This window comes from Triturus cristatus, chromosome 3_2 (genome assembly GCF_964204655.1).
Source record: "Triturus cristatus chromosome 3_2, aTriCri1.1, whole genome shotgun sequence".
Lineage (NCBI taxonomy): Eukaryota > Metazoa > Chordata > Amphibia > Caudata > Salamandridae > Triturus > Triturus cristatus.
Window position 1 is genome coordinate 1105967221 of NC_140584.1, and position 144179 is coordinate 1106111399.

Below are 144179 nucleotides of genomic sequence, written 5' to 3' on the forward strand. Positions count from 1 at the left end.
CTTGAACCTTTCCTTCCGGAGGAAGGCATTGACGTTCCGGAGGTCCAAGATAGGGCGTAGGCCCCCTTTGCCCTTCTTGGGAACCAGAAAGTAGTGGGAATAACAACCACGACCTACTTCTGGGCTCGGAACGCGCTCGACAGCCCCCTTGGCCAAGAGGGCCGAAACTTCCTCGTGGAGAAGATTCAAATGATCCCCCGAGATACGGTGGTGCTGTGGTGGCATGGCTGGAGGGGTCGTCTCAAAGGGGAGGGAGTAGCCCCTTCGGACGATTTGCAGCACCCACCTGTCCGATGTGATGGACCGCCAGTGGAGCAGGTGATGGCGAACTCTGCCGCCCACTGGCATGGAATGGGCCTGAAAGCTCGGACTAGGAAGGGTTTGAGGCGGATGCTGCCGGGGTGGATGTGGGCTGACCTAGTCGTCCTCCAGAACCGCCTCGGCGGAAACCACGTCCGCGACCGCGCGCAGGTTGGTTCTGCGGCTGGTGGCTAGGCGCACGTGAGGAGGCACCCCTTCCTTGGTCACGAAAGGGGCGAAAGGCGGAAGTTTGCGACCGCGGGGCCGAGAGGCCCAAGGACTTGGCCGTAGCCCGGGAGTCCTTAAAGCGATTCAGCGCACTGTCCGCTTTCTCGCCAAAGAGGCGAGTGCCATCAAAGGGCATGTCCATGAGAGTGCTCTGGACATCGCCCGAAAATGACGTGGACCGCAGCCAGGCGTGACGTCGAAGCGCCACTGTGGTAGAAATGGCCCTACCCAGCGAGTCCGTAGTGTCAAGCCCACATCGGATAGCATGTCGCGCTGCATCCCTCCCATCGGCCAGAGCCTGGGTAAGTCGTGTCCGGACCTCCTCCGGACACAGGGGCAGCACGTCCTCCACCGCATCCCACAGAGAGTGGGAATAACGGTCCAAGAGACAGGCGGTGTTCAAAGACCGCAGGCCCAAACTAAGGGAGGAGAACAGCTTCTTGCCAAACTGTTCTAGTCTCTTGGTATCCCGGTCCGGCGGGGCGGTCGGGAAGGAGGATTGGGAGGTAGAGGCCTGGATAATCAGGCTCTCAGGGGTAGGGTGTTGGGACAGAAAACTGGGGTCGCACGGAGCAGGGCGGTGGCGCCTGGCGACATTCCTGTCCACAGGAGGAACTGTGGAGGGCTTGGACCAGGTGCCCTGCAAAACGTCAATGATAGCCTCATTGAATTGCAGCAGAGGCTCAGTGGAGCTTGCTGCAGACTGAAGCACCTCAGTAAGGACGTTAGTCCTCACAGCCACGGCAGGCAGCTCGAGCCCAAGGGCTGCGGCCGCCTTGCGCAGCACCACAGAGAAAGCAGCGCCCTCCTCCGAAGCCACAGTCGGAGGAGAGACGAATCCAGTGTCCGGAGAGGTATCCAGGCCACTGGCCTCCCCCAGTTCATCTGCCCAGTCCTGTGACATTTGAGCCTGAAGGGCCATAGGATCCTCGGATCCCTCCCAGTTGTCCCCATCATCCGATTCCTAATATACAGGAGGAAGGAACGGAGCCGGGCGATAGACATAATGTGTCTCTAGCGGCGCCGAACGCGGCGTCCATCGGCGCCGGGCCCGGAGTGGGGCTGAACTGGGGCTCGACGTCGAGCGGAGTCGACGTCGGGGGTGGTACCGGTGTCGACGCCGGCAGAGGAGGCGTTACGAGGTCGACCGGCGTCGGCAGGGACTCGGGAACGGGTCCCTCGGGCGCTTGCGGCGTCGAGGCCGGAGCCGTCAACGGCGCCGGAGCCACCGGCAGGCAAGGCAGCCCAGTCGGGTCCGCGGGGCCCGAATGCGCGCCAGCGGGCGTCGACGGCGGAGCCAGGCTCCTCATGGCCGAGAGGAAGGCACTGACTTCCGCCGGCGTCGCGTCAGTCCCAGGGACCGGAGGCCGCGGGGGTGGAACCACCCTGACCCTCGGCCGAGTCGCGCGAGGGGAGCCCGAAGAGCGGTGTCGCCTCTTGGACTTCTTGGAATGCTTCGACTTACCCGAAGACTTTGATCCCGACGACCGATGGTGACGTCGGCTGCGGCTCCGCGACCGATCCTTGGACCTCCTACTGGCGCGGGATCAAGAGGCGCGCGGAGCCGAGTGGCGAATCTCGAGAAGCTTACGGGACCGCTACCGTCTAGCCTTCGAGGTCAGGGCCTTGCAGTCAGAGCACGACTCCGCGTCGTGGTCGAGGCCCAAGCAGTAAAGGCACCGGCGGTGATGGTCCGTAACCGACATCAAGCGGCTACAGTCAGCACAGGCTTTAAAACCAGGCATCCTACCGGCACCGGAGTCGAGACAAGATCAAAAAGGATCAAAAAAGTTAGTCAAAAATTGACTAAAGGGGTAGCTCTCCCGGATCTGCGCTTACTGGCGCGGAAAAAAGAAGAACTGACGTCAGCGCGCGAGGGCGGCGTCTAAGTACTCCGACGACGTCATTCCGGCGCACGACGCAGACGACGGACGCGGAGCCGCAGACGACGCCTAGCGACGCGCAAGGGGTATTGCTGACGAAAAATCTTCCGGATCCAGTCTGACGCCTGGGGATATTCTAAGGTGAGGAATCTAACGAACGTGTTTCTTTCAGATTTGTTTTATGCTGTACTGTTTGTTAATTTGTTTTGGATTTTTACGTTTATTTGTTTCTGTTTTAGTTTTATTAATTTTGTAATTGTTTTAGTGTTTGTTTTTAATGTTTGATATATGTTATTTGTTTGTATTATTAAAATTAGTTTATTTTTATGTTTAAATGTTATTATTTTGTATAGATTATATGGATTTTATCAATGTTTGTGTTGTCGACATGCATATCGATGTTTTTGTTATAATATGTTATTTTAATTTTATTGATTATTTTTGTTCTTTTTTTGTTGTCGATATTTTTGTCTTCAAAATATTTTTAATGATTTATTTTATCGACGTTTTTGTTACTTTAATTTTGTGTATTGGGTGTCGATAATTTTGAATACAATATTAGCGACTCAGTAATTTTGTAGGTCGATATTATAGGATTTGAGGTTATGTCAGTGATCCCCGATGCCCTATAATCCGTCATTTGCCCGCAACTCAGCAAGGTCAGATGGACTCAGAGCACCTCCACCTTCTCTCTGCTTGCTGATGATGAGGAGGAGAGGGTTCCGACAGATGCCACACTGCGCTGGGTGGCAGACCCATGACCCCCATCCGCGGAGGACTGAGTGGCCGGACCAGGCCCGGGAGATGCTGCCCTGGTCCTGAACAGTGATCGCCGGCTCTGTGAGGTGGGCTTGACTGTGCTGCGGGGGCCCTAGACTGCCCTCCCCGTAGGCCTTGGCAGGGCGACCCTGTGTGTCGGCGAAAAGTAAACAGGGCCTGGACACCATGGGAGACCACCGAGTGGGTGCCGCAATCTTGGGTCTAAGGAGCTGGAATTGTCGGGCACCAGCGCGGCCTACCTTGTTGGCGGTAACCAAGAAGGACAAACCTACTGCAGCATTGGGAGTTAGGACACCAAAATCCCCTATAAAAACAACTTCCCCTCCAAACACCGTCCCTCGGCCTCATGGTTCTCCTCCGAGCTAAAACAAGAAAAATCAAGATGTAAGAACCTAGAGAGGCATTAGCGTAGAAGCAAATTGCCTCAAGATAAGGATCTCTATAAACAAGCCCTGTCTTGCTACTATCATAATATCAAACTTGCAAGGCGTGATTCTATCATTAATCAAATTGAACAGGCTGATAACTCCCCATAAGTTCTTTTTAACATAGTCCACGATTTTATCACCCACGGGCCTGTGTTCAGTCTGCCTCTGAATCCCAGAAATTCTGTGACTCGCTGGCCAATTTCTTCCAGAAGAAAATCTCTCACATGTATGCACAATTTCACCTCCCTTCCTTGCCTGAAGTAGGGACCATTAGTCCCAATGGGGACCAGTCAAAGGAGCCTCCCTATGTTTTGGACAGCTTCGCGCCCTTCTTCCAGGAGGCAATCTGCAGCTCTTTGACAGCTAAACCCAGTTCCCCTCTGGACATCTGTCCACCCAAAATAAAGACTCTTGACTGACTATCTTGCGCCAACGATTCTAGAGATCTTTAACTGTTCAGTGAGATCCAGCTCCATCCCACCTGAGTGGAAGACGGCATGTGTGTGTCCTATCCTAAAAAAAAAACCTCCCTGGACCAAAAATCTCTGGCCAATTACTGGCCCATATCTCTGCTACCTCTTCTGGGCAAACTGCTCAACAAACAACTAGTTACCTACCTAGAAACCAATTACATTCTAGAGTCCTCCCAATCTGGCTTTCGACCTGGCCATAGCACGGAAACTGCACTCTTGGCTGTGACCGACTCTCTACGCCGTGGGCTGGGCACAAGTAACTGTTATGCTTATGCTGCTAGATCTCTAAGCAGCCTTTGACACAGTCTCTCATAAGAGGCTGCTAGATAGGCTGCGAGAGATTGGCATTCAGGGCCTTGCACTAAAATGGCTCCAGCATTTTTTGGAAGAGACATCAAACTGTCATCATGGGCCCATATTCTTCTCGTAAGACAACCGTGGACAAGGGTGTCCCGCAAGGTTCCTGCCTGAGCCCCACCCTGTTTAATATCTACATGGCTCCCCTTGCCAGGATTTCCGAGGGGTTCTGCTTTGAAATAATCTCATATGTGGATGACACCCAGCTGATGTTCACATTCGACCAGGACCGGATGGTGGCTAAAAACCGTTTCACCCTGGGCATGTTAGCCATCTCTGATTGGATGAACAGAAATTATCTCCAATTAAACTCAGATAAGACTGAGATTATACTGTTTTGGAAAGTTGACTATTTGGACAAACAATTGGTGGCCTCACCAACTGGGCGTCACGACTGTCCCTAAACAAGACATAAAAACTCTTAGCATGAAATTTGACCAAGCTCACAATGAAAGAGCACATCTTGACAACCTCACGAGTATGCCATTATAACATGCGCCTTCTACGCAGAATATTCCCCTACCTTCCAACCTCTGCCCATAAGACTCTAGTACAAGCATTAGTAATAAGTAGATTAGACTACGGCAACGTCCTCCTTGCGGATGTCAATGAGACGCTATTTGCAAAACTGCAGGTAGTCCAAAATACAGCTGGCAGTCTTGTTCTCAACTGCCCATCAGGCACGTCCTCCGCTCCTTTGCCGAGAGAACTACACTGGCATGAAGTGAAGAAAATGTCTTGTTTTAAGATCTGTTGCCTTACCTCAATGCCCTAAAAGGAAAAAGCCCGCTATACTCGCGACAAAAAAACAAAACTTACATCCCAGGACGCTGCCTAAGATCTTATGACAAAGCCTTAAGTGTACCTTGCAGCCGACGTCTGACGCATAGTGGAGGAAAGGCTTTTTCCTATCTGGCTCCCCACTACTGGAATAAGCTGCCACTCCATGTTCGCACATGCTCGAACTACTGCAAATTTAGGAAACTTCCTAAATCCCATCTATTCTAATTTCCACCCTTCCGCTTCGATCCCTGCTTCCGCACAGAGTCGAGATGCCCCCGGGTGAGTTGTGCGCTATATTAAATACATATAACATAACAGAGTCTGACGAGAACAGAGAGGAGTCCCATATGTTACCATCACACTCCTCCAGGTTCCAGTCTAAACCAGCCTTAGCAATAGCCAAATACACCTTCCTTTTGTTAACCCTTCCTTTTCGCTTTTTCCATCTATATTGTGCTACACGGATCTCTGACTTTTCAGCCACGAGGCGATAAGTTTCCAATTTGTCTGACATGACAGCATTACAGAAGTATTCTTGGCTTCCACCAATGGTGTTTCCATTGCTTCACACTCTTTCTAGCTGAATACATTTTTCATGTATCTTCCTATAAGCATTTAAGAGGACCTAGCCTCTTTGACCCAAAGTACATAACTCTTTTCCTTTTGCTATTGCCACTTTTTGCAAGCAAAATAATACATTTTCTGGCTGTGCTTCAGGCAAACATGTTCTCCAATTCTCACTGAACCCAGCACAATGCAACCACTCATAAGCAAGCCGACTATATGGAACTTACTCCCATCTTGATTATTCATTTGGCATCTGGGCACCCGCTTTATCCATTTTTGTTTTTCTGCCAAACATTCTTCCCCTTTCACTACTTATCCTGTCAACTATGCCAACATGTCTTGCTTTTCCATTAGAATACCTGAGCAAGACTTCAAAACACCAGGACACAATGTGAACACTCTTCAAAATAAGACTGACTAAAATAAAAAGTAGACAAAAGCTCAACACTCAAAGAGGAATATTTATTGCAGCAAGTTCCCATGTATCAAATAGATAGCAATAATGCATATGCAAAGTAAATGCATATAGTAAAAGGTATATACACAAGAATAAACACATAGAAAGATAAACTGTATGCACACATAAATGAGTAATTAGAACATGGAATACTTCACCGGCTGTTTGTCTTTCATCATTGTGCCAGCACAACTGGGAAACCCAGTAACAGTCTTGGCAGGAGCCCTCAACTAGGAAAAGGTTAATAGGTGGTGCATCCACCCCATAGAAGAGGTCCTGTCAAAATGCCAGAGGTTTCCTTCTTTATTAACACAGAGAGAGGCTTCTAGAATCTCCCCCTCCTTTAATTCGCACTGTAGGTGCTGGCTGCACTCTCTGTATCGAGGTCACTCACCAGAGCTGGCCAGGTTCTGATGAGAGCTGAGGCAGAGTTCTTCACTTTCTCATCCTTGGGATACGCATCCCCCACGGTCTGTTCTAGCAGCTTCTCTCTCCCACTCAGTGAAGTGCAAAAAATAAATATTTCTGCCTGTGCGCAAGTAACTGAGGCCTGCCAGCATTTGCAGAGGAAATGCAGGATCAGACAGACAAACCGTGAATTAAAGCAACATGGAATCAATGGTCACCCCATGATCTCATAAGGTATATAAATGCCTTTAGCATTACACTGGGGGTCACAAGAGGTAGGATCTCTTCGCTGATCACTACCTCTTCCCGCTATTGATATCCGAGGACCCATTCCATCCTCTTTGTGACTTCCTCTTTTTTCAAGATGGCATTCTCACATTCATTTTCGGGACACAGTCTAGCTTTACCATACTCCGTGGTTAAATCCACCCGATAGTCATTAGCTACTGTTGCAGGGATTCTGTGGAGTCACAGAACTATACTTGGGATCTTGGTACCTTAGTAGGTAGGGACTGAGTCATCCTACCGCCTGAGTACCCATGAGCCCGGGGACTGACTAGCTATAGTGTCTCACTCACAGAGGAACAAGTAATTAGACACCCCCAGAACACAACACTCCAAACCCTTTCAGGACTCGCGGTTGCAGTACACACCTGTTCGCTCTCACTCTCGTACCAGTCCACAATAAGATCTGACAGACACAAAAATAAATTAAAATCTTTATTTTAACTATCATGCTCTAGTATGCTGTATACGTGCCACAACAAGTAGAAAGATACCCAACATATACGGTTAGCATAGCAAGTAGTCCGTAAATCATAAAAGGTGCTGTCATTATAGAACAATGTAGCCTAACCTCCCTCCACTTCCACAGAAGCAAAATTATTCTATACCAGAAGATCTCTGGGTGTTAGCAGCAGACCGCGTACTGGTCTATAGATGGAAGATCCACATCACAGGTGCGGTCACGCTCCTTTCTCTTGCAAGATACCTCTCCAAAAGTGTGTGTTACCCACCCGTGTATACCTATATGACCAAAGTACATGTTCCCAAACAACAGCTGCATCTGCTTGTTTTGTTTAGGTGCTAGGGCTTGAGCAGAACAGGACAACAAGGAGCATGGTTGTTCGACTTGGTCTGCAATTTTCATACTAAATCCTAGGAAAGAACAGAACCCAAAAATAGCATGTCCTGTGTGAAAGTTACAATGTGGTACAAAGCTAAATAAGTTTGTTAGTAACGTAAGCAAAGCAGAAGACAGTCTGCAGCGGGCTCATGCTAACATAGGGAAACCAATAATGGCCACATTGACCACGTGACACTACTGGTCATGGGTACAAATGACGACCCACCCACTCGCTCATCCACTTCCGAGGCAGCAGAGATCAGGTAGATTGTTCTATGGATTCTTCACCATGATGCTGCAAGTAGCGCTGCATGGTTTGTTCACAGATCTCCCCCAACAGAATCCATACCACTACAATGACGCGACTCCAGCACATCTTACCCTTATCTCTGTATTTTAGCACACTAAGTTGACTCTGCTCCCACTCCAGGAAGCATTATCGCTACCCAAATTGGGTATGTGATGGCTCTCTTCCTGAGGATTCGGACCCCTCAGTCAGACTCCAGAGTTTATGACCGACTACATTCTCTCCCTCTCTTCTACCCGAGGGTATGGTGCTGCGAGCTCCACAGGCTAACATTGGAAGGCATTTTTAACTAACTTTTGACAGGAGTGAGCTAGCAACCCAATTCAAAGTATCAAAATAATAGTTAGAAAAAATCCACCAACTTGCCAAAGTCAGATTTATTATAACTACTGTAGGAAAGGAGTTTTAGAAATTACTTAGCTGAAATTACCTGAGGCAGCCTCTTCTAATTAGCCAGCATTTGACAGTCAGTCAAGCTGCTCCCTGATTAGGTGAGGAGAGACCTGGGGCTGAAACAATACAGTCATTTGGTCAGAGGTTTGGTTCCTGGATAAGCCAGAGACAAGAATGGGGCTGGGGAGATAAACTGGCCTTCAATGGGAGAAGTCCAGATGTCACAGGACTGAGGGGAACCACCACTTCCCTGACCCCCGGCCAGATGAGACCCTCTAATTAGATTAGGAGATGGGCTGGAAGGAGAGTGTAGGGAAAAGGTAGCCAGATCTGTGGGTTGGGTTAGCCAGACTTCAGCTCCAAGGAGAGATTTTCTCTGAGATGTGCATTCTGGGAGAGAAATATGCCACACTTCACAGGAGGTTATATTGGCAGAGGGTGGCAACTTCAACTCCATTGGTTGGGGTGCCCCTCCACCCTCTTTGCCAGCCGAGAATGGGTAATAAATATGGGAGAGATGCAAGAGTACCTCAGATGCCAGGCTGAAAACATCTGGGGAAGAAGTACTGCCCTGTTGGACCCACTGACTGCACAAGAGAGGATTGCACTCGGAAGGACTAAACCTGCTGCACTCTAAGGGCTCCACAGCAGAAGGACTTACCTGGTCTTCAAAGATAAAGGATTGGACTCCCTGAGCAGCAACAGGTAGAAAAGTGATGGAAGAAGCCACCTGCAACATCCACTACAAGGACAACTTCAGCTGACCAGCTTCACCTGGTTTTTACTTGGATTGATCAGGTGCATTGTGGGAGTTGGAGTCCCAGACCCCAAGAGGCAAACCAGAGCTTTTGTACCCTTGGCTGGTCCTGTGGACCCTTTTCTGACCCTCAAGGAACCTTTCAGAGTAAGCTATAAAAGTATGGGAACTTTTTGCCAACTTGTGAAAAAGCTCAATGAGAAGATCGGCATAGACAAAGAGAGTCAAGTCGGTGACGTCGAACCGGAACTCAGCAAGACCGCATATTTGCCCCGCTGTAAGCTCTGGAGATTCTTGCCGAAGACAAAGACCTCCAGGACTCTCTGTGGCATTGCACTGTAGCAGGCCATCTCCTCAAATCGAACTCTGAATCGGAGGACCCGCTCGCTCAACTTCGAGAGAAAAAGCTGAAAAAACGCGAGTACATCAGAAGGTAAAACTTGACCGGGTCCAACCACTTATCGAATCAGACACTCCATCTCAGTCGTCCTGAAACTCTGAATTTGTCCAAGTCCAGCACAACCATATAGCTGCAGTTGGTGCTTTACTCTTTTAGACACTAGAAAGCACCTTAATTTATTGCAACCTCAAAAATTCATATCTCTGGTTCCCTACATTGTTTTTTTGTTGCTTTGGTGTCATTTTAAAGATAAACTTATGCTCTATTTCTATAAATTGGTGATGGATTTATATTGTGGCGTGTCTTTTATTTAGTTACTGTTTTGGTGATATTAAATGCTTTACATCCTTGTCTCCTAAGTTAAGCCTGACTACTCGTCAGCCAAGCTACCAAGAATTAATTTACTGAGACTTGACTGGACCTTAATTATGATTTTGGTGTTGTGTCTACCTGCACCTAGAAATAAACCACCAGCTAACAAATCTACTATTCCAAAATGGGAAACAAATCTGAACAGGAAGATGACCAGCAGCACCAAACGACAGGTAAACACCAATTGAAGGCCCTAAGTGCACCCTATGCAGCATTCAATGCCTTTCTTTTTTCCACCTAAAATTAGGATTTTATTGACTTTTATGTAGTACATGGACAGTGACAACTTGCTCACCATGAAGCTATTTATCAAAGCTAAACAATACAACTACAAACCGTGCACCGACTCACCACACTCCCTTCTCTCCCCAGTGAGTCTACCTCGACTCGGGTTACCACAGAATCCTTTTTAGTCTCTTCAGGCGTAGTTCCGATGGCAATACGTCTCTACTGGTGGCCTGACTAACACAAGTTGTTCCTCTCAGCCTTTGGAGCAATTCCGCTTCTTGCTGATGTGAAACACCTATACTCCACCTTTTGTCCTGGCTGGGTTAGCCTTCTCCAGAGTCCCATACTTTCCCAAACTTTTTGGGGCATCCTCTGCCCCCGTAGACCAGTTATTCTACTGATCTGCATTTATTCATTTCCTGCGCCCAGTCTTGGATTTGAGTTTTGTCTGCCCTCCCTCACTTCCGTAGCATTTTCCTTTTTACCAACAGCAGCCCCAGGTTGATGTGATGTGTTGTACGATCAAGCCAGATACCCAGGGGGGAGGGGGGACTGCCATCTATTTGTGTACTCACCATGGTCTCTAGACTAGCCTGTATCCCTGGCTAACATTGTCCCAGCTTTGGGCAGTCCCAGTGTGTGGAGGAACGTTCCACGCAGCCCGCACCTTCGCAAGTACTTCTGATCTGCCTGCCCTAGGGGGGGCGTGGCTTGACTGGCCATGATGGCGGACGCATTCTGTTGAGGCTCGTAGCGCGGTCACTGACAAGCGATAACCATCCGCAGCGGTGGGGACCTGAGAGGCAACTAAAGGGCTCATGGCGAGTCCCTGAATACCGGCGGCATCTAAGGACTAACTGTGGGGTGGAGACGAGAGTCTTAAGTGGGCACTCCGAGGCTGCGACGAGCCGGGCGCCAGACTCTAAAATGCACCTGCTGAGTGATTGCCAGAGTTCAGCCCGCATCTCCATGAGACTCCCAAAATAGACACCTGGGAGTGAGCGGCAAGTGTGGAGAGGGCAGACCGGCAACGAGGAGCTGTTTGAGGTCGACTAAAACGGATCTCAGTGCAGCGGCTCCATTCAGAGGCCCTGGAAAGGGGAGGAGGGGGAAAAGAGTGCAAAAATTGTGGTGGCCCCCTGTACATCGCAAACTTCTTTGCTTGCGGGGTAGAATCCAGCACGGAACAGTGAAAAACGAGGGACACCCCGAAAGAGAGAAGAATTGGGCCCTCCCGACAGCGTTTAGAGTCCCTGGCACCTGGAGAGCACAGAGAGCGATATACGAGGGAACTGAGACGCGGGACAGCGGTAATCAACCAGAGGGTCTACACTTTCCTTTCTCATCCAGCTGGCCTTCCTTCCCAGTGGCTCCAACGACCCTCAGAGGCCCTGACTACGGGCACCAGGCAATCACACTAGTGGACCCTTCGGGTAACGGGTGAGAGGGGGTTGGCGGAGTGGGAAGGAAGAAACTAAGCCCACAACCCTGGTGTTCCAACCCACTCACCCCTGCAGCCCCATGAAATATACCATTACCAGTGATAGGGGTACTGCTACTGGAGCGAGACACCAAGCAGCTGGGGGCCATGAGAGGACGGCAGCCACAGACAAGGAGACCCGCATTACCCCGCGGCCGTGACTGGCGAGGGACCTGGAGGGCAGGCTCACAGTTGCAGACCGAGACGGAGGGCCTGACGAGCACGGGCAGCCAGTGTGATTGGAGGAGGGGGCCTACTGCCTCTGGGCCCCGAGCTGTGGGAGAGCCTCGATACCCCCCCAGGCCCATTATCAAGAGACTTGGAATCAATGGACATCCCCACACACTCTATGGAGCTGGCCGCTAACGAAGCCGCAGCTACCCGAGAACCAATGGGTGGAGACAGGCGGGCCGCAGGGGGCCAGGATAACACGCTGATTGAAGCTCTGAGACAAGGGGGCTCACCTCGCTAGTGTCCACTGCGGCAAACTACCTAGAGATCCTCCAACAGTTCGGAGGACGCAACGAGGGAGGCAAGGATCGGCAGGCTCCTGGATCGGACTGACCTGGGACCGGGGCAACGGGGTACCCCACACCCCCCTGGTTCACACAGCAATAAGAAGAGCAGCCAAGCGCTTACTACACTACCCGTAGTCATGGGACACCTCAAGACAGGGGGTCCTCAGACCTCTCCCGAAGCAAGATCGACATCCCCAACTCCAGCAGGCTCAAAGACAGATACAGACTAATGCCACCATGTCGGAAAACTTCGATAAAGTCATGGCAGCAATAGAGCACTTACGCGTCACCATGGAAGAGCGCTTTGGGACCCTGGCCACGTCCTGCTGCGGGATGACCATCGGAAGCTAGCGGACAAGGTGGCGGAAGGGGAAAAAACGTTGGCGACTATGCAGCCACAATCCAAAGCACAACAAGACTCTATAAAAGACCTACAAGCCTGAGTTACAACCCTAGAGGAGAGAACAGATGATCTAGAAAGTCGCTCCAGGAGGAGCAACCTGCAAATCTTAAACCTGCCGGAGGGTGTGGAGGGAAGAGGCCCCATTGAATACACAGTGTCCTGGCTCTGGTCTTTCACATCACGAGAAGAACGTACTTCTTATTTCTCAATTGAAATGGCGCAGAGAGTACCTGCGCAAAGCCCTCCTCCAGGTTCGCTTCCTCGTCCCATGCTGGTGAAGCTACTCGACTTCCGGGACAGGGATTCCATCCTACGAGGTGCCAGACAAAACAACCCCATCACGGTAGAAGACAAACATGTCTTGGTCTTCCCAGATTATTCCAGAGCAGTGTAGTGAAAGCGAGCATCATTTCTCGAGATAGAGAGACTACTCCGGGCCAGAACATTAAATATTCTCTGCTGTTCCCAGCACGGCTCAAAATCATTCACAAGGACGCTACAATATTCTTCACAGACCCGCAAGAAGCAACCAACTCTATGGAACTCTATGGCACTGAACATGCAAATTGATCCACTGCACAGGAACACAGAGACCCAAGGCGTCCAGGCCCCCAAGGCGCAACAACAAGTGAGCCCAGAGCCACTCGGACATGTAATCACTTCATAAATCACTGACATTGCAGAGACAACAGAGCGCCGGAAGGCAATACAGGCAGCGGCGAAATTGGGAACGAACCCCTCCACATCGGACCGCGTGCACACTACCCACATCTTCACCCCCGAAGAGGACCCTAACGACTCAAGTGACTCTGGCGAGACCCTACCAACAGTCACACCACAGACAGCTGACATATTCATATGAAGGTACCGAGAGCTGGTAGCTGTATTGACCCTAGACGCTATTGTAACCTCACTTTCTAGCTCCATGCCACATATTACGCCCCACTATGGTAAAAACCCCACACCCACCAGAGCAAGGCACCCCCACATACGATACACACAACGTTATGGGGCCCCGCTTGAGGATCTTAGTAGCGTGCGTGAGCCACCCGGATGTACCGATTTGGATGTGCTGTATGTTACATCAGGTCCTCTGTATTGGGTCTCCAGCCCCACAGTATTCTAGTTCAACCCCTTACCACACCATAACCTTACACCCATCCATCACAAAGGGCAGAGACACTTGCTAACATTTACACCTCACACCAGGTACGATCAATCCGCACGAGAGGGCTTACAAAGGGACTCCCGGGACCACCTTCCAACGTCGCACGACCAATCAACCACCATGATTCCGGCGACAGATATTACATTTCTCACTCTAAATGCACGGGGTATACATATGGCTAGAAAACGCTACGCCATCAACGCGTATATCAAGCGCCAGCAAGCACAGGTCATTTTACTACAAAATACTCACTTGGCTATATGCACGGGGAGCCTTAGTCTGGCTTCGACCGGGGGTTCCCTTTCTAGAGACCGTCAGGAAGATGGATCCCAAAGGGAGATATGCGTTATTGGAGGGTTTACTAGATGGTCAGCCAATACTAGTAGGCAGTATATATGCCCCACTACAGAACAAACAATATTCTGGGAGACCCTGTTGAGCAGCTTGGCTCAATTCACATCTTCCCCATGGGTGTTAGGAGGGGATTATAATTGTTCTGTGGATGTCGCCCTACATAACTCCCCCACACCAACACATCACAAGGCCACGAGCAAACCTGATTTCAAGCCTGGAACCACCAATGGTCGTTGACGGATGCTTGGCGGCATGCACATCCGACAACTAAACTCTATTCCTTCCACTCTATCCCCCATAATCTGCGAGTACGGCTAGACTGATTCATGTGCACATGGATGTTCCTCCAGCTAACTCAACACTCGGACTACCTGGCCAGGGTGGTATCGGACCACAATGCAAATGTCATGTCCCTCAGATGGCACACACCCTCACCCCTGGTCCCCACTTGGCAGCTCCCACGAGATTGTCTATGGAGGACCCAGTGTTCGAACACAAACAAAAAGAGAACATTCAAAACTCCTTTTTAAAGAACGCTCGCAGCACAAACACTAGGACACTTGATTGGGACGCCTTCAAGGTGGTCATGAGGGGGGCATGCATTAGACAAATCACGGGGGTGGAAAACGCTACAGCTGGCGGTACAGGCAACTGAGCAACGCGTGGCACGACTGTCTCAGGACGCCGATCAACAGCGGATTCCCCCTGCACAAGTGGCAGACGCCAAGACTAAATACGCAGAAGCTTGTGCAGACTTGCGTAGACATAACTTTTGCGCTTAGGTCACTAGAGCCCATAGTGAGGGAAACTGAGCCGGCACCTTGCTCGCATGGCTTATTAGACAGGACCTACAGGCACAACCCATCACCAGTATAAGAAACGCGGCAGGTGAGATTATGTATGCGCAAGCAGACATTATGTTGGCCTTCCATGAGTACTATAAGGAACTATATAGGGAACCGACCCCAGACAGAGAGGAAAATATCCGCAAAATGCTACACACTGATGCTATAAACACAACAGACGGAGGCGGACCAATCCTCCGTGGACAAACAACTCACAACAATAGAGATCAAACATGCGATCCGACACCTGGCCAAAAACAATGGCTTCCCCATAGAATTCTATGACACATTCTCCCAACAACTAGTTCCACAGTTGGACACTGTCTATAAGGCAGCGCTGGAGACGAGGATACTCCCAAAGACAATGCGTGAATCAATACTAGTGACGTTTCTTAAGCCAAACTGGGATCCCCTACTTAGGTAGTCGTATCGACCTATCACCCAGCTAACTGCGGACTGCAAAATACTCTGAAAGATCCTAGTGGATAGAATCACAGGAGTGCTCCCCCACCTGGTACACCCTGGCCAATGTGGTTTTGTGCCAAGGAGGTACACCTCCCAAAATATACGTATATTGTTTCAGGTCCAAGATAGCATACAGGGCAGGTTCCTGCGCACCTAGTACTAAACTTGGAAAAGGCCTTCGATACCCTAGCAAGGCAATACTCATTTGAGGTTCTGAGGCGGGTGGGGATGGGGCCCCAACTCATAGAATATATTAAATTGTTGTACATCGGTCTGTCCACCCAGGTCCAAATAGGCAAACTTATATCGCCTCCCTATCCCTGTAATGCATGGAACACGTTAGAGGTGTTCTCTATCCCGTTACTATTCACCCTGCAATAGAGCCGCTGGCGATAAGACTGAGGGAGGAGGGCGAACTATGGGGTATTCCGCTTGAGGGACAAATGCACAGTGTGTCCCTATACACAGACAACCTCCAAATATACGTCAGGGACATCACAGCAGACCTCACTCCTCTTTGGGCCACACTCAACGAGTTTGGGAAGGCAGTGGATTTAAAAGTGAATTGGGCCAAATCCACTATCTACCCCTTTCACCCAGTCACACCCCATTGGGAGATCAGAGTGGGAGAGGCCAAAGTGTCGTGGAAGGGAGACACCCCAAGAAATTTAGGAATTAGACTCTCTCACACACCAAGAGATCTCCTTCAGGGTAACCATTACAGGGTCCTATGAGGGAAAAAAAAAACAGGTCAACTTCTGGTGTACGTTGCCCTTGGCCCCCATAGGAACGATAGCTTTATCTAAAGTGATAATGGTGCACCATCTTTTATACTATTTTGTAAATGTCCCGGTGATTTCCCCGTGGCCCTTCTTGCATGAGCTAAACTCCATACTGATATCGCTGATTTGGGGAAATACGCTGCAGAGTAGGTTTGACGACACTGCAGCTGCCACGAGACAAGGGAGGGCTGGGTGCCCCATCCTTCGAGGCCAACTTCGTCGCAGCACAGCTGCAATGGCTCTCATGTTGGACAGATGGGCATCACCTAGAGGAGACGGAAACACGGATGGGGGCTCCGTCGAACCCAGAATTAACCTGGATGCTCCTCCCAGGAACCAAGCCTAACCCGGCACACCCCCTGCTGGTGAAGGTGGCCAGATCATGCAGGTTACGAATCCATCGCCTCTCTAGAGCTGCACCAATATACACCCCATTGTTATCACTAGTGGGTCTCCTTAAAGGAAGTGGGCACTAAACAACTAGAGAATTACTAACGTGGACAGAACAGCCACTCACTGAGGTGGAAGCCCTGTTCACTGAAGGCCGGTTGTCCTCGTTCGCCGGCCTGACGGAGGAGAGCGGGCTCCCCGCCGAACAGTTCCTTTTTCACAGGCAACTTGTAGCTGACTGTAGGATGACGTGGGCTCATAGACTGGAACACCACAAAAAACTATCAGGTAACCAGTGCTTCAAAAACATCCAATTTAACATACTACACTGCGCATATCTCACGCCGGAGCAGCTCAAATGTTTTTCCATACAACGCAGTTTGACTACCCGCGGTGCCACACACCTGATGCCACATTCATCCATATGTTATGGGCCTGCCCCACACTACAATCCATTTGGGCGAGAGTTCACAACACAATACTAACAGTCACAGGCCTGACAGGGCTCACCACATGGGAGGCTAGCGCCCTAGGGATATTTAAGCGACAGACAGAAAAAGATGGAAACCCGATTTGCGATACTAGCCATACTTATAGCAAAACGATGCATTACGATGCACTGCCGCTCATCAGACGGTCCGTGGAGGGAGGGGGGGGGGTGTCAGAAAATGGGGCGCTGCTGAGGAGGATGCAATCAGACAGGAGGCGGCACGCAGAATGCTGCGACGCCCCATATCCATGGAGTGGTCGATGCTCCTGCATAGTTTCAAGCAAGCACTAGACACCCCTACAGAAATCCCAACTGCCACCCAGGCAGCTCTCAGCCCAGTTATACCAGATACCACACAAGAATTTCCAGAGCGGGTCCATCTTCCCCCTGCCCCGAGCGGAACGCCGCATTTGTCCTGGTGAGAGACCACCTTTTGGAGTTATTAGACCAGCGAAGTTCAATGCCCTTATTCCTAGCCCCATTTTGACCAAGTAATGTCAACCCAGTTAGATTGTACAAACTGATTTTTTCTTTCCAGTGACACATACGTACAGTAAGGGTGCACCAGTCACACCCAAGAACTAAACAGTCCAACACAAAACCCACTTCCCTCGAACAGGCATACACTCCCATACACCACATACGCTAAGACAAAAAAGTATTCTCTTGACGCAGTTTTGTCACGATGATGTGTGCAATGTATGTCAAGCAACGATTACTGATATTGATTGACATATACCTTGTATGAATGATGGAAAATCCAATAAAAAGGTTTATATATAAAAAAAAAAAAAGATCTGCCTGCCCTATTTTATGTAATAATGTCCTGATGTAGTAGATCCTGTGCTGGATATTTAGTTGTATGAGGTGGAGGTGCGCTTGTATGGCCAACTCACGGGGAAATTGTATGGAGTCCCTCCAGTCTTTGTGGTCTATGTTCCCCACGTCTGCCCACTAGCGTTCTCGTAGCAGGTCACCCAAGTGAGTTCACCATCAAGATTCTAAAGGTGAGAGATTACCTTGGCAGCCATACGGCCGTTCGTCAGCCATCTCTCTCGGGGAACTCTTCCATTGTGTCTTCCTCAGGTGCAATATGGGCACGGAGTGCAGGGCGGAATTGCAAGTGCCTGAACATCTGACTGGGAGCCATATCATACTCCCATGTCAGATGCTCAAATGGGACGATCCCGTTCGCGTCTCATTGGTCTGCCAGAGTGGACAGACCTATCAGGTCCCATGTCCAGATTCCAGGTGGGTGTTCACCTGGCCCAATTAGTTCCTCCAACACAGTGGCGCTTTTGGTGTCAATCAGTTTTCCCCACCCCATTTCTCTGGTTATATGACACCAGGTGCTTACCACTGTATTGGTCGCAGGTGGTGCGTCATCTCAGTTTACCGCCACATAGAGCTGTTGCAGGAAATGTACAAAATAAATACGCCGTAGAAAATAAAACACGACAATATGACGCAACAACAAACTCGAGCAGAAAAAACACAGCTGTTTGTGGTTAAAAACCAGTTTAGGCCCAAATCTTGCACTGACAAGTAAGGTGAAAAGTCTAAGGAGCCCGATTAGGCAATGGGTGCAGAGAAGTAAATTAGTTCAGATCACACAGAGGTCTGGGTGCACAACGCTGAAAACACACACTTCACTTAAATTACATTTACCATGAACGCACTGGCATTAACGTGCAGAAGAATGCTTTGTTTATCAAGCATTTTTGGGAGTGCAATAAAGTGTGTAATGGATTGGATCAGAATCTGAGGTTATGGGGTCACAGGTCTGAGTGTTTTTTCAGTCTTAAATCTGTAACTTGCAGGTCAATTATTATTTAATGCTTGTAATAAACCATTGTGCAATCGTGTATAAAAAGAGCTGTCTGTGCACTGCAATTTGAGAAAGAATGAGGTACAGTCCTTGTGTTGAAGGTCTTTCTCCCTGTCACAACAGTAAATAGCGGTCTTTGCACTGCCAAGAGGAGTCTGTGTATTCCTTTATTTTTTAAGGTTTTTGAGCCCCGCAACAGGGAATGGAGATCTCCCTTCTCACCCAGCACTGCACAGTCCAGTCTGTATGCAGGTTTGTCTAAAAATGAGTAAGCCCAATAATTTACTACTCTAAGGTGTGGCGCTTCATAGTATATTTAGACATTCTGGAGTGCTATGCTGCCCTCATATGACGAGGGCTGGAGCGTCACAAGGACTATATACGGCGGTCCGTTCTACCACAGGAGGGACTGCATCAACTTGTTCAGTTTCATAGCAAATGGACTGTTATGCAGTAAGTGGGCGAATATGAATAAAGCTATCTTTTTGAAGAGGGCTGCCTGACCTATCACAGATAGTGGCAGGGGCTTCCAATGCTATGTGTCCGCATCTCTTCTTGTTCCCAAAGTATCCCGTGGGCTCTAGGAAGACAACTATTCTTTAGAGGAAATACACAACTAGACATATTTAAATGTTATAATTATGCTTGTGTAATCTTCACAAGAATCATAGAACTAGAAAACTTGACACTCCATTCTGCTATCTTTCCTTCTACCTCTACTTAGGACAAAGTAAGTTAGGCTATGTTATTGTTGTAGCTTAGACAACGTGTGCTAACAAGTTTTTGTGGTTATTCATAAATTCTTCTAATTGTGCCAAAGCTGGATTAATACAGATTTGCTTTAAGGATAAAAGCCACACTACTAAATGCTCCCACACTATCGTCTTTCCTTTGTATTCTTCAAAACATCTTACACACTATCAATTCTTTTAACTAATAATGTTCCTTGTAAATCTAAAAATATATTTACCTTCATTCTCCAAACAGTGTCAGTGATTTGACTATCGAAAACAGGCGATTTTAAAGAGAACAGCAGCACAAATACATTTTCTCAAACAGCTCACTGGAAGAATTTTGATTTAGCAAACTCTAGTACCAGCCTTTACTTAAAAAGGCAAGAACGGGTGTTAGCATACCTAATGTTATGAAAAAGTACTGAACATGTATATGAAGAAGTACTGAACATGTAAAGAGTGCTTTACATGTAGACATGAAATTACATTAAACAAGTTTTGCTTTCAGAAAGTTGACAAAACAAAAACACGACATGTAACAAAAATGTGCAGTTTTATTTTCCTTCATTTTTTAACATCAACAAAATATTAGCATTTTACATTAATACACGTGCAATTTAGTGTCGCTGTCATCAAGCAAAGTTGCCTGTTGTCTATAAACATACAAGTGAAATAAAATTATTTTCCCAGACATGCAGTATGGGAATGGCCATACACACATTAGAAATTTGAGTATTAGCAAAAATCTGAATCCACTTTGGAAAGCACAATAAATTGGTTCAAAAAAGTAAGTGTGTTAAATACAGATATTAGCACACAAACTGTCTCCAGAAATATACAATTCTTAAGGGATTATAAAAGGCAACAATTATTAGGACTTTGAAAGTGCTCATATTTTAAAAACAACTTTGAATTAAAGGGTTGTTAATAAGCCAGTGGCTATTACCTGGTTGTATTAGTAAGTAAGCATTACTGCTCTCTGCTGGGAGTTTAAACTGTAAATCACTTATCTTGCAATAACTGGCCTCAGCCGAAATAAAGTATAGTCATTAACACCACATTCCTTAAAAGCAGACATCTGCCAGCTCCCTTTACAAAATCTCGTTTTTTAGTTCAGACTTTCACTGAACTTGGAATGAGGGAAAATGGGGTCTGTGACTTCATGCACTCCAAGCTTTCCGGTTCAGCTAATCTCAGTATTCCATACAGGATGGTGATAAAGGTTACATATAACAATATATGAACTGTCTGAAGAGACGAACCAGCAACTTCCTTCACTATGTCCAAGCATCAGGTCTAAATACTGTAATACAAGAATACGAATAGACCATACACATTTAAGCAGCACTGTGGCCATGGCAACATTCAATGTCAGTTTTAATGCATGGCTACCAAGAGACAACAGTATAATAATCAGCGAGTTGTGCAATGTCAGGGAGCCAAATGTTTACATTGTAGTCCAGTATGTCATCGTCAACTGGATATAAGGCTGTATATAATGTAATACTTCACCTAACAGCCATTTTCAGTTGTAATACCGGCTTCTAATTCCTTCCTTGTAATATTTCAATTTATAAGATAGTTTATGCACTAGAAGTGATCTGGGAAACAGCATGCATCAAAGTGGTGCTATTTCATAAAAGTAAACAACTGATTTACCCATCTCTTTTGATCATGTAAGTAAAAAGAACATAGACGTTATCAGGCCAATTTACTAAATGATAGAAAATTGCTACCATGTGTAGATGGAACAAGAAAGAAAATCAATCATACAATATGGTAACGTTAAGTATGTTAATAATACCACATATCTGCAATTGGAATACTTTTTTTTTATAAGTATAGAGCACACCAAATTCAAACTGCAATATAACAAATCTAGGTAGTGAAGTTCTACCATTCAATAGCCATATATTTGCACAAAGCATAAAGTTGTTATGGGATAATAGAATCCTTTTAATGTATTAGTGACATTTTAATACTAAGTAAGATGGGTTCTGCATTGCAATGAATAGGATCTCATTTCATGTTTAACAATTGGACTTAGAAAATGTGCATGCACAGAAATGGTCCGAGTTTTAAACTAGGGCATTTTAGAGCACTCACAAATCTTTATTTTATTTTTTTTAACAAAAAATAAAATTTGAGTAACTGCAAATGCTTTCAAACTTTGAGTAAATGTTAAATTTGTCTCTTAATGAATGTTTCATTGGAACGAAAATAAAGTGACCGATCTACAAACCTATTCAGAACTACTGTGGAAATATACAACATAATCCCTCTTGCCAGCACTCCCATAAAAAAACTGGACTCAGTGCAACAAGGACTGAATCATATTCAAGTAATATAATGTTTTGTACTGGGGGACTGATTGTTCCAAACCACTATCAATTTGTCTGCAAGTGGAATGGGGGTACAGCCATATAAAACAAATGCTGCGGAAAATACAAAACAGTAGTGTTTTTGGAAAAAAAGTAGCACATGAAACAAACTTCCACAGCAAAGGAGGGTAGAGAGGCATATTCTATTTGTTAATACTTCAGAGCACAGAGCTAAAAAAAAAAAAAAGACAACTTTGGGTGCTAGAGTACACGAAGTACTAACTTCTTCATAGATGGAATTATTACAGGTATGCTAATGGGAATACATACTCTCAGGTTATACCGCAATTATCAAGAAGGCTATGCCCATATACTAGTCTGTATTGAAAGGAAAACAAGTATATCTACTTCAACCAAATTATATTTTGTGTATTTGTTAAAACCTAAAGAATTTAAGCGAGTGATTGTAGAAGTAAAGACTATAGGTCAGGTCAGTTTCAGGACATTTGACTTTTAGCTGCTTTATGAACAAGTTGGCCATGTTTAGTACAACTATCTTGTAATCATTACAAACTAGTAAGGAGGTGGACTCAGATACAATGAAAGTAAGAGGTCACGGTCAGACAAGGCATTTGGCTCATAAGGACGTCTTACAGATAGCTTCTCAAAAGCTAGACTTATTGATTTTTAGATCACCTTATTTAACAGTACTTATTTCTCAGTAGTTGTTTAAAGCACTATTACATTAAAAGAGCCTAATGGCCGTTTGTCAGGAACAACAGTTACTTATAGAAGTGCATCAATCATTTGCGAAGAAATTGAACTTCTCTCTACAAATGGTGAACACCCAAACGTTTAGCACGATTATTATATCAAGTAAAGCATCTTTAAATCCTGAATCTTATTAATTTTGAGCAAAAACAAGGCCTCATTCCTACGTCGTTTCAGGTAGGATAAGGTGTTCTGGCAGATTAGGCAAAGTCCCCTGTAGAATTTGATTTGTAACTAAGATTTAAAACATTGTGTGTGGTAATGTAGTTTACAAAAGGATACTGAAAACAGTGTTTCGGCCAAGAACACGCTCATGCAAGGAAGAGTTAATGCCAAGAAAACAAAAATGTTCTCTTGGGGAATATGAGAATTATTTTTACTACTGTAAAAGTGAGAAATGTGAATGAAGCAATGATAACAAGATTGTATATTATCAAGGACAAGAGCAATCATGAAAATTTGTCGAGAAGAGTCCATCAGAACTTTGGAAATTCATTATCCATCTCAGCAATACTGCTCAATTTCATTAGATAAGGTAATCTACCTATTTTACAAAACAAGCTTGTCTCTACTGCTTCAAGAGTAGGAATGCCTCATATTTCAAAACGAAATACTATTGTTCAACAATCCCATCTCAGATTGTATCCTGCCTCCACCAACTCATCTGCTCCCAAATCACCTAGTACTTTATCACATTAAATTAGCACTAAAATGCTGGAAGACTTCATATTAGGTATCCCAAGCATACTTCTTAAAGTAGGTCAAATATTATAGAAAAGTAGCAAACCTACACACCACAGAAAACTAAAATAGGTGTCTATATCACTTCATTCTAAATCTCTGCAGTGAAAGATTAGGCGCTAATCTAAAAAGTATAAAGGAAAGATTTTTTGGGGAAAAGAGAGATCATGAAAAATCAGAATTTTGTTTTACTGAATTGCGCCCCTGAAGAACTGTCTGAAAAGGACACTCTGAAACAGGGGTTACCATTGAAAAAATCTATTTACAATAAATTCCCCATCTTTTCGACCAATATCATACAGCATGGTACGCAAGACATTACATGCAAGTTAAGTGTTTTTTCCATGAAGCCATCATCTTTTTATAGGCCTCGCCCTAAAACCTCAATGTTCAGTAGGAAAGAAAAGGCTTCCCTGCTTCCACTCACTGTGGATCACACAATTCTACTAGTGAGCAGCATGAAGGTCACGTCAAGGGTCAGAAGCACCAAGTGGAGAGATGCGTGGCCTGAACCCCACATAAAATCAGCCTATTGGGCGCCCAGGTTGGTAATACTGGTTAAAGCAATTTCAGTCCAGTTGCCAACAGTACGTCCAAGTCGTTTTGCCCCCTTCCGCAGCGAGGTCCTCGAGAACGTGCGAGAGCGTTGCAAGTACTGCACATTTTTTGCCATTAAACGGTGATAGTGTGCTATTGCTTCTTCTCTGAGGAGGGAAAAAAAAGGAATATTTTGTCAAGATCAGACCCAGCAAACAGTCGAGGTTAGTGACTCATTAAAAGCCATGCACTTAGTAAGGACAAGACCAACAACTCCAGAACTGCAGTACTGTAAATTTTCTTTTTCTAAACTGAACGGTACTTACAATGTCAAACATTAACTTTCTTGGCTTCCTCATTTTTTATGCTATGGCCTGTGACGAAGAGGTGGGTGACTTTTTCCAAGTGGAGAAATCTTTGTGTGCTTAGCACCGGTACAGGTCAACAGACCCTGATGCTTTCGATCATGGTCTGTCATTTGTAGGTTCAGAAGACACTTTCTGCATACCAGCCTCTCTTTTCAGTGAATAACATGCTCTGTGTACTGGGCACTTTTCACTTGATGGTCTGCATTCACAGATGGCTTGGTGGGCCTCACTACACAAAATGCTCTTTGCTAGCTTGGCCTCTACCCCTATTGCTCTTTGCAGCCTTGGTCATGCTTGGCAGAGGTCTAAGGTCTGGATCTTGAACAGTCCCTCAAGCTTGGCACAGATCAGATTGGCACAAGGAGGCATATAGAGGACTAGAGGGAATGAGAAGACAGGCAGCAGGAAGACTAGCAATATCGCTGAAAAAACACCCGGCTTCTGTTATCGCTTGGTCTTAGTCTTGCAAAAGCAGTAAAGCCTGAACACTGTTGGGCTTCGAGTGGAGTACAGAGTAAGCAACGTTTACATTTTGAAATTATAGGCACTAATCATTAAACTTGGGAAGCGGGTCCAAGTAGAAATCATTTGGTATGAGGGGAGCTAAAAAAATTGTTAACTCACCTCCTTGCCACAGTGTCTGTCCTCGCTCTGCTCCAGTCGGAAGCACCCAGGCTCCCCTGAGCCTATCACAATGCTGCAATGTAGTGTTGTTATTGGTCTGAGTGCCGTGGTTAGGCACTCAGCCAGGTACTGGGAACCTGAGCATGCTCTCCACCCAGGCTGTAATGTAGCCTGCATGGAGAACAAGCAAAGTGCGCATGACGGTTTGGCAGGCCTGAGACAGCCGGCCAGACTGTCGTGCGCACCGATAACAGTGTATACCACTCCCCGTGGGTGCCTGTCATCCCCCTGGCTGCGCCCCAAAGACTCAGACACAAAATAAAACTATAATACACCACGGTTTATTATGGATTTATTTTTGGGGGGGCTGCTGGAAGGGAAACGAGGAGACAGTCCGCAGTCATAGCAGAGGAGCTACAGCTGGAAGTGGGTTTAGCCTGAGGTGAGGGAAAAACTATTTGGACTAAATGTACTTTCAAACCTAATGCTCCAAACGAGTGGCCATTTAATTTCAAATGAGTATCCTCCAACAATTTTCTACCAAAGCTTTATTCAAAGTAGATTGTTTTCTGGCTAACTTCTTCAAACTAATCAAACAGAATTTTATCGAAATAATTTTACAGTACAGTCACTTTATTACAAGCTACATACCTGATGCATAGGTATCCTGTGTGCAAAAAGATGTTTCGAACAGACAGATAGTTTAAGTGAAGCAGATCCCTCCCCCCTTCATTAAACGCTATACAACCCATGCATATTTCATTGTAACTGCAGTAACCTGCTAATTTGTCAATAAACATTGACTCTGTGGAACATTAATTAGCACTGGTTAGAGTGGTGCTGTGCAAAAGAAAAGAGTTACTTTTAGTTAATTTCAGATGAGAGAATAGTATGACTGGAAAATCTTAGTTAGGGCAGAGTTGGATCACACAGTTATCTCAAAACCAAAATTGTCTGACAGAATCAGTGTTTTATAAAGCATGTGCAATTTCAGTAAGCTTCAGAATCAGTGTGGCATTTAGACTCAGCCAATTATTACAAACAAAGTAGAGTGCAGTTAAAGTAGACAGGAACTACACTGTTATGGGGATTGAAGAGGAGAGTCACTGGGAAAGAACCACTTATCTTCCAAATTAACTAAATGAAGAGTTTTAGCATGTTATAGCAAAAGCAAAATTCCAAGACAATCCCTGGTTCATCAACCCAAATGTGTATGCAAAGGTGGTCATCTTAGAATGAGTTTTCTTTATTCTATTCTAAAGGTCTTGTAAAGCGCATGGCTACCAGAAGGGTTCCCAGTTCTAGGACAGTCATCAAATGGATGTGATCATCAGAAGTTGGTTGCCATAGAGCCATGTTTGCATGATAACTGGCGAAGGTCATGAGGAAGAGAATTCAACACCCTGGGAGCAAAGTGGGAAAAGGAGTGGCCACCCTAACAGGATCTACTGCATTTGGGGACCTGTAGCAGAAAGGCTGAGGAAGATCTCAAAGACTTTCCAGGGGTGTACGGAGTAACTGGCGGTCTCAAAAGGGTGGAGCCTTTCTTGAGAAGAGGCCTATGCAACATGCGTAAGGTTTTGAATTTAACTCGCTGCTCGACTAGGAGCCAATGGAGTTTCTTCAGGGCTGCTTTTGTAGATTGATGTTGGGGAAGATGCATCAGGAGCTGAGCAGAAGCATTCTGAGTCATCTGGAGCCTTTGTCACATACTGAGGAGAGCCCAGAAAAAGGATGTTAGCATAATTAAGGCGGGAGATGATGAGAGCCTGAACAATTAGTCTCCTAGCTACAAAAGGAAAGTGATTTCAAATCTTTCTTAGCAGTCAAAACGCCAAAGCAGTTGGCTGCAAGTATTTAGGCTTGGTGCTCTACCGTAAGACCTGAGTCTAGCCACATTCCAAGGCTCTTTAGCACTGTTTTTGGATGGGAAACCAGTCTAAGCATTCGGGCACAGGGGAGGGAATTCTTTTGTTAAAGTTGTTATCCAGTAACATGACCTCAGTCTTGTCTTCATTAAGGTTCAGTTTGCAGTTGGCCATCCATCTGGCCACTTCCTGAAGACACGGGACCAGGAATGAATACAACTATTCTAAGAAGATTACCCCACATGTGCATCACACCAGGCATTAAGCCAACTACTACAAGCATTGACAAAACCAATAACTCTGCACCAGGTTATTACAGCTGAGACGGATTGTTTTTCTTTAAAGCAGTGTAGGCTGACAGAGTATATCTATATAGCCTTACATGTGGAGGTGCTTTTTAACTGAATATGGAAGTAGTGTGTTTCAACTACCATGTATGTGTATCAAAATGTGTAACTGGAGACTACTAACCCATGAAAAAGAAAGGACTGAAATATATGTATATACAAATCTATGAAAGGTAAGGGAGTAATATATCGACATGTGCTAAGCACTTAGCGGCCTAAGATAATTCATTTAAGATGGGAGGGCATTTAAGACCCAATCAATAGAAAGTGTACACAGTCCTTGAAAGCAAGACTGTTTAATCAACATATACAGACGAACCACTTATCAACCCTATGGGCTAAATCATCACCTGGAAGAGATGCTTGCATACTAGGTGGCTGGAACACTTCTGCAGAAACCAGTTGGTGCAATGGAGAGAAACTATGTGCCAACTATAGATCTGAATTAAAGGGGGTGAGGTCCGATTTGAATAATAGACATTAAGGAATGGGGAGCAAAGCGTTTTGGCTGGTCATGCATTTTTAGACAGATTTATTCTTTTTGCAGCTTTACACACAGACAAGTTAACAGTGTAGAACACACCACAACCCAGCATTATCCACACCAAGTGCACACAGACAGACATGTGAAGTGCAATCAAACAACATTTAATTGTTACCTTGTCCGTATTATCTTCAGTTAGGAATGAGACAAACTGTCATATCACTGATAACAAATGGAAGAATTGCAAGATAGAAACTTTAGTCAGAGTCAGACTTCGAAAAAAGTAAACTATAAAAGGTAATATATGTCCAAAGGAACACAACACGATCTACGAATATAATTCATAATGTAACTTCTTGTCACATTTAGTTTGGTCACTTGTCTATACCATTGAGCTATTTACCTCATGTTACATTTACTTCTAAACATGCATTTTTCACCTAACACCTAGAGAGTAGATAGTGCCAATAAAATCATTGTTCTTGTGTTTTTTCGAAAATGAAAATAACTAGTGTCCCAATTCATAATGGTTGTTCAGAGGTGAGGCTTCTTCCAGACTCTGGTATGGCTGTGTCAGATCTTCCAGGCTCAATTCATACTACACACAGGATACATTTTAACAAGTATGACACTTCATCTCACCAGTCTTTAAATGAACAGCCCAGTTGGCAACATTTCATGTCTTTTTTCTCCAGGAAAATTATTCAATTTCAAACATACAAACTTTAAGCTTGGGGAAACCATTTGGGGTCCTACTGAAGTCCATCGCAGTAGTTAGGCTGTGCCTATAAGCAGTAAACTCCATGAACCAGCAACAATTGCAATCTGGAGCCTTAGTCCGACTAAGGGGGGCAACAAGTCTAAAGTTCTCAGAATAAATAATCGAATAAACACCTAGACCTGGAAGATGGTAGAAGTATGACCTAGGTTATCGAATAATGGTAGGTTATCTGATATTGACTGGATATATAAACAGTTATCTTTGAACTGCTCATCGAAGTCAATGGCTTCCATCTTCTCTTCTCTGTTCCGTTAGAAAGAATCTATACAAGTAGCCTGCCTCTAGAGTACTACATCCTCTAATCTTCCACTATTGCAAAGTGATGGCATGTCAAACAAGTTGGTCTTTATAGACAGGGCACCTATAACCACCTCTTCATAGTCTTTTGATTCTTGTCAGAGTGCCTCGCAGACCTGTATCACCAGTGACTGCGATGATGGATTCTTAAAAGGACCTAGAACCCTAGCACTAGCAGCTTCCTGGGAGTTTCGTCTTCCAAGTCACTTAAGTATTACTAAATCCTAAAAATGCAAATAGGGAGAAAGGAACAAAGGAAAGATACAAGCGGTCAATGGCAGGCTTGCTCTGGAAGAAAGCAAAATTGATGATCAGTCCTTTCAAAGGTGGTGTATTTTCCTATATTTGAAGTGATGGTCTCCTCCAAAAAGAATCTTAATAATATGTTGTTTATTGACGTTGGCCCCATGGATTATTACAAAAGAATCAAGTGTAATATTGTTGGTTGTGTGCTTATGATGAAACATCTCCAGCACACATTTTATTTCTTAGTCCTGCTTCAATAACGATGAAGACAAAATATCCAAAGGGAGAATCCACTGTTTATATTTGCACTGTGACTGATGCACCTATACTAATTGAGAAGGGTGTCAACAAGAGAATTCGAGCTTAGAACAGGGGTGTGGAATTCCTATCGCCCAACTCCGACATATTTTTGAGGGGTCAGTACTACATTTTGAATCTGTGACAAGTGCTTCGTTTGCAGTCAAGGTAAGGTTTTCATACAAATATTTGTGCTGTGCAAACTTGTATTTATGGTTGATTATTGCGAAATCTTTATTTGTAAGGTGACTGCTTTAAGAAAATGCTTGGAGCACAGCATTCATTACCGACAGTCGTTCCAGTGTAAAAATGTGTACATGCATCTGCAAAGTTTAACAATTTGAGGCTACCTGCCTTGCTCCCAGAATGTTCTGCTGTGTGTGCCCCGCTTTGGAAGTACATGGTAAGGGCCTCAAATTTTAAATCTTGCGCTTACTGAAGAGTGTGTTCTACCTCATAAAAAAGTGAATGGGGGTTTCAGTCAATCCCAGTAGCCAAAACACAAGAACTATAATACTATTCACCTCACAAGATTGACTATTCATTAATAAATCTCATTAAGTATCCCCCAGTGGCATTCATATTTAATAACTTAGTAGAATTTAAAGTCCATTTAAGAGGTCCATTTGGGTTGTTCTATGCGACCAATACAACATCTATTTTGGAGTAATGCACTGGCCCCATGTTTAAGGAGGTCAAGTGAAAAGGATTTGGTAGGACCCTTCCACTCTTTGCCTTTATTTACATCTTATAGATTGGAGATTGCTGCCTGCTCAGAAGGCAGCTCTACTAAGGCCACTGTGTCTCAGGCATGGTCTCTGTTCGAACAGTAGAGCGGACCAAAGGCAATAGAATGGAAATCATCTTGGCAAGAATACACTGAGGCTACTGGAAGCCCGGTGCAATTGAAGCAGAGAAAACAGGCAGAGGGTCCAATAGATCTAAAAAGGTAGTGAGTGGGAGACCTCTCCTCCGTAACCCAGAATGTTCATATTTCAAACTGAAGTAAGGTGAGTAAGGCTAGGTAGAGTAAACCAGGCAGGGTTCTCCTAAAGAACGTCCACTCTGCCATAACGATTACTTCAATAATTCATAGGAGATAAGGGACCACCGAACAGGGTGAAGTGACATGGAAACACCAGATAGGAGCATTTGAAAAGATTAAATAATTGCTTCTCTTTGCCTTCAATATTTATAGGTTCTACTATGCTGAAGTGACGTCACCAACAACCTAACTTTGACTGCACATATCAGGCTTACTGGGGGGTAGAGGATGACTTCCTAGAATGAGTTTCAAAGCACGCAACAACAGTTTCAAAGCTCAGGAACACATATCAGGTCAGCCATCTAGGATCTACACTCCGATGAGCAGTCATATATTAACGTTCGAAAATAGGATTCTGCGCCTGCAAAGTCTGCTCCACAGACCAAACATATATACTGCACTTCCTCACCAAAATGTTTTTTTTCCTCGGCATGTAGCTGAGCTTTGTGTTCCACAAGCTATAAGGAATACTCGTCACTTACACAATACAGCGTATTCTACGAGACGAGCAACAACATCGTTTTCCAGAGCAGTTGAGAAATATATGGATTATTTATACTTTGGTAATGAGAAGCTATTTTCAACAGAGTTCTTTTTTCTCCAAGTTAAAACAAGACTCCATTGCATCAAAAATATTTTCCAAAATGCTGACCTACAAATGCACTTACCTTTCATCTCGGTCGATAACTTCGTCAAACACCTGGGAAAGCCTCCGGAGCTGTCTAATCCCAGTGGAGACCGTTTCTAAATCATTGTCAAACTGCCTGGAAATCAACAACAACAAAAAATTATCTTTAGAGGATCTGAATTTATCAAATCGCTCAAACTCCCTATATCAGAAAAGCCAATAGCCGCAAAGCTATTTTTAGGTAATCTTTAATTTGAAGTTAATACAAATCACATTAGTCATCTTCCCTAAATACATGCTTCACACCCCTAAATCTGCTTGTTCGCTTTATATATTCTTATATGGTAAGGACAGTAGAGGCGGTAGTGTGAGGTTTAAAGAGGTTTGGGCTGGTGTAAAGTGAACAGTAGGGAGGCTGTAGAAGGTCATCAAGTGGTAACACTTTCGCTTGTCAGCTTTGCAAGTGGGCATTTTTTAGGGAAAAGGGAAGAAAGAGGGCAATCTATCATTTTCAGGTACAGGCGAGTTTAAGGGGTTTACCATCACAGGGCACTGAAATCCAAGCAGAGAATGCAGAACCAGAGAAGGACGGTTGGTAAGCATTCAAAGTTTTGAAGAAAGGCCCATTCAGCTGTAGGGAGATACAGTTTCTGAGACCTCATTGGTTACCTGAAGTAGTGGGGACCCTGGTTAAAGTGTTTTTTTTCCAGATACAGAGGTGGGGCGCCACAGTTTAAAACTGATTCATGCTGGCATAGGTAGCTAATGTAATCTGCGCAGAAATTGGTAAGACTGCAGAAGAGGAACATCTATTTTGGATTTGATCTTGTAAAAAGCAGTACTAGAAATGACATTAGCAAAGGAATGTGGAAATGTACCCAAAAGTGAGCACACTGGTGCAGAGTCAACCTCTCGTCTACGCGTCCGAAGACTAACAAAAAGAGAGATCGGCACTGGAGTTGAAGTAAAACAACAGGTTAATTAATCACTCATGAGCGGGACCACATCCACACAACACTCTCAAGTATTGTAGGAGGAGGTACACTGAACTCACAAACCATCGTCCTTATATACAGTTTTGTTGCAATGTAAGCATATGGACAGAAATGGAAAGAACAAGTTTAGACACAGAAAAAGCTAACGGTAAACAAGGGCAGATGGATGACCACTTGGTCAGCAAATAAGGAGGGGGAGCAGGAATGCTTATGGCAGCAGTAAACAATCAATAGATAGCCTCTAAGACCAGGTTCATCAGCAGCTACAAACCCCCCGGCAAGTACATTGCTGAGCCATGTCGAAAGAGGTCAACTAAAATGGATGACACAAGCAGGGTGAAAAGGCAAACAGCAGAGGACGAAGGAAACTAAATGGAAGCCATCGCCAAAATGGCTGTTGCTTATGCTAATGTAAAATATTACACATTTTCACAGAAACCCTAGTTTTACTTCATAACAAACTACCATAAGAAGGTGTGCTTGCATAAAGCTTCATATTGGGATGATGCTTGCCGGATTCGCATAATGGTACAGTCTCACCACCAGGTCACCCCCAAAGAATTTTACAGTGGAGGCAAAGCTGAGATCTGGGTAGGCTGCTCCGTAGGAAAAAATATTTAATGGAGAGTCCATTTTGCCCACCGATACAAGGATCAGCGATGCAGATGGATTGTCTCCTGACAGTATCAAAAAGGTTCACTCTTACATACTTGCAATCAAACAACCAGACTCCAGTCACCTCACTATATAGAAGGGAGTAGCCAGCATTTAATGCGGTTACTCCAGGTATTATGTACACCTCTACAGTATACGCCAAAGACTTAACACCTTGGAAAATAAGTCTCTCTATCTCATTGCAAATTAAAAGAAAAACAGACACTTATTACCTTTAACAGGCACTACATTTTAGGGACTTTATTAACTTACTCCGTTAGATATAAATAAGCATATTGTGGATGAATATAGCCTTATAGCAGAGGGCTATACTGGCTGTTAAAGGCCCTGAATCAGAGTTAACAAGGGAGAGGCCGTTAAACAACTGGTAAAGCCTGAAACAGAATAGTTATTAGAACATATCACCCAAAGAGGGTAGAATGTTCTAAATTAAAAAGGAAGAAACAGAAAACAACCTGGAATGTCAGCGCAGAAGGCCCATGACAGCCATCATCAGCCGTGAGCCACCCGTCTTCACTGGAGCTCCCAACATTCCAATGTTTCACTAAACATTATAGATCTGAAAAAACTAGCTAGAGAAATACTAGTTGATTCCACTGGTCCATGAGAAACAAGCATTGGCATAGCCAATAGGTCTCGCCTTTGGGATCTTGTAAGTGTTTAGCCATGCAACACTTGATGTTGTTGCACCAAGGATATTGTGCTGGATAACTAAACACTTATAAGGTCCCAAAGGCGAGACCTATTAGCTATGCCAATGCTTGTTTTGTACATGTCTTCCACTTCTTCGGACTCCCTCAGTGATCGCAATTGACCTGACGGTGCATAATGCGCCACAAGTGACAATGTACTAAGGGTGAAAGCAATGCCTTGGAGCACCATTCTCGCTTTTACTTCATGTTTTGGGGGTGTGGAGGGAGTTCCAATCACATGAACGTTACAGTGCTTAGAGTCATTTAAACTGGCTTGGAACGACAAAACAAAGACTGCCTCCATACCATGCTTTCCTCAAGGCTAAGATTTTCAAAAAGTAAAGCCATTTCGCTTTATAAAAATATTCCTGGATTGTGCACCTGGCAGTGATGTTCTGTCTTTTAGCAAACGAGGAAAGCTCATGAAGTAGGGCCGAACTACCCAGGGATCCTGACCCACTGTGCAGATGCAGTTTATATCAGGTTAGAAGAAGAAGGGTGTGGGTAGCCATAACAAATTGGTTAATTGTGCTGAAATGTGGTTTTGGTCGGCTTCTGTGCTTGACGTTTGTATAGTGCAGTCGGGCGTTAGTATAGCATTGCAGCACTTCTTATAAATGACGTCATTTAAAGTGAATACTTACAAGTAGAAGTATGGAGAGGAAGTCTAGGGTCATAACATACAATAACAGTCCCGTTGCAGAGACACCGGATTTTGGGGACGAGAGGGCTGCTACGGAAAAGTAAGCAAGTCAACAAGCGATCTAGTAATTGCTACATGAAAAACAAGCAGGCGAGTGGTGCGCGCGCGAGCCACAGCGAGACATCTGTTTTCTATTATCGCGCATGCATCTGTGCACGATAATTGTAAACAGATGTCGCACGTGCGGATAACCGCAAGCAATAGGCTGTTGGCAGAGCAAAGGCGGGACATGCACCGGCCTTCGCCCAATTGCGTGCTGTCTTGCTTAGAAAGACGTACGCAAAGTCCAATAGCCTGTGAGAAAAACAAAAACACACGCACGACCGTGCGGTGAGCTTGGTGAGCTTTCTGAAGCCCCTTACTAAAAGTCTCGCAACCAGCGCATGCGCGCTGCTCTAGGCTCGACCTAAAAAGCAGCATCAAATCATACAATAAAAATCTGGGGCTAGATGTACGAAACTTCCATTTACAAAAAAGTTGTGATAAATTGGGCACGGACTTTTTTACAAGTGGAAAAGAATTTTGCAAACCGATCGATATGCCAATAAGAGATGCCAGAAGTCTTATCCACCGACTTGAGTTTGAGGGATATGGATTCTGTTGTAAGGGAGTTCGGCTGGGTCATGTGCCCCCCCCCCCCCCAACTAACCTGTGTGAGAGTAAAGCATGTAATAGGTTTGCCTTCATATGGAGATACGTAGTGGGGTGAGGGAGGCCTTTTCTTGAGGCCTTTTATAGCCCAGGTCATCTATGGAAGTGTTTCCACCTAGGTGGTTGTGTGGCCGAAAAGTGCAAGGTTTGTGGATCTTCATCTGGGGAGTACTGTTTTTGATATAGGTTCTAATGTTAACATGTCAACATGAGGGACGAGATGTGTCCAGAGCGGCCGTCTCTGGAACTGGTGAGCCAGGTTTTAAGTCCCGGCATTGGCTTAACATCCTGTGATTATTGGCAAATGACTTCCATCTCAGTGGTTAAATAATAAAAAAGAGCCTTGTGTAGTGTAATCTGCTACTCATTTAAAGCACTCCCCAACACCTTTGGGTCAAGGTTGAACTATACAAAAACTTGCCCATAGTAACAGCGGCCTGTCTTCATCTTACAATATTTATTTTGTTCTTGGGTGAAACCTGCCTGTGTTCTTAAGTGTTATGTTTGCCAGCCCAATAGTGATCCGTTGTCCCCTGTCCCACCTGCTCCTTGGCTCCCCCACCTGCTCCTTGGCTCCCAGGTAGACGGACAACCAGACCGGAGTGCATATAGCCAGGGATATCTGAGCAGAGCTAGGCAGTGAAGCATCTGTGACAAGTAAAAGGTAACTGTTGTCTGAGCCACATAAGCGATAGCTTTGCAGTCTGCACTGAGTGAAATATTAGCCAGCAGAGAACTGGTATGATTTATTGATTTGTAGTTGCATTTATATAGTGCGTCATACCCTGACAGAGCATGCAGCACAAATAAAGGGTTGATAGCACGGTATATATACAGTGCGCGTGGTTGCAAGAACGTAGATTCGCAGTGTGTGAGGGAAGCATTTTGATACTGAATCTTTAGTTACTTGTCCCCCATACACAGATTTCCAACACAATACAAGGACACTCGGATACAAATATATTAAGCAATGTAGGACAAATAATTACTCGTACCCAAAAAAATAAAGAATCGTAATACACGACTCATGTCATCTACCGACAACCTACAGAGGAGAGGCTCCATTAATTATGGCAGCTGCAGCTGGGCCAAAGTGCAGTTTTTAAATCCCTTTCCATGTCGGTGACAGTATTGAATGGTGAACATTCAGAAATCCCTGATGCTGCTGAACATAGTCCCACCCCTGCCCCTCCCCCAAGCCTGCAGATTACTGGGCTGTAGTGCTGAGCGCTGCTGCATTATTATGCACACTGCTTTATGTCCGATGAGGAGAAAAAAAAACATTGCACAGTAGGACGCAATGCCGGGCATTCTGTGCTTTATGTAAAACTACCTTTTCAAAGGCCATGATCAAGATTAATAAATAACAAGAAGCGCAAGCAAAAAGTGGACGCGAGTGGTGCGCGCGCGATGGGACAAGTAAAAGTAGGCTGCACGCGATAAAGTGAAAATGATCGCGGCTGTACATATTGCAAAGCTGCCGGCTGCACGCTCGCGTAAACGCAAGCTTGTCGCCAGCCAGCTGCACTTTGAAAACTCACCTACTAAATGTCTCTCCGACCAGCGCATGCGCGCTGACTCAGCAAGACCTAAAAAATAATTGATAGAGCCTTTTTTGATTTTTGAAAAAGGGAATACATTCATGAGTTTGATATTTGGAAAGTATTGCGCACATTGGTGACAAAATGAGAAAAGGGTTAAGGGAATCACTAAAAGTTCCATTTCACACTCAAATTAGGGAACTATAGCTTACAGTCAAAACCATCAAAGATCAAAATTCTTGGCCTTCCCAATTTGCACATCCATTTCAATTTGATGTAAATCTGCGAGTGGTTTTTCAGAAACAACTACAAAAAAATGAACACTTTATAAGATGTTGCACAGTTAGATTTTCTGACCAATTGCAAAGTAGAGCTCGATAACAGATCGACTGCAGAGGACTCACGTTTGCTTCACCAGCTGTTAAAAGGTACAGGGATGTGGAATTCCTATAGCCCGACACCTGGGACATATTGTTTGGGGTCAAGGGCAACAAGTCTTCATGTGTATTTTGTCCTTGGGACAAGTAGGCCCAACCCCCTACAGCACAAACCCTTTGGCTGCCAGTTTACAGAACCACATTATGGATGCGAGTAGGGCATTGCCTGTGGTTAAGGCAATATTTGTCTCCATGTGTTAATGCTATTAAAACCTGTATTTATGGTTCATGAATGCAAAGCCTTTATTATTAGGGTGAGCACTCGGTTGTAGGCTCACCCTGCACGATTGACAGTGGTTCCAGTATAAAAATGTGTACACACGTTTTCAATGTTTATCAATATGAGGCTATTTATAATGCTCCCAGAATGCTCTTCGATTAGTGGCAAATATTTGCAGGCGCTTGGAAGCAAGATTGATGATTCTGTGCTTTAAAAAAATAAAATTCACATGAAAATGCAAAAACATTTCGCTAAACTACTGTAAAATTTGAGGTACCATTTCTTTGCAGCATCATTTAGTAAAATGTGTCGATGTATGCTAGTATTTCCCAAAAATATTCATCATGGAAAATCAGTGTACCCAGTTTTAATAAGGTTATGGGAATCATAAAAATAAACAAGCATTGGTAAAGCCAGTGGGTCTGAAATTGTTGGTCAGCCTTTAGGTTTTGTCAATACGTGACTTGTTTTGGCATGGTTTTTGTAAAACCTTATTGGTGTGGGAGCTGTCAGGCTCTCACCATTATAACAAACATTGGCAGAAGCAAAAATAGTTTTTGGTCTCAAATGGCATACATTGCCACAGTAGTTCCTGGCACTGAACAAAACGACAGTGGGTTGATATGCTCCTTGTGAAAGAACAGAATGTCATCACTCACAGTGAATCTAGCAGAGAGAGAGAGAATTTTAGTAAACACAAAAGGCCGTTGTTAACACCAGACCTAATTAGGGCCCAATTATTAAATAATGTCTCAAAAGAGCACCCATGTCCTTGCATTAAGTGCAGATATGAGGCTTTCATGAATTCACAAGACTTTAGACAAGTAGGCCAAGAATTAGTACTCCTAGAAAATATTTGTGAACTGCATTTTAGCATGAGCAATATGCATGTGTAGATTTGCTCATCCACAAATTTGCAAGTTCACTTTGCCTCCTCCCACCTTTTTTCCCAAGCCTGGAAGCAGTTTTATGTCCACTGTCAGGAGTACATTTCGAACCTTTCTACGTACGGGAAAAGATTAGAGAAGAGATGGTGAAAACCCTTAAAAGACGCAAGTTATTAGGTTTGCACAGACTCAAAAGGGCATTCCAACTCTGGAACTATTGCTTTCCATTACCTTCAGCTCCAGTATGTAAATCTGCGGAAACGTGGCAACATAAGGGAATTGCTAGTATTCAAACCCTACTATGGAAGGTGCCCTGGCATAATCAGAGAGGCTACTTCAGAGCTCTTTTATAATGAGATTGCTGCCATAATTTGTCGCCACATTACATAGCACAAAAGGGACAAGAGGGTTTTGTTACGGGACAAGTAGATTTATGAAGCAACCTGCCCCATGTACAAGTAGATATTTTATTAAATTCCACGACCCTGAGGTATATGGAAAAAAATGTAGATTTTGAGACCAGGTTGTAAACAAAATTTGCTACGACCATGAGTTAGTGGAGTAAACATATTCCACTCCTAGGGATGACAAGGAGACCGCAACAGAGGGGTGGAAATTCCCTTTGTAGCAAGACATTTGGGGTGACTGAGAATTCAGATGGAAGGTTCCAATGGGAGTGGATTTGCAATTCTTAGGTTCCCTATTACATGTATTCTCGTGTAAATACTCACATTGGAAAGCTGATCTAACTTCAGGTCCACTAATTCTCTAACACCCACCTCCATTAAACACCCCTCCACCCCAAGCCCAGCCTCCAAAATACAAATATATGATTTGCAATGGTACTGGGCATGGACTTGATGTTTTCACATTTGCCTAATACTAACATAACACAGGCACACAACTTGTAATACTAGTGCATGTTCTTAATACATGGCATGACCCAAGACCATGTCATACGGATACTGAGGGCATAAGTACTGGTTATGCACTTCACACTGCTGGGTATGGAAACCAAACATGCCCTGTGGTCACCAATATTCGAGAGTGGGTAAGGCCTTTACACTATACCTTTTGTAATGCAGGCGGGAGAAGACGTAATGCGTTACAAACCCTATGAAATTCACTGGAAAACATGTAGTATTCTCAACCAAAAAAACGCACAATTCTCCAATTCAAAAGCATGCTAGAAAATTGCTAACTTTCAGTTGAAAGAAAATTATGGATATGAGCCACAATGTATTTGAGACTTACAATGCTCTTGACTTCACACAGTAAAAAAAAAATGTGTCACTTCATGCAGATCATTAGCGCCATCACGTGATATCATCAATGACCTAATTTATCTGCCATTACATAGGATATTGCACGCAAGTAGATAAACGGCTGTAATTACAAGTAGAACAATCTATCACCACCATTTCATTCAGTGATGAAAATTCTGAGACTATAAGCATATTCTCAGTGTTGAATATTGCTTGTTCGGTCAAGCTAGACAGGTCATGTATTGACTTACAGCGAATTAACTAGTTTAGAGAAAGGGGGGGGGGGGAGTTCTATGGCGGATCACTTAGGCTGTTGTTCACTTACCTCTTCCTGCTGACCGTGGTAGGTGAGGAGTAGGGGCTCTTCAGTGCTGCTGTTCTCATTGATCTCCGAAGAGAAAGACCGTCTTTCCCAACCCAATGTGACAAGCTCCTCCATTCTTTCCGCTCAGAGCCGTTTCGCTTCTTTGCGGACCCAGATTGAGGAGAGATCCTCTTATTGGACTTGGGAGTGGATCTTGAGACAGATTTCGGGGTGGTGGCTGGCTTGCTGCTTCTGCGGCAGGGTGTTTGAGGTGAAGAACTTTGCTTTGCACCACTGCCGGTGCCGCTCCTTTTCTGCCCAACAGTTTTCGCTTTAACTGGAGAGGCCACCAAATACTTACTCTGGCTCTGGCAATTTTTCTGAATTTTCTACAAATCAAGAAAAACATGGTGCACATTACACTTAGGGCAATTAAAAACAAGTCTTAATCCACGGAAACAGTATATTCAACAGGTCATGACTAGATGATACGAGCAAAGAAGGTATGGGAACAACCCGAGCACAAAGCGAGGTGCAAAACAAAATGGCAGATTTGAAAGGTGGTATCATTGAGCAGTGAAACAAAAAAATGTGGTTTAGGGGCAGGAAAAATAAACAACATTTATAGTTTACATAATGAAAGGCATTTTCATCATGCAGTATAACATTACAAAAACATTGAAATCCAAATGATATGTTTTACAAACGAGCCGAGAAGTGTAAGCAGCGTGATTTATTGCTACACAGCCCATCTCTTTGATATGGTAGGAGTTTCCAAAAGAAGCTCCATTTCTGGACAACAACCTAAGCACAAATACTCCCAGTGCTTATTTACAGGGCATAGTGAATCCCTAGTACGTTTTTTTATTTTTTTCTGCCTTTTGTTAAAGGGGCCGATTACATGTTGTAATTGCATGAAAATAAAGAATGAGATTGAAATAAAAAGCAGCATACATTTAATCTACAGTTCTTCTCAACAAGGCTAAGTACTTAAAATGAATGCCCCGTAACATGAGGGGGGAGGGTGTGAACACATTTTGAGATTATTATTGGTTTAAAACAAAAAATTACTTTTTTGGTTCAATATTTCACATGCAAGTCTGAATGCTGCTTTTGAAAACAAGGTAGATCAAGATATTACATTTAAATATTTGGCATCTGCTGTGGTGATGCAATTATTACCTAGAGTGGTTCAGATCTGGGTTTGCAAAATTAGGGGAAACAGTCGGAACACTGCGGTCTTAACCACGTGTGTTAAAACTACGCAAGTGTAACCACGCATGTGTCTTATCCATGCATATGCGTGGTCTAGCTGTTGTGGTGGAGGCGGAAGTAGGAAGACGCCAGGAAGAGACACGGTGATATATGGAGCCGGGGGGGGTTGAGGGGGGGTCGTTTTCAGGGCTGGGGGTTTGGGGTAGTTTTGGGGGCGGCAGAGGTGTGGGGGTCGGGTGGAGTGAGTGTGTAAAGGGGCAGGGTTTTAGTCCTTAGGGCAGTGGGAGGAGAATGGGTAGTTTTTAGGACTGGGGGATTCGGGGTAGGTTTCAGGGCAGTGGAAAGGGTTGGATTAGTTTTAGGGACAGTGCTGGGGTGGGGGTCTGGGTAGAGTATGCAAAGGGGAAGGGTTTTAGGCCTTAGGGCAGAGGAATGGTTAGTCGGCTAATTTTTAGGCCGGGGGAGGGGGGGTTGGGGTAGGTCTCAGAGTTTGAGACCTTAGGGCAGGGGAATGGGTAGATGGGGTAGCGCTGGGTTTGGGGAGGGTTGTTGGGGTAGTGTTCGGAAAGGGGCAGGTTTTAGGGACAGCGAGGGGGTGGGGAGGGGTCGAGGTAGTGGCAACCTTAGCCACACATAGCCCTTTACCATTTATGCCTATACTATTAAATTGCGTGGTAAAGGAAAACATAGTTTATTTTTTTTAATTTTATTTAGAAGCTTATATAGCACCGGAATCACACCGATGGGGTATCTCCGTGCTGCGGACATGCAGTTAAGCCACAAAGAGTTCAGTTTTTAGGAGTTTCCTGAAGTGCAAGTGATCACCATAGCTGCGTAGAGTATGGGGTTCACACATGGTTAAGACGCATGCGTGGTTTGGGCTGTGGTAGAGGCACACATGGTTTAACCATGCATGCCTCTATCATACAACCCAAAATTAGTACAGCTAAATTAATCGAGCATAATGGATTCATCATACCTTAGCATAAACCATGATTTTTTATCAAAGATACCACCATCAGTAGGTCAAATTGTGAGACTATGTTATGTTTCTGAAGTGTTTATATGAGCACTTGTTCACCCTATAGTCTTTTAGTTATGAAGGAAAAGCTGAAAATATGAGCTTTTGGTTTCTTTATGAAAGAAAGTATTGGGAATATTTCAAAAATTGCGGTAAACAAGATTGATCACGAGAAAGTCGACAAAAAAATAAAATGCAGAGGTGGTCAACCCAAACTCATTTCGTGGACTGCAGCCATGATATGCAATCTATATTGTAAGCAAAACTGTATGAAGTGTCAGTGCTCATTAAGATGCAACTGTGGGAATGAGCAGATATGCCCTCGGCAGTTTGTTGCATACTGAATGATCCTGCCAATCTTTCCTACATTGTTACTTCAAGTGCAAGTCTTCCAGATCTGCATACCTCGAACATGCTGCGGACAACGATTACTGTAGCAAGTCCTTGCACGAATTAAACTGCCGATTAGGAAATGAACGATGTTAATGTTCTGCAGCACTAGACAAAAAACCACCCAAGTCCTCCAAGTAGCAGGAACAACTAAAAAAAAATTATTAAAATGCTATCTCGCCCAACATAGGGAATGCTGTGTCATCTGTCAACATTTCAAGATCCTCATTACTCACCAATTTAGGAAGTCCTATAATAAATCCTTATAGTCCACAGCCAAGGGCTATCCTGGTTGTTATAGGCCCTGAACCAGAGTTATAGTGTTGAGCTGCAGGGGAGGGCCTTTAACGAGGCAGAAAGCCTTTAACAACAGGTATAGCCTGGGGCAGAAGGGCTATAAGGCTATTTGAATATTCCGTCCATTAAGTGTAGAATGCTCTTTATAAATTAAAAAGGGAGAAACAAAGGCAAACATTGGATTGTTGGAGCTCCGGGCTCGTATCAGCCATTATAAGCCTGAAGCTACGCCACGGTCTTCAATGGAGCTCTCAACATTCCACTGTTTTAATGACTTTCATTAGCAAGTAACCAATGAGTAAAAGGCAGATTCAGAATATTATCATTTTCCAAGGCTCAAGTCTATCCTGGGTTATCCCAGGTTTATAATGCACACGCAGTATCGCTACAAAGCAGTTTAGTGCATTGCATGGGTATGCTGCTCCAAGCCCTCAATGACACGGTAGAAGAGCACGGGTTTCTAAGGAAGATCCGTGCCTCAATAAAACAGTACTGTTTGACTGAAGTGTCTTTCCTCCTCTTGTTGGTATTCATATTCTTTTTAAACTACGTATCCAGGCAGGATTAGAATGAACAAAAAGAGGATATTAAATTATTGTTGAATTCATTTGTCAATGTAAAAGTAAGGGGTGTCTCACCGTTTTGAAGGTCATTCTCTTTCTACATGTAGACTTCTGAAAACTCAATTGGTGCTATAAAATGAAGTAAAAAGATATGGATTTCGGATTTGCTAGTATTATTTCCTACAAGTAAATGAGAGGTTGTTTAATTGTTTTACATTGGAATCACAGCCTGGCATTGATTTGATTACTCAAGCCACAGGAGCAGGTCCAGAGAAGTACTGGATCGGGAAGTCATGTTAAGATTCTCCAGCTGGCGTTAAATTGTGACAAGGAGAATACCCAACTCTCCATCGGTTGTAGATTTTAAGACAGTGATCATGTGTACACAAACAAATCCATTCACAATGCAGACAAGTAAAACGGAGCATCGATTCCTTAAGGTACTTCCATCTCAAAATAGAATTACCTGAGACACGTTTCCAAAAGCATTTTTAGCTGTTCTTCTCATTGTCTGCAGGGGGCGCTGCTTCTCTTTAAATTCTAAACTTTCCCAAGTTGGGTTCTCACTTATATTGACTTGCACCGGTTTCAAAGGCATCCTCTTCCTCAAAGACATTCGGAGAGAGTTGAGAGAGCCTGAAGAAGGAATCTTTCGAAATTTATCCGGAACTGGGCTGACGTTTTCATCAAAATCTTCTAGAATCCGGTGGCTTCTCCAACCGACAGTTGTACCAACGCTCTGCAACACGGAGGTCATCTCTTCACTTTTAATATGACTTTACTTCCCTAATAAGATAATAAAATAATTAGTGTGTATGGAATTCCACACAGCTTGTCATTCTATGATCTGAGTAAATTTTTGCACAAACAATTAGAACTATATAGAATACATATTTTAGTTAAGGTTTTGCTTCGTTATTGCCTAATCTGCCCCTTCCAGTGGACTCTTGTTCAGCTACCTCTCTGACTGGACTCAACAGCCAGGAATATGCAATATGAGAAACGTGGGGTGCAAAACACTGCTTAGCTGCGTTTCACCGTATGCTGCGCATAAAGCCTTGGACTTTCTCAAGGCTGTAGGTTCAATTTTACTTAAAGTAATATTGGGCCGGTGACCTGCTTTTATTTCAACCTGTGATTAGCAACACCCAGAAGCGTTGACCAGCGTGCCTTTAAACAGTCTACGTTAAGCCCACGCCTAGCAAAAGAGTACTTTAAGAATGGTATTCACTCCTAGCTGCAAGAAGAACATACAGTGAAAGCGATCAAAGTCCACAAACTGAGTCAGCTGGCAAAAACACATCCCCTTGCCCAAACCACTGACCCTTTTCATAAAGTTGGGAACCCTCACACCTCGTTATGACAACACTCATTCTCAGTTGCATCATCCCTAGGACATCATAGCCACCGCCCATCTTGGCACTGGGGCCTACCAGCTTGGAACTCCGCCTCTGAAAACTTTTGACTTTGTCACATTTGGCCTCCCTGATGGCCCACAGAGGTGCAGCAAGAGGCCAGCACTGGACTCAGAGCGCCCCAAGTGGACTAGAGTCTCCAGGTAACTCACGATAATAGGGAGGCCAGACTAATAAGTGGTGATCCACAGAGCCAAAAAGCTGAATAATAGGTCAAGAAGAAGGATGAAGGTATGCAGTTGGGGTGAAAAGAGTTCCTAATCTTCTAATCCCAAACATGCTACCACAAGCAAAAACTATGTGCTGAGGAGCCTCAAGTACAAATGCAGTCCACGCCTCCATCTCATCGTAGAATCCAGAATTCTCTAGATATTACCCATAAAAAGTCTGTAAAGGCTACATTTGTGGGAGACCCTTTCCTTAGACACCAAAAATGCCTTACAATTAGGGCATGGTTTCAGTGCCTCACCAACAGGGTATCAAGGAGATATTGATGATCTAGAGGAACCCCATATGCCGCAAGACATGTAATACAACTTCAATCCTCAAGTGAAGTCTTCCTGGAGGACGTAGGATCGAAGATCAGGAGATTGGGCTTCATCTTCCTCAAGAACTTTGTGACCGATTGGATAAGACACATGGGAATAAACTGTGCGTGGAATGTCCAAGACCTTTACTTCCACATACATTAGCCTCCACTCCCGCTGTGAAACAAGCAATGGAGGCTTTTTCATCCAAAACAGGGGCATGGATCCTAAAAAGGGCCTGATTTCTGTGTCAGACAAACTCTTGGAAATTCTAGGGCCATTGAAAATGGAAATCACTGAAGATGCTGCACTTTGATGCACTGATAGGAGTTGCCGTTAATTTGCCAAATCTCACAGGATGGAGTCAGCAAGTTATATATGCCTTTTGGGCAGTGCCAACGCAGCCATTTAAGCAAAAAGATAAGACTTCTTGTGAGAGCAGACCTTAAGCTGGCAGAAAAAAGTGGGTATTGAGGCAGAGAGACATAGGTTTGGTGATCCCTTTGTCAAGGACATTTCTGGTGTACAGACTTGTTTGTCATTAGTTAAGGCTCAACAACGCCCATTTAAAATGGGGGAGGCTGAGAGCAAGACCTAACATAGAGAGGTCTTGCTCAGAGAGCAAGTGCCTCTGCAGCCAAAGTTTGGGATGTCATCCTGGAGGGAGTGAAGACAACATTACACGCTGACTCGCCGGTATAACAATTACCCTTTTCTTACTGTGGGTTTCCTTATTGGTGCCGCCTCCCACACACCATTAGGGGTCTCATGACCTTGTCCCATCTCCATGATCCTTGCAACCTAGTCAGCAGTCAGTGATCCTGACTTCCTAATCTTTCTGTCCCACATAGTCCATAATGTCCCAGGTCCCTTTACACCCCTACATCCTCCTCTTCCATCCCCTACAGTACATTCCAACAATGTCTTACAATAGCAAAATAATAAGTTTGCTTTTCCCGAGTAACTTTTCATTTGCAAGATGACTATCGTAACACATTTTACCAAATCTCTATGCCAAGTTTCTTACAAAAGGTGCTGTATATTGAAGAAAATCCCAATAAAGTGTCTTGGAAAGAATTACGTATGGCACAACAAAATTTATGAAGATTATTTTCTCCATATGTTCTTGCAAGAGAAGGTCGAAGATGGGCTCACTCTCCCAGCATGCCATAACAGCTAGCATTCACTCCTTTTTTTATGTCAGAGACTTTCCACAGCCTTTAGCAAGAGTTGGGTACAGTGAGAAAGTGGATTTTTAGTTGGAGGGGATGTGAGTTCTCAGCAAGTAATAATGTCACAATTCCGTACTAGCTCAGGTTTAAATTATTGAGACTAAACTGGACCTGGTACAGTATTTGGACATTATTTCTATATTATTATAGTTGCTGCTTTCTTGTCTTAACCATTTGGTGCCTGCAGCCTGTTTCCTGGGTCTCATGACTAGTCCTAGTGACATAGCCAAAGAGGGCATGAAAAAGCCATAAATTCAAAGCTGTTCTGAACTGGGTGCCCCAAAACACGTTTGGACTAGGGCACCCAAGTACCTTAAAAAGTTCCCTGGCCGAGTAATGAACTTCCCTTTAAAAAGCAACTGGCAGCTAAATTAACCAAGCCGTTGTGTTTGTGATCCTTTAGAAGACTACTAGAAGCAGCGCCAGGATACCCATAGGGTGGCAGATAGCGCTTTATAAGAGATTATACAATACAATACTTGATGTAGGAGCTTTCAATGTGTCTGACAGATCTTTCTCTCCGCACAGCGTTACCTTCTATGTGACAAGACACCCCAATACAATGTCCTTACTCATTTTTAGGTCTCGCCTGAGCCAGCGCATGTGCTGCAAGACATTTAGTAAGTGGGTTCTAAAAGTGCTGCCACACGCTTTTGCTGGCCTAGCGCTTGCAGTCACGCACGCGAGCACAGCCGCCAGCTTTGACACTGACTGACTGACTCTCACACACAGTTTTTTTGTTAACCCGACTGGACTATATCTGACCAGGGTCTGTGAAAAGATTTATTTTAAATGTAGTATCCTTTAGCGTGAACTCGGCCCAAAGGTACCGGAGCGCTTTACGCGAGCACCAGTTGTGTTCCATGCGGGCATTCTTTGTTAAGCACAGTGAGTGATTTGCCCAGCTTCGCAGGGAGTTCCGCGTCAATGCCGCTACTCGCACCCTGCTCACCCGATGCGGAGTCCCCTCACTCTAGCCGTTAGGCCAATTCCCCTCCCGTAGTTATTAAAAACTCTTTAGATTGACACCAATCCCATTACCCAGGAATACCTTCATTTGTTTTGTTTTTTTGTTAATGATTTGCCAAAAATCACAGGAAACTTAGCCTGAGCTGGTGATTAAACCCTGCTCCCCGGCTCCAAAGTCAGCAACTGTGATTATATGGCCTCAACCGCTCCCTCATTTTAATACCTCTTTGGAGCAGCCCAAGACCTCTTACCAGTCGCCCACTGCCCTTCTTTTGGTGTCCCCGTTTCCACAGCTCTGCCCCAGCACCCGATTTGGCCATACTTTTCTTTACAGAGTTTGGGGCATCTGTGAAGTCTTCCTTTAGCTGCGCCCTATAGTGAGACTAGATTTAAATAGCGAACGCATCTACATCGGCTTTCGAGACAGCATTTTTGCGCTGAAGTACTGCGACTAAATTTGCAAAGATGCAACCGGACGCTGCGTAAATGCCTCTTTTTTTTTTAATGGTCTAGCTGCCTTTCTTTTAAGGAAAGTCAGTATTTCAACAAATGAAAAGTGTGGGGGGGCAGTTTGGTGCAAGTACGCCGGTCTGTGTATCATAGAAAGTTACCCAGCACACCAGGATATCTATAGTGTGCACAACCAAATACGGAGATCCTAAACAGCCAACAGAGGGTGATAATCAATATGAAGTTATTGCCATACACTGCCGAACAACTCCTTTAGTGTGAAATATACCCACAGCATCAATCGGCGAGGAGCCCAGGTTGAGCAAGGAAGAGTCTGTGAGCCCCTGCCATGGGCTGTGGAGGGCACACAACCCATACATTTAACTTTAACTGTAGCTAGGGTGCTGTTCACACGCAGTTTGCACAGACCTTTGTGGGTATTACATTAATATTTCAATGTCAACGTAAACCTTGTTCTCTACCAGCAATTTGGGCATTTTTCAAAAGCATCGATTACAACACTTTTTGCCCATTTAGATCCAATAATGCATCAAAAGGAACCATGTGGGTTGTAAATCGCATATCCGGAGTCAAAAGCTTAGGATATAATGACATTTGTGCATACAAGAGATCTTTCAACCTTTAGAATTCTGAGGGTTGTGAATGCTTTTCAGCCTTACCCGTTCATAGCCAGCGGTGGGAACACGTGGACTTTAGAATGCCAAATCGGTACATAATCATGGACCGGACGGACCGTGTGTGCCGGATACCCCCGAGACCCATAGCTGAAGGCGCCTAATTGTAATGTTTTACAGCACATTACAATAATACACAAGGGCATATTCAAGTCCAGAGCCCCCGCTCAGAGTCACGTTTGAAAAAAAATGACTGAGGGGATAATATAGACAAAGAAGTACCGGGGCCATTCACTTACAGCTGACTATACTTGCAGTTACGCACCATGGCATGTCGTTTGTGACCTAAGCCAACAAGCACTGGCATAGCCAATAGGACCTTATAAGTGTTTAGCCATGCAACAGTTGATGTTGTTGCACCAAGGACATTGTGCTGGATAACTTCAGCACAATATCCTTGGTGCAACAACATCAACTGTTGCATGGCTAAACACTTAAAAGGTACAAGGTTTAGCCATGCAACAGGTGATGTTGTTGCACCAGGGATATTGTGCTGCAAAACGAAATACTTATAAGGTCCCAAAAGCGAGACCTATTGGCTATGCCAATGCTTGTTTCATCCTGCTTTCCATTAATGTAGAAACCTATGTGTACTTTCATATAGGTCTCATTATGATCTCAAACTTCTGCATTTTATCCTCCTTTTAGCTTTGCTGTTATTGATTTTTTACAGAAAACCATTTAAGGCAGGATTGCCACCTGCTCCTGCCAGATGGGTCCGATGGATTATGGCTGAAGCCGGCATTGATTTTTCACTTTTTAGTGCCTACTCTGCTAAAGAAGCGAAGGCATCCAAAGAATAAATTTTAACTGGTCGCCAGGAGGATATTCTTAAAAAAGTAGATTGGTCTGGAGCACTTAACTTTACAAACCAATCGCTCATGCGAATTGCCATGTTATTGCCGAGCTTAAACTTGATAAAGGAGCCTTTGGTCTTGTAATAGAATGGAAAATGTCCCCCACTAAAGCGACCGGTTTGGATTCTATTAAAGACACAGCAAAAAAAGATTATCCCCGCCACCTCTCCCATGTGTTACAATATGTATGGTTGTTTTCCAGCCTACTAGGACACATTTCTACTGGAAGAAGAGGTTATGCTCATGTGTGTGGTGTTGAAAAAAGGGAAATTGCACTCAACCCACAAGGAAAACGTTTAAAGTGCGATTAACACAGTTCTCAGGAAACAACCAGGCACACAACATTCTCAATAAACGAGAGTAGTCATAAGGACGTTTTAGTTCATTCTAGGGGTTATGCACACTGCCATACAGTAACTGCCACAAGAGTGCCTGCACTTCTGTTCAGCTATTAAAGACCATCCGTCCTGCATTATGGAACAAAGGTGCAAATGCATGAGTGGCCGACCATTTTCATGGAGGTTAGTAGCAGCAGCACACTTAGGCACTTGTTCTTATGTGTGGTAAAGTTATGAGTGCAGAGTCGCCGCACTCCGCGACCATTGTACTACACGTAAGCATTGGTCCCTCTTAGCTGGGTGCCTGTGTGCCCGTACAGACAGCGATTTCTCACCACACAGAAGATTGTTAAGGACGAGCACCAGAAAAACTTTGTGCCACAGGAAAAAGTTAACAGGAGAAGAGTTTTTTTTAACAGCTCCTGGGGAAGCAGTACAAAGCAACTAGAAACGTGAAAAGCAGGAGCAATACATTTCAGCTCACAGAAAATAAAGGAAACGTTGTGTTTCTTTTGTCACTTTTCACATTTTCAGGGAAGATTTGGCTCCCAGCATTTTAAGATGCTATTGTGCAACTCAAGTATTACTCAGTCTGCAGAACTAAACAATCCCCATGGTCGCCGAACACCCATTCCATTCCATTGCTCTCGTCAGTTTCTTTCAGCACCTCGAAAGAACTCTCTACAACGTTATGAAAAACATGTTTGTTTTGCGAGGTATATTAGACACTTCTGAACATGCACCTACTTTTAGCACAGGTATGCAGAAGTCCGTGCCCAGTCTCTATTCACCCCTCAGTGCACAGTGGTGATTTGTAGGACAGTGCAGCTTGTAAGTGAAAACATATATATATATATACATACTGGCTTATTGGGTAGCACTACCTTTGGTTTCTGCAAAGGAATTATTGTCATGAATTGTATTTCTCCCCATTCATTTTCCCACAAAACTGTATTTTGCCGCGATGAGCGTAAGAGGTACAGCAACAATGTGAGTGAAACAGTGAAATAGTAAAAAGTGCGAGTACAAGCAGGACTGACGGAGTATATCAGAAGCCACCATATGAACAATAGAAGTAGAGAGCAACAAAGAGAGAGACAGAGTTATTAAGAGAAAGATTGAGTTTGAGAAAGAGCAAGTGAGAGTATAAACGGAAAACGTGAGCGACAGAATGCGAGCAATTAATGGTTTAAGTAGAAAGGAAGAATGATAGGGTGACGACTACTGTTGCAAGAGTGCAAGCATGGGGAGTTTGGTTAAGAAAGTCGGAGAGAAAGGGAAGGAAAGTGTGCTGGGAGGCATGGGGCAGTAGAAAGGTAGAACGAGAGGAAGACCTGGCACAGTAGGTGATGGAGAGGTAATCTATGGGCCGCAACTCTGGGTCAGTAATATTGTAGTGATGGATCTGATGTAAAGGATACCTTACAGGCTTTGCATCTCTAGGCATAGTATACAAATGACAGGGGTTCTTTGGTTCAAAGTAGTGCAGGCATTTTCTTGTAAAGTAATAAATGAGCCAGCAGAGTAAATGGTGCCATGCTCTGCCGCCACCTTACCTAGGGCAAAGGACAGTGGCATTCAGACTAACAAAACCAATTGCATGAATTCAGATGGACATAGCTGGCGACGTTAATATCGTGGCTATTTCATCTCCTGCTACAGAAAGTATTATGTTACAGCAAACAAGTGATGGACGTAATGCTGTCAATGCAAACATTCTCCCCCAGTCAAAATATGTGGGTTAAATCCATCGTTCTTTTGCCCACTATGTCACCCCACTTTGGACCCAGCCATATGCAAATCAGTCTTGACCCTGTGCCCCATGGGAACAGTCCAGACCGAACTGCCAGGCCAGGTCCTCCCTGGACCGGAAACAAGCATCCTGGGACCGGTTTCAGGGTATATCGCCCTTCTTCAGCCAGGCTAGCTTGAATCCAGTGACACTCTTGCATTCTGTCCATCAACTGTTTTTGCATTTGTCACCCCGAGTGGGACGGGTATGCTCAGACGTTGGTCCCGTGCTCTCCATGCCACTGGAATCAAGCTATCCTGGCTGAAGAGGGGTGAAACCCCGAAACCGGTTCTAGGATGCTTGTTTCTGGTCCAGGGAGGACCTGGCTTGGCAGTTCGGGCTGGACTGTTCCGATGAGACACAGGGTCAAGACTGATTCGCATATGGCTAGGTTCAAACTGGAAATTGCATGGTGAGCAAAAAAACTATGGATTTAGGCCCAGATCTCTGTACTGGGGTGAATGTATGACATTGTTCTGCATTCTGTCCATCAACTGTTGTTTTTGCAGTAAGTATTATGGCTGATGCTTTTAATGGCACATAAGCACAGACTATGAACATCTGTGCCGTTTAATGTGGTCTACAAATGTTCTATGGTGTTTCTGAAAAATGTGACTCTTTAAAAGTAAAACTCTCACTCTGATGAGTGAGTTTTCCGAGAAAACCGTTAAGAGTTTTGTATGAGACCTTGAGGTCCCATTCAGAGCAACTATTAAATTATAGGGCGATCACCTTCTTCTAGGCCATTACGGACACCGTTTCCAGTCCTGCATTTCTGAGTGAAAGGCTCATTTTTAGGTCTCGCCTGACCCAGCGCATGCGCTGGTCTGGCGAGACTTATTGAGAGGGCTCCAAAAAGTGCTACCAGGCTAGCCTAGAGCTACAGTGCATGTGCGCGGGCGCACGCGCCGCGCTTTGCCGCGATTACTTTCACTTTCGCGGCGGGACGGCCGCTTTGATGTTTGATCGCGATCATTTTCACTTTCGCGGCCGCACGACATTGCCGATAGGTCTCGCTTTTGGGACCTTATAAGTATTTAGTTATGCAACTGTTGCATGACTAAACACTTATAAGGTCCCAAAGGCGAGACCTATTGGCTATGCCAATGCTTGTTTTGCTTCCACTGAAGTAATTAGACACATGAAAATCAATGATTTGTAGGTGAAAAGCTTCGGACTGGAGTGCGTGTCCAGAATGGCCGGGCGTGATGGGGGCACACCAAAAAGCATGTCTTTTTAGCCGACATCGTTGGAAAACATGCTTGAAAAGTTACAATTCATAAAATAAAAGTTATTAGACTACGGTTCCTCGTAATATTAGCTTAGAAATGATACTTTGCTCCCTTTGCTTACCTCAACGTGCTGCTGTGCACACAGCAATGAAGGGGTGCACACAAACATTGCATTCTCCCACACAGAAGAAAAATATTAGCGGGAACATTGCACGTAATTGAATTGGGCCCTTATAGCGCAGTACACACTGGTCACCTTAGTAGTAGTTCTTTGCTGTCTTTACTTCACACGGTTATACTCCCACCGAACTTGAACCTGACACTGAACACCTATTCTTGGTTTTCTGAAAAAATATAATTCTTGGTGGTAGCAATCCTTTTTGCAATGGAAACGTGCTTAGCGATGAGCAGTAGAACACATTAATTGACGTTTCTATGCTGTATATATTGGTTAGTAATCTGTACTCGCAGGATTGGGATTGGAAGCATGTAACCCCCGCCGTGATAAGAAGCACCCGGGTAGTTGATTGCCTCGGTCCCCGCAGCTTCCCAGCCGTGTGCACCGCTGAGGAGCCGGGTGAGCGAAGGGGCGTGCTGCCGCTGCCGCTGCTGGGTTTGAATAACAGGGCGTCGGCTCATCTCAGCTCAGGAAGGGGACGTGCTGGACGGGAGGGGATTTGGCAGGCGAAGGATAAATAGATTTAGCTGCTTTTACTCCTCAGAATAAGCTTCCAGCAAGTATGCGAACACACACGGCCTCTTTCAGACCCTTTTACACGCCCCAGAGAAGGAAAATATGCTGCAGGAGGGGTGGGGTCATCACACCAACGCGCAGCAGACGCTGCTCGCAGACAGAGAGAGAAAAGTGATTTTGTGGTGTTGCAGTTTTAGATTGAGCGGGCTCGACCCGAAGGTATCGGAGCGCTTACATTGGCACCAGTTGCGTTACAGGCGGACACATTCATATTTTTTTAGCAGGCACGGGGAGATTCAGTGATTTGCCCAGAATCACAGGATGCTTGAGTCATGCCAGACTCGAGCCTGGTCCCCCAGTTTCAATGTCGGCTGCTATAGTCCTTGAGGGTAGACTGTGTGCTGGCGTCCTGCAGTCAAGTCAGTGATGGAAACACCACTGCCCAGAGTGCAGCCCCACAACTTATGACAACTAGTTTAATGTAAGAGTGGGAACATTTAAAAACTGACCGAGAAGATTATATTCTGTTACAAAACGGGTCTCAGTGTTTTCAACAGAACTGGGCTGCAGGGGCGCACAGATGGAGGATGTTAGCCCTGGGAAATGTGAGAAGTTTGAAAAGGGAATGGAGAGCTCATCTGGAAATACTTTTTGAGTGGAAGTCCAGAGAGGGGGTGGGGTGAGGAAGTGCACCCGTTCCTTCAAAAGGAAAGTTATCGATCTCTGATTCAATCACGATGGCTTACTTGAGCAGTCTGGGTACAGGGAGCTTCCGAGAAATGGTCTCTAATAAACTCTTGAAGTAAGAAAAGGGAAAACCGGCAGAGCCGGTTTAGGTTTGTTACAAAAAAGTCTCCTTTCGCGAGCACAGAGAAATTATATTATTGTGGCAAGACCTGGTAGAGAGGTTCCGAGGCAAGGCGAGGAGAGTTCCTGCAGACTTAATTTGACTGAGTGAATAGGTTGCCCTAGACCTCTGTCTATTCTGACGGTCTCCAGGAGTCTGACAGATTTTTCCTCGTGTAACATTAAACTCGTGCAGGGCATGCGAATGTTTGGCCAAAATGTCTGCACCTGCCTCAGTGAGGTATCTGGATGGATGAATTAAATGGCAACAAATCATAAGTCATTTTTGGTGCCTCTGACGTATTGATAAACAATTGTGGGCAGAAACTCTAGGAGTTTTGCCTTCTCACTTCCACTCTCACCAATGCCAGAAAAACATGGTTGCAAAAGAAGTGGGAATACTCTGTCCCTGGTCATCATGAGCCTTCCTAAAGTAGCAAGCGAGAATAAACCAAACAGGAGGCCCTGGCTAGAAACTTCCTTGCCCTTATCAGAATCTTCTTACTCACCCCTCTCCACTGTACTCCACAAAATAGCAGTGGTCAGAAAAATCGAATGAGCAAAACCTTGCTAACAGTGCCTCAAAGAATTCTAAGGGCAGTCTGTCTCTAACCTCCCTCAATTCAGTGTCTGGGTCTTAACACTCCAACCACAGGAATGCAAGCACTGCCCTTCCACTGTCCGGGGCAGCTGTATGCCTCCTCCAACTTATGCCATGCTACACAGGGGCCATTCAAAACGGACCCGAATGGTCACAGCAACCTTACTCACAATGAAGACTGTCTCACTTTCATGTATGAGAAACGGAACTGTGTGCGCACACAGAATATCAGCTCAAGGGTATTAGTATGACAAGGAAGCAGTACCTTTACATGAGTGTGACAAGGCCAAATTCCCTCCTAGAACAGAAAAGGTCTGCTCAGAAATATTAATCATTTTAATAGTCGTCACCACCATTTTATATAAACAGCCAAGAAAGCAGAACATGTTCTGGGCCTTGACTTTGCAATGGACAGGCATGTGCCTCCACTCACCTGCTAGATTAGCGTACTAGCAGGGTTAAAAAAAGAAATAAAAAACAAAAAGTTTGCATGCTGTCAGGTTACTCCAGACAGGGGTTCACGCCAGTGTAACATGCAGAGGACATGTATAAAAATGAAGTTTTGGCTACACAAATGCTCTCCTGGTCCTGGTACTAAATGGCAATGCCCCCATGTTCTATCGCTCGGTAACCATGGACTGGCCCGTGACCTGGTAGAGGGGGTGGGGGGGGGGGGGACAAGTTCTTCTGTACATGTAATATGGTTAAAGAACAATTATGTAGTTTTATGTAAAACCCCGAATCCCAATTGAATTACAGTAGCCGCCCACAGTGACCACTGCTATATACAAAAAAATGCCCCAGCTGCATTGAAGGAACTTAAGAACCCATGCACTGCATACGGTGGGTCAGAAATCCCATCCACTGTGCTCCACCAGAACTACAAGGCATTAACGTGGAAGGGTACCTTAGTATGCATAATCTTAAGCAACGCCTGTCAAACTCTCATTAAATGCTAAGTAGTAAAAATAAAACATTTCAATTGCAATACATTGATGTCGATCATGCAGCCCTGGATAGCCAAACTACATGCCAGTCCGGACTGAAAGTTCAGCCCGAGCACAATTAAAACACTGTTTGGGTTCCTGTATCCATCAAAAACCTTTACATGCAAAAAAAAAAAAAAAGTGTATGGGGATTAAAGGGCTAACTGGTGAATTAGTCTTGAACATAAGGAAAAAAATATGCCAGATCCCATGACCGAATCATAATAGATCACAAATGAAATATCACTAACACTTGAACCCTTGTGTGAAAGTTTTGAACGGTTTACTCAATGCATGAACAAAAATATTCTAACGGGGATCCCTTATATAAAAAGACAGGTAACCCAGCTATTCAGGCAATCATAATTCACAATGTAGTTTTGTGAGTCTGTCTAAACAAGGCTTTTTTTCAGGGAACAAATAACCTACACTATACCAGAACAAAACTTCAGGACGTCTAAGTTAAACTCGGTTTGTGATTTTCCTGCCTTCATAGAATGTGTCCCCATTGAAGAGGGTGCAAAACTTTACCTGCAAAATAAAAAATACGCATATGCATACGCAAATTTCATTCCCAAAATACATCAATTGGAAACTTTATTTTAGACTTTCAAAAGTTGTACCCACATACATTAAAATGCCACCAGCAAATTGCGCACATGCAGTTTGTGTGATGTCGGCAATTTCTTAGTGTTTAGAGCCTACTATGACGCACTAGGAAAGAAGATTTCTCATAATAGCTCAGAACATACGCATGTTTGCATCTTTTTAGGACCAACGTCTTGCTAGGCTAGATTGGACTTTCACCAGCCTGAGAAAGGTAAAGCATGTGAAGCGCTGAGTGGATTAGGCCACTCCCGTCATTTTAAGTGCTGCAGTCCTACCATACGATTGTGAAACCCACAACTAAATGCCAGTGCTGTTATTTAGATGAAAACTGTCTACAAGCTTCGCACAAAGAAATCAATTTGGACTTTTCCCTAAAAACATGGTCCGTGCCCTATCTATTTGTGCATTCATTTAGTGGTTGAAATTCCTCCATCAGACTCTGTAGAGGGCCGATGTGGTACAAAAGCATTTCTTTTCCTCTAGACACAGAGGAGGGGATAACACAGGGGCCTGCGGTACAGAAGGGCCCGTGTTACCTATACGGCGCACTTTCCATGTTTGTGGCACGCCACACCTTAAAGCAGGTGCAAACATGGAAAGTGCACCCTATCCGAAAGAATGTGCTGCCCCAGGGCAGCGTATTCAAGAGTAGTATGGCGCAGCTCTTCATAAGCTTCTCCATGTTTCTCTGTGCAAACTGCCTGCACTTTATTTTTTATAACTCTATTTATTAAACAAAGAGAAGACAGCAGGCATCTAGTGTTACGGCAACCAGATATTATAACAAGTTCAAATATACATTGGTACACTGGTTAATTCAACACGACAAGGCAGGGAAACATGAGCTCATGGGGTAAGGGCTTCTTCCGGAGCAGGGGCAGCTGGTGGAACACAAATATTCCTCCTGTACACATTCCATTTGTCCCAGATTGCTGTCCACTTTTTGGGGCATCATATTGCAACATACATTGTTGACTCCCTAATCATGCACCAGTCCATGTCTGACTTCCAGGAGGAGAGCGTAGGCGACTGTCCAGCTCCCCACAGCCGGGCAATGTTCCTCTTGGCCACCATCAGGCCCAGTGTGACCCAGGTTCTACCCCTAGTGTTCAAATCTGTAGGCTCCCAGACGTTTAACAAACATCGTTTGGCCTCAGGCTGGAGTTCCACCTCAAACACCTCGTTTATACATTCATGTATCCTCTTCCAGTATTGTTGGATAATTGCGCATTCCCATATTATGTGCCACATTTCCTCCCGCACAACCAATCAGAAGCTCTTCCCATGCTAACAAGCCTGGACCTGCCTGCACTTTTAAAAGGGATTAGAGATCCCCTTGCAGACGGGTGCAGTGAATGACTGCACCCGTCTGAAGAGGGATGTCGGGGGTCCATGGGACCCCATTTCATCACTTTATAGGGCTGTGTTTAGAAGTCACACTGAAAGTGCACCACCTTTTTGAGCTATCTGTAAAACAAGATGGGCTGCACAAGCGTTTGCAGCCCTTTCTGTAATACTAATGTGTCCTGGGGTGCATAAACGGGGTACAAACGCCCGCTGCGACCCCGGGGTGCATGTGGAATAGAGCCCCAGAGGCCCCATTACACATATAGTGTGCACTTTCCCTGTTTGCACCATGGCGCATCTCAAAACAGGTGGCCCGGCACAAACCAGGAAAGTGCACCCCATTATATTGAATGCGCTGCCCATAGGGTAGCCGCAAAGTTATGCTGCACTGGGGGCAGCACATTATCAAAAACTGAGAGGCTTTAAAAAGCCGATCCGTGTTTCACTGTACAGGCGGCAACCTGCCAGCACTTTTAAGAGGGGAAAAGAGAGATCCCCTTGCAGGCAGGTGCAGTGAGTGACTGCACCTGCCTGAAAGGGGATATCTGGGGAGGGGAGTGGGGGGGGGTTTCATAGGACCCACTTGCCCCCCTCCAGAGGGCTGCCATCAGGGGGCGCACTGTCAACGCACCTCCTGACAGCTTGTTTGCCTCTGTGCCCGCGTCTATAATACAGCACGGGCGCTGAGGCAAAGGGATTCCCTCATTTCCGTGGTTCCCAAACTGTGCACCGCGGCTCCCCGGTGCGCCGTTAATAGCAGCCAGAGGCGCCGTGAACATCTTAGGAATGCGCAAATCATGTTGTGTGCAATTTAAAAATGATGCGTCTTTTGACGCCCTGTTTATTTATTTTGGGCATTTTTAAAGCGCACTGTTACCCGGAGGTGTCCTGGCGCTGAATGATCACTAGGAGGCGTGGGAAAGAGAGTTAGTGTGAGAAAAGCCAGGTTTTAAGGGCCCTTCTGAATGTGAGCAAGTCGGAGATCTGTCTAAGGTTGGAAGGCAGCGAGTTCCATGCCATAGCGGCTCCCAGGGAGAGACTTCTGCCTCCCCAACAAGCTTTCCTAACTCTGGGGACTACTGCCAGGCCCTGTTCGGCAGATCTTAGAGCTCTGGCAGGTTTGTAACATTGGAAAAGAGGGGTCATACACTGGGGGCCTAGGCCGTGCAGAGCCTTAAAAATCACGCAGAGTGACTTAAAGGCGATTCTTTTCCTAACAGGCAGCCAGTGTAATTTTACAAGGTCCTGGGCTACTGAGGAGAACTTGGGGGTGCCTGTAATCAGGTGTGCTGCTGCATTCTGCAGGATTTGAAGTTTATTCAAGAGTCCCTGCTGAGCATTCAGCAGCAGACCATTACAATAATCCAGCCGGGACAGCACCAGACTGGTCACTACTGTCTTCTTGTGTTCTACTGGGAGAAAAGGCAGGACTTTCCGTATGGTTTTGAGAGCATAATGGGTAGTCTAGGCCAGTGCGTTGATATGTGGCCTGAAGGAGAGAGAGTCATCCATCAGGACCCCTAAATTTTTTACCTTCGAGACCGGAGCAGGGGGAGCCCCCATTTCTTCTGGCCACCAGCGAGGGGACCAGAAGTTCTCACATGAACCAAACAGTAGCACCTCTCTTTTAGCCGAATTAAGCTTCAGGCAGTTTCCTGACATCCATTTGCTCACCTCCCGCATGCAGCATCTGAACCTGTCTGCTGTGCTATCCAATTCTCCCTGACGCAGTGACACCACAATCTGAGTGTCGTCCGCGTAGGATGCGAGATTAAATCCGAAGGATCTGATCACTGGTGCCAATGTCGAGACGTAGGCATTAAAAAGAGTCGGGCTCAGGGAAGACCCCTGGGGGACTCCGCAGGGGAGCACAAAAGGCTCGGATTCGAAGTCCCACAAGGCCACCAACTGCGTCCTGCCGGATAAAAAGGCCTGCAAGATGTCAAGGGCCTTTCCCCGAATCCCACTGGCCCTCAGACGGTCCACCAAGATGTTATGGTGGACCGTATCGAAGGCCGCGGATAGGTCCAGCAGGATTAGGGCGGCTCTACCCCCCATGTCCAGCACCCTTCTGATATCTTCAGCTGATTTGATCAAGGCCGATTCAGTGCTGTGTCCAGCCCTGAATCCATGCTGTGAAGAGTCCAGTCTCTCTCCTGATCTCAGGAAGGAACTGAGCTGTCTATTTAGTAAGCCCTCCATGATTTTGGCTGGGAGGGGTAGTCGGGCAATGGGTCGAAAATTATTTAAATCTGTGGGATCTAAATTGTCTTTTTTTAGGAGGGGTAGGATAGAGGCCTGTTTCCAGCGTAGGGGAAATTCTCCCCTGTCCAGCATGTTATTGAACAGGGGGGTTAGACCCGAGGCGATGGTGGAGGGAGCTAGTTTGGCAATTGCGGTTGGGCAGGGGTCATGTGGGGAGCCTGATTTTATTCTCATAAGTCCTTTGAATACCTCTTCCTCGCTAATGGGTGAGAAGTTCTCTAATTGTCCAATTTACTATTGGGCTCCTGATACATATCTGGAGTGAGTGAGTCTGAGGCATTAATGCTATTTTCATTGTTCAAAGGATGGAAAATCTTCTCTGCTTTATTTAGGAAGAATTTGGCTAGATCTTCGCATAGTTGGCGACTAGGAGGTATTTCTACTGATTTGGGGGCTGCCAGGGAGGAGATTGTGTAGAATAATTCCTTTGGGGAGCTTTTCGCTTCCTTGATCAGTTTGGAAAAGAACTCACATTTAGCCATGCGAATTGTCTCCTTGTATGCTCTCAACTCTGCGTTAAGCCGTTTTTTATCCTCTACCTTGTAATTTTTTCGCCATAGTCTTTCTAGTTTTTTGCAGCGGGTTTTATGGTCTCTGACTTGTTCAGAGAACCAAGGGGCAGAGGGGCTTGTCCGAGTGGAATGTATAATAGTTGGGGGGGCAAGTTGCATACAGGCAGCCTCCAGCCAGCTCGTGTAGTCTGTGGCTGCTTCCTCTATGTCTTTTGTAGGGGGCGTTATAGAGGCTTTCAGAAGATCCTCTAAAGTCTTGCCTTCTATGTTTTTCCATTTCCTCAATATTTTAGTGGCAGATTTAGCTTTGTTTAGTCTAGGGGGGGGGAGGGGGGGTAAGGCTTATGTTAAAATGAACAGCAGCATGATCCGACCAGGAGATCGATTGAACAGACGTAACCTCTAGGTTAGGAATATTGGAAAAGATGCCATCAAGGGTATGCCCTGCTTTATGAGTCGGACCTCGGACTAGTTGTTTCAGTTCTACTCCCTGTAGCAGTTCTAGGAGATCTTGAGTGTCCGGGTCCCTACAATTCTCCAGATGAAAATTAAAATCTCCAAGTAGTGTGAAGGAGCTGGCACAGATAGCTTCTTCTAACAGGCTACTCAAAGCTGAGAGAAAAGGTGCTTTGGCCCCAGGGGGCCTGTAGAGTAGGCAGCCTCTAAGAGTCTGATGATCAGAGAGGATAAAATTGAAAATGAGCGCTTCGTCTAGGTCAGTTACGTCTGGCTGTACTATCCCTCTAAGGGATTTATGATAAATAATGGCCAGACCACCACCTTTCTTCTTTTCTCTGTTCCGTGTAAGACAGACATAGTTTGGGGGAGTAGCGATAACAATGTCTGGGCCTGATGCAGCGTCTGTCCAGGACTCAGTTATGAAGGCGATCATGACCTTGGAGTCAAGGATAAGCTCCGCCAGTTCAGTGCTGTGTTTTACCAGAGATCTGGCATTGAGTAGCATGCATTTCAAGGTGGGCAGTTCTTTTGTCGCTATAGTATCGTGTGGAACCTTGAGGATAGGCAAAGATTGCCAGAGTATCTCGGGGAGGGTCTGCTTACAGTTAGAGCATTGATGGGGGAAGAGTGGGAGGACATCCTCCATGGCTCTAGTAGGGCAATATTTTGTGTCAATGTTACGGCCAATCATCAATAAGGTGTCGCGGTTGTAGACGAGCCTTGATGAAGAGTTTTTAATTAGCCGGACAGGGGTTCTGGCTATGGGCGCGGGCTCGGCGCGGACGAGCGCAGACGGGCTTGCCTTTGGCGCGCCCGCTGCGCTCGTCCATTGCGCTTCCTGGGCCAGGGAGTCATTTTATGCAGGCGGGGGGCGGGGCGGAGCCCTAGACTGCTCGCCCAGCTAGTTTTCCTCACACTGAATGGCGGGACCGGAAAGGACGATCTCACAGGTTCGAGCCTGGGTTGTGCAAATGCGCGATTAAAAGTATTAAAATCACAATTAAAACACACACGCTCAGTAAAGTATTTATAGCAGCAAAATACCAGCAAAGTTCTAAAAAATGGGAATCTCGAGTCCCGGCTTCCGCCTCAGGACTGGTGACACACCCTACTAGCAATCAGCGGGGATGTGATAGGTCTGCGCTTTTATGCAGGCGGGGGGCGAGCGGAGCACTAGACTGCTCGCCCAGCTCGTTTTCCTCACACTGAGTGGCGGGACCGGAAAGGACGATCTCACAGGTTCGAGCCTAGGTTGTGCAAATGCGCGATTAAAAGAATTAAAATCACAATTAAAACACACACGCTCAGTAAAGGATTTATAGCAGCAAAATACCAGCAAAGTTCTAAAAAATGGGAATCTCGAGTCCCGGCTTCCGCCTCAGGACTGGTGACACACCCTACTAGCAATCCTGTCAGCTGGCGTCAGGAATCGTGATATGGCCCAGTGTTCTATTATTATCAGTCTCATGCATAGGTCTCCCCTTTTTGTTAGTTTCTGCTAAACTCGCAATGAATCGAAGATTAAACCAGCAGCCTTGGCTTTGCCATCAGCCTTCCAGCAAGTGAGCCTTATTTAAATACACCCAGCCGCATATTTAAATACACCCAGCTGCAGCTCAACATACTGGGGAGTTACAAGCGCCACCTGTAAAACCCGGAGTCATGTTTTGGCCCAAGAGTGAACGGCCGCCTTCTGCACGTACGTGTTCACATAGCCTCTGCATACACAGGATGACTGTTAGGCGTTATTGCTGCCTGTGTTTTGACGCTCCTCTGGGGACCCTCTGCACAAGTTACTTGATTGAATAACTGCAAAGACAAACTCGTGATCTCCAGCCTGTGTGTTTTTAAAGAGGCAATCATATATACTACTTTCCAAGGGAGAAAAATTAAAAATTAAAATGTGACGGGGTAAATAGGTTAACTGCAAAAATATCCAAAATGTTGAGCATATAATAAGACGCTTTCTCTACATTTGTTAAGATGTACTTGTTATTGGTGAAAAAAGGCAGCGCAGAGTTTTGTCTGGTTCACCTGGTAAAAGTAAACATAACACGACCAGTGTTACCAGGTCCCGGTATGTTAAATTGCGCTTAAAGCTGAGCTCAAAGGGGACATATGCCTATTTTGTTTGAATGTTTAACATACAAGTGATATATAAAACGAGGAGAGCAAGGATACCGATTTGGTATTTCTGTTCGCAAACAAAATTATTATTGTTGTGTAAATAATTATGTGTAATTTTCAGAAATACTGTTATTTTTACATTGACCTTGAAAAATGGGAATTTACTTCAGAAATTGCTAATATCGCGGCGCACACATTTGTGTGGCAATTCTGGATTTCCATCTGATTTCTCACCCAGAGACTTCACCATTTTTAGCGCGTAAAAATGCTGGGGGATGGGTAAACTCCAACAGGAGATTATTCTGTGTAAATTGTAATCGCCATTCAGCTGGTAACTTGTGATGGCCGAATCCCGATTACCACAGCAGAGAAAAACAGGAGCATCTTTTACCCCTCCATGCACGGACATGAAGACAGGCACAGCAGCCCCAGCTCTGTAGCACTCTGAGCCCTCACCCAGCCAGCACCTCTCTGGCGTTGCAGCCCTTCATGCCCTCACCCGCCCAGGTTCTGTCTGGGCCTCCGGTGCTGCAGCACTCCTAGCCCTCCACCCGGGGCGGCACTGGTCTGACTGACGCTATGGCAACCCTAGCTCTCACCCCAGCCGTTGTCTCTCTACCACTGGAGCAACCTAACCAGACCTAAAACCGGACCCTCAACATCTCTAGCGCTGCAGCACCCTTGATAAACACGCACCAAGGCTGGCACCTCTCGCACTGCTACATCCTCACCTGAACTCTCAACCGGGCCAGCACTTCTCTAGCGCTAAAGTCCCCTAAAAATCATCTTGTGCGGCACCGCCCTGGCACTGAAGCACCCTAAACTTCACCCAAGCCAGCACCTCACTTTAGCAACCCTAATCATCACCTTATCCGGGTCCTCTTTAGCACTGAAGAACCCCAAACCCTCACCCAGGTCAGCACTTCTCAGGCACTGCAGCACCCAAAACCCTCACCTAAGCCTGCACTGCTCTACACAGCCTCAGCACTCTGAGGTTCCACCTAATCCAGCACAGCAGTAATCTCTTCTCTAGTATTGCAGCAGCCATGGCCAGCATCAACGGTGGCACCTCTCTGGCTTGGCAGTATCCTGAGTTCTCGATATCTATCACCCCTCTAGTGCCCCAGCACCTCTGGCTACTGCTGCCCTTCAAGCAGAAAACTGGAAGTACTCCCGAGGTCAAGCATACATCCCCCCCACTGGTAAAGAAAAAGTGTCATGATGGGGAGCCACGGTCAACTGGGAATTTTGTCAAGGGAGCCACAGGTCAAAAAAGTTTGGGAACCACTGCCTCATTTGCATGGGGTCACACCCCTATGAAAATGAGGAAACGCCCTCTTGTGATAGCGCAGGCACACATAGCGCCAGCACTATCTGCATTACAGAAAGGTCTGCATAAGCATCTGCAGCCCCTTCTGTAATACATAAGTGCCCTCGGGAACGCATACTGGGCGCACATGCCCCTTGTGCCCCCGGGCACTTTCCATAATACAGCGCCAGGTGTTCCCATTCAGGCTAAGGCCAATGAATGTCTGTGAGATATGGTGTGTCACCATCATTCAATCAAAAACATTTGTACAGCACACTGCTACCTCGACAGATTATGCATTTAGCTACTGTCTAAGCACCACTATTCCAGTGTCTCCTTTATTTTTTGAGGTACAAACCAGCACCTTGTGGCCTAAGAGGACTTGACTACACTCAAATACATTGATTTTAGAACGATTAATAAGATTTAAATTGTTAATTCTGTATAACTTTTATTAATTTCTCCACACTATTTTATGCATATTGTATACACTGCTCGACACTTTACTCTACATAAAAGATTTTCCAATTAGAAATAACCAATAGTTCTAGAATTCAATAGCATTTGATGCTGAACAAATAGAAGAGAGAAAGAGGGGTGGGAGCGAGATGGAGAGAGAGAGATAAAGACTGGTCATATAATGGCTTCCTGGAACCCTACTGGTAAATTAGAATAAGTCCTCACAATCCACATTCCCTCAGAGAGGTACCTTTCACCTACTAAACAAGTTTAAGCGCTCCCCGTCATGTAAACAAGGGTCACTGCACAGTCATGCAGTATCAGGAAGGTATGTCAGTCATGGGAGCCTAGTGGCACATTAACCAGCGCTAAGCTCTGTCTATCTGACAAGGAATTAATGAAAGATGCAGAGATTACTTTAGGAGAGCAATACATGTTCTTTGTGAGCACCTTTAGAAGGCACACTAAATGCATCATATTAGAATAGGAAGAAATTAGGCTAATGCTGACAAATGGAAGGAGAGGTTCCGCGGGGCTAAATATTGCATTCAGCTACAAATATAGACCAAAGTTAATACATCAACATGTAAAATGCCAACCACCACGATAGGCTAAAGCTGAGCCCGGATTCTACACTTAGAGGATAAAAATGTATTTTGGGAGTAGATACTGAGTTGTAAGGTGACTGATGTCAGTAGGGCATGAGGGTGTCAAGCAGGCTGAAATGAGGCTCTCTCTATGGGCTGTACCGTTACCTTCACCTCCCTTTCCCAACCCTCTGGCTCAGAGACCACGTCAAAGGTCCAGACTTGTTAATATGTAACAAAAATAGCTTCAGCAGCTTCAGAGGGGGGGGGGGGGGGGGGGGGGGGGGGTCACAGAGAAATTCCTTTGCTTCAAAATAAATATACTTTGAAACAGCAACGTGGATGGGCAACAGGAGAACCAACCAATTGTGTTCGGTGAGCCAGGAGGCACACACTTTGGGTTAGACTGTTAGAGGAACTACTAGTCTCTTATGCCCTGCACACAGCAGAGAAGCACTCACTAAGTGAACTTTGAGCACATACTGCGTCACCTAAAAAGGATATAAATATCCAGAGTGACGGAGAAAGGTGACAGGCTGCTGAAATAACTTTATACACAATTCCCATAGTACAGCTCATGCTTACTGCCAATTAAATGTTTCCTCCCCGCTTCACTCAGGCATTAAAGTAAAAAAGTATTGGAACTGCAACTCAAAGGAAAATAAATAATATGACCTTTATACAGTTAAAATAAACAAAAGAACTGATTCAAAACAATAATGCCAGGCATGGAGTGGACAAAAAAACCAAACAACAATGGCACAGGATGGTTTAACAAATTTATCAGTAAGTTGATCTAAAGTTATCACTACACAACACTATCTGATGCAAAGGCAGCAGCAGAAGTACTTTCAAGGGCACTGCCTCCCAAGGACACTGGTATCTACACTACAGTACATCAAGCTCTTCAGCTAAAGCTATAAGAGGGAGAAAGAGGACCCTCGTGGAAAATAAAAGTTAAAATGACTGAAGTCACTGATGCTTCTTCAAGGCATAGATGGTTAATAATTAAGTATCCTGGTTTTATGTTATTTTTTTTGTTGACATTTTCGTCTGTATTTATCCATATTTATTATGGGATTTGTGGAAAAAATAAAGCTGAAACTGGTATATCTCAACATTTATTTAACCAATAAATATCCAGTCATCCCGGTTTCAGCGATATGAACACCCGCAGAAGATAAATTAAAATATGCACATTTCAGTACCAGTGTTGTGCATAGCTACTGCTGTTTAAGCCTCTTTACTAAAATGCCTTTGTTTCTTAACCACCTTACCTATCAATCCACACATTTATTGCCCTGGCAGTCATGGCAAAGTGTCACTCAAAACACCCAATTTCCGTTTTTATCCACATTTAAAAATAAATGACAAGAAAATACATAGTTTTCTGTCTGTATTTATCTGTAAAAAAAATCAGTCAAAACTGAAAACAGGGAGCCTTATTCATAATGCATTTCCTGCACAGGTTACACTTTGTATCAGAATTCTAGGCTTACACATCTAGGTTATACTGGAAAGAGTATCTAAAGAGAAACCATGTATCTAAAGAGAAACCATGTATCTAAAGAGAAACCATGTATCTGTGCATCAGGGCTACCCTATTGAACTGCCTACAATCAGTTAAGACTGTTGTAACCCGGCAGCACCAAGAATGTGGCAATATTCCACAAGAGAGCAACGCACAGCAGGCACTGACAAAGACGCATTCAACTTTTTTGGCCTTCACTCATTTCTCTCGCATTCCACAGATTGCTAAACTGAAAAGAAAGCAGTACATTTGATTTTTGGTACATTTTTGTTGGCTGCAAAGGGGCCTGGTAAAAGGTACTGAGGCATGCTAGAGCTCTAGATTGTCTGCTGGTCACATTCTTTACATATTCAGATTCACAGACCAACCAACATCCAGAAAATAAGGTTACGATGCCTCAGTGTCGAGGTCCTTTTTACGCACAAGTTCATGTGAATACACTACTTCCTACATTCAGAACACTAAAGCAAACGCTTCCAGTAACTTAAGTCCTATGCGTCCGACACATACACTGAGCCATGTAAGGACCATCCGCTTCTGGGGTGTAGGCAGTAGCAGGTACCAAACTGAACTTTCTATAATATAAGAGATCTCGTCTAAGAACCTCTGCCCACATTTTGTTAGTTACAATGACTTCTTATGGACGAACTCTCCAAATTCCTATTACAGGCTAAATAAGGGACTTTCTGCAGAACTGCAAAGAGATTGGTCCTACTCTGGGCTTAAGGGCTACTCCCAATGGAAAGACCCATAAATATACATGATGATCTGAGCTGGTACTCTCAGTTGACCCCTGCAATGGAAGGAAGCAACACATTAAATAATTCTTGACCAGAAAAACCCTCCTCAATGGAGTTGATAGAACCCTGGCTTTAGTTGACATTAAGGTTTTCAGAGGGCTCAGAAATGGGGCACCCATCGGACATATCTTGCTGCTCAATTACGTAGGTTTATTGTTAATACAATTAATGATATTCATTTTAATAACTTTGAAAGAATAAAAAGCTGAGTGGACTTTCCATGATCTGAACCTATGAGCATGAGGTCAAACAGATCCCTACAGTGTGTGCATGTGCCTACAGAGCCACCAGATCCAGCAGGGAGGAAGCAGTAATTGCTGCCATTTGGGGTTTTGATAAAAGAGGAAGTATTATTTGGGTGTGTGCAGGGACCTAACTCAACCCGAGAGGTCTGGAGGCAAGACCGCCCATGGGCAGAAAGAAGAGCATGTGTGCTGCATGTTGGGCAAACCTCAAAAGTAGGCCAGTGTGGGTGAGGTAAGATCTCAGATGTATGAAAGGGTGGTGCTCAACAGCACCCATGAAACACTGTCAAAAGGGGCCTGGTAGTGGGTGAAATTTTCAAAGTTCTTGGAAAAGAGTATTGTTAAATCTTTTAATACTATGAGGTATGGTGGTTAAGGGCTGTGACCCTCCTGGAACGGGTACCCAGGGGCAACACTGCCAGAAGATATGCATCATGTTATCAGGAGACCTCTCTGCAGTATAACAGAATGGCTCGGAGACAATTAATAAAACCCATTGGCAAACCCAATTGGCCCAGCCATAGCAAGCTATTGTGATGGTTATATTTTTATTGCAAGCACATGCAAAAAAAATAATAATAAATCCACACCCATCTACCTTGTGCTTGCAATAAAAAATGCACATTAGAACTGGAATACCCATTAAAAATGCTTGCTATAAAACTGTTTAGCTACTTCCAAGCAACTGGTACATTTAAAAGAAGTATTGAAACTTGGGTTGTATTGCCCACCAAAAGGAAAACATGGTTCCTAATAGCGTAAAGAAAATATGGTATTGGCTTTAAATGGCTGAAGGCCTCTGAATCCATGCCCACAATTAGACAATTGAAGACGAGAATGGGACACTTTAGAGAAATGAACTCCTAACAGAGCTTGTTTGCAGAAACCTTTGGTGAAAAATGGGCACCATATGGATTACATTGCCCAAGGGAAGGGAAAAGGCCAAGGAGTTGCTCCTCTGCAAGTCAGGGTGACCGCTTCTTCGCAGGGGTTGTGCAGAACGGTGCATATTATAACAAATGTGCTTGATCCTATGTATTCACGAGGAGGACCTTTGATGTTGGGGTAGGCCTTCAAGTGGCTTTTACTGCTTAGGCACGTGTGCTGAGAGCCTTCCTTGAGTGGAAGTGGGCCTTCCAAAACCTGTAATCCATAAACTTCAAATTAAAAAATGCACTTCCAGGGACATTCTACCTGCATTTTTATTTGAATACCATTAGATGGTTAACAATATTCCTAGCTGTTGGGGGTCATTTAATTTTTTGATAAAGAAAATGAAATGTGAAATAACCTTATGATTGTGTATCATGTTTGTCTTAGTCTTAAAAATAAACAAAGTCAAAGAAATTACAAAACTTCATACTAAGGGCAGCGAGTGGAGAATAACCACACTTGAGACTGGTTAGATGGGAAGGCACGGTTTGATGGCGCAGATGAGCGCCCCGCCCAAAAACTGCAGGTCGCCGAGGAATAACATACACTGAAGCTAATGGTGCAATAAAATACTCGATAAACATTTCATCTGTGAGCTCACAATAATTAGACCCTGGGTGCAGATTGTAGTTGTACTCCGGAACTTGAGTAGCTGCTACCAGTGCTTTCAATGGAAATACAGAAGTGCAGATCTCACTGTTAGAAGGTGGTTCTGACACTATGGGTAACCTGAATTTTTATGCTTTTTGAACGCCTAATTGTTGAGCTTTCACTGTGGGGGAGCCTCATTAGTGGGGACTCACCCACAGTGAATTCAGGATGTAAGCGACTGCATGGGGATTTTACTGGTGTCCCCCTGGCTTGTCTAGGCCGCTGTGCAGCAGCTGGAGTATGGGGCACCGGGCTGGTTACATGCAGACACGTGTACATGCGTGTGCACACATGTAGGGGCTGCGCAGGGGAGATTCCTAGTGTGCGCAGTCCAGGAGCAGCTACAAATTGAATGGTGTGGCAGGACTTAAGCAGAATTGGGTGGTGACATGGAATAGGGTTTATACACTGGGAAGAAACATGCCAGGGAAAGTCAGTGTGTTTTACTATGTTTTCACTTCATTATTCCCCTATGGGGATGTGGGGCCCATGGCTAGAATGCCTTCCACAAAGCCTACAGATTCCAGACACGTACTAAAGTCCATTGTATTGGAGGTGAAAAGAAGTATTCTGCAGAGTCCAAAGTCATATTTCTCTGAGTTCCTGGCTGGGGTCTGGCCCTGGCAGGTTAGATTCATGCCCTTTCTTCCATGAGCGAAGATCTTCCCTCCAAGGAAGGGAGATAGGTGGAGCTACAAGCCAATCCATCAACTGCTGTCGGTGGGTGCCAGGCACCAAGCTGAACCCAGGTGAAGACAGCACTGGGGGGGGGGGGGGGGGAGAAGGGGAGCATGTGGTCAGATACTGGATGACGCCATGTTTGAACAAACCCAGAGGCTGGACAAGAAGGAGGGATAGGCTAAACAGACTTCCTGCCAGCCCCCCTACTCAACTTTTAAAAAGTACTTGCACAGGAAGAGAAGCTCTCTCTGGGGTGTGGTCTGCTGAGGCGGAAGGTGCTGGAGCCTGGCAATGGGCAGTTAGAAGGAGAGACCCCCTGTCACCCAGGCCCCTAACAGCGCCAGAAGAAGCGCCCAGGACCGGTGCGCAGAAGCAGGGGCCTCTGCGGAGGGAGAAGTGAGGCCCAGGAGGAGAGTCAGGCGAAAGGCTGGCACAGGGAGCCAGTGAAGACCGCTCCCTGCAGAATGCACCCTCTTGGAGACCCGGAGGGTGAAGGCGAGTGCTCCCAGTGGCTGGGGGACGCCACCAGGAGCAAGAAGACACGAAAATGGGGCAGATCGGACCCCCAGGAGCGGAGATATGGCCCCCGGAAGGTAGGCGACCTTTGACCCCTAAGAAGACCGCCAACGGAGCACATGGGGCTCCGCCACCGGTCTCAGAGATGCCCCCGGGGTGGGTCAGGTCCCAGGGGGCTGCCCTAGGAAGAAGCAAAGTCGGGGTGCACCGTCGCGCACCCTGGCCCCCACTGAACCTGAGGCGGGGTGCGCCGTCACGCTCCCTGAGAAAATGTGCCCCATCCCCGGGCCCCGAAGCAAAGCCGGGGAGCGCCGTCGCGCTCCCCGTGAAGATTCACCCCTATGGGGTGCCAGGAGCCCACCCTGGCCCCCGGCGAAGAAGGGACAAGGCAGGGAGCGCCGCCGCACTCTCCGCAGAGAGGAGGGGGGGCCCAGGACCCCAACTCCGGGGCCCAACGAGAACGTGGAAGCCGGGGGGCGCCGTCGCGTCCCCTCGTGAGGTTGGCCTAAGGGCCCGGGACCCCATCCCGGGGTCCTGAAGTGTGGCTGGTGGAGGGGGGAGTGCAGTTGCACTCTCCCGAGGCCGGCGCAAAGACCACAACTGCAGGGCCGGCTCCTGCGGCAGCACGCGAGGGTGCTGGCCGTGCGGGGAGCCGGCGGGGGCAGCACGCCCCAGGGTGGGCTCCCCAGGCTGCCCTCCAACGAGTGTGCATGCGGGGGTCCTGGATGGGACCAGGACCCCCAAGAAGAGCACGAGAGGTGTATGGGGGTGGGTCACCCTCATTTGTTGGAGGGGCAGGGATGGTGCGAGTGCACAGGGCCCTCGCTCCAGGTTAAATCCAATTCACTGCATTGGGGGCAAGATGATGTGCATACATGGGAGTGGTGGCACTAGACCCCACCCCCCTGCGGGAGGGGTGGAGATGTTACGCAATGTCACAAAGTAATTCCAACAGCTTATGTATATTTGTAAATTGGTGCATAGTATTGAGTAGTGTGTGTTTAATAAATGTACTCTTACTTTTATTAAGCAAAGTACAGACTGGACTATCAATTATTGAGTGTTATTTTTGCGTAACTGCAAATCGAGATTACTAGCCCACACCACCTCCCTGGAGTAAGCTTCAGACTGCTCTGCAACGCTACCCTCAGAGTCAGGCACTACAATTGGGTGTTTGGTTCCCAGTGAAGGACAAATGTAGCCATGTCATTTGTGCAGGCCTCACAGATGCTGCCTCGTTTTCCAACACTCACACTCCAGAGTACCTGTTTGCGCCTGAGAAGCGCCGGTAGACTGAATAAATGCATTGCAGCAGTGCAAGTACTGTCCCTTTCAAACTAAAGAAGTAGCGGACAGGGCTGCCTAGGTGAACACGAACTGGGGCAGGGACTCTGAGGAAGTGACAGGACTCAAAAGTGTGCCAGGAGTTCCTCAGCATAGCAGGACGCTACTCCGTGGGGTGAACTGCAACATGGAGCTTGCGTGAGGGAGGAAGTGCGCCAGCCAGGCGCACACACGGCCCCTTAGGAGTAGGGGCACGCACATTTAAAGGGACTGATTCCATATATATCACTGCCCCTTCACAGCAGCGTACATCGACCCAGCCTTTCCCACCACAGAAGACTGGTTGAATGCCTCTGCCGATAGAACGAGTCATCAGTATATATTTTTCATGCTGAATGCTTTGAGAAATAATGACCCTGGATGACTGGCACCGGATACTACAAATGAAGAATAAACCAATCAGAAAGATAATGTCCTTACCCCCACCTGTGGTGCGAGTCTCCTCCCTCCCTCCCCCCACAAAAAACACACCTCTGGGTGAAAGGATCTCCATTGTGTATCTGTCCGCCCATTCAAGTCCCCTCCTGAGGGGCCAAATAGAGCCCGCGGCCGGCTCAGTACCTTGAAAGCGCAGCGAGGAAAGGGGAGATAAGAAGGCACTCGGGGTGGGCTTTGGTAGCGAGCATCCCTCCCCAGGATCCATTAATCTCCTCACTGTGACTATAGTGCGTCAGACATCCGGACGCTGCTGGGGGCTATGACATCACCAGTGCCCTTCATGACTTCTAATGGCTTCATGCCATTTATCGAATACTGGTTAAAATTCGAACACAACAAAACATTTGCAAACAAAAACCACAAACGACAATATTTAAGGTTTTCCTGAAGGATACACAGTGGCCGTGTATAACAACATTTTCTTCGAAGATTTAATCGCTGCAGAAGACATCAACGGTCATTCTATTCAAGACCAATACACAGTTCAACAATTTCACCTCAATATTTAATGTTTACTCAGGTTCGATTGGTTTTGTTTTATTTTCCCCATCTGGTATGCTGCTTGCACAGTGGGCGTAAGCGTTAAGTCTACGGTATGTCGTATTACAGAACGTTTAAAAAATGAAACCGTATCTATTAACATATTGCACATTTTATAAGACGATGCACTACGGAAAAACAGTCAATACTGCCACAACCCCTCGCAGTCTGCTCATTTCCTGCCCACCCTCTGCTCGCAGATCGCATCTCCAGCTTCATCCTCGCTTCCACTCTTTTTGAAGTTATTTTTGATGAGGGGCGAGGGCGATGCACGCTTTATGGACAAATCCTGCTCTGTACACACAGCCCAGGTGACAACATCTGCCTCACTAGCATTGCCTCACGCTTGCTTCATTGGTCAGAGTTCAGAAGCTGAGTCCAGGCTACAGGCTGGAAGTCTCCAAGGAAACAATACCAGCCCGAGAGGAGCGCCATACACGAGACATTAATAAACACCAGTGAACGTTGTGGAATGCGGCTCTGGCTGCGAATTCACCGCTCCTTTACCGAGCAGATAACATTCCAGACCCCACCCTGACTCAAGAATGGAGCCCTCCCGCACACCCGGGTCTTCTACAATATTATTAGTCTGTATTAAAACAAACAGCATGATTATCTGCAACGTGCATCGGTAAAGGACCATAAACTAAGGGGTATAAACACAATGCAGTACATCTGTCTGCACTCTACTGTGATTTATGCAACCCGAAAGTCTCTGTTGAACTGCGATGCAGACGATTTCAAAACAGCCACCTTCCCAAGAGTATAAAACTCCCAATAGTTTCAAATCATGTTTTCAAGTCTCGTTAATTTAAGTCCATGGAGTGATTTGCATACAAATATTAAATGGTGATACATTTGAGATGCAGAAGACCGGACCGCAGACATCTTTATACCTCCATCACCAGCAAACCACATATTAGGTTCCCCTTCAAGTGTTCTTCTCGTTTCCATCAATGGTGGTATAACTATCGTAGCATTAGGTTATCGATGTATTCTTATGGGTGCACAATAAAATCAATTTAACGAACGTGGACTGGAGTGTGTCATAAGAAAAGTACTGTTTCACAGTGAAACCCACCCACACTAGAGTTCTCTCAGCCCCCTTAGCCCCCCCACAGCAGTCTCCATTAGCTTCAAAATAAATCTCGGCTTTCTCATCATAGCGCTCAAGAAACACCCCCCCTCTCGAATTCATACGAGTAGGGTCTAGGTTTGTAGGACTATCAACTGGACTACAAGTCCCGGAATGCAACTGAACTACCTGGAGTGCAAGAAGTTACGCAGAAACCTTAACATGTTAGCTCTGTGACAAATCAAAGACGACATAAAAGAGTGCACTGCAGTCCCCACAAACCTCCACCGCCACAGAGGTTCACTAGTAACGTCCAACATCCCCAAATCCGCCCACTCAACCTGTCTCCACCACAACGTCCAGTTCAGTCCGCTAAAGGGAACCCCCTCCTATTCCCAACAGAGACTGGTGAAGCAGATCAAGTTCCCGCAGTGTACCCCTCCTCCGTTCCCCCTAGAGAGCCCTTGTGATGACCCCAACATAAGCCCCGATCTAATCCCACCCAGGGCAGCGGAGAAGCTCTTCCGTTCCCTACGAAGAGGCCCTCCTCATCAACGCGCCCCTTCACCTCGGAATTCACACCCTTGTCCGCATTTCTGGCTGGTGACCTCTTCAGCTGCAGTCTGAATTCAGACCACTTGGTCCTGAAGAAAACGCCCCTGGGTACCCGCTGCACTGCAGCCTCCTGGCTACAACCGCCCCGCAAGCCCGCCTGCCACAATCACATAATGACTCGTCCTCAGGCACCTCACACCCGAAGGAACTCTCTCAACCCAGTCACTACCGCACTTACTGTCTGAAGGACCCTGCGGTCTGTCTGCTCGCTCCTCTGTTGACTGACTTCACTTTCTCTGGTTTGAATCACCCGCTCCTCACACACAAACACCCAGCCTCCTCCCACTCCGAGTCCTCCCTCCTCCCATTGTGAGACAGGGACGAATTTGCCTGACTCTAAGATGTCCGGCCTTACCCTATTTCATGTAGCTGTCCAGAGCCTTATGGAACCCATCTCTCCTGGAGGGAGGAGGGCATTCCCTGTCAGTGTGAAAGGCCTAATGAGAACAACATTGTATTACAAAAGTTCCTACTACCTTCTCCAGTTTTCCGCAAGAGGTCCCCCATACACCAAATATCGTCTATTTCTGAAATGCATTCTAAATACATATTTTACCTTGAATATTAATAAAAGAAACGTGCAATAAAGAGGTAAATTATCTTTTTTTAAATGTGATTGAATAACTTTTTATTCTTTTGTATTTGCCAACTTCTTCGTCCTGTTTCACGTTTTCTGTAACGGCGATAACTAATCTAAGATGGCCGATCACTTATGCTACTCTGCGGGCCACGCATGCTCAAGTTTTGTTGATCTTGTCCGGTCTCCAGCACACCCTTTTGAACTTAACAATGCGGCGCCAGACAGTAATGAGCAACAGTGATTATGAGGCGGATAAAGAGAAAGTTAATTTAATTAAAGTAAAAACCTATGATTTTCAGTTCTGCAAGATCCATACGGACAGGCTCTGTACTCTGTACAATGATCTTTAACACCACGCTGCTAGAAAAGGATTAGAAACATACTCAGACTACACAAACATAGCAACATTTCGAAACAAGAATGAGGCAGAGAGTGAAAAAAAATTAGGCGCATTTATTTTCCCCATTGACTAACATTGAAAAAGAGGCAATTTTAGGCGGTAGTGCTCCAGCGGAAAGATCAAATTTACATATCCTCCCTGCGTCACAGACCCGTCATCACTCTTACTCATTTACGCACGCATTCATTGGTGGGGCCCATAACACCAACACTCATACGTCTCACTCGGATCTGCACACAGGAGGAAGAGAAGCGCTGGACATGTGGGGGGTGGGGGGGTGGGTACCTTATTACCTATGGAAAAAATATTTACAGTATTTACATATTATACATCTCCACTTAGAGAATCCTAACTTTAACATCAAGGCACTCCACCACTTGGTCGATGGACCAATTAGTTGGACTGGTTGATGGTGATTTAGAACCAGCAAAAACACATTTAAAGTCTCAGAATCTTTAATCAATACTCTTTAAAGAATCACAAACTCGTTTTCTGTTAATAAATGTTTAGTTTATCTAATTAAATTCACCCTCATTGGCATAATCAGCACTATAATCAAACAGAATTTTAATAACATTGGCATAAATCAATATGACAATTATATTTACCTAATTTCAGATTTTTTTTTTGACGACCCTTCTCCCGCAACCTATCAGCCCTGCATAAATCAAATCCCTTCTGGTGTGACCCTCCAATCGAATGCAGGCTACGACCCAAATCAGCCCGGAGAAAAGTTCTTTTCGCTCTGCACGACACAGTCCCAAAGATCTCCGGGGGACCCGACAATCGTGCAAGCAAATCGGTCAACGGGGATTCGGATCACACTCCTGGAATGCAATACCACCACCCTTCTACTAACCCCCCTTTTATAATAAACTTTGGGTAACATGCTACATTTGCTGAATTGGGAATGACTGTGATTGGCTAAGCCACCACATTTTACAATATCGGACGTGATTCACAGAGTTCCTTGGTTCTCATGGGACCGAAGATGTCATCCCATGGTTTGGACAGTTCTCATGCGAAAGGGTCCGAAGTATCAATATGCAGGCCTCTAAGGACAGGTTTCCTTTGTCTTCTCTGTCATTCACACTAGTTGAGTTCTGGCAGCCCTCCACGTTCCTATCCTTGACGAGGATCATTGTGCCCTGTTTGGAGGACGCCTGGAGATCTTCAGAGCCATCCGACTCTGCTCAGTAGACATCGCGCTCACATGACGGTGGCCACTTCCGAACTCCATTTTGAATATCATGGCCTAGTAGGCTCGAATGCCAACTTAAGCGAAACAAACATAAAGAGTAATTAATATACAGAAATGAAGATTCTAATGTTTAAACCCACACGAATCCCTTTATATATTAGTATTTTCCTAGCTTATAGCAACGTTTAAAGCAATAATACTCACCATTTAATCCCACCAGGAACGCAAAACATTACAAAGCAACATAAATTATGCGATTACTATCACAACACTCTCTATAGTTAATTTGCGTACCAGTTAGTCATTAGAATTATTTGCCATGCACTTTAGCATTTAGTCCCTCGTATATTTCGTGTTTATCAAGGTGTATTGGTTAATGTCAACACTCCAAACAGTTAATACAAGTTAATAGCTAGAAAGTTAAGTAATTGTATTTTATCATGCAAAATAGAGAAGGTATACAAAATTTTGTTTTTACCTGCTCCACCAATCCCCCCTTTTGTGATTTTTAATATCTTGTACTTGTGGCGGCATTTCACAATACGGGATATCGCTTTCTGCTAAACTTTCGTGATGCTAGGTAATACCGTGACTATCATATTGTACTGAATTTGGACCTCGTTAGTACCAGGATATTTCCAAATGGTGCCCTAATTTCCCTTTCCTTACAATTTAGAAGCTGACTCAAACTTAATGGGCGGATAATACTACTTGGACTGAGACAACATGGTCATAAATACAAATTCGGCTCTTCCTTGGATATTAAGAATGCCCTGAAGAAGTTCTCTGTTGAGAACGAAACGCGTTGGCTGTGTGTTTCTAATAAAAACAAGAAGATGTTATTTCAATAAAGATGGACATTTGAATAATCTATGGTTCTACTGTGAACTCTTCAAGTACATTGATTAATAGTGGTGCAACCACAATATTCGTTGATTCGCTTTACTGACCCTGTGTTACAGGGTGGCTCTTCTGGACAGTAAGAGCCTTTTGTGAGTTTGCACACAGAAGGATTTCATTTATTGGTTATAAATTACATTTTGGTCTTATCATTGAAATTGGTGCCTTCTGCTCAGTTGGTCCGCTGTCCCGGTTTTGTTTTAATGATTTTTAATATCACCACAAATCCCACTAAATTTCAATTTCAACTTTATGGAAATGATGTCTCAGTTCCCTTACAACATGTAACGTTACATCATTGTTTCCCCCAATCTCATCCTCCTTTGTTTTCTTATACATATTTTCTTTCCATTCTTCCAGTTCTATATCTCCCATTTCTCTTTCCTTTCTTTCTTTCTCTCTTTTCTTGGCAACTTCTCTTTTTATTTTATTTTGTAACTTTCTTCTTTTTATCCATACACACCCTAATCTCAGAATGAATACTAGTATTACCACACGAGTTACTGGAATTAGAATCTTACCTACAAATGTACTACCTAATTTAATTAAGACGTTTTTAATAGTAGAAGATCCTTTACCAATCTTCTCTCAAACACTTTCACCCTCCAATGAAACAATCTCCTCATGCAAGTCCGTTATATTCTTAATACATTTCTTTAAATCTTGATTCTCGTCAGGAATATAAGTACAACAATGTTGCACTTTCAGCATTCCACAGACTCCTCCCTCTGTTGCCAAAATAATATCAAGGGCAAGTCGATTTTGCATCACCATGGCTCTCATGGCTACCATTTCGGTATTTACCAGTAAGAACCCTCCAGCAGTGCTTGTCGATAAGCGATCCACTACTGTATACAATTTTCTAATTTTATGGGCATTCAAAGATATTCCAACGGCTGGTATCAGTGCTCCAAAAATATCCACTAAAATTTCTGACCAACTTTCCCTCCTTCTACGTGTTAGTTGTCTACCTATCTCATGTGCACCATCCTTTCCCCTTCCCATATGAAATATCTTTGGGAAGACCCGGCCTAGGTAACATGTGCCATACCAATGGTCCGGCAACTGATAATAAGCTTTGTTCCCACAGATAAAATATAACCCAGGGAATACCAGATTGTTTCCTCCTTTAAATCCCCTTCCTCCCATGATTCTATATGTATCATGGCATTCGCTTGCTTCTATAAAATAGTTATCATACACAGTTTCATTTCTCCTGATACACAATTTCCCTCTCTGAGGCCAGTCTAAAGCCATAGCCGGACTAGTTTCTCCCTTTAAATGTTTTTCTCTTTCTACGTCCCAAACTGTCTTCTCTCCTTTTCCCTCAGGTATCTTTCTTTGCATCTTAATTCTCCTCTCTTCCACCATGTCCAAGAAAGTCTTTTCTTCCTTCTTCAGACTACAAGTAAGATTATTCTTAAACACTGCCTCTAAAGTCAATTCTCTAGTTTCTATGAAATACTCACCTAAAACTTTACCAGGTTTTATCTTATTTAATTCAGGAACCTCAGGTACTTGTGAGAAAATGTTATCTACATCAGAGAAATAGTATTCTAATTTCCCTGTTTTGTAAAACAAACTTGCTAACACACTAAATGTTATTCCATAGGTCACAGGAAGGTGGTGATATGTAACACCTTCTGACACTGATGCAAGTAATTGCATGCAAACATAACAATCCCTAACGTCCGTGGTTTTTACATATGCATACAATAACTTTGAGAAAACGTTGTTAGAAAAATCAGTTATAGACCTATCCTTATGTAAGTTAGTTCTGTCTATCAATCTAGTTGTATGAGTATCATGAATCTTTTCTATATTAGTCTTATTCTCCATATGACCCTCTACCGTTTCGAACGTTACTTTAAATGAAATTATTAAAGCCAATACACTCCACAGAAGCATTAGTAATCCTGTACAACAACAACACACCTTGCACCATCTTCGAAGGAACACACACATAGATTTTCTACCTTCGGTGTTTGCCATTTCGGAAATGATCAGTGTCTTTTGACTTTGCCTCATCTACTCAAAACTAGCTTTTGTCTAAACCCAAGGCTCTGAGCGCCTACTTGGTTCTTTTGGTTATATGTCTTATCCAATAATTAAAACTCTCTGCAACTCCTTCTTGTCACTTCAGTCTGGCATTTTATCGTCTTTCACTTCGCTTTCATAATCTTGGTTTAGAATTCCCTGAACATCCGTCTCTTCTCTGATATCGGACAAGATAACTCTCAGGATTTCCGAATCTTCTTCCTCCTCAACCACTTCCGGTATAGTCACCCCTAGACTTTCTTGGCTGTCTGCTTCCTCTTGTACTTCAGGAAGTGCCACATACGTCCATTCCGGTGGCTTATACTTCTGGTTGGGTTTCTTAATTCGTTTTTCCTTCTTCAAGTGTGTCTGATCAGTGTCTTCAGGTTTTTCTTGGCTAGACACCTCATTCACTGGTTCTACTTTAGATGACTTCACTCGTGTCAATCGATACCTCAGTCTAGTTATTTTGTTTGGCCAAATTTCCTCCTTTGCTGGCCTTTTCAACTTATTTCCCTTTTCACCTCTCTCGGCTTTCTAAGCTCTCTTTCTCAAGACTCGTCCCTCAGGTATTTCTCCTTCACTATCCTCGGATTCTGTCTCAGTGTGACTTCTACCTTCTGTCGATTTTTCTTCCACAACTTCCTGTTCCCTATCTATAGTTGTCCCTCCTCATGTTTCTTCCACGCAATCTTCCTGCTGACTAACTGTCCCTTCTTCTACCTGGATGGGTGGTTTCCCTACACCTCCTCGGGGGTCTTCCGCAACAATCTTACCCTCACTCTCTATATCTAATTCCTCACCTTCTACTTCTATGACCTCAGGTGGAATTTCTCTTGTACTTGCATGTGGAGCTTCTTTATCAAGAATTTCCTTGACAGACTCTTCAATATTCTCCTTTACATTTTCCTGTTTTTTCTCTTGTTCAGTATATGACTCTGAGCTAGTATCAGAAATCTCCAATCGCCTTCTTAATGGCAAATTCTCTGGTTCTGTAACTTGACTTGGTTCCAACTCTCCCCTTCTCGGAGTTGGTCTTGCTCTTGTTTCTTCTGAGTCCGACTCGGAACTGGTATCGGATTCTCCAAAATATTCTTCTTCAGGTCTACTCACTGGCCTAGGGATTCGCAGAGTATGACTCGCATGAATCCAATTCTTTACCCTGGCACATTTCACAGCTGTCGTCGTGGTCAAAGTCACTTGACATGGTTTTCCCCAACGTGGAATCAGACAATTTCTTCTTCTATGTACTTTGATTCTTACCCAGTCTCCTAGACTCAAATCATGAGCTGGCTTCTTTTCAAGAGTGGTTGCATCCAATCCAACCTGATGAAACACAGAATGAACGGAATCAGCCAACCCCTTGCAATAATCCAACACAAAGTCATAAGATACAGGCAGTAGTTTGTTAACAGGAATGAAAACATGTCTCATCGCTCTACCCATAATAATTTCGTGGGGACTTAGTCCAGTATTCCTATCAGGGATAGATCTAATAGTCATGAGCACTAGAGGCAAGGCCATTTTAACCCTGTGGCCAAACACATTTTTCCCAATCTGTTTTTAATGGTGCCATTCACTTGTTCCACTACTCCAGAAGCCTCTGGACGGTAGGCACAATGCAGTTTCTGTTGTACATTCAATGCTTCACAAATCAATTTTATGATTTCATTCTGAAAATGCTTTCGTCTATCTGACTCGATCGTAACTGGGAAACCAAATCTAGGAATAAATTCCCTCAATAGGAGTTTTGCCACTGTAACCCCATCACTCCTTCTGGTCGGGTACGCCTCTACCCACCGTGAAAACAGACAAACAACCACTAAGACATATCTTAGCCGATTACATGGGGGCATTTCAATGAAATGAATCTGCATTCTTGTGAAAGGACCTCCTTCCCGTCCTATCGTTCCCAAACTCACCACTGTCTTTCTTCCTGGATTGTATTGCTGAAATATGAGACATCTCTGACAAAGGCTCGCCGCTACAAGCCGAAACGTGGCATTATACCATGTCCGTTTGAAAAGTCTGATCTTAGCATCCCTTCCTACATGTGCCTGTCCATGGTACATCCGTGCCATGGTAGAGATCATGCTATCAGGCATGACTGGTCTTCCATCCCGATAAACCCAAACTCGGTCTGACTCTCGGGGTGTGCATCCTGATTTTATCCACTGTTTCTTTTCCTCATCTCCTGCATCTTCCTGCAACTGTCTCACCTCTTCCCACGTATTTACAGTGTTAGTAAAAAGTAAGGGACAGGAGTTCATTTCCTTTTCCCTGTTTCGGTTGACCGGATTTTGATTGCACGCACAATATTGCGCTATGTCGTTTCCCGCCGACACATAGTCAGCAGTCTTCGAGTGGGCAGCACACTTTACTACTGCCAATTGCTTAGGCAGCTGTATCGCCTCAAGCAACTTCCCGTCCACTTCAGCATTCCTTATAGGAGTCCCACTCGATGTTAAGAACCCCCTTTGGGACCATATTTGCCCAAAGTCATGTACCACTCAGAAGCCATACTGACTATCTGTAATCACAGTGACTCTCAGATTCTTTTCCAATTTGCATGCTCTTGTTAATGCAAACAGTTCAGCAACCTGAGCTCCTTTCAAACAAGACGCTTCCAATACAGCTGCTACAGTACACACTGCGTATATGTTGCACTCAAAATCCCTTCATCTGTTCTCAAACATGACCCATCCACAAACATCACATAGTCACTTTCTTTCAGAGGCACATCTTTTATGTCCGGACGCAGCTTGGTGCAAAAGTCAAGCACTTCCAAACAATCATGATCCACGTCATCTTTTCCTTCCACATTTTCAGCATCAGGCAACAATGTTGAAGGATTTACATTGAGACACCTCAAACGGCTCACATTCATCGCACCCAAAATTACTTTCTCATACTTAGTTAGACGACTACGCGTCATAAATTGGGTGCGGCTCCTTGTTAAAAGGATCGCCACATCATGCGGTACAAACCCTCTCACAGGATATCCCATCACAATTCCTTCACTCTGTTCCAAGCTCTTACAGGTAGCAGCCACTGCTTTCAGACAACCAGGCAATTCCACAGCTACAGGATCTAATACAGCCCAAAAATATGCAATTGGTCGTCTCAATTTTCCATGTTTCTGTACTAACACGGAAAGTGCACATCCATCTCTCTCACTGCAATAGAGCTCAAACTCCTTTTCATAGATAGTCAGGCATTCCAAGAGCTAGGACATCACACAAACTGTCTCTTAATTGTTTAAAAGCCTTCAACTCTTCCTTGTTCAATTCAAGGGGGTCTTTCACATCACTCTTCGTCAATCGCACCAAAGGTTTTGCAATCAGTGAAAAGTTGCTGATCCACTGACGGCAATATCCAACCATTCCAAGAAACATTCTCACTTCTCATGGAGTCATTGGTGCTCTCATTCCTTTTATTATTCTGATCCTGTCTATAGTCACTTTCCTCAAACCCTTCTCAATTTTATGGCCTTAATATTGTACTTCCTTTTTGAAAAATTGTAATTTCGATGGGGATACTTTAAGTCCTCCATCTGCCAAATGATTTAACAATGCAACTGTATCTACCACACAGGCTTCTCGGGTTCTCAATGCCACCAGTAGGTCATTGATGTACTGCACTAATACTGAGCTTTCGGGCATTTTTAAATCTTCTAGTGATTTCTTTAGAATCTGATTAAATTTCGATGGACTTTCTGTATACCCCTGTGGGATTCGGCACCATGCCGAGGTACGTTCGCCGAATCGGAATGCAAAAATCTGTTGGCTGTCATTGTGCAATGGGATGGAAAAGAAAGCATGACACAGGTCGATGACTGTGTAACATTCTGCATCATGAGGAATCTGTTATGGGATCACTGAAGGATTTGATACTATGGGACAACATGGTACAACAATTTTATTCACTTTTCTCAGGTCTTGCACTATTCTGAAGGTTTTTTCAGACCCATGATTGGTGAATTACATGGACTGCCCATTATCTCTCTCAAAATACCCTGTTCAATCATTTTGTCTATGATGGGAGTCACTCCTGCAATTATTGCGGGGGTCAATTTATACTGGGGAATATTTGGGTAACTTATTCCTTCCTTTACAGTTATCTTTACAGGGTCTACATTTCTCATCAATCCCATATCTTCTCCTGTGAAATCCCATACCTCGGGTTTCACTGTTTTCTTCAATCGCCTGGGGCAATTCTTCTGGGTCAAATACAACAAATGCCTCAGTAAGCTCGGGTTCCATATTGGCCATGGTCATTTTGCACAGTACATCCTCATCAGGAGTTTCAAAAGCTATGCCATCAGGAGTACAGAAAATCATGCAATTCATTTTACACAACAAATCTCTCCCTAACAAATTTACAGGACTGGTATCGCATACAACAAAGCGGTGCATGTCAGAAAATGTTCCTATTTTAACTGGTTCAGTAAGATATGGTTTTATCTGTCGGTTTGAGACTCCAACTACTTGGATTGTGTCATCCGAGAGAGGAACATTTTTAACATCAGCTGATCTAACAGTTGAACGAGTAGCACCAGTATCTACTAGGAAAGTAATATTTTCATCATTTATCTTTCCGTCTACAAAATGGCCTGTCTGGTCTACTTCTAGAGTTGCGCCAAGTATGCACTCTTCTTCCTCTCCTCGGCACCGTCAATAACTCTCTTCTGACTCACTCTCATAGCGTTGCAGCCAATACTGCGAAACAGCATTAGACCGTGGTAGCTTTGTTACCTGTTCCTCGGTGTAGAATCCTGTCTCATTACTGTATCTCTGAGGGTTTACGCTCTGTGGAAAAGATGGCTTTGGCACCTGACACTGTTGGGCAACAACCTGCTGCTGTCGCTGTGGTTGACAACTCACCTCATTCTGCACCTGTGGATTCAATGATGCATCATCGCCATTAGCACTTGGGGGCAATTTACACTCGGATTTCCAATGCCCTACCTTTCCGCAGTTATGACATGGCCACTTCTTTTTGGCTTCGTCTAAACTAATCTGTCCCTTTCCTTTTCCAATATTAGGTTTTAGTTTTACATGGCCCATGCCATTTGCTTGTTCAATCAGTTGGGCTTCCTGTCTTCCCGCTACCTTAACCTGAGCCCACATGGCCTTCTCTTTTAGCTTGCCTTGGCTTCAATTTCATCACTAAAATATTTTGCATGTCTCAGTACTTCATCTATCTTTTTATTTTGCCAATCTACTGTATGTTGTTTAATCATTTTGCTTACCTCAGGTCTTAACCCATACACAAATCGATATACAAAATGACTTAAATCCTTCTCACTCAGGTTTTCATCACCACTGAATTGCTTAAACGGCAATAGTAATCTCTCATAATAGGCATGTACAGATTATTTTACTTCCTGGTGAGTTCTATCAATCTTCACCCAATCCGTTTCTCTCAGAGGCACTTTATTCTTCAAAAAGGTGATTACTGCTCATATTATCTCATTACTTCTGGATCAGGGGCACCTGTTTTAGGATCCCTAGGATACTCTTGAGTGGGCCAACCGACTGTAATTTTACATTTCGCCCATAGGTCTGCCGGCACAATTATATCGAACAAACCATTCAAATCTATCCACAGTACTTATGATAATTTGACGAACCTCTCTACCTGTCGATACCACTCCACCGGCTTCTCCCTTAGTCGGGGAAAATCATTTGTAAATGATAAAATGTCCTGTCTAGTCCAAGGAACATGCACATACCCCCCTTCTGGGATTTCCCTCATGGGGCATTCTGTTACCACCGTCTCCTTTTCTCGTACTGGGAATGCTGAAAACGTCTTATCTGTTGCCTCATCTCTTTTCCGAAACCACCTACTTTTCCACCTATCTACATCACCACATTTCCTTATTAAGGCAATCAGTTCTTTAATTTGAGTTAACCTTCCCCCAGTATTCAAATTTTCGATATCCTTTTCAGAGAAATCTACCCTATAGGGTTTCTGTAGTGTCCTTATTTTTTAAAAGTCGATACCCATTTCGCTCGCTGTCTCCCCCAGTTTCTCATGCAAACTTCTCGCTCTCCAAGGTATACTTTTACAAAGAAACATTAACTCCTCATCCTGATATGCTTTTACTTTTTCAGTTGGAATGGTTCCTACAATTAATTCTTCTAGTGTTATTTTTAACTTTGCCACATCTAAAGGTTGAGGTTCTGTATCTTTTCGCTGTAAACTCCTTAACCAGTCACTCAATTCATCAGAAGTAGGACCTACAGGAGTGGTTTCATTTCTTACTCACTCTATACTTCTTTCTGGGGTCTCTGGTGCTGATTCTGTTGTCATCAGTGTTTTACTTGCTGGGCTTTGATTCATGGTTAGATTTTTAAGAGTACTTAGTCCTGAGGTTCCTACTAATTTACCCCATGGAATTTCTTCTGAATTTCTCTTTTCTGTCTCAATTGGTTTATTACTATGGTACGGAACGGTCAAACAATGCTCGCTATCCTTCTGTTTATTAAAGACAGGCATCACTGATCCTATATTTACAGGAACAGTTACGGCTTCCATATTTTTGGTTAATTACCTCATTTTCTCATTTAGTTCCAAAGTAGTCCTAGCTAACTCAGCTGAATTTTCATTTACCATCCTAACGGGTTGTGATATTTCAGACTCTCTAAAGGGATTATTTTTCCCTAAATCAGGGGGCGTTTCCTAAAAAGTTTTATTTCGTGGTGCTTCTTTTAATGGCGCACTCGGCATCAGCAACGTGGAGTTTGGTTGATACGAGGGAGGATTTTTATAAAACATGTCTTCAAGCACATCATCCTCTGACTCATTCACGCCATACTTGTAGCCTTCTGACCCTGTATTGTTTCTCTTCTCTGTACATTTTCTACCACTGGTCTCTTCAACGTTTCTCAATGGGAACATTCCATCAGCCATTTCCTGTCCACACGGTCTACCAAACATGTAATTATACCTTCCGCCACTCCGCTGTCGTTCTCTTTCATACATCTCATCTTCCCATTCCGTTAAAGCTTCAAACTGAGTAGGTCTAGGTCTCGGTTCTAATCTCATCATCTTTTCTCTTAAATTCCTTAATACAGCTAAATTGAATGAACCACTTTCTGGAAATGCTAGAACTCCATCATCTTTTGTATACGTTGCACAATTATCTAGCCAGATACATGTATGATACCCATATTTCGCTACCATGAAGGATGCAGGTGATTTCGGTGGAAGAAGTAACTGTCCCTCTCTAGTCACAATCGGCTTCTCCTTTTTAAATAAACCCTTGATCTTCCCAAACCATGACTTTTTCTCTTTCTCAGGTTGATCATAGTAAATCATTTTCTTATTCTGTAATCTCGACTTGCTGGACTTCTTGAATCGCTCCTCTATGACTATTCTGTTTGCTGTCCATCGCAGCGCGACTCACACTAACGCACCAATCAGGAGCGTCTTCTATGTCACTCTGTAATTCTCCAATCCCAGCGCGACTCACACTAACGCACCAATCAGGAGCATCTACGTCACACTGGAATTCTCCACTCCTAGCACAGCATACACCGACGCACTAATCCGTGAAACTTTGTCTGTAGATGGCTGGCCAATCCCAGCGCGGTCTTTCTGATGCCAGCTTTTCTCGCTACTCCGGCTCCTGCTGACCCCTCCTTTACAAAATTTTATCGGCAATCTTTCTCTTACGTTCTCTTCAATCAAACCTCTGTTAGTAATGACATAAAAACACCACCATTGCCTGTTACGCTAAACCAAAGAGATAGTTTTGTCCAATTACACAAGAATTCTGTATTTCTCGAGAGCAGCGCTTACCTCTGCCCTTCCACGGAATTATTCCGTTTCGCCGATAAAGTAGCACTTCCCTCTACCTTACCCTTCTAACAAGCAAAAAGGCTAACCGTTTCTCTGGGGATAACACACATGTGGAGACTACACTGCTCCTGAGAATTAAGGCCAGAGTTTCACGAGAGAACCTGTTGCTATTTCACCCACACACTCTCACACAGAAATGTCCCTAACGGTAACACACGGCGATGCTACCAATTCGAACCCAGACAATGCGTCGTGCGACTCCAATCGCCACACGTTTTCCCCGTGTACCTACAGGGCAACCAGACAATAAACCGTGCGACTTCACATGCCACACGTTTTCCCCGTGTACCTACAGGGCCTCCAATTTCCTACATCCCGGAAGTCTTCAAAAACAACATAAAACGTGACACGCCTCAACATAGAATATTAGTACATCAAGGAAAAATCCATCATCAATAATCAATAATCAAAATCAATAAGCAATAATCACCAAACCAATGCAATAAAACCATAACTCTGCTACCAGAAAACTGCTCCAGCGGAAAGGTCAAATTTACATATCCTCCCTGTATCACAGACCCGTCATCACTCTTACTCATTTACGCACGCATTCATTGGTGGGGCCCATAACACCAACACTCATACGTCTCACTCGAATCTGCACACAGGAGGAAGAGAAGCGCTGGACATGTGGGGGGGTACCTTATTACCTACAGAAAAAATATTTACAGTATTTACATATTATACATCTCCACTTAGAGTATCCTAACTTTAACATCAAGGCACTCCACCACTTGGTCGATGGACCAATTAGCTGGACTGGTTGATGGTGATTTAGAACCAGCTAAAACATTTAAAGTCTCAGAATCTTTAATCAATACCCTTTAAAAAATCACAAACTCGTTTTCTGTTAATAAATGTTTAGTTTATCTAATTAAATTCACCCTCATTGGCATAATAAGCATTATAATCAATCAGAATTTTAATAACATTGGCATAAATCAGTATGACAATTATATTTATCTAATTTCTGATTTATTTTTTGATGACCATTCTCCCACAACCTATCAGCCCTGCATAAATCAAATCCCTTCTGGTGTGACCCTCCAATCGAATGCAGGCTACGACCCAAATCAGTCCAGAGAAAAGTTCTTTTTTTTCGCTCGGCATGACACAGTCCCAAAGATCTCCGGGGGACCCGACAATCGTGCAAGCAAATCGGTCAACGGGGATTCGGATCACACTCCTGAAACGCAATACCACCACCCTTCTACTAACCCCCCTTTTATAATAAACTTTGGGTAACATGCTACATTTGCTGAATTGGGAATGACTGTGATTGGCTAAGCCACCAAATTTTACAATATCGGCCGTGATTCACAGAGTTCCTTGGTTCTCATGAGACCGAAGATGTCATCCCATGGTTTGGACAGTTCTCATGCAAAAGGGTCCGAAGTATCAATATAAAGGCCTCTAAGGACAGGCTTCCTTTGTCTTCTCTGTCAGTCACACTAGTTGACTTCTGGCAGTCCTCCACGTTCCTATCCTTGACGAGGAACACTGTGCCCTTGTCGGAGGACGCCTGGAGATCTTCAGAGCCATCTGAGTCTGCGCAGTAGACATTGCGCTCACACGACGGTGGCCACTTCCGAACTCCATTTTGAATATCATGGCCTAGTAGGCTCGAATGCCAACTTAAGCGAAACAAACATAAAGAGTAATTAATATACGGAAATGAAGATTCTAATCTACACTAATCCCTTTATATATTAGAATTTTCCTAGCTTATAGCAACGTTTAAAGCAATAATACTCACCATTTCGTCCCACCAGTAAAGCAAAATATTACAAAGCAACATAAATCATGCGATTACTATCACAACACTCTCTATAGTTAATATGCATAAAACAGTTAGTCATTAGAATTATTTGCCATGCACTTTAGCATTTAATCCCTCGTGTATTTCGTGTTTATCAAGGTGTAATATTGGTTAATGTCAACACTCCAAACAGTTAATTCATGTTAATAGTTAGAAAGTTACGTCATTAGTATTTTATCATGCAAAATAGAGAAGGTATACAAAATTTTGTTTTTACCTGCTCCACCAGTAGACAGCTGAATCTGCAGTTAGCATGTATGACTGCTGTTGTGTCGTTCCTTAGACACGGCGACCGTCAGCCAGGCTTCATGTGGCTGTGCGCGGTCAGGCTATAGCTGGGCGTACGCAGCAGTAATTACAGGCAACGCTGATGTACTGTTCGGAGCTCCTGTCTTGCTACGCAACTGATGTCACGAGTACCGGGCTCCCATTTATTACTTTGGCCACGTGATCACAGGACCACAACTCTGCAGCTAAGGACATGGGGGGCAACACAGATTCCCCCTACTGTAATGAGCAGTCCTGTGTCGCACCTGTTGCGTCACAGGGACGACACCACATTCCTCCCCAAACAGATCTGAAATCAAACAACAGAACAACACCCGATGATCAACACAAACCCACCCGTCCATGGCATATCAAGATATTCCTGTATACTAGAAATGCATGCACAAATCAGTACTCAACGAGAATCATATCCCTGTTATTAACATAATAAGGAACAGTCGTACATGAAGTGATCCTTCAGTCGGCTGGAAGGCTCATGATTGTTCCTCAGACTATACCGGGTAGACCCCTGACGCCCAGGTGGGTCGACTGGTGGCAGCTGGGTGGAGATTTCATAGGGGGATGGACTGCTTACCACCACATCTGGAACTGGGGCACCAACCGTTGGGGAATCAGATTCGGAGCATTCCCACTTCTCCACCTCTGGGATGTCATCCCGGGCAGGCCCAGGGGCGGCCGAGTTCAAGAGCACCCTTGGGAGAGCGTGAAACACCTTGAAGATCGACACATTCCTGATGACAGTCTCTAGTACTCGTTGCACCATGCTCACCCAGGGTTCTTTCTCATACGGAAGTCTAAATTTGCCCCCCCCGGGGTGCAACTCCGTAGAAGCACCAAGTCTCCAGCCTTGAGATCGGATTGGCGAGCCCTCCTTCGTCGACTGACTTGATCATTTCGAGATTGCCGGTGAGTTTGAATCATTGCTTCCTGCAGGAGCTCCGGCTGCCATAGAGGATGGTGCGGGATAGAGTCAGCTATCACCCGACCCATGGACAGATGCCCGTAGATCTCCCTGCCATGGAGTGTGGTGTTTGTCGGTATACTCTAAGAGATGAGAAGATGGCTAATTCCAAAGATTGGTGGCGTTCAAGGGCAATGCCGATAACTTTGTTCAGTGTACGCATAAACCTCTCGGCCTCACCGTTCGCTTGAGGCCATCTTGGGGTAACTTTCTTGTGGATAATGCCAAGCAAGGACAGATAGTTCGCTATCTCTTGTCCTTGAAACAGAGGTCCATTGTCCGTCTTCAGTTCTCGTATCAGCCCATGAGTAGCCATTACTTTCTCTAGTTTGGGAATGACTTCACTGGCACTCAACAACGATATCACTTCCACCTCTGTGTACTTCGAGTGATCATCGATCAATACAAACACTAGACCAGGGATGGCTCAGTGATTATCGGAGCCGGTTGGCTGACGTCCCCGGTAGCTTGGCACCATTGGCAAGACCTCACTGCCTCTTCCACCTTTTCGTCCATCAGGGGGAACCACACTTTAGTTCTTAGGCGGCTCGTGGTTTTCACCATTCCCCGGTGTCCGGCATGTGCCAGTTGTATCACTCGACTGGTTAGAGCTGTGGGGATGACCAGACGATGTCCACGGAGAAGACACCCTGTGGAGTCTTCATTCAGCTCCTGGCGAACATTGTATAGACTCTCCATCGTCCGTTGAGCCTCTTCTGTGAGTACCTTCCACTCCTGCCTAGCAGCATGCCACCGACCGTGCTTCATGATTTTCTTTGTCCGTTGAAGACACTCATCACAGCGGGTTTCTTCTCCCAGTACTTCCATCGACAGGGGGATGGGGCATGACCTGGCGGTGATGCACCAGACATATTCTTCTGTGTCATCAGCGTCAGCTTCCTCCTCCGGGATGGCCGCTCAAGGGTGGCACAATAGGTAGTCTGCCGGGTTCAGTGCTCCAGGATGATATTCAACACGAGAGCTGTATTCCTGCAACTGAAGCATCCATTTCTCAATGCAAGGAGGTGGCTTGGAAGCGGTGCCGGTGAACAAATGGATGAGAGGCTTGTGGTCCATGGCTACAAAAAATGGATGTCCATACACATACAAATGAAAATGGCAACATCCCCAGTGAATTTGTGAGTACCTCTGTTCAGTGTCTGTCAGAGACCGACTGGCAAAAGCCACAGGACTCCAGTCTTCTTCCACCAGACCTTTCTGCAACAGCACAGCTCCTAATCCCTTGGGACCGGCATCCACTACGATCATGGTCAACATGCGCAAACGAAATAGGCCAAGGTGGTGTTGGAGGACAGCGTGTCTTTGGTTGCTTGGAACGCTGTTTCTTGTTCCTGGCCCCAGGTCCAGGGGACTGATCCTTTGGTGAGTTACCGGAGAGGGTGCGTCAGGGTGGTTATGTCTCGGATAAACTGACCACAGTAGTTGAGTAGTTGAGAAAACACTCAATGGCGCGAGCGCGCCAAAGGCAAGCCCTTCGGCGCCCGTCCGCGATCGTTCCGCGATCAGCGCCAGCCCCCCTGGTCAAGGAAATTCAGGTATTTCTCTTAAATTACAGTATGATAGCACGTTTAAAAAAAATATTAATTTCAAAATCAATCCTAATAATTGGGCTTATCCCTGCCCCCGTATTAATCTCTATGGTCAGCCTACGGAGCATCTTAACGGATGCCCAGGGTGCGGAATTAAAATTCCAGAGCTTTTATTTCAAACCATAGACTCGCCCAAAACTCAAGTAAAGTTAAATAGGGAGTTGAATACTTCTATTTGGAAATGTGTCCTCATGAATGCAAGATCACTAACTAAACATAGTTTGGAGTGTGCATCATTTATAGAGGATGAAGGCGTAAAGATTGCTATCATCACAGAATCCTGGACAGATAGTACCTCAGGTCCGGACCTATTTAAGGCCACGCCTCCTAACTATATATGTTATACGTTAAATAGGCCCACTGGAAGAGGAGGTGGTTTAGCGGTCATCTACTATTCCTCGCTGGTAGCTACATTTAATCCGGGAGGGGTGGAAGGTTGCAAGGTTTTGGACTTCTCCTTTCGCCTATCCCCTCAGTACACCTTTCAAGGCTCTCTGATCTATAGACCACCTGGCCCTAGAGGTGGTTTTTGCGTTCAGGCAGGAAAATTTGTGGAAAGCAGTATTACCGCTAGCTCCTATACCGTTTTAGGTGATTTTAATTTTCATTTGGAAGCCTGTTCAGATACAGACACAGCCACACTGCTAGATCTGATGAAGGGCAACAATCTAGAGCAACTTGTGACTGGTGGGACCCATCAGGCAGGACACACACTTGATGGTATCTTTTCTAATAACCCACAATTGCAAGTTACGTCCATTCTTCCGTTACTCTGGTCTGACCACAATGCGGTTCTTTTTAACCTTACTATTCTGGAGCGCCACTCTCAGAAGCCAATGAAAAAAAAACTGGTGATAAGAGCATGGAACAAAGTAACGGCTGGAGATTTCTCCGAGGTCCTTAACAAGACCTTAATCAAGCCCCCTAGTAACCTTGACGAGGCCACACGATTTTACTCCAGTTGGTTAGAAGAAGCAAGTCAAAAACTAGCTCCGAGTAAAATGTGCCATTTTACAAGACAAGTACCTTCCGCCCCCTGGTAGTCACAAGATCTAAGGGATCAAAAATTGATTTGCAAACATCTGGAGAGAAAATGGAGAAAGAATTATATGGATCATGACAAGGAGGAATTTAAATGCGGACTTGCTAAGTATAAACAGTTGATCCACAATGCCAAGGCAACATTCTTCTCCATTAAGATCAATAAAGCAAAAAACTCAGCAAGGGAACTATTTAATACAGTTACCAGTCTGGCTAATACTGGGGTTATTACTACTATACCAAGTCAGGAACTTTGTGACAAACTGGCTAATTTCTTTTACGTGAAAGTGAATGCCATCTTTTCCACTTTCTCTCATGCTAAATCCAAGATGACGCTGAACAATATGGATGACTTAACATTAGAAAATAAAGCTCATCTGGATCAATTTGTTCAGCTTTCAGCTACTGATACTTTCAATCTTTTGATGTGGGCTAAATCTGGCTCCCCTTTGGACCCTTGTCCGACATCCATATTAAAATTGGCGGCAGAACCGATCTCTCGAGTTCTGACCCCCATTTTTAACACTATGTATTTAGAAGGATACTTCCCATCAGAATGGAAAAAACCTCCATCTTGCCTCTTCTAAAAAAAACAAATCTAGATGCAAAAGACCCCAACAGCCTATATCCAGACTTCAGTTACCTGCCAAAATTGTCGAGAGGAACTTAAATACGCAACTTAGTTTCTTTCTGGAGGCGACGCAAGCATTGGATCCTACCCAGCATGGCTTTAGAGGGGGCCATAGCACGGAATCGGCTCTTCTGAAATCCACTGAAGAGATCCGAACCATTTTAGATAAAGGGGACAAGGCTGCTCTGATCATGTTAGATCTCTCAGCAGCATTTGACACGGTCCACCACAATTTGTTGATGGACCGGCTGCGGGAGATCGGAGTTCAGGGCTCTGCATGGAGACTTCTGAAATCCTTTCTCACAAATCGGAGTCAGTCAGTGTCTTTAGAGGAATTTTCATCCGAGTCCTTTTCTCTACCTTGTGGGGTCCCACAGGGGTCTTCTCTAAGCCCGACTTTGTTTAATGTATATGTGTCCTCCCTGGCGCCGCTCATTCAGTTTTTCGGGTTTAGCTTGACCTCTTATGCCGACGACACTCAAATTGTGGTCTCACTACAAACAGATGAGTGGCGGAGTACGGCGAATCGATTTAGGGACTGTATGAATGCCGTAGGGAACTGGATGGCCAGAAACTGCCTTAAATTGAACTCCAGTAAGACGGAGGTGGTATGTTTTGGCAATGATTCTACTTTTTGGACCCCTGATTGGTGGCCTGACACCTTGGGTCCTCTTCCCGCACACAACAAGAAGGTAAAAAACTTAGTAGTGTGGGTGGACCACAAGCTCAGTTTTAGAGACCAAGTAAATTCAGTGTCTTCCGCTACGTCTTTTGCTCTTAGGTCCTGTAAGAAAATTCTCCCGCTCCTACCTGTAGAGTGTCATCAAACAGTTGTTACAGCACTTACTATGTCTAGGCTGGATTATTGTAACAGCCTGTATCTCAATATCCAGGAGGGAATAATGAATAGATTGCAACTCCTGCAGAATGCCGCCGCTAGGTTGGTATCAGGCATTCCTAAATATGCTTCAATCTCTAAGGAGATACGGAGGCTTCATTGGCTGCCAGTTAGAAAGCGTACACAGTTTAAGGCCTTGTGTCTGGTCCACAAAGCGATTCATGGAACAGGGTCAGCTTATTTAAAAGAGCGGTTATTTTGGAATATTCCTACTAGATCACTACGCTCATCTGCAGCTAAGCAGCTTTATGTGCCTTTTGTAAAAAAAGCCTCCTGGGGTGGAAGAAGCTTTGTGGTGAATACAGCCAAAGCCTGGAACAATCTTCCATTAGACCTCAGAGGGTTGACCAATCTGTTGGCTTTTCGCAAAGCTTTAAAAACTTGGTTGTTTACAGAATAATTTTCCACTTTGATGTTGAGTTTTCGGTAGATTTCACACTGCGCCAGGACACCCTCGGGTAACAGTAGCGCTTAATAAATGTTATAAATAAATAAATAAATAAATCATGCAGAGAAAACTCCTCACCTCAGTGACAGTAGTGGGAGCGGGTTCCATTTTAATGTCTCGTACTTTGTCAGGGTCGGGAGTGACACCTGACACAGAGAAGACATATCCAAAGAATTGTAGTTGCCGCTTAAGGAACTCACATTTGTTGCGGTGTAGTGTTAGTCTGGATTCCTGGATTTGCTGTAATACCTGGGTCAACTTAGCATTATGCTCGGTGATGGTCTTGGCGTGGATAAGAATGTCATCACTGACATTTAGTACTACCGGCAGGTCCATCAGCAGTTCTTGTATCACATTCTGAAACACCTCAGCCGCGCTTGACATTGCAAAGCTGAAGCAGGTGTACCTCCTCAGGTCTACATTGGTTGAGACGGTGGTGATGTACCGGGACACATCATCTAACACTAGCTGGTGGTAGCCGTACCTGAGATCAACCTTCGAGAACCAGCATGCTCCGTTCAGTTCCCTGATGAGGTCGTCAATCATGGGGGTGAGATGTCGATCCCGCTTTATAGCTGCATTTGACAGCCTCATGTCAACGCAGATCCGCTGGCTGTTTCAGCTTGCGAGTGACAACGATGGGGGTCACCCACGGTGTGGGTCCCAGCACCTTCTCGATGATTCTGGCGGCTTCTAGTTTGGCCAGTTCTTTTTCACGTAAACCAAATGAGAGGGTCCACTTAACCGCCAAAGGAGTAGGGCACCAGATAGACCGTAGTCAAGAACAAATCCCCTTTGGGTACACTTAATACAACAGAGCAAAAACACTCAACACATCCAAATTATCACTAGAACATAACATCACCACCATCAAAAGGCCAAATGTGTGCAAAGTATAAAAATATATTTTATTAAAAAAATAATCAAGAGCAAAAAATCATCATTATACAATAATAAAAATAGATAAAAATATACACATAATTAAATCTACACAGTTGATCATCGGGAGAATATACAAGAAAGATACTTTCTATTCATCAAAAAGGCACATACATTTGATCCAGATCATTTGTTCAACACATATTAATTGTTGTGCATTGGATTTTAACAAGATCACAAATGTCTCCACAATCTACAGTGTGCCTGTATATAGTTTGCGTCGGTGCGTTTCGGTGGCTGTCACTGTTCTTAGAAACCATCTTCCTCAGGACAAGAAATAAAACCTCCCACGTGGAGTTTTTGGATCTGTCACGGTATCAGGGTAAACCTCCGATTCAAACTGCAGTCCATATTACTTGCAGGCCCATATATAAGGATTAAATAATCTCTCCGTAGGGCGTATCTCTAAAGGATGAGAGGTTTGGTCTTCCAAATTTCTATTCAAGGCACTTCCAATAATGGAAATAAGATTAAAAGAGGGGCCAATCCCTGTCACTTAAAATTATATTGGGCTTATTTTGTCTGTAATATCCGTCATTTCAATATTCCGTAATTTAAAAAAAATCTTTTCGTAGTTTTGTTTAAAAGATTCTCTGTGCAGAATAGCGAGATTTCATCAATTCTGGCCAATCGTATTCAATCTTTAGTGCCACAATACTGCCGTATACCGGGGAAGAAAACCTCCGGTGCCGATGAAGCCTCGGTATACAGCAGTATTGTGGCACTAAAAATTGAATATTAAGTGTACCCATGAGGATTTGTTCTTGACTACAGTTCTTTTTCAACCAACGGCCGGAGGTGGAACACAATGCGCCTACGATGTAGGGCTACTGGCTTAACCATGCGGTCTATGTGTAGATGTATAGATGTATTTCTCTCCCTTTTAGCCGCCGGATCTCCTCAAAGACGGCAGGGAATTCAGAAAGAATGTGCTGGACTGTTTTGTGATGGATTACGAAAGAGAAAGTGACAATCTCTAAGTCTTCCGCTGCTCTGCACCTCAGCAGCATGCCATGCCCTCTTCTGCGACGTATATCTGCAACTTTATGGACTTGGAACCATACGAGATGGTCTTTTTAAACTTTCCTCTCATAGCCAGCGGCTGATACTGCCCATATGCAAAGACTTTGATGGTCGAGGAGTTTAGCCATAGAGCCTGTTCCAAGGTCTCGTATACCTCCGCCGACATGATAGTGATAGTTGCACCAGTGTCAACGACTGCCGTGACATTGTGCTCACGGACTTGCACCTGACACTGTGGGAGTCTGCGTGAGGCTTGGGAGGCGTGAGGCTTGGGAGGCGGCACCTATCATGTATGCTGAATGAACCGTGTGTTCCTCCACTTCATCATCATCCATGTCGCTGTTCCCGCTCCGTGCTTCAGGGATTACTTTGACAGTGGTCCTGGGGCCTCGAGCTGTGCAAGACCGGCATACTTGTTCAAAATGGTTCATCTGCATCCCGCACACCTCTTTCCATGCGCTGGACATTCTGCCGATCCATGGGGGTCTCCAACACAATACCCACATTTCCAGGGATTCACATTAGTCCTCGTGTTGGATCTGGCACAGGGAGGGGAACCACTGCGTTGACTGGCTCTATCTTCACTTGGATTTGGAGTGCTGCCTCCATGTGAGCTGCTCGGGCTCGTGACAGTTCTTTTGTATGGCCTAGGATTAGTATGTCAGCCAGTGACTTCCCTGACTCTTCCAGTATCCTTTCTCGGAATTTAGCAGTGGCACATCCTTGTATTATCTGACCCCTTATCTCCTCACCTTCATCATTAAAGCCAAATGTACTTGCTAAGTCTTTCAGACGAGCATGAAAGGTGTCGATAGATTCGTCCGCTTCTTGGCGCTTGTCGAAAAATCAAGCGTTCATAATCTTGGTTCGCCATGGGCTCAAAATGTGCTGAGAGGGCGGCTATTAGTGTGAGATGTGTTTTGGGGGCTGGTTCATTTAGTGACTTGGCAATCCTGTAGATGTCTTTGCCTCCTAGATGCAATAGCATCGCCCTCTTCTGTTCATTACTCACTTTGGTGGTTTCGAAGAATACAATTAACCGTTTAACCCATTCCTTCCATTTTAGAGCCTGGGCAGAAGGGGGTCCCTCCACCCGGAAAGGCTCTATGGGCGGTATGGTGGCCATCCTGCGCTTGCTGAGCACCTTGCGCCCCCTGTGGCAGTTAGCTCCAAGGTGTGCGTCTTCGTGTGACGATCGTCCAAACGAGGGCACCCCCAATTACTCTGCCCCTACCTCCCAAAGTGTCACTGACACCCCTTTTCCTTGGCGTTGATGCTGCAGAAATAGAGGCACCCCACTGCACTGAGATGCAGGTGGTGTTAAGAATCTCCGTGTGCCTGTATGTCTTTGGCTGGCTCAAAGGAGCCGGCCCACCACTGACTTGGTCCAGCTGACAGTGCTCTGCTCGAGATGTTGAGGGCAGATGAGGCACGCTGTGCTGTGCCTCCTGTTGTCCCACCTGTAGCTTGCAGGAGCGTTGCAGATGGAGCTACCACGTGGTGTGACATCTTCACGTCGTCCGATGCACTCCGTGGCACAAACACCAGATGCGGTTCCCTCGCATCCGCGGCCGCCACGGAGTAAAGAGAGGCAATATTGGGTCCCCCACCCTCGTTGCCAATGTTGTGTCATTCCTTAGACACGGCGACCGTCAGCCAGACTTCGTGGGGTTGTGTGCGGTCAGGCCATAGCCGGGTGTACGCAGCAGTAATTACTGAGTACGCTGATGTGCTGTTCGGAGCTCCGGTCTCGCTACGCAACTGACGTCATGAGTGCTAGGCTCCCATTTATTACTTTGGCCACGTGGTCACAGGACCACAACACTACAGCTAACAACATGGGGGTCAACACAGATTCCCCCTTCTGTAATGAGCGGTCCCGTGTCGCACCTGTTGCGTCACAGGGACGACAGCACAACTGCATCACTAACACATCACCGCCAACAGAATGCTGTCAAGTAATCCCTTGTTACCAGTCCTGTTTATTTATTTATTTAGCAAAGCATGTGTTACTTCTTGGAATTAGCCTTTTTTCTTTTTACCATTGTATATATGAGTTAAAAATTAATGCATGCATTGCGTTGTGGATCCTAAAGGCTGGACTGGCCAAATGTTTCATTAATGACATGGGGCCAACTGGCAACAATTATGCTGCTACACCACTCAGTGTCAGCACAGCCCACATACTCTGCTTGGTAGAATATAGAATTAGAAAACACCTCACAGATATCAACAGGGCAGGAAAAGTGCATCATATCAGAGCTGCACACACAGCAATTAACTTGTTAAAAAAACACCAAGTACAGATGCCCAAAACTCTTCTTGACAAGTTGGTGTCCACTACCCCTTACCACCTACTTCCATCACTGGCATGCCCATTACTTGCATAGAGAGTAGAACATTTTCTTGGTAATGCAACAAGAATTTTAGAATCTATTATAGACACGGAGGCGAGGATTATGCTTCTCAATCTTTACTACTTATTAATACAGCAGCCAATCAAAAAACAGTAAAACATTTCAATACTACAAATCCCATGAAGCTTTCAACCACGCCTCCATAAACCACCAATCAGAACAGTACAATGTCCACAAAATAGCGCGGCACCAACTTACTGGCTCTTTCTTTGCAACAAGCAGTCTCTTTGTAGTGCATTCCAAAAAACAGGATACAGTTCCAGCTCTCAACGTAGAGCAAACTCCAAGTAACAGGGTCTAGAAAGAGCAACTTATCCATAAACTGGCTTACAGGTCGCTAACCAGAAATGAATCTCCAGAATTCAGTTTTGTTTCAAATCCGTGCCTGAAATCAGAAAAGTTTGAATACCATTGAATCTATGAACTTAAACATATCAAGGGAGGGAAAAACAATCATGTCAAACTTAATCATATGACATCATGGCAGTTGAGATACACCTCTTACCTGTCCCAACAGGTGGTATAATCCTTGCCTCTGTGTTTTTAATAGAATCTAAAATTCTTGTTGCATATGCTAGAATATTTTCTATTCTATGGCTGGACGGGAGGCTCAGATTATGCTGGTTCAAAGCTGACCATCAACAACAGAGGAAGCATGTACAATAGGTTTGTAATAGAATATCTTAAACATAGAGTCCGATGACCAGTCTGCAGCTTTAAGAATATCTTCTAACCTGGATCCCATGACAAAGGCTTTAGACGCCATTGCACCTCTAGTGGAATGAGCACCATATATAGAAATCTCTATACCAGCTTCAGACATGACCCAACAAACCCAACGAGCTAAAGTAGCTGCAGACACAGGGCGGAAAGGTCTCTGGATTGACAGAAGTAAAGGGCCCAGGGGTTCGGTTCTGTGAGACAAAGTACGTCCTTCATAATTCTTCAGACATTTAACCACACACAACTTGTCATTGGGAGGAAAGGCAGAGTAATCAATGGAGCATGACATAGTCTTAGTTCTTTTGGATATAATAAAAGATACACCATGTGGAGAAAATGACCTACCTGCTAGGTCCAATGCATGTGCATCAGACACTCGGCTAGAAATGAGACACAAAAGCATGGTAAGTTTAGCTGAAAGCTCTTTTAAAGATAAATCTTTATTCTCCGGCCACAATTCCAATAATGATAACACTCTAGAAACATCCCATAAGGTATTATATCTGGGTCTCGGAGGTCGAGCGACCCTTATAACTTTTAGTAATTAGCATACAACCGAATGAACACCTACCAGTTTTCCATCTATGTCATTATGCCCAGCTGACAATGCAGATCTAAAGTTGTTTACTGACCTGTAACATAACCCAGATTCTGCACATTATGAGAGAAAGTTCAGGACATGTTACAAATCGGATCCCACGGTATCCACCTACCGTTGAAAGCACCAACCCATCCAACGTTTCCATGCAGCAGAATATCGTTTACGGGTGGAAGAAGCCCAAACCTGCTGTATAAATTCGGCAGCCACTAATGAAAGTCCTTCAATTTGTTTGTGTATCCTGAGAGCTTCCAAACCATGAGCATCAGTTGGTCTTGCAGAGCCAGTCGATGAAGAGACCCGACTGAGTCCATGAGTAGCTGAGAAAAAACTGAGAGTCGAATGGGCAGATCTACCAACAATTTCAAGAGAGTCTGAAACCACGATTGTGTCTTCCGTAGCTATGTAATTAAGACCAATGACGCTGATTGGCAGCAGACTTGGGCAGCTACTCTTGGGATCATTGCAAACGGGGGAAAGGCATACTTCATCTGAGATCCCCAAGGGTGGAGAAAAGCGTCCTTTCCCAACGCCATCGGATCAGGCCTCCAGCTGTAGAACCAGGGAAGCTGAGCATTCAGTCTGAGGCAAACAGATCCACCTGGCATGGGCCTCGAATAGTCATGATCTCTTGAAATAGGGAAGGATGAAGTTTCCAGTCGCTTTAGTATTTCAGGAATTTGGAATTCCAGTCTGCCACTAAATTGTCTTTGCCGGTGATGCATTCTGCCATAACAGTGATCTTTTGAGAGAGACAGAAGTGCCACAACTCCCAGGCTATGTTGACTAACAGATGAGATCTCGTATCTCCTAGACAATTTATATATCGAACCGCTGACATATTGTCCATCCGTAACAGGATGCAACAATTGCTCTTTATTGGCGAGATCGACTTGATGACAAAAGAACCTGCCAACAGCTCCAGACAGGTGATTTGTAGTTTTAATTATTTTGCTGACCAGCGACCGCCGGTAGCGAATTCTCCACACCTTGTGCCCCAGCAACTGGCGTCTGACTCGATGGCTACGTCTGGAGACACTCCGAAAAAGGCATTGCCATTCCAAGCTTCCATATGTGTCAGCCATCACTGAAGCTCCTCTTGTACTTCAGATGTCAATGCAATTGTGTGATCGTAGCTGAAATTCTGTTGTAGATAATGTTTTCAGGCGTTGTAATGCTCTGTAATTGAGAGGCCCAGGGAAAATCACCTGAATAGAGGATGCTAGCAGGCTAACAATCTTTGCCATGGATCTCAAAGAAACCATCTGTTTCGACAATTTCATTCTGAGTTCTCTCTTGATGGATTTTATTTCGGCTGGAGGGAGAAGTAATTGAGCTGTCCTGGAGTTGATATGTAATTCCAAGAAGTCCACTTGTTGAGAGGGAGTCATCATGGACTTCTTAATATTTCTTATACAAAACATAGATTCTGTAGGAGAGACAATGTCCACTGCAGGTGCAGCATCAACAAAGCACGATCTTGTGCCAGAAGAATTATAGCATCTAGATAGACGATCATGCGAACTCCCATTTCTCTTACGTGAGTAACAATGGGTTTCAGTAATTTTGTGAATACCCAGGGGACTGACGAGAGGCAGAACGGTAGGGATTAATACCAAAACCATTGGCCCTTCCCTTTACATTGGAGGTAACGTTGATGAGGGTATAGATCGGGACTGTCAGATATGCATCTTTTAGATCTAACCAGACCATCCAGTCCTCCAAGAGATGGATGCCTTCCATCTTGAAATGGCGGTAAGTAACAAAGGGATTGAATGCTCTGAGATTTAGTACTAGTCTCTGTCCACCTCCTTTCTTTTAAAGTAAGAAGATGTTGCTGCAAAAACCCTCTGTAAGAAGAGTTCCCGTAGCAATGGCTTGCTTTGCCAAAAGATCTAACAGCTCGGAGTATAAAAATGACTCCCTTGTGGGGAAAAATGGAGAGGCGGGCGGGTACATGTTGGGTTGGCAGGAGTGCCAATTCTATCTGATACCCTTGAACAGTGTTCAGGACCCATGTGTCTGATGTGATCATTGACCATTTGTGTACAAAATGCATCAACTGCCCCCCAAGGGAATTGAAGGAAGAAAAGGATGAATCATTACCAGAGGATTGGGTGTCATGGTTTCGGAAGCCTCTTTTGACACCCTTGTTGAAACGGCCTCTGAAGTCCCGTGATCTAGTGTAGTAGAATCCTACCTGTGCTCAATCTTCTGTGTAGCCTCTGTGTCTGGGATTGTATCCATTGTGAGGACCTTGTTGGTTGAAGCGTCCGGTCGAGCATCCTCTGCTACGACCGGCCCTACCAGAGAGGGGATTGAATACTCTTTTGAGTGATGACTGTGATTTATCCAAGGAGGTGAAAGTGTTTACAAACTTAGCAATGTCCTTGGCAAAGCGTTCTCCAATTAGTTGGGCTTCCACTAAGACCACGCTGAGACCAGTTCAGCCAGCTGTGGATCAATTCTCAAGAGAACAGACTTACGCCTCTCTGAAGAAAGCGCGCAATTAGCGTTGCCTAGGAGGCAGATTGCTCATTGAGTCCACCCAGCTAGGACTTCAGGGTGGATGGCTGCACCAGTTTCGTGGGCCTAAAGGGCCAGTTCCAGGATTTTTGCTAGGGAGCCGTAAACATCTAGAAGTGTGACCTGGCATGCTCTCAGAGCTCTATCTATGCCTTTCTTGGGATCTTTACGGCATTTCTTCAGAGAGGTTTGCATAGAAGTATCTATGTCCAGAGTGAGCGCAGTCTTGTTTGGGAGGTCTGGAGGTGGGCATTCTGACCTGAGGCGGGATCTGACCTCTTTGTCAAAGCTTTTCCGCAGGTTAAGCTGCATATATTCCACCACCTCAGAGGCCGGGGACCAATCAGAGGATCTAGGATGAACTATGCTAGACGGGTTAAAGGTGAACAGGGACTGAGTCGTTGGAGAAAAAGAGTGCTTACGTTTCTTGGAAAGTTTGCGAGGGCCTGACTCTTGGGAGGAAGAGGTATCTGTATCTGTGTCCGTGGTGGGGGGACAAGGGGAGAGACAGTGGTGGAGGAACCAAAGGGTCAGTACTGTAATCATGATCCTTTGCTCTTTCGGTAATCTTGGTATAAATCCTTATATGGGGCCAAGCGGGGGCTGAGGGCTCCGAGGGAGGGTGGATTAGTGGGGGTATTAGACAGGATAGGAGAAGGACCACTACCTACCAGCTGATCTAGGCTTTGTGAAATGGGCAGGAGGGCTGACGACAAGCTCTAGTTAACCTTGACAAATTGGTTACGTTGGACAACAAGATAAGTCAGATTATTTGAACTGTACAGTACTACTAGAACTATGCTGTGCTACTTGCGATACACAGTGCTGCGAGTCATCAATAAAAGAATTGAGATAGAGTTTGTTTCCAACACAACTCACAAATTGAGAGAATTTACGTACTTCTCTAATGAGATTTGTTCCTCTATTAAGATTTGTGGATGAGTGATTGCAGCCAAGGTCAGGATGGGTTTAGGAAAAAGTGGAAACTGTATCAGACTGTAAGATTGCCAATTGCATCTGTGACATGTCCTCATAAATTATTAGATTATTCTTTGTTTCCGCACATGTTCTAAAATCCTCAAACTCAGCAGCAGAGAAGACAGTGAGCCAAGAACCAAGATACCCAAACATAGTCAAGCTGTCTCCTCTCTTTCTATTCCTCTTCCCTAAACACCATCAAGCTTTATTCGGCCACAAAAACCATAAAAGCACAGAAAAAAACACAGTTTAAAACCATCAAATCACAATAAAAACATGCACATATCAACTGTCCCCCACATTTAAAAGAAAAGTTAGACTACTTAAAGAAATATTTTAAAATGCCTGAGAATTACAAAATTTCATGATGGCTTTTTGGGGCCACTTATAAATGTCCTGACAAACTCATAGCCTTGAGCTAAAGTGTAAATAGTCAATCAATAGCGTTCAAGTTAGACATCTCTGATTGTGTTTCTGGATGGGCACCTGGGAACAGAAGTTTAGGGGCATTTCCTGAGGTCAACAATGGGATTACTTGAAGGAGGAGGTAGTTCCAGCCATATATTGGACTTGGTTAATCTCTCAAGTTGACTTGCACGTAGTTCACAATTGATGAGATCATCAACCAATGAGTCATCTTTCATTGCCACAAAAATACAGTCAAACGTAGAAGCTTCTGAACTATAGCGGTTGACAGATATAATGACAGATCTAACTATAGAGAGACAATTGAGTTTGAAGCTCAACCAGTGCGTGACGTTGTTGACCAGTGAATCGTTATCCTCTAGTGACCCGGAGTTAGCTTAGGAATCCGGGTCAAATAAAGCATTCTACCAGTGTGAACCACGACGCTATATTAAAGAGAGTGCTCCAAGGTAAGAGACTGATATCGCGTACTAGAGGCTAAAGGGCATCTTGTTCATTGAGTGCAATTGTTGGAGAATCCACCACCATGGGGGACATGGAAGGGACGGTTGTTACGTGAATGGACCAAAGGCTTGATCGCCTTAGCTGTCGTGGTAGAGGTTTCCAGCATCAGCTGCGGAGAGTAGGCGTTTGCAGGAGAAGTCAGGCAGCTTTTATCCTGGAAGCCTGGCATAGAAGACTGACTTGAGGCACCATAATCAGCACATAACGCATTGGACAAAGGGGGTGTCGAAAGTGACTCTTTTCCAGTGAGAGTATTGCGGCTCTGCTGTTGCCCTACAGAGCCCATGCAACATGTACACTTACAGCAGCATTGGTTATTCTGGGTAATTGTTTATTGCTTAGAGAGAGAAACTAGCAACTTTGTTAGGTTGTCTATTTCTAGGTGAAGTGAAGCATGATCAGCGTTAGGTAGGGGCATCTGTAGAAGGTTAGCGCACTTGCTGCTGGCTTGTGCAATGAAAATGAGACAACAGGCTCACTGCAAGATGCCAAAGTCAGCTCTGTGAATGCCAGGGGAGCAAACATGTTGGAGCAGGGAATGATAGGCAAGATACTAATCACAGGGCTGAGGGGAAGCCAGAGTGCAGCAGATGCTCTCAGCAATGTGATCTCACTGCCTAAAGTACCTGCCACACCTGGGTCCCCCATGATTCCAGGGTTACTCTAGCTTCTCGGATAGTACACAAATGATGTCACTGGAAGAAGGTGCAGTGCTCGCTAAAGGTTTCTTTTTTTAAACATGTCCAGCACTTTGGTCCAGTTTATCGAGTTTTAAGCTCCGGTTTTGTCTATATGTCATAACTAAAATCATTAATCTGTAATCGATAATTATTGGTTTTGTGAGAAACTTTGGCTAACCAATATGACTAACAAGAGAAACTACACGTGGGAATGCATATATGTTGCTTAATAATAATGTGCAGTTTTAATTAAATGAATGTCGCAAAGTGCTATTTGTTTAAAGCATAAACACTTTTTAAAATAACGTGTACTAATGCTTTATTGTGTTGCAGATGGCTAGTTAATTACATACACATAAGGGTATTAGTGGGAATTAACACTGTTTAATCATTGCGATGATGTAGTAACGTTGTTTGTGTTTCTTTCAATTAAGATGGTCCGTTTGGCCTAAATAAAGATGGCTGCCATTTACAGCCTGCACTCGAGTGAATAGAATATGACGAGAGGCTGTGTCGAACATGTCACCTGACCATGGCTTCTGCTGGAGTTTTTAAAGTTTCCGTGATGACAGTGACTCCAGGCAAGCTTCCAGTTGTCCTTGGAGGAGAAGAAAGCCACAATGAACTTTGTGATTACAGCGGTGGCTTCGCTATGGTTCCGAGGAAATGTATTCATGAAAGTATCTTTTGCAAAACTCGAGTTTCCTTCTTCCGTCTTTTTATTTTTGTGTTTTTCCTGAGCAGAGGTTCTTACAAATGTTGCGATGCAACATCCTTTCCTGCTCGTTTCGCTTGGTGACTCAATGAACATTTAGAATTTTTATGTTGCTTTATTTTGCAAGTTCCATTATAAATATTGTTAGACTAGGGAGGGTCTAAGGCCACTTCTTCCCAAACCTGCGTTGGTGAGGATCGATGCTGTGAGGACGGCGACTCGGGAGACTTTACTGAGAGACCTGTCCTGACCCATTTATGACATTTAGCTAGAATAGGTAACTATGAGAATAATGATTTTGCTATTGATTGATTTCCATTTGAACTAATTCTAGATAAAATACCATTATTTGAATTACAGTGTTGGTGGTTATTTCTTGTCGTTTATTGAATACACTAATGTGATTATTGTTGTTTAAATCATGACTCAGGACAGTAACAATTTTGATCGCATTGACCTTACTGTAGATGCAGGGTGTTTCAGGAGTTTCTCTCATGTCCAGTGCTAATAGAGTAATCGAGTGTATGTTAGTGAAACGGGCCCAAGCGTATGATGAGTGCATGTGCGTGTATCTGTGAAATTACTCTATCCGTGGAAGTAGGGAGAATTTATATGCCCTGATCTGCAGCAATTTCCTGGTAGCAGAGTAATGGTTTTGATTATTGTCTTGATCTGATTAGATTGCTTGTACATTGGCTTTTTGATTCATTGATTATTGATTGATGTTGGTATATGTACTAATACTATATGTTGAAGTTATTGTATTGAGTTTTATGTAGTGCTTCTGGAACTTGGGAGCTGGTGGCAGTTCCGTAGTAGGGCAGAGGGAAGTGTATGCTGCTCTCGGGAAAGACGGGATTGTTGGTCCTGTACGTATGCAGGAAAACGTGTGACAATTGAAGTTGCGCGTCACATTGTCTGGGTTCGGAATCAGTGACATCGTCGTGTGTTACTATTAGGGACATATTTCTGGTATAAAAGGAGTGCGTATGGTAGCGAAGGTTATCTGTGAAACTCTGGTCTTAAGTCCCAGGGATCCGTAAGGTTTGCCGTTAAAGCTTACCGCTGGAGAAGTAATAGGTATTCTCTGAGCTTGTTTGAAGGACTGGGCAGAGGTATACACTGCTTGGTTAACGTGTGTTATAATTCTGTAGTGGGACAGATTGTTTGCTGTTCTCGGAAAAGGCAGGATTCTGTGTGTATGTACTACATTTCCTTGTATGAAAGTGCGTGAATGTATGAGCATTTAGTTGATTGTAAGACTCTTTGGAGCAGTCCTAGAGGAAACAGTTAATGAATGCATGTTAGAAGGGCAGAGTAGAGGGATGTGCTACTGTGTCAACGAGAGTATTAATTCCGTAGTGGAGCAGAGGTAAGCGCTGTTCTAAAGAGAAGCGGGATTCTTGTGAGAATTTTCTTTACTATTCTGTGGTTAGCGAAGCAGACAATGGAGATGTTTATATGTTGTAACTAATAGATTTTGTAGAATTTGAAATGAAGTCTACTGAGGAGACTTTGTAAAGGAGGGGTAGACGAGTGACAGGGAACAGGAGCAGAAGCGACTGCAGCGGCTGCTGATGTCATACAGACCGCTCTCTGATTGGATAGTGGAGCAGAACAGTGCTCGCGCTGGGATTGGTGTGTTGGTGTGAGCCGCGTAGGGATTGGAAGGAATACAGAGTGACGTAAACGCTCCAGGATTGGTGCGTTGGTGTAAGTCGCGCTGTTATTGGACAAAATATCGTACCGTACAGTTGTGTTACGGAAGGGATTAGAAAGTTTTGGTAAACGCTAAAATGTATTACCAAGAGGAGAAAAAGAAGAAATCCTTGTTCGGTAAAATAAAAAGATGGTTTGACAAGGATAAAGACATTAGAACAAGAGAGGGTGAATTGTTACCTCCAACGAAAACACCTGCATCCTTCATGGTTGCGAAATATGGGTATCATACCTGCATATGGTTAGACAATTGGGTTAAGTACACTAAAGAGGATGGTGTTTTGGCTTTCCCGGAGCATGGTTCATTTAATATGGCTGTGTTGAGAAATTTACGGGAGAAGATGTTGTGTCTTGACCCAAGACCAAGGCCGACACAGTTTGAGGCGTTGGTGGAATGGGAAGATGAAGTACATGAGCGAGAAAAACAGAGGTCTGGAGGCAATTATAGGTATATGTTTGGGAGGAAATATGATCGTGAAACTCATCATGATCGAATGAGGAGATGGCGAGATGCAAGTATGACAGAAGGATTATATCCTATGAGGGCAATTGAAGAGAAGGATGAAAGAAAGGAAACAAGAAGGGTACCTGAAGCAGAAGTGAAAAGGTATGGAGTTAATGATTATGAGGATGAGGTTTTGGACGACATGATTTACAAGAGACCACCTCCATATAGACCAGAACCAGAAGAGAGCACACCAGTTGCTACTCCAATAAGAGATACTTTGCGTATCATTAAGACAGAAGTTGTGTCACCTGATTTTAAAAGTGGTAGCTCTTTCAGGGAAAAAGAGAGAGAAAATCGATGTGGTGACGAGAATACGAGAGAATTGGCCAGAACTACATCTGAGCTGACTGAAAAGATTAGAGAGCTGAAAAAGAATTTAGAAGCTGTTACAGTGCCTGTAACCATAGGTCCGGTTGAGAGTGGTTTGATGGTTCCATATGTTGGGAATAAATTAACAAGTTTGGCTGGTTTTTCAGGAGAGTCAGGAATAAGGACAGAAGGTAATGATTTGAGTCAGTCAAGACATGACACCTGTAGTGGAGGATTAGAGGAGCAGTCTAATTCAAGATTGAATACTAGTGATACTAGTTGTTCAGGGATGCCGATTTTGGAACCACAAAGGATGCCGGAGAAAGTGGTTGCAGTGAAAAAATCTACTGAAATAACAGCTGAAGATTTGAATGATTGGTTGAAAGTTCTTCAAAAGAAAGAGAAAGATTCTCAAGCAGTTGATGTAGCCAGGTTGCGCATAGAATTAGAGGAGCTTATTGCAGGAACAATTCCTACAGATATACTGAAAAACCATCATGATGGAGAGTTGTTATTTATGTGCAAGAGTATCACATGGAGGGCTAAAAGTACACATGACAGGTTAAGTGCTATAGCGAGTGAACAAGGAGTTGATATGGATAAGGTGAAAGCTTTGCAGAAGTCTTACAGGATGGATTTCACGGACAAAGATATTGAGAATCTAAATGGTGCTGGTAGAACAGGACAGATTAAGGAAATGATTTCCCTGTTACGGAAATGGGGTGATGTAGAAAAATGGAAGGACAGGTGGTACAAGAAAAGGGAAGAATCAGTGGACAGGACTTATTCAGCATTTCCTGTGAGAGAAAAAGAGAAAACAGTGGATGCTTATCCTATGAGAGAAATACCTGGAGGAGGATATGTACATGTTCCATGGACCAGACAGGATATTTTATCATTTACAAATGATTTCCCTCGATTGAGAGAAAAGCCCGTCGAGTGGTATAGGCAGGTAGACAGGTTTGTGAAATTGTCGAAGGTGCTGTGGATTGACCTGAATAGTCTGTTTGATATAATTGTTCCAGCAGATTTGTGGGCTGAGTGTAAAATAGTTATAGGTTGGCCTGCAAAGGAGTATCCTAGAGATCCGAAAACAGGAGCACCAGACCCAGAGGTGATGAGAAAATATGATCAGGTTATTGTGTTCCTGAAAAACAAGGTACCTCCAAAACAGACAGACTGGGTTAAAATAGATCGAACACATCAGGAAGCAAAAGAATCAGTTTATGCTTTTTATGAGAGGCTGATACTGGCTTTTAAACAATTCAGTGGGGATGAACACCTGGGTGACAAGGATTTGAGTCATTTTGTATACAGATTTGTATATGGTCTGAGACCTGAGATTAGTAAGAGAATTCGTGAGCATACAGTGGACTGGCAGAGTAAGAAAATAGATGAGATCCTGAGACATGCAAAGTACTTCAGTGATGAAATTGAAGCAAAACAAAGAAAACTGAAAGAAAAGGCAATGTGGGCACAGGTGAAAGTTGCGGAGAGACAAGAAGCACAGTTGGTGGAACAGGCAAATAATCCAGGGAATAGGCCCAGATATGTAGGGAAAGGAAAGGGGAATTTAGAAGAAGCGAAAAAGAAATTCCCGTGCCACAACTGTGGTCAACTGGGACATTGGAGATCCGAGTGTACCAATCCACCATTAGTGAGTAATGAAAATAAACCATTAAATCAACAGGTGCAGACTGAGGGGTGTAATCATCAGCAGCAACAGCAGAAGGTTGTTAAACAGCAGAGTCAAGAGCCAAGACCGCCCTTGCCGCAGAATAGAGGGTCCCAAAAGTACAATCAGGATTCGGGATTCTACAATGATGAGCAGGTAAACAAACCAAGGCGTTCTAATTCGTTACAACAGTATTGGTTAAAGAATGAAGGGAGTGAGTCCGAAGGTGATTATTGACGGTGCCGAAGAGAGGAGGAAGAGTGCATACTTGGTGCAACTCTAGAAATAGACCAGGCAGGACCATTTGTAGATGGGAAAATAAAGGAAGAAGGTGTTACTTTTTTAGTAGACACAGGAGCGACGAGATCAACTGTCAGGTCAGCAGATATTAGAAATCTTCCTCTCTCGGATGAAGCAATCCAAGTAGTTGGTGTAGCTAATACACAAATCAAGACACGTCTTACTGAACCAGTAAGAGTAAGAATAGGGACATTTTCAGACATGCACAGATTTATAGTTTGCGATACTAGTCCAGTGAACTTGTTAGGTAGGGACTTATTGTGCAAGATGAATTGTACTATTTTCTGTACACCGGATGGAATAGCATTTGAAACACCAGATGAGGATGTTTTGTACCGAATGACTCTAGATAATAGAGAGAGTGAGATGGTTGGTACATATGCTGTGTTTAATCCAGAGGACCTGCCTCCAGAGTTGAGAGATACAGTGAAAACGACAGTTTGGGATTTTACTGGAGAAGATGTGGGATTGATGAATAATGTAGATCCTGTGAAAATTTCAGTAAAAGAGGGAATTACTTATCCTAATATTCCTCAGTACAAAATGACACCAGAAATAATTGAAGGAATAACTCCTATAATTGAGAAAATGATTCAGCAAGGAGTTTTGAGAGAATTACTGAGTAGCCCGTGTAATTCACCGATAATGGGGCTAAAGAAGCCTAATGGGAAGTTTAGGATTGTACAAGATTTGAGAAAGGTTAACAAAATTGTGGTGGCATGTTGTCCTATTGTGCCAAATCCGTCAGTGGTTTTGTATCAGATCCCACATGATGCTGAGTGGTACACAGTGATAGATTTGTGTCATGCTTTCTTCTCGATACCATTGCATCATGACAGCCAGACGATTTTTGCATTTAGGTTTGGTCAGCGTATTTTAGCATGGTGTCGAATCCCACAGGGGTACACAGAGAGTCCTTCGATATTCAATCAGTTATTGAAGAAATCATTGGAGAGTCTGATCATGCCTGAAAGCTCAGTACTAGTGCAGTATATTGATGACTTACTTGTGGCATCAAAGACACGTGAAGCTTGTGAAGTAGATACCATAGCTTTACTGAATCATCTGGCAGATGGAGGGTTAAAGGTATCTCCAGCCAAATTGCAATTTTGCAAGAAAGAAGTGCATTATCTTGGACACAATATTGAAAAGGGTCTGAGAAAGGTGACCAATGACAGGATCAAAATTATCAGAGGAATGAGAGCCCCAATGACCCAGAGAGAAGTGAGGATGTTTCTGGGGATGGTGGGTTATTGTCGTCAGTGGATTAGTAATTTCTCCCTGATAGCAAAGCCACTGATTAAATTGACTAAAAGTGAGGTGAAAGACCCATTGGAACTAGATGGAGAACAAATGGCAGCATTTGAGGAATTGAAGAGTAGAATGTGTGAAGCCCCTGCTTTGGGAATGCCAGACTATGAAAAAGAGTTTGAGTTGTACTGCAGTGAGAGAAATGGATGTGCACTTTCAGTGCTAATCCAGAAGCATGGACAACTGAGAAGGCCTATTGCGTACTTCTCATCGACGCTTGACCCTGTAGCTGTGGGTTTGCCAGGTTGTCTGAAATCAGTAGCTGCTACATGCAGAAGCTTGGAACAGAGTGAGGGTATAATAATGGGATATCCTGTAAGGGTATTCGTACCTCATAATGTGGCAATTCTTTTGACAAGAAGCAGAACTCAATATATGTCACATAGTCGGCTGACTAAATATGAGAAAATCATTCTGGGAGCATCAAATGTGACCCTTGAGAGATGTGTGAATGTGAATCCAGCAACATTATTGCCTGATACTGAAAATGTGGGTGTAAAGGATGAAGTTGATCATAATTGTTTGGATGTGCTTGATTACTGTACAAAACCGAGACCAGACATAAGAGAACTTCCATTGCCTGAGAGTGATCATGTGCTGTTTGTGGATGGATCATGTCTGAGAACTGATGATGGTGTGCTGAGTGCAGCATATGCGGTGTGCAAGGTTTCAGAAGTTATGGAAGCTTCACCATTGAAAGGAGTGAAGTCTGCTCAAGTTGTTGAATTGGTGGCATTGACGAAAGCTTGCAAAATTGGGAAGAATCTGAGAGTGACTGTAATGACTGATAGTCAGTACGGATTTGGAGTCGTGCATGATTTTGGCCAGCTTTGGCTACAGAGAGGTTTTTTGACGTCGAGTGGGACTCCAATAAAGAATGTTGAAGTGATTGGGAAATTGCTTGAGGCGATACAGCTGCCTAAAGAATTAGCAGTTGTAAAATGTGCTGCTCATGGACAAGGAGATGATTTTGTTACTCTTGGTAATAGATTTGCCAATGACATAGCACAATATTGTGCGAAAACAAACCAATCGATTAATAAGGCACGAGAAAAGGAAATGTCTTTTTGTTCTGTGATGTTTACTAATGTCCTAGAAACGTGGGATGAAGTGAAACAGTTGCAGGATGAGGCAGGAAATGAAGAAAAGAAAGATTGGATCAAGGCAGGTTGTGCCCCAAGAGAGACAGATCATGTCTGGATCTATAGAGATGGTAGACCAGTCATGCCAAACTCTATGCTGTCGACAATGGCAAGAATGTATCATGGCCAGGGACATTTGGGAAGGGATGCGATGATCAGGTCTTTTAAGCAGACTTGGTATAATGCAAAGTTCAGGTTGATTGCAGAAAGCATCTGTCAAAGATGTTTGATTTGTCAGCAATTTAACACTGGGAAAAAGACAGTGGTGAGTCTGGGAACCATAGGCAGAGAAGGTGGTCCCTTTACGAGAATGCAAATTGATTTCATTGAAATGCCCCAAGTGAACAGATTGAGGTATGTTCTAGTGGTAGTCTGCTTGTTTTCGAGATGGGTGGAGGCCTATCCGACTAGGAGAAATGATGGAATAACAGTGGCAAAGTTGCTGTTAAGAGAATTGATTCCTAGGTACGGGTTTCCAGTAACGATTGAGTCTGATAGAGGTGGACACTTCTATAATGAGCTCATGAGTTTAATTTGTGAAGCATTGAGCATACAGCATAAGCTACATTGTGCTTACAGACCAGAGGCTTCTGGTGTTGTAGAGCAGATGAATGGCACAATAAAGAACATGATTGGTAAGATGTGTTTAGCCACTGGAATGAAATGGCCTGATGTCTTGCCTCTAGTGCTAATGACTATTAGATCTACTCCAGATAGAACTACTGGTTTGAGTCCACATGAGATCTTGATGGAACGTGCAATGCGACATGCATTTGTGCCTGTCAATAAGTTGATGACAATAACAGATGACATGATTTTGGATTACTGTAAAGGCCTGGCTGACGCAGTTCATTCTGTGTTTCACCAGGTTGGAGGAGACGCTACTACACTTGAGAAGAAGCAAGCCCATGATCTGAGTCCAGGGGACTGGGTGAGGATTAAGGTGCACAGAAGAAGAAATTGCTTGGTTCCAAGGTGGGGAAGGCCAAGACAAGTTATTTTGACTACGACAACTGCAGTAAAGTGTGCCGGTGTGAAAAACTGGGTACATGCGAGTCATACTCTAAGAGTTCCAAATCCAAAGGAAGGGACTGGTAAGGAGTATTTTGAAGAGTCAGATTCCAGTGATGATGCAGAGACTGAGCCAGTGAGAAGGAATCGGAATTCTGGAAGAGGTGAAGGAGAAAGAGAGTCAGGTGATTCTTTTCCTTTTCCTAGAGGGGTTTCAAGAGAGCCTTTGAGAGTCTCAGAAGAGAGATCGGATTCTGTAAGAGTGCCTGAAGTTCAAACGAACAGTAGAGAAGACAGAAGAGAAAAGAGAAATTCCACAGAGACTACTCTTGAATCAGATGAGGAGGTTGAAATTCCACTTGAGATTACACCTGAAGAAGCAGGGTCAGAAGAAGTTAGAGAGGGACAGATTGCGGAAGACCCCTGAGGAGGTGTAGGGAACTTTCCTAATAAGTTAGGTGAAGGGACAAGTAGACAGCAAGAAGATTGCGTGTCGGAGACCCGAGGAGGGACAGAGATAGGGAAATCTCAATCAGTAGTGGTAAAGACTGTGGAGCAAAAGAAAACTGCTGAAGAACAAGAGGCAAATGAGACAGAATCAGATGAAAGTGAGAATGAGAAATCAGAGGGTCGAGTTCTGAGAAAGAGAACTTGGATTGGAGAAAGAAATAATAAAGAAGTAAGACCGAAAAAGGTTGTAAGAGGAGATCTTTGGCCTAACAGGATAAAGAGGCTGAGATATAGACTGACACGGGCAAATACATCGAAAGCTGAACAAGTGAACGAGGTGTCGAGTCAAAATCCAGCAAAAGGTGAAAAACGAAAAGAGTCGAAGGAACCAGAGGAGATCAAAAGAATCAGAAAACCTAACCAGAAGTATAGGTCACCGGAATGGACGTACGTGGCACTGTCTGAAGGTGAAGAGGCAGAAAGTCAGGGAAATCCAGAGGAGACCATACGGGAAGTGGTTGAGGAAGATACAGGTGAAATCCTGAAAGGTTTTTTGACTGACATCGGAGAAAAGTCGGATACTGAGGATGTTGTTGGAGATCTAATACAATTTGATGTTGCTGAAGAAGAAGTGAAAAGTGATGAGAATTCAAACTGAGTAAACCAAAGGAGTCTTGGAGAAGTGAAAAGAGAAAATCTGAAATTAGCTGTTTGAAATAATCTAGTGTTCTAAGTCTCAGTAGTGGAGTAGAAGAGGCTAAGTCAAAAGACACTGCCAAAGTAGTAAAATGGCTAACACAGAAAATACTCAAAGTAGATGTGCCTTCTTGAAAAGATGGTGTAGAATGTGCTGCTGCTGTACTGGATTATTAATGCTATTATGGGGTGTACTAGCTTTACTAGTTACTTTTAGAGTTACAATAGACACTTTTGGAATACACACTGAGAATATGACTAATATAGGGAAGAGTTCACAGAAAATAGTTCTGACTAGAAGTAGTAACATTTACATACATAAAGATAGGTCAATTAATGATTTTTCTAGCAATGTTTTTTCAAAGTTGTTGTATGAATACGTAAAGACAATGGAAGTTAGGGATTGCTACGTATGTATGCAATTACCTGCATCCGTTTCAGAGGGTGTTACTTATCACAATTTACCAGCTACGTATGGTATTTCATGTAGTGTGTTGAGTAGTGTTTTTTATTTGCTAGGGAAAATAGATTATATTATGTCTAACAAAGATAATATTTTTGGGCAATTGCCTATGAACAAAAAGCTGAATCCAGATAAAGAAGCTAACATTTTTGGTGAGATTTTTATTGAGAAAGAAGAATTAACATTAGATTACATTTTTAAGAATAATTTAACTTGCAGTCTGAAAGAAGAGGAGAAGGCTTTCCTAAACATGGTAGAGGAAAGGAGAATGAGCATGCATGAAAAGGCAGGGAAATATAAAGTGAGTGAGACAATTTGGGACATTGAGATGGGGAAAGAATTGAGGAATGGGGCTAGTCCAACTTTAGCTTTAGATGCACCACAGAAGGGTAAACTATGTATTACCAGAAGGAAATCTCAATATGATACATATTTTGTTGGGACTAGTGAGTGTCATGATACATACTTCATTGCAACAGGATGGGGTTTCAAGGGAGGAGAAGATCCAGTTTTCCCAGGAGTGTATTATGTTTGTGGGAACAAGGCTTATTACAGGTTGCCTGACCATTGGTATGGCAAGTGTTATGTGGGCCTGGTCTTTCCAAAGATTTTTCATATAGATAGAATAGAAGATGTAGAACATATTAATTTACTAACACGTTTTAGGAGGGAGACTTGGTCAGAATAATTGGTGATATATTTGGAGCTTTAATTCCAGCAGTGGGAATTTCTTTAAATGCATATGGGATTCGGAAACTGTCAACAGTGGTGGATCGCTTATCGACAAGTACCGCTGGAGGGTTTCTGTTGGTGAATACGGAGATGATTGCCGTACGTGCCATGTCTATGCAAAATCGACTTGCCCTTGATATTCTATTGGCCAAGGAGGGTGGAGTCTGTGGAATGCTGAAAGTTCAACATTGTTGCACTTACATTCCTGACGAAAGCAAAGACCTGAAGGTCTATATCAAAAATATTACTGATTTGCATGAAGAATTAGTACCACTGGAAACTGAAAGTATCTGGACTAAAATAGCTAATAAGATAGTTGCTGTTAAGAGTTTTATTGCTAAGATAGGTAGTACCTTTATTGGTAAGATATTGTTTCCTTTGACATGTGTAATTGTTGCTTTATTGTTACTAAGATTGGGGTATTTGTGTTGTAAAAACAGGGGAGGGAAAAAGAGAATAATTAGGGAAAATGCTGAAAAGAAACGAAAAAGGTCAAACAGAGACCCACAAGAGATAGAATTAGAGGAATTGAGGGAGAGTATTTTCTTGGAGTCAAAGAGGGATGATGTGAGAGAGTCTGGTGTTTAATGTTGTGTCATAAAAGACATTTCCAATTTCTCCTAGAATGGGACTAAATTTTTTTTTGGGTTGTTTTATTTGGTGATGATATCACCAAAGGGGGGATTGCTGGAGCAGGGTTTTCTGTTGAAAATTTATCGAGTTTTAAGCTCCGGTTTTGTCTATATGTCATAACTAAAATCATTAATCTGTAATCGATAATTATTGGTTTTGTGAGAAACTTTGGCTAACCAATATGACTAACAAGAGAAACTACACGTGGGAATGCATATATGTTGCTTAATAATAATGTGCAGTTTTAATTAAATGAATGTCGCAAAGTGCTATTTGTTTAAAGCATAAACACTTTTTAAAATAACGTGTACTAATGCTTTATTGTGTTGCAGATGGCTAGTTAATTGCATACACATAAGGGTATTAGTGGGAATTAACACTGTTTAATCATTGCGATGATGTAGTAACGTTGTTTGTGTTTCTTTCAATTAAGATGGTCCGTTTGGCCTAAATAAAGATGGCTGCCATTTACAGCCTGCACTCGAGTGAATAGAATATGACGAGAGGCTGTGTCGAACATGTCACCTGACCATGGCTTCTGCTGGAGTTTTTAAAGTTTCCGTGATGACAGTGACTCCAGGCAAGCTTCCAGTTGTCCTTGGAGGAGAAGAAAGCCACAATGAACTTTGTGATTACAGCGGTGGCTTCGCTATGGTTCCGAGGAAATGTATTCATGAAAGTATCTTTTGCAAAACTCGAGTTTCCTTCTTCCGTCTTTTTATTTTTGTGTTTTTCCTGAGCAGAGGTTCTTACAAATGTTGCGATGCAACATCCTTTCCTGCTCGTTTCGCTTGGTGACTCAATGAACATTTAGAATTTTTATGTTGCTTTATTTTGCAAGTTCCATTATAAATATTGTTAGACTAGGGAGGGTCTAAGGCCACTTCTTCCCAAACCTGGGTTGGTGAGGATCGATGCTGTGAGGACGGCGACTCGGGAGACTTTACTGAGAGACCTGTCCTGACCCATTTATGACATTTAGCTAGAATAGGTAACTATGAGAATAATGATTTTGCTATTGATTGATTTCCATTTGAACTAATTCTAGATAAAATACCATTATTTGAATTACAGTGTTGGTGGTTATTTCTTGTTGTTTATTGAATACACTAATGTGATTATTGTTGTTTAAATCATGACTCAGGACAGTAACAATTTTGATCGCATTGACCTTACTGTAGATGCAGGGTGTTTCAGGAGTTTCTCTCATGTCCAGTGCTAATAGAGTAATCGAGTGTATGTTAGTGAAACGGGCCCAAGCGTATGATGAGTGCATGTGCGTGTATCTGTGAAATTACTCTATCCGTGGAAGTAGGGAGAATTTATATGCCCTGATCTGCAGCAAAGACACCCCATAGCACTTCAGAGGGGGCCACATTGGGCTTCTTTCTTCAATTTATACTAGGTATGTCTTTGTATATACAGCAGGGCACAAGTCCTATGAAAAGAAGTGGGGGGAGTGACAATAAGCTCATCACCGCCAGAAGACATTTGGCAGACGAATAAAAGACTCTGCGACAAAACTTGCTGACACTTCCGCAACCCAAATTGACCGCAACCCGCGGCCTATCACAGCGCTGACCTTGTGATCCACCCTCCACTGTGACAAAGCGTCACACATCAATAAGACAACCTAAACAGCGACTAAAACAATTCAAAATGAATGTGGAGTAATGAGGCTATCGCCTCGGTATCCAAAAAACTCACCACTGTCAGGTGGAATCTGACAGGCGAAAACAAGACACACGGACAATAGGCAAATGACCTTATGACGTCACGTGCAGAACGTGTCCCGGTGTCTGAAAATTACACCGGGACACGTTCAGCTTATTTCTGTGGGGCCCAGCTTCTTGGCAGGGGGGACGGCGACCCCCCTGTGAAAAGAGTGGGGGGGGTGCGGTGTTCCTGTGTGTACCCCCGATTCGAGCCCTGATATACAGGTCAATAGGGGAGCATCCCTTAGCGGATACAGTCCTCACCCACCAAGTCTTAGAGAAGGTTTGCTCCTTCCTAGGTTTTGGCAGACTGTATTGTATTTACCATTTGTTTGTGCATTGCAAGCCAGCAAACCTAATTTACACAGTTGAATGAGCGTATGTTTTATGTGTGTACTATTTGAGAGGGGCTAGGAGTAATGTAAAAAGTTCCAGATGAGTGTTGCAGTCTCAGTCTGCCTTAGTGATGTTATGTAACTGAACACAAAAGACATGCAACACCCCACGCTTTCCTTCAACGCGCCACATGTATACTATAATTACATACAAGGCTTTGATGTCTATGGGTTTTAATGAAACAGGTATATGCACTTTTTAACTATGGAACTTGCCAAGGTAACCTGTTCACGGGGCACAGAGCCTTGGACAATATGCTTCTAGACTCTACACTATAGCTGATAAGGTTGTTAAATACTGGGTTTATTTCTGTTGGGATTGCTTTACGTATCTCTGCTGTTGTGATAAGCAAAATGTATATAAAAAAATACTATTTTGTAAGTGTATATTGTGCTTGGCAGGTTCATTCTCCAACCCCTGCGAGCTTTAGTAAATTACCTGGTTACATGTTGAAGGCACGTGTGGGGTGTTGTATGTTTGTCACCTTTTCTCTGTGCAGTGACATCAACATCACATTAAAGAGACAGAGTGAGAAGTCATTGATATCCGATTTTTATTTAATACTGTAGGTAGCGCATTGAGCGATGATCACCGCAGGGCTCTTATTGCTGAGCTAAACACATGATTTCTTTCTACCCGTTCAATGTTTCTCTTCTATCCAGATGAGAATTGAAAATTCCAAGGGATGATGAGAATTTTGGTTTGGTGATAGAGACAGGAATGGTATCTGCGCTACAGGCTAAATATTAACTGATGTGTGACCCCCACCACTTGAATAGTTAGGAGTTTCAATTTTGCAACATAGAACTGGGTCTCTTGTCACCCTCAGCATCAGACGAAGCCCTACACTGCAAGACTTCAAAAAAGACCTCAAGACCTGGCTCTTCGGATGACCTTGGAGCTGCCCGAACCCCCTCCCCCCCATGAGCGCCTTGAGATCCTTACGGGTGAGTAGTGCGCTATACAAATCCCTGATTGATGGATTGAAGAAAGTCCCTTGATCCTGCAGAGAGCACTTCATGTAGGCAGTTCGAAACATTCCCCTGATTATTTGATTTAAGCTAGTCACCAGTGATATGAATTATTAAATTGTTGACTAATAGGTAGATGTAATTTCTTTCCTTCCCCCTCTTTTGCTGACAACTCCCTGACCCCAACTGAGATGGCAGTAGTGCTAACAAGAGCTGCTCGAATAAGTGTTGTAGACTGCAGTGGGTTGAGATTGATTGATCAATATAAGGAAGGGCCCTTTTTGAATGCGATGCTTAATACTTCCCGACATCCATGACGAGTAGGAATTTCTAGATAACTTTCCCCGAGATACATCGTTGCCTTGGAAACTTCTTCCCCGCTAAAAGCAAGGTGACACTGCATGGACTCCGAATGGCCTCCTGGGTTCTGCAGTCACCTGTCAGTTGTCGCCATCATAGCTGTAGTAAGGAAGGACACTACAAATACATGTGAAGGGAAGATAGTAGGTTTATTGACTCGAACAGGGACTGTGCAGCAGTCAGCACGGAGGCGTCAGCTGGCCCAACTGTTGCTTCAAATCCCTACACAAGCAGATTCTAACTTGGAACTCATGAGACAACAAGAGTCATTTATCAGTCTACAAGTGACGCAGACGTCACCTTCACTAACTCACTGGCTCCAGGGTGCACTCACAATGGGGCCCTACAGGATCTTACACTATGTCCTCTTTTCTTTCTAAATAAGGTACCCCTCCTCCTACTGCTCATGTGATAAACTCAACAGCACCCCCACCTTTAATAAGCCCACTCACTTGTCCTGAGGATATGAGGTATGTCAACTCTTGTCCTTTGTTTGCAGGGACTAAGCCCTCTGACATTTGTGAGGATGAAGTAACATTGAAGGGCATATGCCCCTCATCCCAGTTTCCCTTATCTCGGCTCTGTGCCCACTCCTCACATATGCACCAGTGCTTAATTTGTAAAAGAAAGAAATGCCAGAAGGCCACTGCAGCTTGCACCACCTATTGACCTTGCCGGTGCTGCTGATGACAGCACCAATACACCTACGAACTATCATACTCCAAGAAGTGTGACAATCAGACTATTCCCGACCTCCAAATATAGCTCAGGCGGCAAGTAAGAGTCATTTTAATGTATATTTAGGCTTTCCTGTTTTCAGTTTCTATTTTTGGTAAATTCAGGTGGTGTTTTTTCAGTGTTTTCCAGTGATTTCAATACCTCAAAAAACCAGTGCTTTTCGGTGGTTACTCATTTTCGTGCCATAAAAAACAACTGAAACAGTGTTTTACCGGTGTTTATGGAACGTTTTGCTTTTATTATTGCTTTCTTTCTTCATTGATGCATGGTATATAGACAGTGTACGTACAGTGTAAATGAGGTCCAAATACCTTTTTACAGGTCAAACTTATTGTAGTACACCATGCAATATTTCTTCAGTGAGTTTTTGGTCATTCGCGCTCTCTCTTTCCTTCCCATGTAAACTTTGACTTGTGAAAAGGCCCTCTCAACATTGGCACTTGAGACTGGCAACTCCAAAGCAGCCAGTACACAATTTGCCAACTCTGACCATTGATGTAGCTTTCCATGCCAATATTGGTGCACGTGATGGTTGACATTCTCTGGGACAGGTTCTGCAACATATGCGTTGAACTGGGTGCATATGCCCTCAGAGGTATTAAAGCTATTAAAAATGAATCTGTACTTTTCAATGTCTGGAGAAAATTCCCCTTAATGGAAGGGATCTAACACTTGTGAAGAGTACCAAAGTGAGGCTTCATTGACTTCAAACGCCATGGTTTCTATGCATCATAGCTAGCCATTCCTCATGCATTGTAAAATAAAATTTCCTGAATTGGTCCTCAACACTTCTTTGCTTACCAACTGGCAAGCATTCTAACAGGGAACATGTTGCAGTGCCAAAATCACTAAAAGTGTCGCCTAGCCTACTCTCGAGGAGATGTTTCACATCCACACCAATTATGCAGAACACTTGGTTGACAAGGGTGTTTTTAGACTCTAGTTGTTTGAATATGTCCACTACAGCAGTCATGTTTTCCTGTAAAAATCTAAGAATGCAGTAGAGTGTATTTTTTTTCCACATCAGGTGAGTGGCTTTTGTTAGGAGCAGGCTTCAATGGAGCTTTTTAGTTGGGCGGTCTTCATGTGGCCTGGCATGTGGGCCTGTTCAAAAAGATATTAGGCATGCAGAAAGGTATGTAGAGAGAAGGGTTAGAGTTAGGATGAGTGAGGGCAGAACGCAATGCGTGGTAGTGATGTGAAACTGTACACACAAAAAGAAAATTCCTCTGTGACGTTGTTACAGTAGTTGCAAATAGGTAAGACAGGTATATATGACGACTAGTTCCAGAGGTTAAAGTAGAGAGGATTTATTGGTAACTACATCCCCAAGCTTTTTGATTTCACCAAATCAGTAACTATACTTAATGTCAAAAAACAACAGTTCCTGCTACGTTAATGTCCACTTTCGGCTGCCTCAGTCTGAAAGGGAAATAAGGCTCTCTTCTACCCTGTGAAGAGAAAGAAGGAACAGACAGCTGAAGAAAAACAAGGAACATTCTGGCATTTTTATGCTTTTTGAAACTGTGGCAAAGTCCAGCAAAGTACACATTCCCCAAATATTTGAAAACCGTTTTTGATAAAGTGAACCACCTTCGGAGTATCTGGAAGTATTTCTATGCCTCGCTTCCACTACTGACAGGAAGCATGCAACTACGGTTATTTCTGGGAGACACGGATATGAATGGTTAGAACACCATCTCCTTCCCCAGGGTGTGACAGGCCCAGTGGGGTAACACAAAACGATGGGTCTCCCTGCATAAAAAAAAACCACCCCCTAGTCTACCAAATTTCACAAATATTAAATGGCATTGGCCTGAATGGAGGTGTCCTGAAAGCCTGAAGGGCTGGGGCTCGCAGGAGCCTGTTAAAAAAATATACGCAAAACAACACTCACCTTTCAATGGACACTGCAGGAGGCTGCAGAAAAATGGAACTGCGTCCACAAATGTTCCTATGGATTTCGGAGTAATGCTGGCGCACCTGAGACCTGTCCCTGCAAGGCTCATGTGACTTCACGCCAGGTGCTCTACCCCTGAGAGTCAGAGGAGACACGTCCCTGTCCAGACACGTTCGAATCGAGGACTAGAAGTCCTTGGAGCCCCGAGTTTCATTTGCCGGCCTTTCCTATCCTGCTTCTGACAACCTCTCCAGTACACCAAAGCCACCTCCAACAGCCTCCCCTTTTCTTTCTAATTTTATTTCACTGTTCATCCTTTATCTTTCCTCCAATTCTTTCTTTACTATTATTAGCCATCTTTGTCTATCATTCTTTCTTACATTTCTCTCATGCAAATATTTTCAGTTTCCCCCTCTCTCTGGATTATCTCACATGTTCATTAATCCATCATATCTCTCTCTCTATTTCCTCCTTTGCTATGCAGGTCAGCCAACCACCCACACCCCGCTCCCATGGTATTCCTTGTTATTAATGAGCCTTTCTATGCCGACAGGAGAGGCCTCCACGTGAATAATTAAAGGGTTATTGTGACCCAGTTCACAAGTACACCAGTCCCAGTGGCAGCCCTCGCTTAAGCTGCTTGATTGGGGCGTTCACTACAATACCATGAAGACAACGCCCGTTATTTCTGCAAAAAGAGATGTGCTCCATCTCTTAGGAGATGTGTTGTTTTTTGCATTGTAGGCAAAGGTAGTTCTCAAATATAATGCAGTGATACCCCTTAAATGATTAAACTCCTAGTGGTGTGTAATTATGCCGTTCCCACTTAATGTGTTAAGGAAACAGATATGAAAGTTAGAACTGCCATGGCCATGAAATAATGATAGAGCGCCATGAGGTTTTGAAAATTGTAGGGGTGCATAATAATCATGTATAGTCCACACCTACATATGTATCTTATGCTGTATTAACAGGTGATCATTAGAGGAGTAAATGTAATAATAAAATGTGAATGTAATGCTAGAAATGTAATTCGTGTTAGTCGAAAGTGTTTATGACTTTTAAAATGTAACTGCCTAGAGTAAAGTGCTTAGTAAATTAATTTATGTGAAATGTAATGCATTAGATTAAACGCGCACCTATCAAAGTTTGCATGTGTAGAAATGATTACCCATATATTGGATGTAATGAAGTATAGAGCTTGTAGATGCAATGTTATTAAGGGGTGATTTATAATGTGTGAAAGCCTGATCGAAGGTTCATGTATTGCAATGAAAGTCCTATTCGTTTCTTATGTTAGCTGAATATTGTAGGCCAGAAATGTATTTTCCTTGGGAAGGCTATCATTTAGAAAGTCAACAAGAATGATGTGCGTGCAAGGATTTTAGTTTCTCAAGCTTCTGTTGCAGGTGCAAGGACATCGTCCTCCTTAGCATAGACTAACCTTTTGTTTTAGGAGTTAGGTATGGAGGAGCATTTGCTACAAGAGTCTTCAGGAATGCAGATAATGAGGAGCCGATACTTTCGGTGCTGAGGGAGCCTGGGACTCAAGGACGTTTCAACCGTTATTGGACGAAGTACAGGTTTCAGTGTAAAATCACCTCCAGGAGGTGTCCAGCCAGAAGAGGTGTGACGAAGGCGTGTCTTCCATGTTGTGCATTTTGTATTAGGGACAGTGCCCTGAGGGAAGAGTTAGGAGATGAGACAGTGAGACAGTGAGGCGTTAGAGGGCAGGAGTAGGGGATCGATACAGAGGGAGAAGACTTAGAATGATGCTGTAGCTTTGGCTACTGACCCCTTCAACGTGAGTGTACTTCTTAGGAAGTCTTCACGAGCTGACACCTTTTCTTGATCTTGCCTTGGGAAATGTTAAGCAGGGATGTCACTTTAGTAGTAGAGTAGGGACAGACTAATCAATGTCTTGTAGGTATCCATGAAGACTGATTTGGATATTGGAGCAGTTATCTTTTGTTTGATATTTTTAGAGTTCCTTATCCTCTTTATGTTTCATTGAGTTAGATTGCTGCGTAGATTAAACTTTGTATTAGTTCCCATGTATTTTCTTAACCTTGTCATGAGGGGCTTGTATGTTCAGTTATTTTTGGCTTTGTAATAAACTCCCTAATACTTAACTCGGAGTTAGTGATTCTTCAGTATCGGAATTGATTGGTTATTTGAATGAATTCGTTTTCTCCCCTTTGACTCCACAGCAGATAAAAAGGTCCAGTCGGCCGAGGATTCTTAAGAGCGGTAAGAGATGGTAAGATATGATAAGATAAGAATCTGGCGTTAACAGTTGATAGCAGAGTAGGATGGCTATCTCTGTAGTAAGGGGAGATCTAGTTTAGGGTAAGTTACTATCGAGTCTACATAGAGCTCGAGTGATGGTGATCCAGTGGATTGTGAGCGGAGGAACGGCATTGATGGAAGCTGATGGAGAGTAACGGTGCGGCGGAAGCAGCAGTTCATGGGAGAGTGAGTATGAACAGGGCTGTGTATCTGTTTGATGTCTTGCGGAGTTGGTGTGAGAGTCGAGTGATTGTGGTTTCGAACTATGAGCGTGCGCGGTCTGTGAGGTTTGACTTTGATATCCTGGGATAAGAGACTGTGGTGTAGAAGACACCCAGAGTTGAAATTTTCTGACCAGAGATTGTGGGAGTCTTGAGACGTCATAGACTGAGCCACCCGTGATAGGGAAATGCGTGCGTGAGTGCATGAGTAACCGACGCAGGTCGTGGGTTGCTATATGTGGAATATTGATGGTTTGGTTCCTATCAATTAAGTCCGAGGCAGTTGTCCGGTCGTTTCGCGGACAGACGATTGCCAGAGTTGAGGTCGACAATTTCGCGAGACTGTCTGGTCATTTGGTGGACAGACAGTCAGAGAAGTGATCGTCCGGTCGTTTGGTGGACAGGCGGTTATTTCAGAGTGTGAAAGTGAGAGAAGTGAATTGTAAAGGAGGGGAACTACTGCATGCGGAGGAAGAGTGACATCAGAGGGTGCCGCGCTGAGATTGGTTGGTTGGTGTAAAGCCTCTTTGGTATTGGTGGACTGACATCAGGAAGTAGAAGGAAGCACTGTGTGTAAAGAGCTGACAAGTTGCTTTTACCATGAAATGTTTTAAAGTTTTACGAGACATGTGTAGAGGAGATAGAGCGATGGTTACTCGGGGAGGGGAAGAGGCTCCGCCCGAAGATACCCCTGCTCATTACATGGCTACGAGTGTGGGTTTTCATACTATACTGTGACTTGAGATTTGGCATAAAATGACTGAAAAGGAGGGAGAACTGACTTTTCCACGCTATGGCACTTTCAGGTTGGAGGTGTTGTATCAGTTGAAAACAGTGATGTCCTCATTGCGACCTTTGCCTAGACCAACGCAGTTTGAGGCATTGCACGCATGGATAAGAGCAGCGTATGTCAGGAAAAAAGACAGAAGTCAAGAAAGAGTAAAAAATCGATCAGGGCATTTGAGGATGCGCGATGGGATGCATTGGAGAAAAGATGGAGGGTGGAGACGATTGAGAGGGATAGATTGTTCCCGTTGATGGTGAAGGTGGGGGACACGCAAAAGAAGAGTACGGAAGAAGATGACAGTGACACAGATGATGGCTTGCTAGAGAGGCTACTGTCAGAGAGACCACCTCCATAAAACCCATACTCCGAGGGGGAAAAGTCAGTATCAAAAGAGGGGACTGAGGATTCATAGATCCAAACCCATGCGAGAGTAGTGGGAAAAATTTCAACAGGAACAGAAGGGATGAGGAACAGACATCAGCAAGTACTGAGACTAATGGAACTGCAAGGTTAACAGATGCTTTTACATTGTCGGTCACCATTGGACCCATAGTGTCCGTGTATGACCCAGATCAGGTGAGGGAGGGGAGCACGGTGCAGTCAGCAGTAGGGGAAGTGATTACCCTGGAGGGAATGGTACGGTGAGTGGAATAGCTCACCTTCCGAGACCTATAGAATCAAGTACGCCATTGCCAGCTGCTGCAGACTCCTCTAGAGGACAAGTGGAAGTGAGATCAGAAAGACCAAGGCCCCTGGCTGAGTCCAGATCAGATCTAAGAATGTGGGAGCCACCAGTAAGAAACCAGTGTGACAGAATGCAAGGAGACTGGGATCGGAAGGACTCTAGAGGTCGACCAGTTCTTAGGAACATAGCGGAAGCGAACATGTGTGAAGATCAGAGCAGTGGGAACGAAGAGTCGAGTGACACATCGAGTCGAGGGACACTGGAAGTTGTTATAAGAGCAAAGATGTTGGATGTGGTGAGGTTGAAGGCAGAGGTAGACAAGATAGTTAGTGGGAACCTGCCTTTGGAAAGATAAGAACTTTATGAGTCAGACGAGTTACTGTTTGTAGCGAAGGATGTAACTTGTAATGCAAGGTCCGCACACGAGAAATTGACCGAACCAGCAAAAAGGTATGAAGTGGACCTGTCCAAAACAAAGATGTTGCACGGAAATCATAGATTGCAGTACAGTGATCAGGAACTGGAAGAGAAGAGAGTCATATTCTAGAATTGATTATAGGGATACATGCATGGAGCATGCTTGATAAGTAGGAAGAAAGGTGGTCCAAAAAGAAAAGCGCTAAGAGAAGCATAGGAGAGACGCCACCTCCGGGGGGAGGAATGGTAGGAGTGGAGAATTACCCTTTAAGAGAGGTGCAGAATGGAAGGTATGTGCATGTGCCTTGGAGTAGATGTGACTTGGCAGCATTCAACAATGATTTCCCCCGGCTGAGGGAGAAACCTGTTGAATGTGTCAAGAATTCCTGTCATGCGAGGGGAAGAAAACGGTAACCAGCGAAAACGGACTACATCTCCCAGGATGCTTAGCGGTTGAGAGGTTAGGTAAACAGGAGAGCTGTTACATAACTCAAGGAAAACACGCCCTTATGTAAACAGGAGAGCTGTTACATAACTCAAGGAAAACACGCCCTTATGTAAACAGGAGAGCTGTTACATAACTCAAGGAAAACACGCCCTTATGTAAACAGGAGAGCTGTTACATAACTCAAGGAACACACGCCCTTATGTAAACAGGAGAGCTGTTACATAACTCAAGGAAAACACGCCCTATAAAGGGAGGAACCGGGAGGTACAACGCTGTCGGATATTGTGTTTACACCGACGTACCTGCTTCGTGAAGAGCAGTGTTCCAGAGTGGTGCTCCAGTAAGGCAAGAACGGAGGTAGGTCGAGTCGTTACTCCCTGGGCCGTGTCTTGCCCCATCGTCACCTGTGAAGGACCCGGAAGCTCTACCGGTCAACCATTGAGCTTCGCTTTTTGACTCGGCTGAGTCAAAGCGCAGTGGCGCTTTTGCTGGTTGGAGTCGTAACTCCCAGCCAGACCAGAGATACAGGGACTGCCAGCTGTAACGCACACCAGGAGGTGTTTGCCGCGTTACAGACTCGGAAGTCCACAGGATCGATCGAGCGGCTGCTCTCGGTTCAGTCTTCTTGCTTTTTGATTGGGGTATCGGTGACGCATCACCAGGAGGTGACTCCGCGTCCCGGTGCAGTCTGAGGAAGAGGTTGAGCGACTTCTCCCTTCAGGTAGAGACCCCGGCTGGGTGTTTCCCTGACTCCTCGATTCTCCCCAACACTCTTCGTGCTCCTCACAGCCTACCGATTGGCATTGTCAGCCATTTCATTTCTGCCCTCTGTTGGCATACGCCGGGATCGGCGTATATGCAGAGGACGGTTAGGACCATCCGTGCGGTGGGCTGGTAACGTACTTAGCCTGGAGGATTCCAGTGACTATAACTTTTGTTTGTTCTTTGTATTATTTTTGCCTTCATTAAAATAACTAACCCTTCACAAGTGGTTGCGTCCTCATTATCGTGTCTGTTAAACGATCCCGAGACGTTCAGGGCGTTACAAAATATCCGACCTTAATACACTAACTGTCTCCCGGTCGATAACAGACATGGCAACACTTGATGATGTGCTGGCTGCTTTAGCGACCGTGCAAGTTGAATTGGCTGCCTCTAGGCAAGAAACAGCCGATGTAAAAGCCAGACTGGATGCTATCCACTTGGACCCGCTCACGCCCAGCACCTCCCTCACGGACCAGACCCCTGCTGTAGTAGTGGAAATGCCGGTAGCCACCCCCTTGGCAACACCAGAGAGGTACAGTGGGGATCCTAACACAGTGCAGGTATTCCTCACACAAGTGGCGCTACATTTATCGTGCAAACCAAAGGCGTTCCCCACGAGTCAGGCTCGTGTGGCTTTCCTTATTTCCTATTTGGCTGGAAACGCGGCACAATGGGCCGTACCTCTGGTGAGCAGGGACGACCCCATCTTATGTGATTGGGGTGCTTTTCGCGAGGAATTCCTGAAGGTATTCGACAGAAGGGCTGACTCGTACACGGCGGACCGTGAAATGCTTGAGTTGAGACAGGGATCCAACGACCTGGTGCAGTATCTCAACGCGTTCCGACGGCTGGTTGCGGAAACCAAGTGGCCGGTTGCTAAACAGACGGCACTCTTCCATCACGGGCTGTGCGATGAGCTCAAAGACGCCGTGGCTCATATTGACCCTCAACCCAAGACATGTGAGGGCCTTATCAACCTGGTATTACGGCTGGAACATAGGCTAAGTGAAAGAAAAGGGGATCATGGGAGAAAAGGAAAATCCCTTCCATCCTATGTGACGGTGGGAAGTCCTGAAACTTCCACCGCATCCAAGGGAGAACCCATGGACATCGGCGCAATACGAGCGAGCCTCACAGCCACGGAGAAAGAGTCACGCCGTAAACAAGGATTGTGCCTATATTGTGGCAAAAAAGGCCACTACGTACGTGAATGCCCTGCCAAACCGAAGAAGTCACGTTATCGGGCCAACCGGTCGGTAACAGCCGTGGTGGACATACCGGCGGAAAACTAGAGGACTCCCAGACCAAAGAAGGGGCATCTCGGAGTCACTCATCCATCCCTTCACTTTCCAACTCGGTCACTAAGGGACACCGACACCTGTTTCTCACGGTGCACGTGGGAGTGCATGACCAGTGGATACCCGTTGTGGCCATGGTGGATTCAGGGGCCACTGGCATGTTTATGGACCACAACGAGGCATGCAGGCTAGGGCTAGTGCTTCTTCCCAAAGCTGTACCCGAAGACGTCTATGCTGTAGACGGAAGGCGATTGGTGACGGGGCCCATCGGGCAGCACACGGGGGTCCTTCCGATGAGATATGGGAGGAACCATTTGGAACAAATCGATTTTAACATCATCCGAGCGCCCCAATATGGCGTCATATTGGGATTGCCGTGGCTACAGAAACACAACCCCTCTGTGGATTGGCCAACACATCGCGTCGAAATGACGTCACCGTATTGCATCCTGCATTGTGGAAAAAGAACGGAATCCCTTGACGCAGATGAGAGCGGGAGTCAGACGGTGGCTACAGCGGCAGAAAAAGATGTGGCTCTCCCCCAGGCTTATCACAGTTTTGAGGATGTATTTGATGAGGTAAAGGCGGAAGTGCTACCACCACATAGACAGTTTGACTGCCAGATCGACCTGGTGCCAGGGGCCAGCGTTCCCAGCGGCAGGCTGTATGCCCTGACGGAGCCTGAAAACGTGCATCTCCGGCGGTACCTGGATAAACTCCTCAAGCTAGGATTCATCCGCCCGTCCAAGTCTCCGGCCGCCTCGCCACTCTTCTTCATCCCGAAAGCTAATGGGGAGCTGAGAGCCTGTGTGGACTTTAGGGCATTGAATGCGATAACCATAAAGAATCGGTACCCCTTGCCTCTCATCAGTGTACTTCTGGAACAGGTCAAGAAAGCTCGCATCTACACCAAGTTGGATTTGAAAGGGGCATACCATCTGGTGCGCATGAGGGACGGAGACGAGTGGAAGACCGCCTTTAAGACCAGGTTCGGCCTTTTTGAGTACCTCGTCATGCCGTTCGGTCTGTGCAACGCCCCGGCAGCCTTTCAGTACTTTTTGAATGAGGTATTCAGAGAGGAGTTGGATATCTACGTGGTCGTATATATCGACGACATCCTCATCTACTCGTCCAGTGTGGAGGAGCACGTACACCACGTCAAAGCTGTGCTCCAAAAGCTGAGGGAAAACAAGCTGTTTTGTAAACTCAGCAAGTGTGACTTCCACGTCACGTCCGTGGAATTCCTCGGAGTGATGCTGAGTCCAGAGGGACAGGAGATGGCAGAACGAAAGATCAAGGCTGTGAAAGAATGGCCGGTGCCCCAAAGCGTGAAGGACGTCCAAAGTTTCATTGGCTTCGCCAACTTTTACAGGCGGTTTATAGATGGATTTTCAGGAGTGGTGGCCCCCATCACACAGCTACTGAGGAAGTCCAAGGAGTTTGTCTGGTCCCCTGAAGCGAACACAGCCTTTGAGGCCCTGAAAAGCGCCTTTGGTAAGGCGCCGGTGTTGGCTCACCCCGATCCGGATCTCCCCTACGTGGTGGAAGCGGACGCTTCGGATGTGGCGCTGGGGGCTATCTTGTCCCAACGCAACCACGACACAGGGGTGCTTCATCCCGTTGCGTACATGTCCCGCAAACTCAACGACGCCGAACGCAACTACCATATTGCGGAGAAGGAGCTTCTCGCAATCAAGGACGCCTTCACCGAATGGAGGCATTGGTTGATGGGGGCAAGACATATGGTATCGGTGTACACGGACCATCGGAATCTACAGTTCATGACGGCCACAAGACACCTTTCTCCCAGGCAGCTGCGGTGGATGATCTTCTTTGCGGGGTTCAACTTCCGCATCACATATCGGCCGGGGACGGAAAACCGGAAGGCGGACGCCCTGTCCCGTCAATCTGCAGTTAAGGAACCATTGCCTGCGACCGAGCGTTCCATCATTTCCCCGAGGATGGTATTGGGGGTTATCCAACCGGATACTTTCTTGAGGGGAATAAAGAGAGGGATCAGGTCGTTCGCATGGCAGAGGTGGCTCCTCAGTCACAGAGAATGGCAGCTGAAGGACGGGATACCCCTGAAGGGCAGGTGGCTATTGATACCCACGCCTAGGCTAAGGAAACAAGCATTCATCTGGTGCCATGACTCTCCATGCGCAGGTCATTTGGGCTTTGAAAAAACGGTGGCTAGCATGGGACGGCATTTCTGGTGGCCAACCATGAGAGTGGATGTCAGGAGGTGGGGACAGGAGTGTCCTACGTGTGCTACCATGAAGGCCGACCATGGCCGAACCCAAGGGCTCTTACATCCACTTCCGACCCCGGATAGACCGTGGGATAGCATATCACTGGACTTCGTGGTGGGCCTACCGGTAGACCAGGGGATGACGGCAATACTGGTGGTGGTGGATTACTTGACGAAAATGGGGCACTTCATCCCCTGCAAGAGAGTCCCTACGGCCGGGGAATTGGCGTCACTACTTCTAAAGAATGTGGTACGACTGCATGGATTACCTGGGGTGATCGTGTCGGACCGGGGGTCGCAGTTTACTGCGCAATTCTGGAAGACTTGGTGCACTGCGCTGCATGTTAAGACCGCCCTGTCCACCAGCTACCACCCTCAAACGGACGGCCAAACCGAGCGCCTGAACCAAACGCTCAAACAGTATCTGCGATGTTTTGTGGACCAGGGCAGGGAAGAATGGGTCGACTTGCTATGGGTTGCAGAGATAGCCTATAACAACGCCACTCACAGCTCCACACAGTCATCTCCGTTCTATAGCAACTATGGCCAACATCCCAGGTTCTTGCCATTTCTACATCCGTTCAGAGAGGACAGGATTCCCGCCACAGCGGACAGGGTGGCACACATAAAAGACACGTTGATGCGCTCAAGGGCTGTCCTAATAGAGGCCAAGAGAAAATACAAGGCTGCGGCAGACAGGAAGAGAAGGCCCGGGCTACTGTACCGCACTGGAGACTACGTCTGGATATCCACAAGAAACATGAGGTTTCGAAAGAACAGTGTGTTCCATCCCAAGTACATGGGCCCCTATCGAATTGCCAAGTGTATGGGTCCCGTGAACGTGAAGGTGTGCTTGCCCCAGTCATTGCGGATACACCCTGTCTTTCATGTATCATTGCTCAAACCTGCACCCTCCAAGCCGTCTGGGACACCTAGGCCGGTATGCGTGGAGTCGGAGGTGGAGTATGAAGTATCGGGCATACGGGCGTCCAAATGGCGCAGGGGGAAGCTGTGGTACCTGGTTGCGTGGAAAGGCTATGGCCCGGAGGAGCAATCATGGGAACCGGCTGAAGGGGTTCATGCTCCGCGCTTGGTCTCCTTGTTCCATCGGCGTTTTCCTGCCAGCGCTGGACCCGTGGGGAGCCGCTGAGAGGGAGGATGTACTGTCAAGAATTCCTGTCATGCGAGGGGAAGAAAACGGTAACCAGCGAAAACGGACTACATCTCCCAGGATGCTTAGCGGTTGAGAGGTTAGGTAAACAGGAGAGCTGTTACATAACTCAAGGAAAACACGCCCTTATGTAAACAGGAGAGCTGTTACATAACTCAAGGAAAACACGCCCTTATGTAAACAGGAGAGCTGTTACATAACTCAAGGAAAACACGCCCTTATGTAAACAGGAGAGCTGTTACATAACTCAAGGAACACACGCCCTTATGTAAACAGGAGAGCTGTTACATAACTCAAGGAAAACACGCCCTATAAAGGGAGGAACCGGGAGGTACAACGCTGTCGGATATTGTGTTTACACCGACGTACCTGCTTCGTGAAGAGCAGTGTTCCAGAGTGGTGCTCCAGTAAGGCAAGAACGGAGGTAGGTCGAGTCGTTACTCCCTGGGCCGTGTCTTGCCCCATCGTCACCTGTGAAGGACCCGGAAGCTCTACCGGTCAACCATTGAGCTTCGCTTTTTGACTCGGCTGAGTCAAAGCGCAGTGGCGCTTTTGCTGGTTGGAGTCGTAACTCCCAGCCAGACCAGAGATACAGGGACTGCCAGCTGTAACGCACACCAGGAGGTGTTTGCCACGTTACAGACTCGGAAGTCCACAGGATCGATCGAGCGGGTGCTCTCGGTTCAGTCTTCTTGCTTTTTGATTGGGGTATCGGTGACGCATCACCAGGAGGTGACTCCGCGTCCCGGTGCAGTCTGAGGAAGAGGTTGAGCGGCTGCTCCCTTCAGGTAGAGACCCCGGCTGGGTGTTTCCCTGACTCCTCGATTCTCCCCAACACTCTTCGTGCTCCTCACAGCCTACCGATTGGCATTGTCAGCCATTTCATTTCTGCCCTCTGTTGGCATACGCCGGGATCGGCGTATATGCAGAGGACGGTTAGGACCATCCGTGCGGTGGGCTGGTAACGTACTTAGCCTGGAGGATTCCAGTGACTATAACTTTTGTTTGTTCTTTGTATTATTTTTGCCTTCATTAAAATAACTAACCCTTCACAAGTGGTTGCGTCCTCATTATTGTGTCTGTTAAACGATCCCGAGACGTTCAGGGCGTTACAGAATGGTACAAGCAGGTTTATCGGTTTGTCAAAATCTTGAAGGTGTTGTGAATCGACCTGAATACATTGTTTGACATAGTTATACCAAGTGATCTGTGGGCAGCTTGTAAAGTTGCAGTTGATTAGCCAACTTCTGAACCAGACAGGGATTCTGTTACCAATGGCCCTTCTCCAATTGTTATGAAAAAGTTTGAGCAGGTAATTACATGGCTGAAATCTAAAATCTCGCCACAAGATATTGATTGGTTTAAGAACGATCAAACTGTTCAGGAACCGAAGGAGACAGTGCATGAATATTATGAGAGGCTCTTACAGCCTTCAAACAGTACAGTGGTTTGGACACCTTAGACCCCAAGGACATGGGACAGTTTGTCTCGAAGTTTGTTCTGGGATTGAGACCCGAGGTTAGTCTCATGATTCAGCAACATCTGATTTGCTGGCAGAACAAACCAGTAGATGAAATACTGCGGTATGCCAGGTACTGCAGTGACGAAGTAGACTCGAAGCACAGTAAGCTGAAGGATAAGCTGATGCATGTTCAAATGCAAACCACTGATAAGGGACTCCAGATGCAGCCCAGTGGAGGGATGCTAGGAAGTAGACAGGGAAACAATCAAGGAGGGAATGAGAATGCACAGGGGAAGGGGGAACCCGTAGACCCCAAAACGGGAGTGGATGTGGCCACACTGAAGAAGACCACCGCGTGTCATCTTTGTCATAAGATCGGGCATTGGAAACGCAAGTGTCTATTGAACCCAGCAAACCAGGTGCAACAGGAGGTAGAGGTACAGATCACGCCAATGCTGATGGTCTGTCCAGATTTTTCCGCCTTAGTGATGAGGAACTCCCTGGGGTAGGGTAGTTCTCCACACTTTTCAGCTGGAAGGGACACGTGTTAGACCTGGCACCTTGGCGTGAGTCTCCCTTCCACTTTTCGTCCCTGTGCCTCATGTGTTTTGCTGGTGTTAGCTGCTCAGAGCACTGTGCCACTGCCAACCAGTGCCACAGTGCAAGTGCTCCCTATTTAAAATGTATATGTTGGTTGGATTCCATGATTGACTTATTTGGTTTACTGTCAGACCCCAGTGGAGTGCACCAGGAGTGCCCAGGGCTTGTAAATACAAATGCTGCTGGTGGGCTTGCAGCACAGGTTGTGCCACCCATAGAAGCGGCCTAGTAAAATGTGTCTAAGGTCTGTCATTGCAGAACCTGCGTGCAGTCTGGTACTGTCATGCTGACTGGGCAAGTGCACCCACTTCCCAGTCCCTAAACCTTCCCTTATCTTCATATTAGTCAACCCTATGGTAGGCCCAAGGGCAGGGTGCATTGTAAGCATAAGGTAGGACAAGCCCTGATGTGTGTGGCATGTCCTAATAGAGAATTACAGCCATTTTCGTTTTTCACTATTGTAAGGCTACCTGTTCTCCATAGGCCAGAATGGGCTGTTAGAATTGTTACATCCTATGATCCTAACAGACCCAGGGAACATGGTAGAAAATCGAGTTTAGTATGCCTGAACTCAGAATAATAAAATACATCTTTTAGTAAAGTTTATTTGAATATTCTGTGTTTGCAAATACCACTTTTAGAAAGTTGGTATTTGCTTGCCTAACCCTTTCAGCCCGCCTCTGCTATGATGTGTATCTGCCTGTCTGGTTTGTGTGAGTGACAGGGCTGGGGAAACCCAGAGGGGCAGGGCTAGGTAGCCTGGTGGTGAATAGAGAGATTGACATCCAGATGGGTGGGAGGAATGCACATGGACTCTGAATAGGGCTGTGCTCTGCCACCACAATGCTGGCTCCACCTCCTGTGGAGCGGCTGATGTCTCTGCCCTGCCCCCTGAATAGAAAGGCAGAGTCATGTCAACAAAGTGCTCAAGAACTGGTTTGGACTGGGCAAAGGCCCCTCTACCCCAGAGGAATAAAGGAATTAGGGGTATAAGTATTGGGACCCTGCTCCCAAGAAATTAGATCCTGCTTGACAAGAAGAACCTCTGCCTGAGGAGAAGGAACTGGGAAAGCTGTAAGGAGGAGTACTGTCCCTGACCTGGGGGATTGGCCTGCAGTGGTTGCCTTGCTGCTGGAAGGAGGTGGAGGAGTGTGGCTCAATGGTTAGAGTGGCAGACCCTGAGGCAGAGTTCTGGCCAGGGACCAAGGTTCAATTCCTGCCTCGGCGGGGATCGGGCTCAATTTCCTCGGACCTGTCTATTCTCGCCTCGGTGCCTATTCTAATCACGGGCCCCACGCTGCAACTCTGGGAAATAGCTTGCTTAGCCTCCACACCGGCCCCAACAGCGCTAAGGATGCCTGGCTTTACCCTGGGGGTGCCCAGGAGTGGACACTTTACAGGGAAAGCCAGGAGGGGTTCCACAGCGGTATGAGTATCAGCGCCAGGAAACCGCAAAAGGCGACACCGCAAGGTGGCCGTCTGGTGACAGTGCGCTCTATAAGTACCTTGACATTTAAGGAGAGGAGAAAGACTACAAAGACTTTATTTTGACTTGTGCTTAAAAGATCTCCAAGGGCTTGTGCTGAGCTTACCCCCTGAACGAAGTCCCAGGACCAGTGGACTTCACCCCCCAGATCCCCAGAGTCTTTTGAAAGTGCCTGCTGCTATTGTTGTGCCTTCTGAGGGACTGCGTGTCGCAAGGAGCTGGAAGCGTGACTCAGGAAGGAGAAGCGTGCCGCCGTCGGAGCTGTTGTCATCGCATCTCGCAAAGGGTGTCGCTGCTGCAGCATCGCATCGAGCGGAAGCGTCTCGCATCATTCCGAAAGTGTCTCGCAACGCCGAAGAAGCGTGTCGCCATCGCAGCCATCGTAGCTGACACATTGCACCGCATCGAGAGAAGAGTCTCGCATCGAGGAAGAAGCGTGTCGCCATTGCAGCCATCGTAGTTGTCGCATTGCACTGCATCAAGAAAAGCGCCTCGCATCCACGGAGAAGCGTGCTGCCGTTAGAGCTGCTGTTGTCGCATCGCGTAAAGGGGTGACGCCGCTGCAGCATCGCATCGAGCGGAAGCGTCTCGCAAACGTCGGAGAAGAGTGCCACTGCCAAGGCCGCTGTCGTCGCATCGCATAAAGGGGTGACGCCGCTGTAGCTGACGCATCGAGTCGAGTCTTCTCGCAACATCGGAGAAGCGTAACGCATCTGGAAGATCTTCACGTCTTTATTTCTTTGCACCAAAAACTTCATCACATCAACAACGTTGCAACACTTTCGTTGCCCTGTGTGTCGCATCTAAAAGGTACATTGACTTAAAGTGTCGCATTTAAGAACTTAAGAGAACTAAGCAAACTTCTACCATCTATTTAACAGTATTGTGTAATTTTTGTCATTTAATGGTCTTGTGGTAACTCTATATAAAGAATCCTTATTTTTAATATAAAAACCTGTGTGGTGTCCATTTGTACTGTCACTTGGTTACTGTATGTGTTCACAAATGCTTAACCTATAACGCTCTGACATAAGCCTTGTCTGCTCGCGCCAAGCTACCTAGCGGGTGAGCAGGGGTTATTTTAGGAGTGTAACCCCTTACCCTGACTAGAGGAAAGGTTCCCTGCTTGTCACAAGTACCTACCTGTGCCAACCAGAGAACCCGGATTCTAACATTGGTGGTCAGCGGTGAGGATTCTGGACTTGCATTTGTGACTCATGTACAGTAATTGGTGAACACTACTTAGTGAGTGCAGACCTTAACGCAACCAATACTTGTTGGTAGATTTCTTTTTGGGACTTTCTATTTTTGAGTACTGCCAAACTTAACCATGGTGGAGAAAGCAGCATCCATAGTCTCTGTGAATACTGAATTTGAATGGGAAGAAGAGAAATTGGATAGCTACACTGCCAAGCAGCTGAAATTCTTCTGCAAGAAATTTTATGTTTCTACAACTGGATGCAAACATAAGGCAGAGTTCTACAAGGCGCTGAGGGCCTGTGTAGGTGCAAGGAATGCCACTGATAATGATAATGCAGAGGAGCAGCTGGATGGGCCAGTGAGTCCAAGAGGAAGGAGAGCCCCTTCCCCTGCCGGTAGCAGTGTTTCCAGTAAAAATCTATCTCCAGAGGAGCTGGCAGATAGGAAAGAGTGTAGGATGCATGAATTGGGGCTGATCAAGCTCAAGTTAAGTGGGCAGTTGGAATTTGAAATGCAAAGTTGAAAATTAGCCCTAGAAGGAAAAAAGCTACAGTATGAATATGAAAAGGCTTTGAGGGAGTTGGAGCTGAAGGCCCAGCGTTTAGAAATTGCTCCCTCTGGTGGCAGCACACCGTCAGTGCAAGTAAAATCAAGGGTGTACATACCCAAAGATGTGGTAAAATAATTTTTTTTAAATGATGACACAGGGCAGTGGTTCAAAGCCTATGAAGTAGCCATGTCTTCCCACCGGGTCCCTGAGAAGGATTGGGGAGCGGGGTTGTGGGGACGGTTCCTTAGTGAGGGGCGGGACACATTGCTAAACTTGCCCTCAGATGATTATAATTCTTATCCCCATATGAAGGCAGCTTTGATGGCTAGGTATGGGTTGACCCCTGAGTTGTATAGGCAAAGGTTCAGGGGGTGCACCAAGATTCCAAACAGTACGTATGTTGAGTATGTGACTTCTTTTTGCAGAGCACTGGATGGTTGGGTGAAGGGTAGTAAGGTTAATGATTTTCAAGGGCTTCTTGATTTGATGACATGGGAGCACTTGTCCAGTAATTGTTTTCCTGAGCTACGCCAGCACCTGGTTGATAGTAGGCTGACTAACCCTAGGAAGCTTGCTGAGGAGGCGGACCGCTGGGTCAGTACCAGGGTCCACAAGGGTTCAGTGGGAGACTCCGCTAAAGGTGGGCAGGATCCCCAGCAGAAGAGTGTGGGGGACAAGGATAAACAGAGGGAGTTCCCAAGAAGGCCCCAAAGTAATCCCCAAGGGAACCAAGGGAAAGGTTCTCAGCCTCCCCCACCCCAGAAACCGACCGGGGCCCCGACAGGTAAACATGTTCGAAAGGGGCCTATAAAATGTTACAAGTGTGGTAACATGGGGCATTTTGCCTCTGATTTAAAGTGTCCTTTGTATGGGAAACCAGCACCCACTGGTGCTCCGCCCCGGCACGTGGCTAGTGTAGCCTTGGGGGAGGAGATGACAGTCCAAGGTGGGTGGGGTCCCGCAGAGATGTCCCTTGTCTCATTAGGAGACTGTGAGATGGTCCCCCAAACCCAGCTGCCTGATAACACTAAGAAATACAGGCAGTGGGTGAGCATCAATGGCCGTAGCGTGGAAGCTCTCAGAGATACAGGAGCCAGTGTGACAGCTGTCAAGTGTCACCTGGTGTCTCAAGAGCTGGTTGTCCCAGGAGCATTCTATCCAGTTGTTGCCGCTGACAACACGGAGAGTCACTGCAAGGTGGCTCAGGTTCCCTTTGAGTGGGGGGGGGGGGTCTCTGGTACTCTTCAGGTAGCTGTGAGACCCGCCATGCCTGTAGATTGTCTGTTAGGGAACGACTTGGAGAGCTCACCTTGGGCTAAGGTGGAGCGGAGTGCTCACCTGGAGATGTTGGGTATGCCGGGTTGGGCGTGTGTCATCACACTGTCCATGGCAGCAAGTAGAGGTGCTCAAGAAGTCCTGTAGCCTGAGAGGGAGGCCCAGGGACCGGCCTTAGAGAGAATGTAAATGTAAATGTAAATGTAGTGCATTTATATAGCGCTCCACACCCCCCCAAAAGGGTCTCTCAGGCGCTGTGCACATACCGCTGTGGAACCCTTCCTGGCCTTTCCCTGTGAAGTGCCCACTCCTGGGCACCCCCAAGGTGAAGCCAGGCATCCTAGCGCTTTTGGGGCCGTTGTGGAGATTAAGCAAGCTATTGCCCAGAGTTGCAGAGTGGGAGCCATGATTAGAATAGGCACCGAGGCGAGAATTATCGGGTCCGGGGAAATTGAGCCCAAGACCCCCGAGGCGGGAATTGAACCCTGGTCCGGGCCAGACCTCTGCATCAGGGTCTGCCGCTCTAACCATTGAGCCACACTTCTCCACTTCTCCAAGAGGCAGGGGGCGCGAGAAACCGGTCCCTGAAGTTCCCACGGCCCAGGAGGAAGCAGACCTTGAGGGGGATGCCCTGGAGCCTACTGGGGAACAGATAGCTGAACTGGGGGACCTGCCTGAGCTGACCCATTGGCAGCAGGAAGGAGGGCCCTCCAGGGAGGACTTTTGTAAGGCACAGAAAGAATGCCCTTCTCTCATGGGTATGCGGCATCAGGCTGCAGACCAGGCCGCAGGTGATCAGTCTGGGTCACATTTCATTTACTGGGAGAACAACCTCCTATATACAGAGCCTAAGGTTGCTGAGCCTGGGTCAGCCCATGCGCTGGTGGTACCCCAGGACTTCAGAACCTTCCTACTGGGGCTGGCTCACGATGTGCCATTTGCAGGACATTTGGGGCAGGACAAGACCTTTGAAAGGCTTGTCACCCACTTTATTGGCCTCAAATGCGCAGGAGTTCAGACACTCACTGCAGGACATGCCAGACTTGCCAGGCAAGTGGGAAGAGGGGAAGGAAGCAGAAGGGTCCACTCCAACCATTCCCTGTGGTCGATACCCCATTCCAGTGAGTGGGGATTGACATTGTAGGGGCACTGGACCCCAGGACAGCGATGGGCAATAGGTTCATCATGGTCCTGGTGGACCATGCCACCCGGTACCCGGAAGCCATCCCTCTGAGGAGAGTGACGGCCCCCGTGGTGGGACGTGCACTGATGGGAATTTTCTCCAGAGTGGGATTCCCTCTAGAGGTGGTGTCTGACCGAGGTACCAATTTCATATCCAAGTATATGAAATCCCTTTGGCAAGAGTGTGGTGTAACCTACAAATTCACCACACCTTACCACCCCCAAGGAAACGGGTTGGTTGAGAGATTCAACCGTACCCTCAAGGGCATGATAATGGGTCTGGAAGAAACCATGAGGCGTAAGTGGGATGTCCTCTTGCCATGCCTTCTCTTTGCGTACCGTGAGGTGCCACAGAAGTCTCTAGGGTTCAGCCCCTTTGAGCTCCTGTATGGTCACCCAGTGAGAGGACCTCTAAGTCTGGTCAAGGAAGGCTGGGAGCAATCTCCCAGGAAACCTCCCTAGAGTGTATATAGCTACATGCTGGCCTTCCAAAATAAGACTAGGTGATTCAGGCAACTTGCTGAGGCAAATCTGGAAGCCAGCCAGGAGGAGATGAAGCGGTAGTACGACCAGAATGCCACTCTGGTAGAGCTTCAGCCTGGACAAAAGGTGTGGGTCTTGGCCCCCGTGGAGCCTTGTGCGCTCCAGGATAAGTGGACCGGTCCTTTTGAGGTTGTGGAGCGCAAGAGTCCTGTTACCTATTTGGTGGACTTGCGGTCTCAAAGGAACCCCTTGAGGGTCCTTCATGTCAACCGCCTCAAGCCCCACTTGGAGAGGTCCCAAGTGGGCATGCTCTTGGCAACAGATGCTGGGATGGAAGAGGAGACCGAGCCTCTTCCTGACCTCCTGTCAGTCCAGGAGCAAGATGGGTCAGTGGGATGGGTGTTATCCTCTCTTCCGCCCTGACCCCTGAGCAACAGAATGATTGTCGCCAGCTGCTGGGACAATTTTCTGATCTGTTTTCCCTGGTTTCCGGTGTCACTGATTGGTGCGTCCATGATGTGGACACTGGGGATAGTACACCTGTGAGGCACAAGGCCTACAGGGTGACTGACAGGGTGAGGGCCTGCATCAAGGAGGAGGTCTCCAAGATGTTTGCACTCGGGGTAATTGAGTCCTCCAGCAGTTCTTGGGCCAGCCCAGTGGTCTTGGTCCCAAAGGCTGCAGCGCCGGGAGCCACACCCGAACTCCGGTTCTGTGTGGACTACAGAGGACTCAATTCAGTCACTAGGACTGATGCACACCCCATCCCCATAGCTGATGAGCTCATAGATCGGCTAGGGGCTGCCAACTACCTCAGCACGTTTGATTTAACGTCTGGGTACTGGCAGATCGCCTTGACCGAGGGGGCCAAAGAGAGGTCAGCATTTTCCACCCCAGATGGGCACTACTAGTTCCGGGTTATGCCCTTTTGGGATGAAGAATGCCCCTGCCACCTTCCAGAGGTTGGTCAACCAGGTGTTGGTTGGGCTGGACTCGTTCAGTGCCGCCTACCTGGATGACATCGCAGTGTTCAGCTCCACATGGTAGGAACACCTGCGCCACCTCTGGGAAGTGTTGATGGCACTGCGGAGGGCAGGCCTCACGATCAAGGTGAGTAAGTGCCAGATCGGGCAGGGTTCCGTGGTGTACTTGGGGCACCAGGTTGGGATCTGCCAGGTGGCGCCCCTTCAACCCAAGATAGAAACCATCCTGAATTGGGAGTCGCCCAAAACCCAGACAGAGGTGAGAGCCTTCCTAGGTCTCACCGGGTACTACAGGAGTTTTGTCAAGGGGTATGGCAACATTGTTGCCCCCTTGACCGCGCTGACTTCTATGAAGCAGCCCAGGAAAGTGATTTGGACTGACACCTGTCAGAAAGCTTTCGAGGCCCTGAAAGCTGCTATGTGCACGGCGCCCGTGCTCTTGGCTCCCAACTTCTCCAAAGAGTTTATCGTTCAGACAGACGCTTCAGAGCATGGTGTGGGGGCTGTTCTTTCGCAGATTAATGAAGAGGGCCTAGATCAACCTGTAGCCTTGCTTAGCAGGAGGTTACTTCCACAGGAACAGAGATGGAATGCTATTGAGCATGAGGCATTTGCTGTGGTCTGGGCGCTGAAGAAGCTAAGACCCTACCTGTTTGGGTCTCACTTCCGGGTTCAGACAGACCACAGGCCCCTCAGATGGTTGATGCATATGAGGGGTGAGAATCCAAAGCTGTTGAGGTGGTCCATTTTCCTACAGGGGATGGATTTCATGGTGGAACATCGCCCTGGTACAGAT

General features: G+C 45.2%; 1 protein-coding gene across 3 annotated transcripts; it reads right to left on the reverse strand.

Moving 5' to 3' along the window:
- Positions 1-20240: 20240 nt before the first annotated feature.
- PIMREG (PICALM interacting mitotic regulator) lies at positions 20241-74906 on the reverse strand. 3 transcript variants are annotated; one of them, XM_085649905.1, is made up of 6 exons: positions 74771-74906; positions 43382-43701; positions 39451-39818; positions 31100-31195; positions 27941-27987; positions 20241-24241 (listed from the first exon to the last, which is right to left on the reverse strand). In XM_085649905.1, exons 2-5 carry the CDS (start codon positions 43670-43672, stop codon positions 27957-27959), a joined length of 786 nt encoding a protein of 261 aa, XP_085506031.1. In that variant the 5' UTR covers positions 43673-43701; positions 74771-74906; the 3' UTR covers positions 20241-24241; positions 27941-27956. The 3 variants fall into 3 exon arrangements, with proteins under 3 accessions (XP_085506031.1, XP_085506029.1, XP_085506030.1); XM_085649903.1 differs by lacking the exon at positions 27941-27987; XM_085649904.1 differs by lacking the exons at positions 27941-27987; positions 74771-74906 and adding an exon at positions 74546-74665 and having other exon boundaries at positions 23932-24241.
- Between the last annotated feature and the right edge of the window lie 69273 nt (positions 74907-144179).

Coding starts and splice junctions, on each gene's coding strand:
- PIMREG (XM_085649903.1), bottom strand. CDS start 43,672: ATGACCTCCGTGTTGCAGAGCGTTGGTACAACTGTCGGTTGGAGAAGC. Junction 31,196..39,450: donor ACCACGGTCAGCAGGAAGAG/GTAAGTGAACAA, acceptor GTTGATTTCCAG/GCAGTTTGACAATGATTTAG. Junction 24,242..31,099: donor GTTATCGACCGAGATGAAAG/GTAAGTGCATTT, acceptor TTCCCTCCTCAG/AGAAGAAGCAATAGCACACT.